The sequence below is a fragment of the Tachypleus tridentatus genome, chromosome 4, assembly GCF_004210375.1.
Source record: "Tachypleus tridentatus isolate NWPU-2018 chromosome 4, ASM421037v1, whole genome shotgun sequence".
NCBI lineage: Eukaryota > Metazoa > Arthropoda > Merostomata > Xiphosura > Limulidae > Tachypleus > Tachypleus tridentatus.
Window position 1 is genome coordinate 31,025,425 of NC_134828.1, and position 144,179 is coordinate 31,169,603.

The following is a 144,179-nucleotide window of genomic DNA, read 5'->3' on the forward strand; positions in this document are numbered from 1 at the left end:
TTGGAGAAACGCTGACGTAGTGTTTGAGTTGTAAACAGCAGTCCTAACTTGATCCTGGAGAAAAGAGTTTTCTATATAAAATCAAAACAGCGGTCTGATCTTGAGCTTAGAGAAACGCGGATGTGGTGTTTGAGTTGTAAACAACAGTTCTAACTTGATCCTGGAGAAAAGAAAGTTTTCTATATAAAATCAAAACAGTGGTCTGATCTTGAGCTTAGAGAAACGCGGATGTAGTGTTTGTTTTGTAAACAGCAGTTCTAACTTGATCCTGGAGAAAAGAAAGTTTTCTATATAAAATCTAAACAGTGGTCTGATCTTGAGCTTAGAGAAACGCGGATGTGGTGTTTGAATTGTAAACAGCAGTTCTAACTTGATCCTGGAGAAAAGAAAGTTTTCTATATAAAATCTAAACAGTGGTCTGATCTTGAGCTTAGAGAAACGCGGATGTGGTGTTTGAGTTGTAAACAGCAGTTCTAACTTGATCCTGGAGAAAAGAAAGTTTTCTATATAAAATCTAAACAGTGGTCTGATCTTGAGCTTAGAGAAACGCGGATGTAGTGTTTGTTTTGTAAACAGCAGTTCTAACTTGATCCTGGAGAAAAGAAAGTTTTCTATATAAAATCTAAACAGTGGTCTGATCTTGAGCTTAGAGAAACGCGGATGTGGTGTTTGAGTTGTAAACAACAGTTGTAACTTGATCCTGGAGAAAAGAAAGTTTTCTATATAAAATCTAAACAGTGGTCTGATCTTGAGCTTAGAGAAACGCGGATGTAGTGTTTGTTTTGTAAATAGCGGTCCTATCTTGATCCTGGAGAAACGAAAATGTACTATATGACTTGTAAACAGTGGTCCTATCTTGGTTCTGGAGAAACAAAAATGTAGTGTATGAGTTGAAACAGCAGTCCCATCTTGATCCTGGAGAAACGAAAATGTAGTGTATTACTTGTAAACAGTGGTCCTATCTTGATCCTGGAGAAACGAAAATGTAGTGTGTTACTTGTAAACAGTGGTCCTATCTTGATCCTGGAGAAACGAAAATGTAGCGTGTTACTTGTAAACAGTGGTCCTATCTTGATCCTGGAGAAACGAAAATGTAGTGTGTTACTTGTAAACAGTGGTCCTATCTTGATCCTGGAGAAACGAAAATGTAGTGTGTTACTTGTAAACAGTGGTCCTATCTTGATCCTGGAGAAACGAAAATGTAGTGTGTTACTTGTAAACAGCGGTCCAATCTTGATCCTAGAGACACGCAGTAAGAAGGAGTCTGTCTGCCTTACGTGTGGAACCTTTGTGAGAACACTTCGACTTGTTTTCGTAATAATAATATTAACCAAATTCAAAGTTTCTCTTGTAGAATATTTAAGGACTGTCCACCGGTGGGACAGTCGTAAGTCTTCGGATGAAGTACTTTGTCCCAGTAACCCCTAGTCTTCCTTCCCCTTACTTCAGAAAACAAAAACATCAAGAATTATACCGTAACAGAATTTCAGACTTTTACAGACAATATTACAACTGTAATACAGAAGTACAACCAGAATGTTCCCATCGCAATTACTAAAAACAGTTTATTCCCCAGTAAAATATATCCGTTCCCTTAAAAATACGCACAGTATTTCCCAAGAAAATATACCCGTTACATAGGAACACAGGGTATTTCCCAAGTAAAATACATCCGTTACATCAGAACACTCAGGCATGTCTTTTGATAAACCTGTGATGTTTATACAAATATTGTGCGAACTTATATAATAATTAAGCTTGGGTAGTACATTCAAAGCAGTCATAAAACAAATTTAAAAAATGTGATGTTAGAGTACACTCTTTGTCAGCGTTTTGGGAAGTTTAGGTGTTTGTTTCTTTTTTTTACTAACCTACAAAATAGGCCATCTGCGCTTTGACAACCACAGATAACAAAACCAGGTTTGTAATATAAGCTTTCAAATTTACCGGTGAGCCTCTGGAGAAGAAAAAGTATTGTGTGAAGGCAACCAGCATTCGTATTGAAATCATATATAGTATAAAAACAATACTATAAGGCAGCCAGCAAAGAAATATCTTCGTATCGAGTATACAACTCTAACTAATCTGTGCATCTTGTACTTATTAAATATTTATTATTACACTGCTAAAACATTATGTACCCTTCTAAGTGATTGATTCAAATTATCCCAGCGTTCGTGGTCATATTTTATGTAGACTACCCATTCATAATTCTCATAACATTAAAAATATCTTAAACAAACGCCACTGCATACACCACCGAATTTATTTTTTTGTTGAGGTTCAAGCAAAGCTACCTCCAAGGCTACTATTTGCGCTAACCGTTCTTAAGTTAGCAATAATAGACTAGATGAAGGGCATCTCGTCAACACCACCCACTGCCAACTCTTAAGCTATTTGAATGGTGGGGTTGACCATTACATAATAACATTCACACTTCTTAAAGGGCGAGCATATTTAGTCATGTGATACGAGCCCGCGATCTGCATGCGACGATTCGAGCGCTTTAATAACTTTAATTAAGTACCAATAGTGGTATTGACAAGTTAATGTTGACAACAGATAATTTTAGGGTATTGTATATTTGTTTAAAGTCTTAGCAGCTCCTCTCACATCTAGAGAAATATGTAGCTTGATTGATTGGAATTAAGCACAAAGCTATACAATGGGCTGTCTGTGCTCTGCCCACCAAAGATATCGTAACCCGGCTTCTAGCGGTGCAAGTCCGCAGACAAACCGCTGTGCCGCTCGGGGGCGTGGTGGTTGATAAATTGACAACAAGTAACTTATTTGCAGTTCAGGTCAGGAACTTCTCTATCTTCATTGTGTGGTATTTTATATTGTTATTCATTTATGTTAATATACAAATAAATACAATATAATATAAATTATAATTAACCAAAAAACATGTATATTGGAAAATGTTCTTAAATGTGGGGGGAACATTTTCGCATTGTTACCATTTACAGTTGTTTATTTTTCTTCTTAAAGTTTCCACGTTAATTCTCGCCGAAATTCATGGTTTTGGTGACAATGGAGAAAATATTTTAGCTTCAGTTTAATATCCGCTGCAAAACTGAAAAGAATGAATTAGGTTTAGCAATAATAATACTAAACAAAGTAGGGATAAAAATAGATACTAAACAACATTTAGTTTGGTTCTGTTTTCTCTACTAACTCAGAAGAATGTTACATTCAGAATTTGGACCTCAGTTGCTCAAAGGTGACTACATTAAGTTAGGTTCTTTTGTGTCTTTCTTTATTTCCGTTTTCCAAGCAATTATTTATTTTATGGAAAGTTATATATGATATGTTCTACTCTGACGTTGTCAGTTTTGACTTTCCTAAGACTCTCGTTGGGTAACTAAACAAATTAGTGTAAAGCAACTAAATTGGAGAGATACATTTTACAATTTAGACTTAATATAATAATGTAAGGCTTCTCACGCGACTGGGCAGAACTAAGTGATATTATACGTATATAGTGTAGAAGAAAATATTTGTAATTTTAGCACGCTTAACATGTATAACTGGGACTGCCAAAATTGAACAAGACCTGTTAAAAAACAAAGTAGACTTATAGGTTTAATAAGCATATAACCTACTTCGATTTTAAGAAGCACATTTCAAATCTGTGTGGAAATTGTGGTGTAAGCTTTGGACGCGTGTCCAATTTGACCCGTGTTTCCCCCCCTACAATATCAATCATAACACTTTACCAGTGATAATGGCGAATCTCCATTACATCAGATATAGAGGTTGCCTCTGAAGAAACAGTTCTTTTCAACATTTTTTTTTATTGTAATCAGGCATGTAATCAGGAAAGGGGGGATTTAATGGACTCGAGGGAGAGGGGTCTTATCTGGAACACGACACTGAACCCCTTTCTATCTTCTCTTCAATGCTTTAATCACCGACAAAATGGCCGACCAAAACACCGTCATGCTGTCTCAAAGTGTTTTTACGGACAGGATGAAACGAAATTTAACGTGATTCAACACTAGACTAGACATGTTTCATTGGTACTTTAGACAGCGTACAAGTTGTAAGAATGAAACTGACAGGAAGAAAACCTCAGCGAAGACATCAAAACTTCGTACTTGTAAGTAAAGACGGCAGGAGCAGTCCATTACCAATTTAAACCATACATTAAACTAGACTCCCCTAATTGCCACGTTCTTGATAAAGGATAAGGCCGAACGACCTAAATAGCGGATTATCTGCAGTATAAGTGAATCTAGAATTGATATAGCTTCATAAACTTTGGCACTAATTTCTTTCTTATCAATAGTAACACCATGAAGCTAATGTTACGTCGGCTATATTTCCGTAAAAATAATTTGACTACAGTAAAATAAAACAATCCAATGAGAGTAAAGCCAATCATAACTATTTGTTTCGAGACAATACAATCAAAATAACGACTTGACCACAATTAAGTAGAAAAAAAAAAGCATTTGGTGAACACCTGAATCACTGAATAAAACAGTTTAACAATAACCAGATAAAAGCCCATTAACCACGTTTTTCAAATGCCGCCCATATTAGTAAGAGATAAAGGAAACGTACGCTGTTGTCAGAAATGCTTATAAAGGATTCTTATCTCCCAACAAAACTACATAATAAAATCCTGGAGTAAGTATTCTCAGAAGCAAAATATCATATTGGCTTAACTTTCTGTGCTTGAGTGTGGTACTAAAACTAAGCACAATGAATGTTTGTAGGAGGTTAATTGCATATCTAAGAATGCTCTGGAGGTTATAGTGTCGCCAACTATCAGGAACGACAGGCTTAGATGTTTATATAATTCACATCAAATTCCTGACCATTCAACCATTGAACGAATTGTTCAATGTTGCCACGGATAAAATTGTGGACAGAGAAATATTGTATATAAGCGTTTTTGAAGAGACATGTTCGTTTACCGCTATCGTTAAACGACATAAAACCAAGTTACAAGCCATTTTGAACAAGGTAACCTTCGTTATTCTTTTGGGTGCAAAAAATAATTTGCGTAACAGAGCATTTAGAACATCACTGAGCCCAAAACCATGCCCTAAGCCAATCCAAAGACAAAGTGAAAGCCAAGATTACACTGTGTAATAAAAATTTACTTTTTCTTGTTCCTGAGCAGAAAGTGTTATTTCCCAATTGCTTATGCCTAACGTAAGTGGAAAAGACCTTTTTTCTCTTCAAATTTTAGTTTTGTGACCTGGGTAATGAAATTTTCAAATGTAACCATTTTCCAGAACATTCCAGGAAGATTCTGTGCTGAGTAGCTGATGGAGAAATTTTCTCGAACTTACAATAATTTTCAAGGATCTTTTTTGAATTTTCTAGAACTTTCCATAGTAATATATATACGGGAGCTCACCGAGTACCACATCAGTTTAGTTCTAGCTCCCTAAGTGAACACACAGACCTAACTAATTTTAACAGACGTAGCATCAAGAAGCTGCAAGCATTCTCCAGACGCATTCTGCTAAAATGTGTGAAGCCTACAAGGCATATTTCGGCATGCCTGTTAGGGATCAAAACAAACCTTGGGAGCCTCATTTTACCTGCGAGCACTGCAAAAAAAAAAAAAAAATTCTAAGAAGGTAAGACTTGAATAGTAAGATTTTATATTATACAAATTTTAGACCTTTTAAAATTGTAAATGTCTTTTAATTTATTTTTTCTAAACTTCCTATAGTATAGAAAAAATATCTCAAATAGAATATTTTGCATGAACCTCTTACACATTAGTTGTGGATGAAATAAACTTATTCTTCATAATAACAATTTTATTTTCCTCTTTTGCAGGATGGTACAGAGGGGAAAAGAGGGCCATGAAGTTCGCTATTTCAAGAAGTTGGCGTTAACTCACTGACCACTCATGGTGGACCCTTCCAAGCGTCGGGCTGGCAAGAATGCATCTGTTATCATGTATCCGGACCTTCTATCATCCGTCGCCCCAGTGCCACATTGCCCTGAGTTCCCCGTACCCACTCCGCCAAAGATAAAACCATCTCGATAAACTACTCACTTCTAAACATTGGTGTTCATTTTTGAATAACTTTAGTATAAATACATGTAAATCTTGATTCATATGTTGTTTTATTCGGACCTTATGTAAATGAAAATGTGCAAATTTGCCCGTTTCTACATAAAAAATAGGTTAATTTCTAAATTTCATTATCCAGGTTACAAAAGCAAAGTTTGAAGGGAATAATGGCCATTTTCTGTACTTTCACAACATACTATCCAGGAACAAAATTTGTGTTACACAGTGTTATGAAAAAAATCCTTGGACCTAAAAGCAAAATTAAAAACTGTGAATATGTACTGGTAATTATAATTGATCAAAAACCAAGCTCACGAGCTTCCCGCCACACCCCTACATTGGCGAGAAAAATGGCCAAATAAATTACAACTAGAACAATCCACATATCGAGTCTTTCAGTGCCACACTAGCGGTGTTTCTGTCTTTAATTTACTCGGTTGGAGAAACTGATGTCCATCTAAATGAAACATCTTGAAGGAGGTTTATAATGAAGAGTGGTCTGAGATTAATTAAATTTATTTAGATCAAAGCAGTTAAAAGGCTAAGGTTAACGCCAACACCATCATGATTTATTTACATTTGATTAATTAATTAAGTGAAATTGACTTTGCTTGCAGCAATGGGAAGTGCAGAAACAAACTATATTGATAAAATGATGATACAATGGTCAGGTGGTTCAGGCATGTTGAGTTCCTATCGGCCGGGGCCCGGCATGGCCAGGCTGGTTAAAGCGTTCGACTCGTAATCCGAGGGTCGCGGGTTCGAATTCCCGTAGCACTAAACATGCTCGCCCTTTCAGCCGTGGGGGCGTTATTATGTGAAGGTCAATCCCACCATTCGTTGGTAGAAGAGTAGCCAAGAGTTGGCGGTGGGTGGTGATGACTAGCTGCCTATCTAGTCTTACACTTCTAAAGTCGGGACGGCTAGTGTAGATAGCCCTCGTGTAGCTTTGCGCGAAATTCAAAAAACAAACAATCATAATATAGAATGATGGAAGAACTATTTTGCAGAGCAGCGAAAAGCTTGGATTTTTTTTTTCTTACATCAAAACTAACAAAGACTCACGAACTTTCTATGGACAGAAGATGTTCACAAGTTGCAAATAAGTTTATACGACTGCTAACTGATTGAAATCTCGTAACTGCTTCTCCAAAGGTTAGAGACACAAGAAAGCAGTTACACAATAGGTTTTATTCATTGACAGGAGGAACAAAATGGATTTATTTTTATTTCACTTATTTCCTAACTTCTTTTTTATTTTATTCCTTAAAGTAATAAAGACCATAGACAATGTGAGGACACGAATGTGTGTTTTCCTTATAGCAAAACTACACAGGGCTGTCTGCTGAGTCCAACGAGAGGAATCGAACCCCTAATTTTGGCGATTTAAATCCGTAGACTTACCGCTGCACCAGCGGGAAACACAAGTATAGCACCTACTCAACAGCGCCCATTCTCAAATCTTGAATTTCTCTTGCCTGGCCGAATAATTGAATTTGACAATCACTCTTATAGCGCACCAACAGCCTCTAAGTGCAGAGAGCATATTTGTTTCAGTGGACCGCAAACCATGAATCATCGGGTTCACCTTTGATAGCCTCTTGGTAACCTTTGAACCCAATACGAAGAAGAGCCTGATTTTATATTTTAAAGTTCGAGATAATGTGCCTATCTTGTAATATGTTGTTTGATACGGACTTCTTAACCTTTCTTCGCTCAGACATGCCCTCCCTTCCAGCGGCACAGTGGTACGTCTACGGACTTACAACTCCAGAAACCGGGTTTCGATAAGAGTGGTAAGCAGAGTACAGTTAGCCCATTGTGTAGCTTTGGGTTTGTGTGTTTTTCTTATAGCAAAGCCACATCGGGCTATCTGATCAGCCCACCGAGGGGAATCGAACTGCTGATTTTAGCGTTGTAAATCCGGAGACATACCGCTGTACTAGCGGGGGGCATGTAGCTTTGGTGGGCAGAAGGTATATAGCCCATTTTGTAGCATTATACTTGATCTAAAAACAACAACAACGACAATCATTTACATTTGTAACAAAGCCGTTATTTTCAGTTTCTAAATTCCTTCTACCGGTGTCTCCATTGTGTAGCTTTGTGGTTAATTACAAACAAACAAATTGAGAGTTTTGTATTATTTAAATAATATGTTGTACAGATAAATGGATTTAATATATTTCCAAGATATGCATGAAAATATAACTTACTGTAAGAAACTATACAAAAAAATCTCTCATACTTATGTCAGAGATGTATTGTAACATAAGAGTTAAATATATCTCCAAATTTTGTGTGAAAGATGTGACAGTATAACTTAGTTAAATATATCTCCAAATTTCGTGTGAAAGACGTGACACAGTATAACTTAGTTAAATATATCTCCAAATTTCGTGTGAAAGATGTGACACAGTATAACTTACTTAAATATATCTCCAAATTTCGTGTGAAAGACGTGACACAGTATAACTTAGTTAAATATATCTCCAAATTTCGTGTGAAAGACGTGACACAGTATAACTTAGTTAAATATATCTCCAAATTTCGTGTGAAAGACGTGACACAGTATAACTTAGTTAAATATATCTCCAAATTTTGTGTGAAAGACGTGACACAGTATAACTTAGTTAAATATATCTCCAAATTTCGTGTGAAAGACGTGGCACAGTATAACTTAGTTAAATATATCTCCAAATTTTGTGTGAAAGACGTGACACAGTATAACTTAGTTAAATATATCTCCAAATTTCGTGTGAAAGACGTGGCACAGTATAACTTAGTTAAATATATCTCCAAATTTTGTGTGAAAGACGTGACACAGTATAACTTAGTTAAATATATCTCCAAATTTTGTGTGAAAGACGTGACACAGTATAACTTAGTTAAATATATCTCCAAATTTTGTGTGAAAGACGTGACACAGTATAACTTGCTATTCAACAAATCTTCTGAGCTTGTGTGAAAGATACAACGCAATGTAATTGTTCAAAATAGTTTAAAAGTTTTGTTTGTTTATTTATTTAAAATGTAAGCCTGAAACTACACAATGGGCTATCTGTGCTCTGCCCACACGGGTATCGAACCCCAGTGTTTAACGGTGTGAGTTTGCAGACATCACCGCTGTGCCACTCAAGGGGAAAAGTTCAAAAGTATGCATTAAAGATATGTCACAACAGTTTGTTTATTTTAGAAGAAAACCACATTGAACTATATGATATGCCCCTCGAATTTTAACGTTGTGATTCCGTAAAGTCAGTGCTGTTATAACGGGAGACAAACTCTCCATGGGACCAACCAAAGAAACTCGAAATTTTGCGTGAAAGATATATGTGCGAGACTTGTCAGGACGGTATTGAGACTTTCTAAGTTCATTCGCTTTATATAACTAACTCTCCGTCTGTTTTCAGCACATCCTGCACTTTAAGTCGTTAGGGTTATTATGTGTCACCCATGTTCAATGAATTATGGAAAAAGATCGTGATTTGCCCTCTGTGTGCGTGTTAACTTATTCTGCAGTTCAAACAATTAGGCCTATCCTACGTTAACAGCGTCACAGCGTCGGTCAGTGTTTAGACGCCACGACATACATAATGTATAAACTTACATGTGCTCTGATATGCCTAGCCACACCTATATGAGTTACGAGCTAAGAGCCAAAGAGATAGTAATTTCCGATGTGACAAGCTTCGTTTGGTTGTTACGACTCGGAATTGCGGCCGTGCTGTATGCTTTTACCAGTCATCAGTTGACCGCTTCGTACAAGGTAATGCTCTTAATGATTATGCGTGGAAAAATATATAAATATACTTTTGTCGACACTTACAGCTATTGTTTCTTGTATATAGATTGTGTGTCATGTATTATCAATCTAGCTCAACACGAGTGTTCGTAACAGCCCTTTTCGGATGGATAGGCTTAAATTACACACTGGTTCGATGCTGTGTGTGTGTTTTCTTACAGCAAAGCCACATCGGGCTATCTACTGAACCCACCGAGGAGAATCGAACCCCTGATTTGAGCGTTGTAAATCCGAAGACATACCGCTGTACTAGCGGCAGGCGCGATGCTGTAAAAAAGAATTTTAATATTCATAAGAAATCATGTATACGTTTATTAAAGAACTTTAACGATTTTTTGGGTAGTGAAATGTGTGTGGTCTATCAGCTGGGCCCATCGAGGGGAATCGAACCCCCTGATTTTAGCGTTGTAATACCATAGACATACCACTGTACAAGCGGAGGGCGGATGGTGAAATGTAATATAGATCTGAAATAATAATTTTACACCCCTTTGATTTTAAATCCACACTTTCAGCTGGAGGAGTGTCATAAAAGTGACAGTCAATCCCCTTATTTGGTACATAGAGTCAGATAAATCCCTTTTGGAAGAGGTAGGAACAGTTGTATGGTTGGCTGTCTTCTCATTGGTCAATATTTCAAAATTAGAAACTACTATTATTAATTGCGTTGAAAATCATACAGAATAACACCGTGTTTGCTGTGTGAAGACAGTGTGTGAATAATGTAAGCGGACAATAGAGACAGTTTTTGCTGTATGATATCATTCAATTGTCTTTTACTGATCTACCCTTGCATAAAGAAAAACAAATTTGATACAGCAGTAAAAGTTTCATGTAAAACTATCTCACCGTATGTTTTTCTTTAATCAAACGTTTGTTATAATTCTAAGCTTGCTAATGGTTGCGCTGATTTCGCCAGACGTTCCCCTTGTTCGAGATTAAGTTGCTAAGCCTAAATGGATGCAGTTATACATCGTCCATGTTTTTCGTATCGCTAAATTACTAAACGATTAAGAATTAAATTGAAAGTTAGGCATATTTTGTGTGAAACTTATTCTTCAAAGTTTTATTGCTATTTGTTTGTTTGCTTGTCTCAGCATAAAACTAATTAATGAAAATATTGTGCATCCAAGATATTGACCCTATTTGTGTCTTTTCAAATTGTATTTTAGAAAATTTTACGCGTGTGTGATCACAAGGTGCTTACCAACATTGGTATATTTCTAAAATATCACAATCATGATTCTAATCGTCACTGATTTGATGTAATTCGATTAATCTTTTTGTTATTTAGTCTCACCCAAATCGAAAACAAGTTATATCCCACCGGCAGATGACTGCGCTAAATAAATATAGTTCAAGATGTATTTTTTAATTTCATAAATGAATTGCTTGCTCGAAGTTAAGCACACAACAATACAATGGGCTGTCTGTGCTCTGCTAATCATTGGTATTGAAACCCGGATTCTAGCTTTGTGAGCTCGCAGACATGCCGCTGTGTCACTGGGAGACCCCCAAATAAATAAAAGTTGTAAAGAAAACAACCCGTGTTGACTATTTTTCACTGTAGGCCTCGTGGTGACCTAATTTCTGGAAAACTGTTTACAATAGCTGTTGAGATGAATGGAGTACATTTTATATGACTGTGAATAGTAGGTTTGTGTTTTATGTTTTCGACATTTTCGTTTAATTGCAATTTCCGTCTTAATATTAAAACAACAAGCCACGATAAAGCAGTCGTTCTGCAGAACCTACGTAATTAACGTTAACCACGCATTGACTCGGGAAGTTTAAAAGTTGGGTGGTTAAAAATAACAACTCGGAATTATTCTCCACCTCAGAAACCCCGAAAAAACCCTCAATCATTACTAGAACTGAAGGTGGGAATATAAGGAGGAAAGTAATTAATAAATAATTCCAATAATTGTCAAGCACGTCCCGTGGGAGAAGGGGGAAAATATCGAAATGTATAGAGTAATTCGTTCGAGGAAGTTTCTAATAATTTGTTTATATTCTCCTGAAAATAAACTACGCCTGTATAATTACACAGGCCTACGATGTTTTTCTTGTCTTGAAGGTTTTACGTATCCTTGAGTAATTCCTGTACATTGACTCCAAAAACGATATCAAGTATTTTCCCTCGTTTATAATTCTGTTTTCGGCCCAGCGTGGTTAGGTGATTGGGAGGCCGAGGGTTCGAATCCCCCCTAACACAAAACATTTCATTTAAGTAAGAGTGTTTTGGCGTGTGTTTTTTTCACGATTTGTAAAAAATGCTTAGGCGATAGAAGTAAAAAAAGAATATTATTTGCGTAATTGAATTATGGAAAATCCTTCATTAAAGCCAAAACCACTTTCATGAAGTTTAAATTCGCAGGTCTGTGTAATTCTGCTCTTTCAGTATGTGTTAACAGTAACATCGCTTATAGTATAATATATATATAATCTATCTTCCATTACTTAAAAATACACCTGGAAAATTATTTATCTTAACAAATAAATTGGCCCAGCATGGCCAGGTGGTTCAGGCACTCGACTCGTAATCTGAGGGTCGCGAGTTCGAATCCCCGTCACACTAAAACATGCTCGCCCTTTCAGCCGTGGGAGCGTTATGATGTTACGGCCAATTCCACTATTCGTTGGTAAAAGAGTAGCCCAAGAGTTGGTGGTAGGTGGTGATTACTAGCTGCCTTCCTTCTAGTCTTACACTATTAAGTTAAGAACGGCTAGCGCAGATAGCCCTCGTATAGCTTTGCGCGAAATTCAAAAAAACAAACAAACAAATAAATTAAAACAACTATTAAATTATTTAAACTGTTTAACAAACACTAAAAAGGGTTTTAGCTAATTGAAATATCTTTAAGCTCTTCGAAACTATTGGATACTGGATTCAGCAGATATCCCGATATGGCTTTGTTATAAGAAAACATACATACTATTGGATACTGGAGTCAGCAGATAGCGCGATATGGCTTTGTTTTAAGAAAACATACATACTATTGGATACTTAGCGGAACATATCTGTTAGTCACGTGAGTGTACTTACACTGCAGAAACAAACAAACAGAAAAAGTTAAATCCAAGTTAAGACACGTTTTTAATGAAATGTGGGCCTTTTTTATACCTTAATTAACAATCGTTATAAAGTTTTTATTAATTTAAAAGGATGAATTTGGTTATGGATTAACTTAATTTAAAAATTGTCATAAGTTTCATTACTTAATTTACTATCTTTATTACACATCAAGTTAAAACGTAGATGGTCTGTTCTCTTGTAAACACAAGTAGCCAGTTCATATTGTTAAGAACTATTTATTTTTTCTTGTTATTGTCATTTGTTCACTCATGAGTTATTCTTGAGCAGAATTTAGGTTATGAAGCATTGTTGTTACGTAATAGTCTTTATGTGAGTTTCAAGGGTGTTATCTCCAAATAAAGATTAGGACTTTAATCCCAACCTAAACATGTATCATAAGAATAAATATCTTCGAAAACTTAGGCTAAGCTCCACCAGATGTTAGTTTTACTTTGACAAGTTTTTACCCTTCGAATGTAACACTATTGAACAACTAGACCCACTTAGCACTGCGCATAACCAGGACGTTAAACTAAACACTTGTTTTTAACATCCTTCTTCAAATGGAACACTTCTAATTACCTGAACCCATACCTCAAACATCAAGTCTATAAATGTCGACGTCAGGACAAATATAGAAGAATTATTATCTCATTTTTCGTAGGGTACTCCACACCTTTTGGTTGGCGGTAACATATGAAATTACACCAAAGACTCCGCAAGAGGTCGTCCACATCTGAGATAGCAAGCTGGAAACTGTTATAATTTAACGTCTCATGTTTATGAGCTGAAGTCGCAGTTCGAATGTCGTACCCCTAGGCCACATTACTGAGTATGTGTTCCTTTCTTACACCATCTTGTTACATCCGCTTGGCTGAAGTTGCATTATCTAAGCAAACAAAGATAAGTTTATTAGCTACACCACCCACGTAAGAAACGGAACTGTCGAACAATTACCAATTTTAACAGAGCTAATTTTCTTAAAACAGAGAAACACGGAAACAGATGTTTCACACATTAACACTCAATATTATTCCGAGTATGGCTGGGGGGGACTAGGTGTAAAAGGCGATTATCCCCCTTATGGTGACTCGATCTGCGCAACCTTATTCCATGTAACCTTGTCGTGTTCCTGTTTTCATTTTTCTTATTTCTTCAACTGGTACGTACGTGCCTTTAAAATTACGTTTGAAGTATCTAGATTAACCTAGCAAGACTCGTTCGACAGGGGAAGAAAAATCTAAATTCTGAAACGGTCGCCCTCTTTTGTTTTTTTCTTTTTTGAGTTACTAAAGGAATGCGGAATGACACCGGATAAACAGCTGTAAAATAAAGAATGTTTTTCTTTAGTTGTATCTTTTACAAAAGTGTAAACACCTCTAAACGATTAAAGACTTGGTAACAGCTATCCCCAATTTAAAACGGCAAGTCAAACGTGGGGCCAACGAGTTGATGGCACCTGCCGATTATGTAGTTACCTTTACTTGAAAAGTGGGATTGGCCGGCAAAGATAAAAGGGCGGAAAGATATTTTAGAGCTATATCGCTACTCAAACCTTGGCCTCACCAGTACTCATCCCGGCATGCTAAACCATTAGATTATGGCCAGTCCACACATAAAGGAGACACAGATTTCGGGATCCCTCTAGTACAGCGGTAAGTCTGCTGTTTTACAACGTTAAAATCAGGAGTTCGATTCTCCTCAGTGGACTCGGCAGATAGTTTTGCTATAAGAAAAACACACACACGCATATTTCGTGGCTAGTTAGAAGCTAGTGTTCCTAATAAACAAAATTTTTGCAGTGTAAAATTAACTTACAGGAAAAATATGTCAGAAGAGCACAACGTACTTATGCACGCCATTTCTCTGATACCTTCCGCAACCTCTCTTAATATAAATATAATTGTCTATTACTGACAGAAATGTGGTCGGGCATGGCCAGGTGGGTTAAGGCGTTTGACTCGTAATCCGAGGGTCGCGGGTTCGAATCCCCTTCACACCAAACATGCTTACCCTTTCAGCCGTGAGGGCGTTATAATGTTCCGGTCAATCCTACTATTCCCTGGTAAAAGAATAACCCAAAAGCTGTCGGTGGGAGGTGGTGACTAGCTGCCTTCCCTCTAGTCTCGCACTCCTAAATTATGGACGTCTAACGTAGATAGGCCTCGTATAGCCTTGTACAAAATTAAAAAAGGAAAAAAATTAGCGCGGTCCTGTTATACAGCTCTTACTCCAACCTGCGAAAGACATCAACATAGAATTTAAAGTGTTGTCATACTCTAGAAACAGGCAGGGCAGTCATTAAAACTCTACTGTTTCTACGCTGCCTAAAGCCCTTAAAATAAAGCTAAAGGGCACAGTGAAAGGCTGACAGTTTAGTTAAACGTTCACAGAAGTTTTAGATCTATTTATGTTAACATTGTGTGAGTGGTGCTTATGACATCAGATGTGTTTTCAATTTTTGCAATCAAAGACGTATAATCTTCTGATTTTTTTTATGAACTGTGGCAAAATATTTTAAAACTTTATTCATTCAAAATTATCTCTTCAAGCAAAATTATTCAATCGTCACGAGCCCACCGTTGCGCCCACACAACGTTTTGATGCTCGACATGTACGACATATAGTACCTGTGAACATGTGTGCTGGGCGCGAAACGTTTAATGTATTTCTCTGTTGTAGCATATGACAGCATTTTGGAACTCGCTGAGAAAACACTACAGTAATTACCTTTCTCAGTGGGTTGTGTTTTTTTATCCTTATTCTCTTATGAATCACTGCTGTGACCATAAGAGGAAAATGTTTATACCTACGCCTCTGACGTAGTAACATTCCTTATGAGTTAAACAAGAGATTATTTTGAAAGTGTTATCCAATTTTATATATTATGCCACAAAATTACTATTTTAAATTTGTGTTTTCTTTGTAACTTTTACTATCGAGAAGTAAACAAACGAATCTTACCTTTTGTTTACGTTTTGATTGTATCAATGAAACTTACTGGAACGAACCTTGCCTACCTCGTTTATGTTTTGACTGTATTAAATAAAACTTGCCTTTCTTATTTATCTTTTTTTTCCCATTTACTAAATAAACACATTGAAACTAACCTTGCCTACCTTGTTTATGTATTGATTATTATAAACTAACATACTGAAATGAAACTTACTTTGTTTAAATTTTGAGTGCACTAGTGGAACGTATTGAAAACGAACCTTGCCTTTCTTGTTAACGTTTTTATTGTACTAGTGTGAAATGTACGCATGTTGCAATGTAAAGTCATTTTTGTTATAGAGGGTCATTTTATGGTATTATAAGTATTGTTCCTATGGTTTCAGTCATCAATAACTTAAAATCAAAGCGTGTCATCTACATAGATCAGAACTAAATATTCATCCAGTAAATAATATAGTTAATTTAATATGCTGACTCAACTAGAAGCTTTCCGACCCATAGAACTAAAACTTACAATGATTAGAATGTACTAATTCAGACGTTTGCCACTTTCACTGACACAGACATTTTCACCATAATCCCATTAAAATCTCAGGAAGTTCTACCAGATTAGAAGTTCTGGATTACTTCTAATCCTATAGAATAGTCCAATAATGTAAATTAATTCTCACAATAAATTACAAATATTAAAAAAATAAATATAGTTTATATATTTATGTATGTCAAACGTTTTAACCAATGCTGTTAACAAAAGTAAGATAGAAGAAAACGTGGGATATAACTGTACTATCGAGACACGTGAAACATTTAGAAAACAGCTGTATGCTTTCATTTTATTCAGTGGTCGTAAGAAAGGTGAATACAGCGTGCGCGTGCATATTATTTTAGAACTTATCGTAACATTACCGGATTTATATCTGAAATGTTAATAATATGACGGATTTTGTTTGGCTTTCCAATTATACACTAAAATGAATTCAGTTTAAACAGACAACTATAGATTTTGAAAATATGATTTGCAAACAGTCTGATTTTGTAGTTTCTTCAGATTTACACTCACCATAAGGTATGATTCTCAGGTATATCACTATTAGGAAGTTCCGCTTAGTGAGAATGTTCTGCCGTATACCATGAGGTATGATTCTCAGGTATATCACTACCAGGAAGTTCCGCTTAGTGAGAATGTTCTGCTGTATACCATGAGGTATGATTCTCAGGTATATCACTACTACCAGGAAGTTCCGCTTAATGAGAATGCTCTGCCGATTCTCAGTTATAGCACTGAGAATGCTCTGCCGTATACCATAAGGTATGATTCTCAAGTATATCACTACCAGGAAGTTCCGCTTAGTGAGAATGCTCTGCCGTATACCATGAGGTATAATTCTCAGTTATAGCACTGTTACAAAGTTCCGCTTTGTAAGAATGTTATGACATATACTACGATGTGTAATTTTCAGGTACATCAGTAGTAAAAAGTTCGGATTACAAGAATGTTCTGTCATATATCACGGTGTGTGTTGCTTCAGTACATCACCACTAGAGAGTTGAGCAAGAATGCTTTAACGTATATCAGGCAGTAGGTAACCTAGGTATATCACCACCAGGAAGTTAAATTTTGCAAGAATATTTTGCCATATCCCCAATAGAAAGTTCTGCCTTGTAATAAGGTCCTGATGGATACCACGACATAAGTATCTCAGATAATTCACCACAGAAAGCTCCAAGTAATAATAATGTTAGGTTGTATGTACCATGGTATATGGTTTTATGGTTGTGTTATCATTGCTAACCAGTAGCGAGCTTTCAACTTATTGCCATCCAGTAGGTATTAAGATCATGTGTAGTTATTGTTTGTTTGTTTATTTTTTGAATTTCGCACAAAGCTACTCGAGGGCTAGCCGTCTCTAATTTAGCAGTGTAAGACTAGAGGGAAGGCAGCTAGTCATCACCACCCACTACCAACTCTTGGGCTACTCTTTTACCAATGAATAGTGGGATTGACCGTCACATTATAACGCTACCACGGCTGAAAGGGCGAGCATGTTTGGCGCGACGAGGATGCGAACCCGCGACCCTCAGATTACGAGTCGCACGCCTTAACCCGCTTGGGCATGCCGGGCCATATGTAGTAAAGTAAGGCATGAATTAATAGTTTCGAATTTTTCTAACGATAAAACTTTTAAGGTCTTTGTATTCATTCATACTATTTGAAACATAAACTCAATTTTACTACGTGATCTCTCTTTCAGTTGTGAAAATGTAAAGAATTTATGCAGATGAAGAAAAGCAAAAAATATTTCAAGGAATTAACATAACAAATTTGAAAACAAAAAGGAGGGATAAAGATTCACGTGTTAAGTACCACATTACAATTTAACACACACGTTAACTGAATTAAACTGTTTTCCAAATTAACATGATGCTCGACATTCCAATATACCAAAAATGTTTTGATTTATTAAATGTTTCTCTTCTAATTCCATGACATGATAATAAGAGCGCTCGATTCTTAATCTTCAAATCGCGGGCTCGAATAATCCCACCACCAAAACATGCTCATCTTTTTAGCCTTGGGAGCGTTACAGTGTGACTGTTAAACCAATTTTTTGTTTGTTTTTGAATTTCGCGCAAAGCTACACGAGGGCTATCTGCACTAGCCGTCCCTAATTTAGCAGTGTAAGGCAAAAGAGAAGGCAGCTAGTTATCACCACTCACCGCCAACTCTTGGGCTACTCTTTTACCAATGAATAGTGGGATTGACTGTAACTTTATAACTCCCCACGGCTGAAAGGGCGACCATGTTTGGATTCGAAAACGCGATCCTCGGATTACGATTTCGAACGCCTTAACACACCTTTTAGTGAAAAGTAGTCCGAGATTTGGTTGTGGGTGGTACTGACTAGCTGGTTTCTCTCTAGTCTATCAGTTCTAAATTAAGGAAAGTTAGAGCAGATATTCCTCGAAATTCAACAAACAAACTCTTTCAGTTCGGTAAATTTATTACTGAAGAATTGGTATAAAAAATGTGAATTTGAAGTAAAATTCTTGGTATGATTTTTACTTGTTTTTCTAGTAAATTAATTTAGCATTACGTTTAATTAACAAATAATAGTTACATGATGTTGCACATAATTTAAATTAAATTAACACTAAGTTTAATTAAGAAATAATAGTTACATGATGTAGCAAATAAAACTTAAAAATTATTTTTACATGTTACATGATGTTGCAAATAATTTAAATTAATTTAGCACTACGCTTAATTAACAAATAATAGTTACATGATGTTGCAAATAAGTTAAATTAATTTAATACTAAGTTTAATTAACAAATAATAGTTACATGATGTTGCAAATAAGTTAAATTAATTTAATACTAAGTTTAATTAACAAATAATAGTAACATGATGCAGCAAATAAAAATTAAAAAATAATTTTTGAAATCTTAATAGAAGTATAGAAACGTTCCCTTATAGGGCTTTTTATGTGCAATTCACTATAAAGAGTGAGCTGTCGTTAACCAATCCGAAGCGTCTTGTATATTGCGAATATTTCGCGCAGAATCGAATGGCGTAATCCCATTCGTTGAGAATTCCTGAAGTGAACCAAGATACACTACTGAAACAATGAAATGGATAATTTAATGTTTGTTTTGCAGATCTCTTCTATTTGTCTGTGACGACTCTAACAATTGATTGTTTTTCTTGCCTTTATCTACCATTCTTAAGACACATATATTTGTTTGTTTTTTGGTTCGAAACAACTGATATGTTGGGGTGAATTTTGTAAAAGTCGCACATTTCTCGACCACAACTGTAACACTTTTTTTCTACTCACTTTTGCTGGTTTTATAATAATGTATGACACTCGTGCCTATGTTTCACCACAAACTGGTCTTCATTCTTTTGTCATTATTCAGTAAACACAGAGTTCGTTATCAAACAAACAAAACCTGATAATTATAAACACGTACAACAAAAAAAAGACTTTGGACTGATCCCATTAAATAATTCTGTTTGTTTGCTTGCTTCTTTTGTGCAGTTCCGTTTTTAAACAAATACGGTCTCCGATTGTCCAGAAAAAAATAATTTGGAGAGTGGAGAGTTACCGCAAAGTTATAGAATTGGCCATCTGCACTGAACGTATTGATCACCGAGTTTAAAGCATCATAGGTCCTCAGCAATACCAGTGAACCATTCGGGAAGAAAGATGAGTCGTCAGGTAAATGCATTTAACAAAACGACTTGAATTTGTAAATATGTTTCTAGTGAACTGCTACAGATAAACCTAACTCCAAGCAACTGATCTTCATTTGTTTCTTGTTATTAGTATTTTAAAAACTACAAATTTATATAACGATTATTTTCGAGTCTCTTAAAATGCATGATGAGTCTTTGGATGGATAAAATCTAAACTCTAATCACAAGGACATCTATCACTATTATTCTGAACTAATAAACAAGAGAAAAAGACGAAGCTCATACACAGGTGTTCAAACCAAACGTTTGGTTCCCCCACCCTAGCAGATAAAATGCATGTTGTTTATCAAAATTTCTAACGAGCGAGGTACATTTTTAATTCAAGCGAAGTGTAAAACTTTCAGATTATTTAGAATCTGTGTATTTTCTAATGCATCTGAGTTGTAACTTTATGGGATTTAGATCCGTCAGTCGTATAATCTAAGCCTTTTTATTTATTTAATTTGTCATATTTTTACTCGTGTGCCGACGACTTTATCGTTTTTTAAACGTTTACGAGTTGAAAACAACGAGGGTTTCTTAATATGTTCTTATAAGAACTACACACACAAAGAATAAAAACTATTAAATCTAAATAAATGTTCGCTTTATTTATTTGTGGTATTGCTATCTTTTAAAAAATTTCAAGTGGATACCATAAAAATCGAATTCAAATTGATGATAACTTGGAAGAATGATTCGAATTTAGCAACTCTTTTCATTTTATACCGATTTATTGCTCAGAATAAGGGTTCAGCTGATCGATGATGTAGGAAGCCGACGTCAATTACCGCGCGAAGCACGGGATTTCACGCATCGGGTAAACGGTTCGTGTGATACAGTTCAAAGTAGTAGTCAGGTCGGCCCACTCCCCCATTTGTAGAATTACTTTTAAAGTTGGACATTGCTAGGTACCTATGCTATTAAAGTATCTCAAAACGTCATTTCTTTAAAACAATTAACAAATAAAACTTTAAAGAAACGTATATTATGGCCGCAACTTTATGCATAGAAAAAAAAAACTGATCACACCGAATCTTCTAGTTTACTTTTGAAGGACGGTTGCACAGATGTTCAGAAAATGGTGTTTCTAGAAAGATGGATAATAATGACAGTGTTTAGCAAGTTGTATATAATCTTATATATAAGAAAGGAAGAGACAATTAGGAATTCACCCTTTATTAGTCGAGGGTTTTATACTGCAGAAGGTAGAAACAATAGAATATTAATAAGTCTGGTACAATGCCAGGGGTTCGAGAATCACCATCAAAATGGGTAGAAGGAAGTTTTTGAAATCTTTGTCCCTCGATAAGATCGTGAGCAACTTCAAGGGTTAAAGAAATGTTAGTAAAAAGTTGAAATGCCACACAATAGGTGTTGATTTGTCCAGAACTTAATTCATTAAGATTCGAAAAGTAATTAAAATGGAACTTGAATTTCGTTTATATAACTGTTTGTTTTGTTTTCGAATTTCGCGCAAAGCTACACGAGGGCTATCTGTGCTAGCCGTCACTAATTAAGCAATGTAAGACTAGAGGGAAAGTACATAGTCATCATCACCCACCGCCAATTCTTGGGCTACTCTTTTACCAACGAATAGTGGGATTGACTGTCACATTATAACGCCCTTACGGCTGAAAGGGTGAGCATGTTTGGTGTGACGGGGATTCGAACTCGCGACCATCAGATTACGAGTCGAGCACCTTAACCATCTGGCCATGCCGGGCTCTTATATCACTGACAGAAGCTGTTAAAATAGCGCGTTGTAAAACGATAAAAATATATCAGTTTTAAAATAATAAGGTTAAGGAGGTTAAGGCGTACAACTCGTAATCTGAGGGTCGCGGGTTTGCATCCCCGTCGCACCAAACATGCTCGCCCTTTTCAGCCCTGGGGGTGTTATAATATTACGGTCAATGCCATTATTCGTTGTTAAAGAGTAGTCCAAGAGTTCGCAGTGGGGATGATGAATAGCTGCCTTCCCTCTAGTCTTACACTGTTAAATTAGGAATGGTTAGCGCAGATAGTTCTCGTGTAGCTTTGCGCGAAATTAAAAAAAACAAACATCGGCGAAACTGAAAAGTAAAATTTATTCTATTTTTTAATGAAATTATTATAATGTGTGAAAAAAAGATTAAAACAAGTGCATAATGAATAGCATAACCACTACGTTAATATATACGTTAACAAGTTTCTAATGAAGTTAAGAGTGACCTAAGAGTGATTTTTTTTTTTTCAAGGCTAAGTGTGAGAAAAACAATTATATAAACACTTCTTACATGTCTGTTTTGATATCTGACTCTAATGTATCCAATTTATGGCTAGTTGACTATCTTTGAGTTAAAATTTCAATAAGCAAATGGCGCACAGTATCCAGAAATGGATCTCATGAGCTTTAAAAATATATTAATGTTTCGTAATTGACTAGGATATTAATGTTTGTGTTTAAAAACAAAACTGGTCACCCAGTATTAACATTTAATCATTAGAGCACCAAATCACACGTAAGAGATAAGGACAAATTTAATGTAATCTCAGCGAGGGACGAGATAGTTATTGGAAGTTCCGGTTTGGTTAGTTTTAAGATGACTAGTTTGTATTCACCCGACACACTGAAACGAAATCAGAACGTAAAGTAACTAGTTAAATAAATCATACTGAACTGAGCAAGTGATTGGTTCGATTGAAGGCCAACAGAAGAACGTTCAATGTAATGGCACCTGTGCTGCTTAATAAATAAGGATATCACAGAGAGAGAACGTTCACATACAGGGTTGGTAAGAAATGTCTATAAGAAGTTATGTCTTTACCACAGGAAAACGTGGGAAGAATACCTTTCTTCCGGCGTCAAAAAAAAAAAAAAAAAAAATCTGACCTACAATAACATCCTGCCGATTGCAAAGAAGTAATGAGACAATTTGATTACCATACTTGGAAATAAAATTGACCATGTTGACCATGTGGATGCACAGACTACGCCCAGACTTGTTTTTCATGTTATATGTTTATATATTTATTAATACTTAGTCTGAGCAGATGTGTTCGCGTTTATCCATTTCAAATAAAATTGTAAATTAGACTGTTTTCTGTGCATATGACTCTCGTCAATCATTTTACAGAGTTCAAAATCTTTTTTCTTCCTCCTGTTTTTTTTCCACAGTTTTTTTTTTTTTCATACTGACCCACAATACGATCCAGGAAAACTAGTTTATGTTGCGATATATCAATGAATGAGATATTCAGATTCAGAAGATAAAAAGAAAACATTCATCATTCATTTGTTCTAGTCTTCTGTATACCTGTTAATCCAATGAAAGTTCACAAGCACACGCAGTTCAGAGTATGAAAATTTATGGCCAAGAACCGTTGAACTTCAGTCACTGTGATTACAAAATAATTATAATAATAATAATATTTGTAGAAGTGGAGCAAAACCGGTTGTCGTTAATGTGTGTGTGCTTATGTTTCTGAAAGAGAGATTGGTGTGTTTGGAATTTCGCGCAAAGTTGCATAAGAACTATTTGCGCTAGCTGTTCCTATTTTAGCAGTTAAAGATTAAAGAGAAGGCAGCTAGTCATCACCATCCACCGCTAACTCTTGGGTTACTCTTTTACCACTGAATAGTGGGATTGCCCAACACATTATAGCGTTCTCACAGTTGAAAGGGCGACATGTCTGGTTGGACGGAAATTCGAATTCGACCCTCAGACTTCGAGTCAAGCGCCCTAACCACCTGGCCATGCATAACCTTGAAAAACATAGACGACAAAATATTGGGATATGAAGATAAGAGAGTTCAACAGGTTATTCTCAGGGCTAATATACTAAGATAAGAGAGGTCAACAGGTTATTTTCAGGGCTAATATACTAAGATAAGAGAGGTCAACAGGTTATTTTCAGGGCTAGTAGACAAATAAGCAGGATCCTTCTATTTTCATTAAGATGCCTCATGAAACTTTTGTCAAACAAGAATTTGTTTCGCTTAGGTCTGGACCAACTGTTTGTGAAAACATTTTTCGCCTTTCAAACGGTTAAAGTTTCGCGTTTAGACGTGCAGTTCGTTCATTTAGAACGCTGTACAAAGAACGATTAACACATGTTTACAACTTTTATTGGCTACCGTGTTCCTTCGTTAACACATAGCGAAAATATTATGCAAAACCAAGTGTGCGGCAAAAGGGATTCCTGCCGAGACCGACGACCGCAAAATAACAAAAATAACACGTGACTACTAGTTTGTTTACAAAGCAGCCATGTCTTTATGACATCAGATAAAGGTCAAAGTACGTAGGTTATCTAAAGAACTTTATCCTTCCATTAGCGAAAATGTATATTTTAACCTACCAAGATTAGTATATCATACCTTCCCAATAATAAAATACTCACTGTTTTTGTCTTGTTTTATATATAAGTTAGTAACACTTTGTAATAGATTTTAATCTAAATAAATTCCCGTTTCTTAACACAGACAGGTGACAATTTTATATATATTACGCCATCATCTCCAAGGGTCGCGGGTTCGAATCCCCATCATACCAAACATGCTCGCCCTTTCACCCGTGGAGGCGTTATAATGTGCTGGTTAATCCCACTATTCGTTGGTGAAAGAGTGGTCCAAGTGTTGGCAGTGGGTGGTGATGACTAACTGCCTTCCCTCTAGTCTTACTCTGCACAATTAGGGACGGCTAGCGCAGATAGCCCTCCTATAGCTTTGCGCGAAATTCAAAACAAACCAAACGCCATCATCACGCGTATCAAACTTTTATACTAAAAAACAGGTTTACAAGACTGTATAGATAAACAACTGAAATTCTATTGGCTAATTCAAACATGATTTATTTTTGGTTTGTTTCCTTCAGTTGTATCGTTACAAGTATATTACCAATTCATGTTTTAAAATATCAATTTATGCATCCAAATTTCACCTAAATAACAACAAAAATCATGTTACTATTTGATAATGAACCGCACTTCCACTGTATTGATATTGAATAGTTATATCTAAACTATTTTAAGACTGGTTATACTTCTTCATTTACAAAGTGGTTCTGGCGCGTTTAGTAGAGTAAAGTGAGATAAATCAGCCCCTTCGGTAAAACGGCCATCCCGTGAGTTAAATATTTATATCTTAAGAAGATGCCAGTACATGCGCACTACAACGGAGTGCTGGTAAATGTTTATATCTTAAGAAGATGCCAGTACATGCGCACTACAACGGAGTGCTGGTAAATGTTTATATCTTTAGAAGATGCCAGTACATGCGCACTACAACGGAGTGCTGGTAAATGTTTATATCTTAAGAAGATGCCAGTACATGCGCACTACAACGGAGTGCTGGTAAATATTTATATCTTAAGAAGATGCCAGTACATGCGCACTACAACGGAGTGCTGGTAAATGTTAATATCTTAAGAAGATGCCAGTACATGCGCACTACAACGGAGTGCTGGTAAATGCGCATTTAATGTTGGTGTATTTTTGTTTTATATTTGTTGTTTTTTTGTAAGGGAATTTGAAACCCCAAAGTTTTACATAACAGTAAAACGTGCTTAATCTTATGAATAAAACAGATTAATGTGTTCACGATCTCTTTGAATAATAATTTAGTATTAATTTAAAACATGATATATTTATATAATTTATTTATGATAAGCGTGTTTTTTTGGGTTTTTTTAATTTCGCACAAAGCTACTCGAGGGCTATCTGGCCAGGTGGGTGGGTTAAGGCGTCCGAGGGTCGCGAGTTCTCATCCCCGTCGCGCTAAACATGCTCGTCCTTTCAGCGGTAAGGGCGTTATATGTGACGGTCAATTTCACTATTCGTTGGTAAAAGAGTAGCCCAGGAATTGGCGGTGGGTGGTGATGACTAGCTGCCTTCCCTGTAGTCTTACACTGCTAAATTAGGGACGGCTAGCACAGATAGCCCTCGAGTAGCTTTGTGCGAAATTAAAAAAAAAAAAGCTTTCTTTGTAACAGTGAACTGTTGTCTTCAGGAATGATAATTTGCAATTAATAAGGTTTGCTAAAATATTATGTTTTGTACCTTGAAAAATAGATTGCACCCAGAAAAATTGTCCTTAAGTTCGATATCCACACATTCGAGCTAGCTGTTCTTTTATTAGTCGTTAAATGTTACTATCAGATACTGCATAGTGGTTAATATAATTTTTCCTTCCCATTACGAAAACACTTTTTTAGAGTCTTGGCGTTAAACTCTCTGAAAAAATTAGTTCAGTGGACTCTTCTATTTTAATTATTTTCTATTTTATATCGTAGTGCAATCCCAGTACATTAGAATCTTATTTGAAATTTTACTAGAGGCAATAAGAAGATCGTTCATAAACTGTTGTTGTATTTTTTGATTTTGTTTCTGTTATCAGATTACGTCATTTCAGATTACCTCGTTAATTTATAGGCATGTTTATCATCAAAGTGTAACCTGTCATTGAAGCCGGAGTATGCCTGGTCAGTTTGGTTTTCATAGTTATAGTTGAACGTATTTGAAATATTGGCGTTCATAAACTGAATGTAACATTTTTTGAAACTAAATACAATGAATATTACGCGCTTTAAAATGTAAAGTATAAACAATCTTCCTAAGTTTTCGTAAAAAGAAGAGAATGATGCGCGAATAAATTAGTATTATATCATTGCTGGAATTTTTTTTTGCGCAGGTTTCAGGAAAGAGCGTTATATCATAGATAGAATTTGTTTCGCGAGTTTCAAGAAAAAGCATTGCATTATAGTTTCAGGTTTCCCTAATTACAGGTTTCAGGGAAGAGTCTTACATAATAATTATGATTTACTGTAAAAGTTTCAGGGAAGAGCCTTGCTTTAAAGCTAGAATTTGCTGTAAGAGTTTCAGGGAAGAGACTTACATTATAGTTAAGACTTATTGCACGGGTTTCAGGAAAGAGTCTTATGTCATAATTAGAATTTGCTGTGAGAGTTTCAGGGAAGTCTTGCATTATAGTCAGAATTTGTTGTTCGGGTTTTAGGGACTGAATCTTTAACTAAATGAGTTCAAGTAACGGAAAATTACCGCCTAAAAGTTCAAACCAACAACAACAACAACAAAAATTAACTTCAGTTTAAGAGAAAAAAGCAAACGAAGAAAATGGTGACTTGCCCTGCACCCGTTGAGATCATTCATTGGTCATGGGTAGCAGGCCATCACTGAATATAAGATCTCGCTATATCTCAGATTCTCGCCCTCAGGTTACGCGTGCAAGAGAAATAAATATCTTCCTACACAACAGAAAGCGAAGCAGGAGGTACCTCATGTACTTTTTTTTTCTTCCAAACTTTGTTTCGAACATTAACCGGTAAAGTAATTGAAACCCATCTGGGTGTGAAAGTGAAAAAAACACGTGATACGCAGTGCCAGATAGAATATGAGGTTTGACAAGATCACGTGATACATGATTCCAGATAGAATGTGAGGTTTTACAAGATCACGTGATACATGATGCCAGATAGAATGTGAGGTTTTACAAGATCACGTGATACGTAGTGCCCGATAGAATATAAGTTGGATTTGAAGTTTCGAACATAATTGCATAGACTGAGTCACAAAGACTGGTAAGCGAAGATTCGAATTTTAATTATTTCATTTTTATTTGTTTGTTTCTTAGTTTCGCGCAAAGCTACACGAGGGCTATCTGCGCTAGCTGGCCCCAATTTAACAGTGAAAGCGTAGAGGGAAGGCAGCTATTCATCACCACCCACGGCCAGCTCTTGAGGTACTCTTTTACCAACGAATAGTGGGACTGGCCGTAACATTATAACGCCCCCAAGGCTGAGAGGGCGAGCATGTTTAGTGTGAAAGGTATTTGAAACCTCGACCCTCAGGTTATGAGTCGAGCCCTAACCACCAGGACATGCCGAGCCGAATACAGTATGCACTGTCCAAACACAATGTGGCCGGACGTGGCATTAAACTGCCTAAAGAGTTGGATACAGTGTGTTTATTTGTTTTGGTTTGGTTTGAATTTCACGCAAAGCTACACGATAGCTATATGCGCTAGCTGTCCCTAATTTAGCAGTGAAAGACTAGAGTGAAGGTAACTAGTCATCACCATCCATTGCCAACTCTTGGGCTACTCTTTTAACCAAGGAATAGCGGGATTGACCGTCACTTCATAACGCCCTTACGGCTGAAAGGGCGAGCATGTTTGGTGTGACGGGGATTCGAACACGCAATATTCGGATTACGAGCCGAGCATCTTAACCCACCAAGCCGTGCCGGGCCATAGTGAAATTATATAGATGAAAAGATCTGATCAATGAGGGGATAAGTTATTCTATTATCACTAAGTTATTCTATTATCACTAAGGGATACACTGTCCTATAACATCTAAGAGATACATTGTTCTACTAATAACTGAAGGATGCACTCTTTTACAATCACTAAGAGATACACGTTCTATTAATAATCTAAAGATACAATGTCCTATCACTAAGAAATACACTGTCCTGTAATCACTAAAGGATTTACTATTCTATTATAACTGTTCATATTTTAAGAAATTCTATGATATTTGAATATTTTGGTTTAATTTAATACACTTAATTTATTTAGTTTGTCACACTTCCGTCGTTTCTGAACAATACAGTGAATACATTAGGCTCAGAATACGTACAAAAATACTTAAATAAGTTCCGGATTTACCACAAACAAATAACAAACCTTCAACTGGGTGCAACTCATATTCACACACACACACAAAAAAAACCCTATGATAACAGCAACAACGATATTTCCAGACACTTGAAATGAATGGATTCAGGTATTAAGCCTTATAATTCGTTAATCTGGTTTCTTGTTGCTACAGTTTCAAAGGTGTTATTATAAACACCTTAACGCTGAGGAAAACAACCTAGCATTCCCGAGTAGTATCTCAGAAACTCTTTTAACATAAATGAGTATCTTCTGTTTTAGGATAAATTTTATCTCAAAGTTACTGTGTAATGTTGAATATGCTTCTAGTTGTAGTCTTTCTGAATGTCCGAGAAACACCCACAAAATTGAGAACACCAACAGAAACGGTTTTTATGCCCCACACAGTACATTCAGTCTATTGGAACAGCAACGTAAATCTTAAACCGTATTCATTGACAAATATTATACAAGGCCTTCACTGCACGTTTAAACTAGTGACAGAAACAGGGGTTGCAGGAGGGGCTTGTGCCTCTGCCTTTCTCTTACTACACCTTACTTGCTGAGAGTTAGGGGGATAAATCATCCTTAAAATGAATGTCACACAGGAACTTGCAGTTCTCTGTGAGAACAAAACAATTATAATATGCAATTACGTGTTAATACGTAGTAATATACTGCTTAGGTTTATATTGTAAAAAGATGTTTATAGCATAAACTGAATAGGAATAACGGAGGATCTATTGGCTCCTATAGTTTTTACTCTATATGTACCAGAGACAATGCCCAATCTCCGTAATCTCCCCTAATATCCCCCTCCCCAAATAAATTGCCTTAACGTGCTTAAAAAGTGCCCCTTTTTCTCAAAGGACTCCTGTTTTTTCAATTCCTCTGCACATAATAATTATTTTAGCAAATAACATTCGCAGACATCATGGGTAAATAGTCAGGTGGATTCATAGATATGTCAAAGAAAAATATGTAAGTATCGTCACTTTGGGCCTATACATTTACTATTTGATGTAGCCACCATACCTTCTTGATATTGTCGCTACATAGTATACACGAATTTCACCTCACATAACTTTCGCGATGACAACCGTAGTGTCTGTGGTGTGATAAGGTTCAGCAATGGTAATGGCAACCCTACTTGAAATGTGGTTCTGTTTCGCGATGGTAACTGTAGGCCTAGCTATGGTGTGATAAGCTTTAGCAATACTAGCGACAACCCTACTTGAAATGTGGTTCTGTTTCACGATGGTAACTGTAGTCCTAGCTGTGGTGTGATGAAGGAAACGACTGTCTGTGTTGTTTTTCGTATATTAACTAGATGTACATTTCTGCATCCGAAGACGGACACCGTGAAGTCCGAAAGCTTGTGTCATGAACATCATATTTATGAATATCGTAAGTGGAGATTTTATTTTTTTATGTGTGTGTTTTGCAGTTGTCTTACAATAAGTTTTTCATTCGTCCCCGCATGAGGCATGATGTCCAACAGAGAAAAATATCCTACAACAAATATGCACATCATAAAAATACGACTGTCACTAACACAGCAAGTTTCTCCACTACCTCCGGAATTATAATAACTGCAAGTGTATATTTGTATACAAGAATCTCCGGTTTTAGTACAAGGTGCTGTAGCATTATCTTAGGTAACTGAATGGAGAAGGTAGTTTTAATATTCCATTTTAATATTTATGTCGATAATTATGGTGTTATTTTTATTTAAAGAAAAATGTATTATCTCATGCGCTGCAAGATTCATAATTACGAAGAAAAAATGAGAACTTGTGCTCATTTTCTAATTATTCTAATTAAATATTTTTATTTCTAACAGACCAGGGATGTAACACGTGGCTACCATGAGCTTCTACTCTGTATTAAACGCATAATTTCCACAAGGGTGGATCCTGTTTAATAAAAGTTCTTTAATTACGATCGTCGAAGCAGTTTCTAAGATATAATATATATAATATATTATGATGTTTACTTTATAATAACTGGTTACTAGCCTTTTGGATGTTGAAATTTACCATCTCTATTTTTTTTTTTTTTTTTTTAGATTTTCAAAGAATGAGTCTATCGTTAAGATTGTTATGCGAGTTTATTAAAAATCTATCGTAACTTAGTTTAAATGTTTAAAAAAATGATAACTTTTTTTTTTTTTAATTTCGCGCAAAGCTACACGAGGACTATCGGCGCTAGCCGTCCCTAATTTAGTAGTGTCAGACAAGAGGAAAGGCAGCTAGTCATCACCACCCACTGCCAACTGTTGGGCTACTCTTTTACCAACGAATAGTGGGATTGACTGTCACGTTATAACGCCCTCACAGCTGAAAGGGCGAGCATGTTTGGTGCGACGGGGATTCGAACCCGCGACCCTCAGATTACGAGTCGAACGCCTTAACTCACCTGGTCATGCTGGGCCTCAAATAATAATTTAAATAAACTAAAATAATAAGCGTGTTTTTCTTATAGCAAAGCCACATCAAGCTATCTGCTCAGCCCGCTGAAGGGAATCGAACCCCTGATTTTAGCGTTGTAAATCCGGAGACATACCGCTGTACTAGCGGGGGGCAAAATAATAAGATAAAAATATTTTTAATGAATCTAAATAATTAAATGAATTGCCAGAATTTTTGACGGACGTTTCGATCCCCAGTTTTATCATGCTATAAGCTCAGACAATTAATTACTAAAATGTATCTGTTGTTTATACATTAATTTGTCTCGCTTTGGTTTATTTAAACAACAAAATAATATTATATATTTTATACCACTTAAAATTTATAGAAATATTATTATATGAGAAAAATCTTTGATTAATTTAAGTAACTTAAGTCAGATGTTCGGTTATATGACAACCGGTTGGGGTAATTTTTAATCGTCCTGCAAAGTTTGGATTTATTATGTTAACTTTTTTGAATATGCAAATGAGTAAGCCATATGACAACCATAGTCGATATAAAATTGTGATAGAACTACATAAATCAAAAATTGCATGCATATTGCTGTGGTTTGACGCTTCGAAAGTGCCATCGAAAACTGATCGTTTTAGTGTAGGACGTATCCATCTTTTCCGACGCAAAATATCATATACTGGGAACAACAGGGCGGTGTAATGTGCTTTGGACAAGACAACCTTGCAATAGAGCCTTTTACAAAGAAAAGTCCGTACGCTGTAGAGTTATTGTCTAGTTTCACACACGGTTGTGGTGACAAGGACTGTAAACATTACTACATAACTGATGGTAACTTTAAACATTACTAAACAGCTCTGATGGTAACTTTGGATTAAACATTAGTACATAACCGATGTTAACTTTAAACATTACTACATAATCAATGGTAACTTTAAAAGTGCGTGACGTTTACTGCAAGAAAACGTTTACTGGTCTTTATTTTAATTGTTCAAGTTATATACTAACTGTATTTTAAAAGAACCTAGTTTACCGTAAACACAAAACGTCAAACACTTTTGAATTTTTGGACATAGAACTTTTCAAAATTAAAATTCTTAGTGAAATAAAAAACGGCTTTCCTCTTTATGTGATTGATCGAACAGCTTGTGATTATTTAAACAAACGATACTGTAGCAGTTCTAACGTGTGGAATTCCCACATGTCCAGTTTTTAACTCTGCCGTATACTGATACATATTATTTGTATATTAAAACATCTAATCTCCCTTTTTTCGTAGAACGTATCCACGTGCGCAAATGTGCTGCATTTTTTTAACTCGGATGTCATCTGCAGTATTTCTTCTGATACGAGGTCGTATTTCATCCTTTAAAACATCAAACGTGGTTTATCTATTTACTTGTCCTTGTTGCAACATGCCTACATCGGTTTTACGATAAGAAACTACCAACGTGAGTGAAAGGACATGCAAATTTAAGAACAGTAAATAAATCAAGTGTATTGGAGCACGCCCTATGTGAGTGTGACGTAGTCGTTCATTCAAACTATTTTACGACCTTAGCAAGGGCCAACGATGAAAATAGCCTCCGATAAAGGGGGGCCTACTCATTCATAAACTGAGGCCTGAACGCCGTTGGGTTAACTCATCTAATAGTGTCCTCACCTGCTTGTACTGATCTACTTTTGTTGGTAATTATCACTATATTTTAAGAGGTCGTTTTTGAAAAGAGTTGCGCATCCTTTTTATGAAAAATGCATTATTCATTTCTATTCGTGGCTTTATTTTTGCTGTCAAATAATCAGTAACCCGCAATTAATCAATTATTGTAGTTGTTAACATGTCAGCGAGGCTTACAACTGCCACTGAATTAGCCAGCGTAAGTCGTTCGTGTAAAGACACAGTTAACCCTTTTTAACATTTTTCTTTCATTGATTTTAACACAATACCTATTTAATGAAGGTTTTTTTACATGTATTGATGTAGCTGTAGTACTTGTTTGTTGTTTTATTTTTGTTTTACAAACCAATGCAACAAGTGATAATATGAGAAATTATAACGTAGCTTCCCAGTTGGGGTCAGGAAGAGACCTTTAAGAATGCATAATTAGAAAGTTATTACTTTTATGATTTTATGTATTTCCATGGTTAACAGAATAACATAAATTAAGTAGTATATGGTTTTGATGTAATGAATTCACTCTAAAAATTTCTAACATACAAACTATCATGATTGCTCCAGCTTTAAGTAACACATGTAGATAGCCCTCGAGTAGCTTTGCACGAAATTCAAAACAAACAATCAAGTAACGCAACTAACCGGAAGCGATAAGAAAAAAGTAGTTAAGGATATCGTCGTTTGGTGGTTGATTGTTTGTTTGGAATTAAACACAAATCTACACAATTGGTTATTTGTTCTCTGCCTACAACGGGTGTCGAATTCCAGTTTCTTGCGTTATAAATCTGCAGAAATACTGCTGCGCCACTAGGGGATTTTGCTTGGTTTGTTTTGAATTTGGCGCAAAGCTACCGAGGACTATTTGCGCTAGCCATCCTTAATTTAACAGTGTAAAACTAGAGAGAAGACAGTCAGTCATCACCACCCATCACCAACTCTTGGACTACTCTTTTACCAAAGAATAGTGGGATTGACCGTCACTTATAATGCCTCCACGGCTGAAAGGATGAGCATGCTTGGTGCGACGGAGATTCGAACCCGCCATTCTCGGATTACGAGTCAAGTGCCTTAACCCACCTGGACATGCTGGGCCCTAATAAATTAGTAACAAGTACCTGACTGGCAGTTCAGGCTTCATTAAGTTGTATTTTACACTGTCGTTCATTTATTTTAACCTTCAAACAAAAACAACATGAATTATAACTAACCCAAGAATTTTTAGGTCATCCGAGTCAACAACATTAATTGGTTAATAATAATTTAATTTAAATAAAAGTGCACGGCCTAAGAGTTTCACTTGTATTGAATTTCAAGCAAAGCTATACAAGAGCTATGTGCGCTAGCCGTCCCTAATAAGGCAGCTATTGGGTACATTTTTACCAACGAATAGTGGGATTGACTCTAACATTATAACGCCCCCACGGCTGAAAAGGCGCGTATGTTTAATGTGACAGGGATTCGACCCCGCGAACCTCAGATTACCAGTCGAGCGGCTGTAGAATGAAGAGGTTAAGAACACCACCTTACTTTATTTGTACCTCAAAAGTTCTGCAAGTTTTTTCTTAGTATTATATGCATCGTATCTTACATTTAGGTTTTTATGCTTAGAAAGTGAAAATTAAGTGTATTATTTTCGACATACTAAGTTAACGGAAACAACAAATGAGTAAGCCCAAAACATTAACTTAAAGATAACGGTTTCATTGACTTGGATTCAAACTTAAGGGTACCTGCGCATTGAACTATGGAAACTATCGTAAAAAAAAATATATTTTATTGTTCGTTTATTGAATTATTAGGCACTCGACTTGTAATCTGAAAGTCGTGGATTCGAATTTTCGTCACACCAAACATGCTCGCCCTTTAGTTGTGGTGGCGTTATAATGTGACGGTCAATCCCACTATTCTTTGTTAAAAGAGTAGCCCAGGAGATGCCCCCCCCCTAGTACAGCGTTATGTCTATGGATTTACCAACGCTAAAATCAGGGGTTTGATTCCCCTCGGTGGGCTCAGCAGATAGCCCGATGTGGCTTTGCTATAAGAACACACACACACACACACACCAAGAGATGGTGGTGAGTGGTAATTACTAACTGCCTTCCCTCCAGTATTATATTGATGAATTACGAACGGCTAGCGCATATATTCCTCCTAGCGCTTTGCGCGAATTTCAAAACAAACCAAAGTAATCATTAGTAAATACTCCAAAGTTTCGTTTAATAAATTTAAATCTGATGTAAGAATTGTACAACCAAAACACTAAAAGGAACAGCTGCTGCGTCTGCACATATAGACAAACTCCCGCGGTTTCTTGACCTTTGACATACTGAACCATGAAGTGTCGTTTCTGGAACATGCTGTGAGGAAATCACAAGATCAAAACTTGAGATCACGTGTTTCCGTTTAAACAAATCAAAACAACATTCGTTATTTATCTTATAAAGGTAAAACATTTAGATTAATGACCTTAAAGAATACATGCAGTACTGTGACCTCGATTATAATATAAAAGACTGAGATTCGAAGTTTTTCTTAACAACACAACTTGTAGAACAGTTGTACCATTTTTTTGCCCAGTTTGTTTTAACGAAAAATGTAATGATGTTTCTATTATTGCTCACACTTAAGATTCATAATATAATTCAAAATAAAATCAGATGAGATGCTAAAACATCATTTGTGTATACAAAAATGAAATCATTTTATATGTGTAGGTAACAGACATTTTCGAAGAAATTCGTATTGCTGATTTACGAGCAGTGTACTTCGTCCATTTTTACGCTCACGTTGCCTGATTTTTTCTGAAGAATATGACATAGCTTAAACTAACATTCTTCGTCTTCTAAACGTATTAATTAAATAGTCCATTATGTAGCTTTATGTTTAATTACAAACAAATTAATTAATTAAATCACTCGTGACCCAATTATTTCTTCTCACCGTTTACACAGCTATACAGGTGCTTGTAAATATCTTGTTTGTTTTGAAGGATTATTCTTTTTGCAAATTTCACAATTTATCATAAATACAAATATAATACCATAAAAATAAAATAAATTATAATTAATCCAAGAACTTTTAGATCATCTGAGTCAATAACATTATTTCGTTGGTTTGGTTTGAATTTCGCACAAAGCTACTCGAGGGCTATCTGTGCTAGCTGTCCCTAATTTAGCAGTGTAAGTCTAGAGGGAAGGCAACTAGTCATCACCACCCACCGCCAACTCTTGGGCTACTCTTTTACCAACGAATAGTGGGATTGACCGTCACATTATAACACCCCCATGGTTGAAAGGGCAAGTATGTTTGGTGTGACGGGGAGTCGAACCCGTGCTCCTCGGATTACAAGTCGAATACCTTAACCATCTGGTCATGCCGGGCCTTACTAATAATTCAATGAACGAACAATAAAATGTATAGCATAGATAGCCCATGGTGGAACATTGGGCTTAATAAGAGAAAACAAATACAGTTTAAAATTGGATTCTATGAATCTTTTATATATATTATAAAAAAGGGATTAATTTCCTTTAGAAACCTTTATTATTAAATCCGCATCACTAGAGATCAAGTCTTAAAGTAACTAGTATGCAAGGTACGTTTTCTCAAACTGTAGAAAATACGTAAACGACTTATATGTTCTTTTTTATTTAATGAACACAAGCGGAATAGTTTGTTTCAAAACTATGAAATACACACAGAGAGAAAGGTTTGTGTCTCAAAAGGAATAATTTGTTTCAAAACTATGAAATACACAGAGAGAAAGGTTTGTGTCTCAAAAGGAATAGTTTGTTTCAAAACTATAAAATACACAGAGAGAAAGGTTTGTGTCTCAAAAGGAATAGTTTGTTTCAAAACTATGAAATACACAGAGAGAAAGGTTTGTGTCTCAAAAGGAATAGTTTGTTTCAAAACTATGAAATACACAGAGAAAGGTTTGTGTCTCAAAAGGAATAGTTTGTTTCAAAACTATGAAATACACAGAGAAAGGTTTGTGTCTCAAAAGGAATAGTTTGTTTCAAAACTATGAAATACACAGAGAGAAAGGTTTGTGTCTCAAAAGGAATAGTTTGTTTCAAAACTATGAAATACACAGAGAAAGGTTTGTGTCTCAAAAGGAATAGTTTGTTTCAAAACTATGAAATACACAGAGAAAGGTTTGTGTCTCAAAAGGAATAGTTTGTTTCAAAACTATGAAATACACAGAGAGAAAGGTTTGTGTCTCAAAAGGAATAGTTTGTTTCAAAACTATGAAATACACAGAGAAAGGTTTGTGTCTCAAAAGGAATAGTTTGTTTCAAAACTATGAAATACACAGAGAAAGGTTTGTGTCTCAAAAGGAATAGTTTGTTTCAAAACTATGAAATACACAGAGAGAAAGGTTTGTGTCTCAAAAGGAATAGTTTGTTTCAAAACTATGAAATACACAGAGAAAGGTTTGTGTCTCAAAAGGAATAGTTTGTTTCAAAACTATGAAATACACAGAGAGAAAGGTTTGTGTCTCAAAAGGAATACTTTGTTTCAAAACAATGAAATACACAGAGAAAGGTTTGTGTCTCAATTTTTTCCAGATAGTTTTTATCTCATCGTCAACTTTATCCTATTTGAAGTCAATGGTCAGCGAGGCTACATTTACATTGGTGTTATTGTGTCAACTTTAATTTTGATGTATTTTAGGCTTATAAGAGCAGTGGATGTAATTCAGTAAACTCTCATTTTTTTAATATCTGTTACAAAAGATAACTTTAAGTATATGTAGCAAAGATTATAAAATTTATAATTTTTAATTTGTTATAGGACTTTTGAGTTAGATAGTGCTTTGATTTATAGTAAAGGTGGAATAATTGTATTTATCATCGAATCAGTCACTGATGATTCTGTGTAGATTCAAAAACTTTATCCAATATATATATTTTTTTTCAGTTATTGACTTATTCTGGTAAATAATTAAAAATAGCTAAACGTAGCTTTTTGGTCAACGTGTTGGACTGTATATCAAAGAATTCGTGGTTCGAGATGTGATTAATCTGAGCACATTTTCAGCTTTAAAGCGTTATTAAAGTGACAGTTTGTTCCATTATTCAATTCAAAAGGGTGCTGTGTTACTCAATGGCTTTTGCCCCCTTGTTTGGTAATTAAATGTTAGGAGTTTTACATCTGAGTTTCAAGAATCTCTAATTTGGCCCTATTAGCCAAAAAAAAACAACATAAAATGTCAATCAGGTTAATTTCTAGTTTGTTTGGTTTGTTTTTTGAAACGTGCAAACTTACACAAGGGCTATCTGCGCTAGCCGTCCCTAGTTTAGCAGTGTAGGGCTAGAGGGAAGGCGGCTAGTTACCACCGCTAACTCTTAAGCTACTCTTTTACCAATAAATAGTGGGATTGACCGTCACATTATAACTCCCCCACGGCTGAAAGGGCGAGCATGTTTGATGCGACCGTGATTCGAACCCGCGACCCTCGGATTACGAGTCGAAGGCCTTAACCATCTGGCCATGCCGGGCCTAAATTCTATTTCCGATTAGCAATTAGAAAATGGGAATGGTTGTTTTGATAAAAGTGTCTTTGATTGCTGTACGCCATGATAATAATCTTGTTTCCAGTGATAGAAATTTTAATAGTTTCGTTCATCATGATATTTAAACCCACTGCTGTGTGGGTTTGAAACGCTCCCAGAAACTCAAACTTCAGTTTTGACTGCAAATAAAATATGAAATTCGAGGTTAATTGTGACGTTTCGTTTGCTAAATAATCTCTTTTGATAAATAAACCGAAATACATTTAGAATTTTCTTTATTTAAAATTATTATTTTTAAACTTCATTTATTTGCTACCATTAGGCTCTTAAAAGTGTCCCAAAGCATGTTTATATAATTTATAAAAATATATAAAACTTCTTTTGTGTAAACTGGAGTGTCAGTAAATTAGCCTGTGATTTCTGCATTTAGAATACAAGGAAGAATGAATTTTCATTCTATCGTAGTCGAGATTTGATATCTGATGTAGACGTTAAAATTTTAGTTTCAAAATTGTATATGTTTCTCAGCCTTATAGCATTTTTATGTGATAAAACAACTAAGACTTCAAATCTTTATTTAAAGTGTCGTGGCAGGTCTCGTTATGCTACAGCATATTAAATTATAAAGATTATAAAAAATACTCACTAAGTTAAAACTTTGGACTTTGTAATCATTAAATAAAACAAGGAATTGAGAAAGAAAGGCTTCATGAAATAGACCAGGCATGGCCAAGTAGTTGATGCACTGGACTCGTAATCCGAGGGTCGCGGGTTCGAAGCCTCATCACACCAAACGTGCTCGCCCTTTCAGCAATAGGGGCGTTAAATGTGACGGTCAGTCCTATTATTCATTGGGAAAATAGTAGTACAAGAGTTTAGCAGTGGGTTGTGATGACTAGCTGCTTTCCCTCTAGTCTTACACTGCTAAATTAGGGACGGTTAGCGCAGATAGCCCTCGAATAGCTTTACGCGAAATTCAAAACGAACCAAACCTTTTGAAATAGGAAGGTTATTTTTGAAGCTATTATACGACGAAGTTATATTAAAATATTCCTATAAAATTAGATTTGAATGACAAACAGTAGACGTGCGAATGAATGGTTAAAACTCATTGCATCCTTCTCTGACAGAGTTTACAGACATATTCTGAGGGAAGTTTCCTCCTTCAGGAATACAATCTAGAACTGTGTGCATGTTAACCTAATTCGTTAAAACAAGGAAAAGTAATTGTTCTTGCCATTTGAATAGTATTCCACAAGGAATGAGATGTTAATTGTAGAGCGTTAAACAACATTTTTTCATGTTTGCGGGTGTCAAATAAATTCCTGAGGACAAACATCTACATTGTCATAGTTTAAAAGAGTTGTTTCAGAACTTGTAGGTGAGCGTTCGTCGTAATTTGCCATGGCTTTAAGCACATTTGTAAAACAAGAATTTTATTGGTCGAGCAATGTAGGCCTTAACACGAATACCTCTCTTGCGCTAAACAGCACGTGCCAAAATTTATTCATCATCCAACGTGCTCATCCCATTAAATGTGACACTTTTCCTTTTTATTTTTCTTTCTGTTAACCAAGAAAACATTATATTCGTGCGACACGCATACCAGTTCTCAGGTATTAAGTCTTTTTATATTTAATATTATGAAATTCCCCATTAAAAAAAAAAAAAAGGAGCACAAGGTAATTATTGGTGCCTAACAGAACTAGTTCGCCCACGACCCACAACTGAATTTTGGAGGTGCAGTATGCAAGCTATGCAGAGCTTAGTGGTAGCACTGGTCACGCATTTCGTCTTTTCTGTTGTCATACTAGAATGTCATCAATCATAACAAACGTTAAGCGAAGTTTTAAAAAGAAAGATGAAACATGTGTGATGACTATGCTAGTTAGTGATTTATTCGAATGTGGATTAAAATAACCTTCATAAAATTTCATAAAATATCCCTTGTAATTCATTCATAAAAACTAGATCCTGTATCCATCAGTCACAGAGGGCTCTTAACCAGCAGAATCACTTCAAATTCTTGTTTACTCCCCGTTTAATGAAAACAGTATTTGTGTATAAAAATTGGCCCAGCATGGCCCGGTGGTTAAGGTACTCGACTCGTAATCTATGGGTCGTGGATTCGATTTCCCGTCACACCAAACATGCTCGCCCTTTCAGCCGTGGGGGCGTTATAAATTGAAGGTCAATCCCACTATTCGTTGGTAAAATAGTAGTCCAAGAGTTGATGACTAGTTGCTTTCCCTCTAATCTAACACTGCTAAATTGGGGACGGTAAGCGCAGATAGCACTTGAGTAGCTTTGCGCGAAATTCAAAAAACAAACAAACCTAGAATAAAAATTATGTATTTTTAAACGAGATTGTTAGTTTGGGGAAAGAAACATTCAATGATTTCTGGTCTTAAGAGAGAATTTGAATGAAATGCCTTCGAATGTCGTGTTGGAGAAGTTAAAATTTACAATTCTAACTACATTTGCAGAATTCATTGTGACGGATGCTGACACTGTCGTGGTTTACACATGTGTGCAAAATATATTTCAGTAATCATACCTTATGTAATCTCCGACTACAGAAGTCCTTGTTTCAGATTTGTGTATCTGTGCTCCCTCTATGAATGAAATTTAATAAAGTGTCCGCAGGATACAAACGTATCATAATTTTCCAAACTGTTGTGCTGCTCCTAGCGACGAGTTAAGTAAATTCATTTTAATTAGATCTGTGTCAGGTGTGTTCGTGTGACGTATGATTTAAACGTTTTATAAACATACAGGTGCATGCCTGATAGCAATATTAATAATTAATATTTTACCCTTTCTGCTGACATAATGAGGACATAATTATTGTATGTTGTGTTTATCAGACAGGAGGTAGCACTGCCAAGTTGGGTTTGGTTTGGTTTGAATTTCGCGCAAAGCTACACGAGGGCTATCTGCGCTAGCTGTCCCTAATTTAGCAATGTAAGACTAGAAGAAAGGCAGCTAGTCATCACCACCCACCGCCAACTCTTGGGCTACTCTTTTACCAACGAATAGTGGGATTGACCTTCAAATTATATCGCCCCCATGGCTGAAAGGACGAGCATGTTTGGTGCGACGGGGATTCGAACCGGCAATCCTCGGATTACGAGTCGAGAGCCTTAACCACCTGGCCATGCCGGGTCTCCTAAGTAGGAACGGTATTTTAAATATTTCCTCAATAGGTCATCAGAACTTTACAATACTATACAGTGTTACCTTCTATAACATTATCCATGTAATGACTGAGTTAGAATTCTTTTTAAATGGAGTATTATTAATAAATACTAGTAATTAAGAATCATAATTCTAGTGTGAGCGATTTTATCAATAATGTTTGGAGTTGTTGTTGTTTTACAGTAATATAATGTTCTTTTAAAACACTTTAGTACAGGATAAAACATGAATTACCAGTCAAAAATAAATAAACAATAAATACTACAGTTAGAACCTCATTGTATTTAAAACTCTGTTATAAAACACGACATTTCTACTAAAACACTTTGTTGAAAAAAAACTTTTCATAGAAGTAAATAAACGTAGGGATGGCATTTGCATCATTCCTACATAATAACATAGACAAGAATTAACATTTAGCAATATGTATATATCACTGTTCAATCACTGATGAGTTTAATGTATCCTGTTTTGTCTCCGTCTAACTGGGTTACATACATACAGTATTATTTGTAATACCATTCACATCAGTATAGTTGTAACATATGTTCATACCTGTCGTCCTTTAATTGGGATTTTGATATTTTCACAGACCACGAATTATACTTGATTTACCCTAACCTAGTTCTACTAACCAGACAAATGGCAACCAGTCAACAGAACCTTCCGCCTATGCAGCCAACTTTAACGAAATAATGGGATGGATTGTCACTGTTATAATGTACCCATCAGTTGAAAGTCGTACAGAGCATTTTTAGTGGCATATCGCGGTCCAATCCTTGGACCTAACAATCCGCAGTCGACAACACTAACCGTTGGGTCGCACACAACCCGTTGTCCAGTAATAGATGTTTTCAAGTCTTATTTCATCTTCCTTCCACTTTTGTTAACAAGCAAACGGCTGAACTAACACATTATTTAATTTAACTTCCACTTTTGGTAACAAGTAAACGGCTAAACTAAAACATTATTTAATTTGGCTACCACTTTTGGTAACAAGCAAACGGCTAAACTAACACATTATTTAATTTGGCTACCACTTTTGGTAACAATCAAACGGCTAAACTAACACATTATTTAATTTGGCTTCCACTTTTGGTAACAAGTAAACGGCTAAACTAACACATTATTTAATTTGGCTACCACTTTTGGTAACAAGCAAACGGCTAAACTAACACATTATTTAATTTGGCTTCCACTTTTGGTAACAAGTAAACGGCTAAACTACAACATTATTTAATTTGGCTATCATATTTGGTAACTATAAGAATGGCTGAACTAAAACACTAATTAACCTGGCTAACCGAATTTTAGCCAAGTAGTTTTTGTTTGAAACATACCCGGTCTTGTGTGAAGTTTATTATTTTAATGTATTACAACGAGATACAATTGAATGTACTTTAACCCATGTTTTCTTTAGCAAACGCTCCGATGGAGATATATACTCTTCAAAAAAAGAAACGCAAAAGGGATATTTTTGTTATTTTAAAAAGGAATATATGTAATAACGTTACAAGCTCAGAGTATGTGATGTTACACGTGTTAAGGCACTGATTGTCAGACCAAAATGACAATGAAAGTTGTGCACTTTGAAAACGGAGGAAACCATCGGAATTTTCGCCAAAACGCATGCGTGTCCAATAAATTTGTTTGAGAGATCTGCATGTTCTGCAAGTGCAACATGTGCAAAATCCCTATAAAAGTGACGGGTTCTCGGTTTCCATAGCTCAGCGTTAAGCCACTGACACGCAATACAGTTACGCTGAGACTAACTGAAGCACAACGCAACAACGCCATTGGTCGCTTGGAAGCAGGCAATCTCGATCAGATGTTGCCAGAGTTATGAATGTCCACCCAAGCACCAGCACAAGGCTATGGAATCGTCACCAACAACATGGATCAACTCGTGACCGTCCACGATCTGGCAGACCTCGTGTGACCACGCCCGCACAAGATCGCAACATCCGGTTACGTCAACTTCGGGATAGGACCATTACTGCGACGTCTACTGCCTCAACCATACCAGGGTTGCGTAGGATTTTCGATCAGACCATACGCAATCGTCGACGAGATTCTTAGGCCCCATGTGCAACCCATCATGGTGAACGTCAATGACGTTTTTCAACATGACAACGCCCGTCCTCACACAGGCCGACTCACCACTATCTTCTTGAGACACCACAACATCAACGTTCTTCCCTGGCCCTCCAGATCACCAGATTTAAACCCCATTGAACATCTTTGGGACGAGTTGGACCGACGTCTGCGACGGCGACAACCTCAACCGCAGATTCTACCTCAGCTTTTAGCAGCTTTGCTGGCTGAGTGGACAGCCATTCCACAGGATGTGATTCGTCATCTCATCGCTTCCATGGGCAGGAGACGCCAAGCAGTTATTGATGCTCACGGGGGCATACTCGTTATTGACGTTGAGTGACGTTAAACTTCAACTAGTGAGCGTGGACTTCGCCTTTGCAGACTTTGGATGTTCAGCAGTGAATGTGCAAAGTTTCACACATGTCATACAGAACTACCCGGAATAAACTTGTTAACAATTGGTCTCAAATTTTGCCTTTTGCGTTTCTTTTTTTGAAGAGTATATATATGTTTTACCTTCTACAAACTCTAGAAATCAAATCAGGTCAGAAATTTGATAACTCTAAACTAGAATTCCTGGACCTTCATCATCAGGATAAAATAAACCAAATTAAAAATTACGACATTGTAATATTAGTTTAGCACACGAGTGATTAGTATGTGTAATTCTCGGACACATCGGTTCACGTAAACAACCACAAAACACGGCCGGTGGTTGGCCTGCCAGACTATTGAATATCAACTTCCATTGTTAGAATCCCTTTAGTGCCACAACAAAATCACGCTCCACATTTTGGGGCCGTGAGTGAATTATAAGAATGACAGTCAAATCTCCTTTAATGTTTTAACAAAAAAATAATAATAGTTGGTAGTACGTGGATGGTGTTGACAAGCTGTCTTCCCTCTAGTCTATCACTTACAAGTTAAGAACAGCTAACGCAAATATATCCTTTGTGTTACTTTCCTCGAAATCCAGCAAACAGATTATTTCCTACCCTTATACTTGGTCCAAAAGTCATGTTCATTCCAGGAAACAAATGATATTGGAAGTTTGCGACATAACGCTTGTATTCGAGTTCAGAGTGTGGTGAGGTGAAACTCTTCGATAGAACTTTCGCAAATATGACTTAGAAATTACATTGGGTTTCTTTACAATCTTTGGACGTAAAGGATTCTAAGAAGGAAGAAACCAAGTAAAGGTAGAGAAATAAGACGATACATCAAACATACAGCTTTATGTGACCTTAACTTTATTCAATATCTTCTTTGTTTGTTTGTTTTTAATTTCGCGCAAAGCTACTCGAGGGCTATCTGCGCTAGCCGTCCCTAATCTAGCAGTGTAAGACTAGAGGGAAGGCAGCTAGTCATCACCACCCACCGCCAACTCTTGGGCTACTCTTTTTACCAACGAATAATAGGATTGACCGTCACATTATAACGCCCCCACGGCTGAAAGGATGAGGATGTTTGGTGCGACCGGGATTCGAATCCGCGACCCTCGGATTACGAGTCAAACGCCTCAACATGCTTGGCCATGTAGGGGCTCATCTCTTCTCTAACTGAGCATTTTTGGAATAATTTAAAACAGATCCACATTTTGGCCCAAAATATTTGAAGAAATATCAAAGACCTAAATTATAAGCACTTGATACAAGAACTTAGTTTGAAAATAGAAACATTCGAAATCTGATTGACAGTTAAAGTTGTATTTATAATACAATACATTTCCTGATGTTATTAAGCCAAAAAATATGTTATGTTTGTATCAGATTTTTTCTCAGTTCGTTTAGGGAACGCACATAAATATTATAACAAAAACATTTTTTATTTTATCCTTTATGTAACCATCTTGATCATTTCTGAAGCTGTATGAACATATCACTGGTTGAACCAACTGAAATACGGTTATGAGCCTTGTACCTATGGGTTCGTTGCGGTACACTGAAACATATACACAAATATGTGTCCTTTATAGTAATAAAAACGGTATAATGAACTATATATACAAATATACGAACCATATACGTAACATATGTTTTCATATGGACATCAAAACGGTGTACTTAACTATATACACAGCATGTGTGTTAATTATATGAACAAAATGGCATATTGAACTTTATATATGTATATATTATGGTCATCAAAACGGTATACTCAACTATATATACAACGTATGTGTACACTATGGTTAACAAAATGATATGTTGTACATACATAAGTGTATATATATATATATATATATTTATATTTATATCTGTATTCGTACATACGAAATATATGTACAACTTTATGACAACAAAGAATCAACAATGTGTACCTATACCATAACTAACGTTACATTACATTTACCATGAACATGAAATAAAAGGTATTCGGTGACGCACTCTGCTCGTGATTCAATATTATGGTTAACTACACACACGTAGGGAATAACACAAAACTTGTGTGTTCATTATGTACATTCATAAAAGAATGCATGAGCAAAGTACATCGTTCAAGAACAAGCACATGAACGTTTCTGGCCTGTAGCGCATATCTATTTATTTGGTCATTACTGTCATGGATTTAAACAAATATAACTCTTCTGGCATGTTGACATAATCTCTTAACCAAAGGTGTCCAAAATTCTCGAGTAATAGGATTCGTTCTCCTGTAAACAATACGAACCATCCACGGTGATTCAGTCAAAAAAATCAGTTTCGTGTTTTGCTGGAGTGTAAAAAATATAAAAAAAATTCTTCTTATGTTCACCTCTGAAGAAAATTATTATTACACGGATATTCGTCTGATGATGACGTGGACGACACGCATCAGTCGCGTGTGGTCGCAATGAATTTTTAGCACAAGAACCTCTAAGTAGGTGGGGGACTCTTAATTATGGGTTGACTAACGGAGAAATAACTCACGAAATTGAGTCGTAAGGTTGCCTTTTATGAAGCAATAATTTAGGCCTAAGCTTATCTTGGGTTCGATGATTTCACTTCACAAAAGCGTACTGGCCACTATCCGCTTTAAACACAAGTTTTCCACCCCTTGACTATTTCATTATTATCCTACCTGGCCGAATGACTCTTACTAAATGACTATAATCTAACAGAACATGCACTTGGGGAATAAAAGTAACCATCAAATTCTCCTTGACTTATTACCGCTTCATGGTGGTCATCGTCTCGAACTACTTCTCCGCTTTAAATCGCTAATTGAAGAAGCGCTTATTCATATGAGTTGGGATACATAGAGACTGGAGATCTAATAAAGTTTTGTTTTTACTGCGTACGTTATTCATTTTAACAATGGTTTTCATTGACAGCATAAATTCCAAACGAGAGGTATGTTGTGCAAATATGTTACATGTAGTTTTTCATGTCTTTATTTACAACATTCATTACCAGTAGTCTCGTGCTTGGCATTGTTGAGTAACAATTATTTTTTTACGATATCTTTCTGGTTTTATATACACATATATATCTTGGGTATTAGAGTTGTTTTATTTTAATAATTCATAAAAATGTTTATGTGCAAGACAAAATTGTAGGCTTACGTATTTTCCTGAGATGAGAAAAAACAAATTATTTTTGTGTTACCAAACTGTGAACATGACGTTCACTTGTCGAAAAAAATCAAATATTAAAAATAACAACCTCATTTCAGGCGGAATCCTTCTATTTAATTATAATAGCCCAAGAGTTTACGATGAGTGCTGTCCACCAGCCAGCTCTTTTCTTTCTAATCTATCAGTTTAAAATAAGGGCTAGCGTATAAAATGTTTGTGTAGCTTTGCGCAAATAAAATAAAATAAAACAAGAATTGTCTTTGTGTGTTTTGGGGTGTGTTTTTCTTATAGCAAAGCCACCTCGGGCTACCTGCTGTGCCCACCGAGGGTAATCGAACCCCTGATTTTAGCGTTGTAAATCCATAGACTTACCGTTGTACTAGCGGGGGACGAAGTATCTTTGACCTGTAGTTATTTGTTGTTTGTTTATTTTCCTGTCAACCAAATTAGGATAATAAATCTGATGATATTAAAATCCTATATCTCACGTTCAATATCACCTTTCCACGTATTAGAACCTACACAGATGGTGGTCTTGCCCTTCGATGAAATCGGTTCATCGATGTGCAGATGAACGCCACCGCAATATAGGTAGACACATTCTTTTTTAAAAAAACCTTTGTAGCAAATACTTGCATTCGGTCGCAATGTGTTTCATGTATACGTACTCATGTCTAGAAATAAAAATATTCATTTGTTGGCCCGGGGCCAGGTGGATAAGGCTCTCGACTCGTAATTTGAAATTCGTGGGTTCGAATCCCCGTCTCACCAAACATATCATCCGTGGGGTCGTTATGATGATCGGTCAATTTCATCATTCGTTGGTTAAAGAGTAGCCCAAGAGATAGCGGTGGGGGTTGATGACTAGCTGCTGCTTTCTCTCTGGTCTTACACTGCTAAATTAGGGACAGCTAGCGCGGATAGCCATCGTGTAGCTTTGCGCGAAATTCAAAGACCAAACCAAAAATATTAATTTGTTACATTGCAGTAACGTTTCGATATCTCGATATGACCTGGTGTTTAGGGCGCTCAACTCGCAATTTGCGTGTGATTGGTTCGAATCCCATCATTGAATATGCTCATTGTTTCAGGCGTGGTAGCGATATATTGTGCGATCAATCCCAATATTTGTTGGTAAACAACAGCACAAAAGGTACGGTAGGTGGCGTTGACGTCAAATATAGGGACAGCGAGCGCAGATAACCTTCAAGTAACTATGCACGAAATTCAACAAATGAACAGTGACGCTTTGTATAATAAAAAAAAAACAACTCAAGAATATAATGGCTCAGCGGTATGTCTGCGGAGTTGCACGCTAAAATCCGGGTTTCGATACCCGTGGTGGGCAGAGTACAGATAGCTCATTGTGTAGCTTTGTGCTTAATTCTAAACAAAAACAACAATTGTTACTGAATAACTTTTAATTTATAGAACTAATAATGATAAACATGAATATCTGTAGCCTCCTTTAGTTCTTTCGATACACTGTACACAATTCAGGCTTTTTTTTTTAATTTTGCGCAAAGCTACACGAGGGCTATCTGCGCTAGCCATCCCTAATTTTATTACAAACAAACAAAGTCTTCATAATATTACTTGGAGTATGTTTTGTTTATCATATAACGACAAAAATAAACTCTTCTTTTAATAACCCATAATCAAGCCTGGTTGATTTAAGAATACAAAATACACTGATTAGTTTGCCAACTACATATCTAATAGCTCAAAATATGCTGGTTAGTTTAACAATCACGTCACGTGTAAGAGTACTAAATACACTCACTAATCAAAGCCCCAGTCGTATTGTGTACAATAGTCTAATATACACTAAATATTTCACCACTTACAACATGATATTATAAACATTTAGATGTGGTACCTCAACAGTGTCGCTGTCACTTAGCAATAAACAACAAATATCTTTATTCCTTGGTCAACTAACCAATAATGGTCGAAATTATGCTAAGAGTAATGGTTTTCTGTTTCGCAGATACAGTGTGGTATAAAGAGTTCTCCTGCAACCTTTCCTTTAGTTTGGGTACAACAAATGTTTTTACCTCTAGAAATCTCACCTAAATTCTGTTTTAATATTACATTGTTTTTTTTCCTTTTAAATAAAATGTCACACTTTATTTGCAAAAAACAAAAGGACTGTTTACATAAAATAGTACATAACAACAACACATCACCTTGATTGCCTAAACCTAAACTTGTAGTTCAAATATTTTTCACAAGTGTCGCTACTATTAGACGTTGTTGTGGTTTGTAACTATGAGACGTTATAGCTTGTCTCTCTCTTTTCTTTTTCTTTAAAGTATTTCTTGACAAGTAGATGTCTGTTTCAGTAAACAGTTATTTGACTAACTTAGTATAACTCCCATCACATCATTTCATGATTAAACTTTTGAGTCTAAAGCATGATCTCCAGCAGTTTCTGTTTTTTGTTTGGCCAACTAGATGTTTCTCTTCTTCAGCTCACACACCATGATTTCGGTCTGTTGCAGAACGAACGTGGACCAAGTCGATTTTCCCACATTTCACACCGCTTGGGTATTAGACACAGTAGTCCTACCTACAGGGACCGTGACGTGTTGGTTTCCTGTGGAGAGACAAACCATATTACTTCGGTAAGGTAAACCACTTATAAAGGTTACTTGCATATCTGGCTTTGGTTAAAGTGGAACTACACAGAACCACAAATTCTGCGCATGTTTCAAAGGAGACCTAGACGTACATAGCGTAAATTGAATATCCACAAAGTTTCCGTGTCAAACAAAATGCACGAATTTCAATAAAACCTTAACTGAAATAAGAGCCACCTCGTGGTCATGTAATTACAACCACGTGACATAAAAAAAGAAAGAAAATGAGGGAAAGAAAAATTATTGTCCTTATGACGAGAGACTAAAACTTCATTGCGAAACAAGAAAAAATTTGGATAAAAACAAGTCTAAAAAGTATCTTGCAATCTTTTTTATTTGCCACATATTTTGAAATATTGGCTATTTGTTTGTTTTTGATTTTCGTGAAAAACTATACGAGAGCTTGCAAGGAAGGCACCTAGTCATCAACTACCCACCGCCAACTCTTGGGCTACTCTTTTTTCCAACGAATAGAGGGATTGACCCTAGATTTATAACGTCCCCACAGCTGAAAGGGCGAGCATGTTTGATGTGACGGAGAAGACTCGGACCCGCGACCCTCAGATTATGAGTCGAGTTCCTTAATCACCTGGTCATGCCAGGCCAGTATTGGCTGAAATTGTCTTTACAGCCAAATATCCCATTTTAATTAAAATACAAATATCTACACATAAACACACACACTCGTATATATGACACGTCATCTATACTGATATATATATTCAAATGTAAAGCAGGTTGTTACTCACATCCACCAGTAACCCTTATATTTATTTAGCTATTTTTCGAGCACATTTTAAAATATTCGAATTTCTGATGAGTTTCGTTCCTCAGGCCTATTTTGAGATTCATTATTCAATTCTATTCTTCCAATTCAAAACACGACTTCTACATGACGAAAGGCAAACATAAATACTTAAATTTCATTTCAACTGCTTAGTTTCCCCAGGTGGACTCAGCAGATAGCCCGATGTGGCTTGGCTATAAGAAAAAACACACACACAGTGCTAAGACACTTTTTTTAAACTCATAATGCAGGTTGGTGAATAGCAAAAAGAACAACAACACTGAAACACGCATTGTTTCATAATGTTAATAAGAAAGCTTTATTACCTATAAAAGAGGAGTGGTTGTTGTTTTTACTTTGTTGTTGTTGTTTTTCTCTATCGCGTTTCATCTTCAGTTTATTCAATATATATGCAAATTTTAAAAAAAAAAATGCATGTACACAATCCGAAACAAAACGATTAGAGCCAGAAACGACAGTCCATTGGCGGGACAGCGGTAAGTCTACAGTCTTCCAACTCTAAAATTAAAATACGGAATTTGATTTCCCAAGAGTGACACAGCAGAGAGTTTAAGTGGTTTTATCCTAAATGAATAAACCAATTATGGTATTTGAGGCCACGATCTTTCTGAGAACTCCTGAAACTGACAAAGTTTTAGACTCATGCCATGACAACAACCACTTGGGAGATCCTGATATTGGTGAGGTTTTGGACAGATCTCAGAACAGAAACTATTAAGAAGATTCTGACAACGAAGATGTTTAGGAATGATGTCAGGACAGGATTGTCTTGGATGTTTCGGCATTGATAACGCTTTGAACTCACGTCAGGACAGAAACTGTCTGGGAGATTCTGACATTAACGAGATATTGGACTACAAACAGAACAGGAACTACATGGGAGACTCTGACACTGATGAGATTTTGGACTCAGGCTGGTACAGGAACTACTTGGGAGATTCTAACATTGACGAGTTCGACGCTGAGCGCCAAGACCTTTTCCTGATTTCAACTTTTAAAGTTTCACCTTCAGTTTGTTCGATATATATGCAAATTAAAAAAAAAAATACATGTATACAATCTGAAACAAAATGATTAGTGCTAGAAACGACAGTCCTCCGGCGGGACAGCGGTAAGTCTACGGACTTCCAACGCCCAAATTAAAATACGGAATTCGACATTATCGTTAGGGTCAAAGATTCCCAGACAGCTGTCATGCGTAAATATATTATACATCTGTATATTCATCACCGTTTAAGCGTTCCTTAAAGGAAACAGACAAGTGTATCATACGTCTTATTGATTTAATAATGGCCCCCCGCTAGTATAGCGGTATGTCTCTGGATTTACAACGCTAAAATCAGGGGTTCGATTCCCTCGGTGGGCTGAGCCCTTTGTAGCTTTGCTATAAGAAACACACACACTGATTTAATAATACAGTTTATAAATCCACCTAAACGGGAAAAATTTATTTGCACGAAAGGTAAACCTTATATTCATAAACTACAAAATATAGTTTTACAGATTTCCAGAAAAAATACATCCAAATTTTATAAATTCCAATCACTTTGAATTTATAAGATTACAGTTATCTAAAAAATGACGTCTAAATAGTCATGCAATGAGATATTTTTAAAACATGCTTATCATAAAAACTCACATTTACAGAAAAATAAAATTATCTGACACTTTCAAGTAACTTTTAATATATAGACCTAAGACGTACGATGTTTCTTTTCAAATGTAAGGTGTATGCTTAAAAATACCAAAAATAATCACTGAATGTCACTTTGCAATATTTTACGAGTTTGTAGACTTCTAACCCTAAAACAAATCTAGCATTTCCTGCAATGCTGCAAAAATTAAAATATTTTTTTCTTAAACAACAAGTCCTTATTTTCTTTTAGTTTCATATAGAAAGAAAATATCCTGTCTCTCCGTGATGACAAGAAAACCCACTTGTAGAGAAAATATATATATGTAAAAATATCTGGTATGGGTTGAGAAAAATTTTGATGTAGAGAAGCGAACAACGTTTTGACCTTTGGTCATCGTCAGGACTCAACTTTGCAATAGCGCCTCGGTACATTCCAACCTTAGAAATTAAAACATGTTTAAAAGACATAGCCAGGAGACTTGTGATACATTCTACAGAAAACAACCAACAGAAAGAAGACAACTTCGACAATTTTATTGACATCCAACAGGCCCGGCATGGCCAAGCGCGTTAAGGCGTGCGACTCGTAATCCGAGGGTCGCGAGTTTGCGCCCGCGTCGCGCCAAACATGCTCGTCCTCCCAGCCGTGAGGGCGTTATAATGTAATGTCAATCCCACTATTCGTTGGTAAAAGAGTAGCCCAAGAATTGGCGGTGGGTGGTGATGACTAGCTGCCTTCCCTCTAGTCTTACACTGCTAAATTAGGGACGGCTAGCACAGATAGCCCTCGAGTAGCTTTGTGCGAAATTCCAAAACAAACAAAGACATCCAACAGCCAAACTTTCCAGAAAAAATTAAAAATTAATATTTTCCAGAAAATCTAAAAACAACATCTTAAACGATTTTTCATCAACCATCAACATAATTTCACCAAACAGAAAACTAAAAAAATAATCTTACAAAAAGAGACATTAAAAATTCCATTTAAAACCTAAAACAAGACAAAAACATAAAAATTCTAAAAGCAGATAAAGGAAACGCTATAGTCATAATGAACAAGAATGAATACATCCAAAAACTGAAGAACATCCTATCATACACTAACAAATTTAAACCAAAACACACAATTTCACAAACACTTTATTCCTACCTACACAAAACTGACTCACGCACACCACAAATATACGGCATCCCCATACCTCATAAACCAGATTGTCCATTACGACCAATAATGTCCACATATGAATCGTTTAATTACAATCTTGGTAAATACATAGCATGGGCATTCTCCAAATATGTAACATCAGCCAGCTCATTCATCAAAGACTCTTTTAATTTCAAGTCTAATCTAAATCAACTTAATCATAAGGCCTTGATGGCCAGTTTCGATGTTATATCCCTCTTTACAGAAGTCCCAACCGCCGAAGCCTGCAAGATAGCCTTGGAACTCTATATTCGAGACCATAAACCATCTATAGACATTCCCAGCAACCAATTAGCAACCCTCATAGAATTCACCACGATGAAGACAAACTTCATGTTCAACAACCACAACTATGTACAAATAAATAACTTGAGCATGGGCAACCCAGTATCACCAGTTCTCGCTAATATTTTTATGACACAAGTTGAAACACAAGCAATTAACACAGCATTACATCCACCACTATACTGGTACAGATACGATTGCGGGATTCACATCTACAGAACACACTTAATTTTTTCAATTACATTAACTCTATAATCTCAATATTAACTTCACATGTGAACAGGAAGAAAGCAATCAAATATCATTTCTTAACCTCAAAATTACAAGAATCGATACACAATTTAAAACAGGAATCCACCGAAAAATCACTCATACTGAACTATACATTCCTTGGGACTCAGCACATTAAATAAAACAAAAACTCAACATACTAAGAAACCAAATAAACACAGCCATAAAACTATGCTACCAGATAAAATTAAAGACGAATTAGACAAAATAAAACAATACTTCATCAACATCAATAAGTTTCCTCCACAAACCGTATAAAACAGGAAGAAAGCAATCAAATATCATTTCTTAACCTCAAAATTACAAGAATCGATACACAATTTAAAACAGGAATCCACCGAAAAATCACTCATACTGAACTATACATTCCTTGGGACTCAGCACATTAAATAAAACAAAAACTCAACATACTAAGAAACCAAATAAACACAGCCATAAAACTATGCTACCAGATAAAATTAAAGACGAATTAGACAAAATAAAACAATACTTCATCAACATCAATAAGTTTCCTCCACAAACCGTATAAAACATTATACACACACACCTAAATAAAAAGCAAAATCAACTAACAAAAGTAAATATATCCCACGAATTAAAAAATCACGAAACCATATACTGCTGCATACCATATATTCCCGACATCAGAAGAAAAATAGCCAACATTTAGCAAAAACTAGTAACAGAATATAACATTCCAGTTAATACTAAAAGTATACAAAAACCAGGCACAAAACTAAGGTCTATACTGTGTAAAAACTACACTGACAAACACAACACCAACATTATTTATAGAATACAATGTGATAACTACCACGACTTCTATATTGGAGAAACAAGTGGAAAAATGGAAACCAGATTCAAAGAACACAAAATGTCACCTTCACTCGATTTCGAACACTGCAAATCAAATAAACTAACATAACCATAAAAAACACCCAAATACTAAATAAAGAAACAAACATAAACAAACGTAAAATTAAAAAAGACAAAATAAAGCCCAAAATAAACCAATACAAAGGAACACCTTTATACCTGCATTAATAAATATAATCAAACATCTAAGCACGCCCTATACATTTCTACACTCAATTACACAACCCCCTTCAAACATGTGGTCAGCTATCGGTCAGTTACTTCTTTCTTTTTTAGTGAACCTGACGATGACCGAAGAAGGTCAAAACGTTGTTCGCTCCTCTACATAAATCATTTTCTCAATCCATACCAGCCGTTTTTACATATATATACTCTATCTATTTCAGTCTTTCTGTATTATATAGTGCTAAAGATATTTGAGAGCAATTTGTTTTACGAAATGCTTGGGGTGAAAAACAAATTACGAACTGTAGTAAAGAGTAACTTGTATGAAACAGAATGATATTCTTTATTTAGATTCTCATTTCATAAACAAGCTACACAAACTTTATTTAGGGTAAATGCACAACAGCCATGTGCCTTTAAGTAGCACAGCAGTGAGTCTACTGACTTATAATGCTAAAAACCTGGCTTCGACCGCCGTGGAGGATAGCATAGATAGCTTATTGTGCAGCTTTGTCCTTAACTAGAAACGAAAAAACAATACGCTGTATGTTATGATTTCATGAAATAACCAGAAATTTTGTGTGTATTTTAGAAGCACGAGGTCATTTTTCATTACTTTCTCGCTTAACATGCATTACTAGAATCATCATGGATATCAGCTACAGGTTGTGTCACTTAAACGACAACTACGTAAACATGTTATTCAGTCTAAGCTATCCACATTCTACTTATAACACCATAAAAATACTTAGACTTGTTATTTCTACTCAGTACATAAGGTTTCATCCTATTTTACTGTTTCGTTTAATTTAAATTTCACGCAAAGCTACACGAAGGCTATCTACATCAGCCGTCCCTAATTTAGCAGTGTAAGACTAGAGGGAAGGCAGCTAGTCATCACTATCCGTCACCATTTTACTATTTGATAAGTCTGTTTAAAATGTATTATTTCTAGTTATTCTGTAATGCATTTTCCATGAAAATATAAAAACTTTACGTTCTATAGCATTTTATTATCTCATAAACAAAGTGAAAACCTTACTTCTTTATAGTTCACAATTTTTAACTTTTTATTACTCCAAAACATAATAAAAGTTTTACCTTTTCCAACAATAAATTATTTTATTACCTCATAAAGTCAATAAAAATATCTTTATCTACTCCTTTGTACTAATTTGTGCTTTATAACTCCATAAAGTTTCACGAGAATGCTCGAAGATTAAGTTTTGCCTGTAAAATTAAAATTCATTTCTCAATAACTCCGTCTTATTGCATCTTCTTCTAAATAAATATATCGTTGAAAAAGTCAGGAGAATGAACCAACTTCACAAAATGAAAGGCTTTCAAAAATTAATTTTTAGTCGTATGAGTGACGTATATTTTCTGTTATTGCGCTTCATAAATATCAACTTTCTATCGTAGCTCGTGCAAAATGTGTTAACTGTGTCAGGAGTTTCGTATTTTTCTGGGTGTCTGATGCCTAATAAGAGGTCGGGTGAGTAATATAAACAAATACCTGTGCAGAAAAGCAACCGGCGAGAGAAACACGAATGGCATTCCTTACATATTATTTTGAGATAACAGCAGGACTAACAAGCAAAGAAAAATTAGTACAGAAGCGTCACAATGTTACTCTATTGCTGTTTTACCTTGGTGATTTGCATGAATCCTGAAACTAATATTGCGTTAGCAGACAAAGACACGAACTGGGCTATGCTTTAACCCATATCCATACGCTCATTCTATACAACCGGTCCGTGACAAAATAACTAAAGCTATTAAACGAATGTAAAATAGCTGTGTTTTTTTGTTTTGTGTTTTAGTTTGAGATTCGTGTAACCTATTCTTAACTCCCTTTGCATTTAAAGATGTTACTCCACGAACATGCATCTGATTTACTGGTTATAATTCCACGTTTTCCACTGAGCACGAGCTAAAAGTATTAAACTCCAAAACACGCTGAACTGGTTTTGTATAGTTGGACTTTTCAGCGTTTTTGTTCTTGTTTTCGTTTTCTCACGAGCAGTACTAAATTTCTCGATTTAATTAACATGTACAAATCCTTATGCTAAACGTGTAAGTTCAATAGAGAAAACGTTATGGAACAGAACGAAACTTGAGCTAAACGTACCAATTTTATATTCTTTTTTATTTAATATAATAACAGAATTGAACAAACCGTTACTGTAAGGTTTGGTGACGATGTGAGGGCGCTGTTAGTTAAATAACTTATTTAAGTTGTGCCCCACATGTTTTCCTCGCTGTCATGGAAACTGTTATTTAGATCGAGGAAATTATAGAGACAGATTCACCCGCTAACAGGAGATATGCCCTAACGTATCCCGATTTAATTTCTCTAGAATTGGACACTTATAGGAATACTGGCCCACCCACTAGGACAGAACATTTTAGTAATTACAGTGGTGTGTTTTGTGCCATGACTCCATAAGTTTCCAGGTGTGTGACAAAAATAAGTGAATTAGAAAGTAAACAGGATAACAACTTGTTTTTTCAAAATCACAATATTCGGGCGTGCCTCAATGGGCATGGTGTTCGAACTGTGAATGTACGTGTTCATGGTTCGCGTCCCGTTGCTACAAAAAAACTCCCTCTGCCACTTAGAAACTTTGGAGCCCCATATGAGTGAGGTCAAGCCCTATTATTCTGTTATAAAAAGGACTAGAATTAGCAGTCTAATACTTCACAGCTGCGCACAGGTAGTCCTTGTGTAGTTTTGACAAACAAAATAATAAAAAAATCCTAAATAGAGTGTTCTTCAAAACAGTTATAAAAATGTTAAAACCAATATTTTTTTTATCACAAATCCTTCAGAACACAGCAATCAATCGGCCCAAAACATTAATTTTCAATAAACAACGTCTTTACGACTTATCAGCCTGAGCTATTAACAACCTCATAAGGTCTTCCTAGTTCTTTCTCTGTTATTCTGGACAACCAAATCTACCAAACAATTGTGTAGTTGGATTCTAAGTGATAGAGAGAGTAGTCAGTTAGTTTGTAACATTTTGCAATGATAACGAGTGGGTTGAAAAGTTTCAGATCAGATGTTTCCCTGTGGCTCAGCGGTAAGACCGGAGTTTTTTTTTTTTTATAAAATACGGTGGTTCAACCGTCTGATGGAACATAAGACAGATAATCCATTGTGTAACATTGCAATGAAACAATTCACATGAGATAAACATTAAACAAATTAAATCGAAATTGCTTTAAAAGATTCTACTCGTTTGCAGACATCAGTGCTTCATACGGGTATTCCAGTATCATATGATACTCTAGGATTTTGTGCTAAATTTTAAATTATTTCACTTCTTGAAGCTCACTGTTAATCAACGTTAAATGTAACAAAAGTTCAGACATCTCCTCAAATAATGAGCCGTTGTTTTCTTGAAGCTTTCATGAAATTATCGCCTGTAATTCGATCTTTTTTTATAGTAGATAAGGTGTTTATTTGTTTGGTTTGAATTTCGCGCAAAGCTACACGAGGGCAATCTGCGCTAGCCGTCCTTAATTTAGCAGGAAGGCAGCTAGCCGTCACCACCCACCGCCAACTCTTGGGCTACTCTTTTACCAACGAATAGTGAGATTGACTGTCACATTATAACGCCCCCATGGCTGAAAGGGCGAGCATGTTTGGTGTGACGAGGATTATAAGGTGTAAGTTGTTTTTTCTTTAAAAGAAAGGGGGCTACAGACAAATTAAGAAGTAGATATAAAGTTATCATCCCTGTAAATGATAGTTTTGATTCAATTAAAAAATTTAAAACAAGAAGTGGAAATTTTCTTAGGCTAAACGAACTATTGCAAATTAATATGCAATTTCAAACTTTAGAGAAACGAATCATTTAAAAATTCGAGGAGAATATTAAGTAAACGTTATCATATCAACTAGTCTATTTAGGAAATCAAACGTTTCTAATATAGTGGAAAAGTCTTATCCAAAGATCTCAGGATGACGATATGATTGCACGTGCGCTACTGTGGTAAATGTATTGAAGCTTATATTTATTTTAGTATTATTTCCTGCTATTGCAGAGAGTCTTCTCACAAAGTAGCTAATGTTAAAATACACAAGAGATAGATAGATGTTGGATGAATGAATATCGGCATTGATTTCTGATCAAAACAAGCAACCTACGTAGGACAGAATTAAAAGCCTGTGATGAGATTGGATTCTTAATCACGCTGTTCTTATATTATTATTAATAAATATCAGAATTTATTGTTTCATCAGCTTGATACCTTCACTCGTAGCAATGTTTTTGGCTACAATACCAATAATATCTCATAATGTTCAGCCAGATTCGGAGATTTAGGTTGGTTCTAAATTCATATACTAAGCCAAGTTACATTAAAAAAGAAACATATCATATTTACTTCACACATACTCTATGTTTCTTTAATTTATTATCACAAACGTTCGACTTTATCCAGGCCTCCTTATCAAAGTCTTGTGACCAATACCAACGTACAACTTTTACATCTCACATAAATTACTGCGACGCACGTTAGAACTTATCAGTAGATTCGAGTAGCAGTACAATATAGCAAACGCTAGGATGTCTGACAATGCCTAATAGTAATAAATATCAAATCTCCAGTGGCTTAGTGGTAAGTCTAATGGCTTATAGAGCTAAAAAAATCAGTTTTCAATTGTCTTGGTTGGCAGATCACTGCTAGCCTACCGTGTGTAGCTTTGTACTTAACAACAAAAGAAACAAATAAATAACAAACATAATGATTAATAAATTATTACAACAACTAGTAACAACATTAAATTTCTAATTAAAATATAATCACGTTAAATCTAATGAAAATAAATACGTATCAATTGGTACGTTTTACTAAAAACAATGAAACTAGTTTCTACACATTTGCCACAAAAGAAAAATTATTTTCCTCAGGACGAAGGTTCTCTAAAAACGATTATAAAAATTTGTAACTTACTTTGGTCTGAAAGGAAAAAACTGTCGCTATATCAATTCCAAAAGTAGCAGACTTGTGTGCCACAGCTGAGTTAGTCACATATTAGCTTTATTTTGTATGACTCATTTCTGGTACATTAACGTCAAACATCCAGCATTAATTTAAACTGCATCTCCGAACTACAAAACTAATTAATTTTCATTTTGCCAAATAGCTATCAGTGCATAAAGGTCGTCCAGAGACAGTTTTGTCCTACATAAAAGTCCGTTGACATTTGCACAACACAGGTGGTTTTGTCATTCACTAAAGCGATTACGTGAAAGCTTTAATTAGTTAAGATGTGTGTTTCAGTTTATAGGTGTAGTCTAACAATCATCTTAAGGTACTAAAAATTCAGGTACGTCTTAAAATAAAGAATCCTGAGAATAGAATATCTTTAAATGGCAAAAACAGTCAGGTCAGGACGTTCCAAGTCTGTTTGTTTGTTTTGGAATTTCGCACAAAGCTACTCGAGGGCTATCTGTGCTAGCCATCCCTAATTTAGCAGTGTAAGACTAGAGGGAAGGCAGCTAGTCATCACCACCCACCGCCAACTCTTGGGCTACTCTTTTACTAACGAAAAGTGGGATTGACCGTCACATTATAACGCCCCCACGGCTGAAAGGGTGAGCATGTTTTGTGCGACGGGGATGCGAACCCGCGACCCTCAGATTACGAAGCGCACGCCTTAACGCGCTAGGCCATGCCAGGCCACGTTCCAAGTCATTAACATATCTTACCAAAGATTATTTTAAGCATTTTTAACCTTAGGTATTACACACTAAAATTAGTTTCATATGTTTGTAACCTTGAACACTATTTGACACGTCACAAAGGTTTCTATGACAAAGCAAGACCTGATCAGATGCTACACGTAAATGTGGTATATTATGTGATAAGGTGTACATCACACGCCAGATTTAAATGTTTCTAATTTTAAACAAACGAATACTGTATTCAGACCTTTTCTTATAATACTTAAAGCTCAGTTACCATAATTAAAAATACAAACGTGTCTAACTTAGAATATAGCATACCAAGGCCAAAACATAATTTTCACCCTTTATTTATTCTGAATTATGCCACAGCTAAAGTAAACTTTTACACTTACTATGTTTTACGTTCTTATTAAATAAAAATTGTTTAAATTATGTATCACCTTACTTTTAAAGATAAAATGGAAAACCTTGTCAGTGTGAAGAAGAAAGAATCTTTTAACATAGATTTCTAGAGATGAGACTATTACATTAAAGTAAAGAATAGAAAAGTACAAAAGTCTTGGGGTTAACTTTAGCATGGAGCTCCAGCATGGGCAGGTGGTTAAAGCGCTCAACTCGTAATCTGAAGGTCGTGGGTTTGCATTCCTGTCACACCAAACATGCTCGCCTTTTTAGCCGTGGGGGCGTTATAATGTAACGTTCAATCGCACTATTCGTTGGCAAAATAGTAGCCTAAGAGTTGGCGGTGGGTGATGATGACTAGCTGCTTTCCATGTGGTCTTACACTGCTTAATTACGGACGGCTAGTGCAGATAGACCCCGTGAAGCTTTGTAACGTGGAAACAATGTAAAATATTAGTTTATAAGTAACTGAATCTTTTGACGAAGTTACTTACCAATAAGTGGATGTTAGGTTGTTTTTGTTTTACCTTAATAAAAAGTTTTAGAAAATACACAAGACATGAAAATTTGTGAACACGGAGACATTTATAATACATGAATAAATACATCAAATTATTGCCGCAAACCAGGTTTGGCGCTGGATAACACATACAAGAAATTCAGAAGAAAAAATTCCAGAGATGACTAAAGATAAGACTATCGCCACATTAGATATAACCTCAACCAAAAAAAAAAAAAACACACATAAATATTAAACTTTTACATTTCTTAAATAAAGTAAAGAAAAGATGGGGTCAGTGGCTTTGTAGGTCACAATATTGTTTCTTGGCCTCAGATCACTCATTGACCTCACCAACTGACTGGTAATTCCGTGTAGAAAACGTATTAAATCAACTGATTAATATTATAATTTCCTGAACACTCACTGTTAGAGACAGTATAGATCAGGGGTTCGATTTCCCTCGGTGGACACAGCGGATAGCTCAATGTAGCTTTGCCATAAGAAAACACACACACACAGGGACAGTATAATTGGGAATCAAAGATCCTAGAAAACTGTAACCGCATATTGAAGAAAATATTAAAAACTGGTAAAACACACGCCTATAACAAAAGCTTTATTATTATTTGCAACGTTACAGGCAGAAGCCCTTCGTCAGACGGTTTAAATCGTGTTACATCGTGAAAAAGGCTAAGACAGAATCGTTGAAGGGTTAAAATATACAGAGATCATAATTCACGTTCGTACCGCGTGGAGGAATTTACCACAAAATATTGTTATAATAAACATTGTTGAAGGGGTTCTATAAACGATTCTTAGAATGGAAAACAAATATTAAAGTGAGAGAAATTTTGATTTAGAAATTAAAAGAGCAGAGAAAAGAAATAATCACAAATTCGAAAAATAACAATACCGTTTTTGTAGTAGACGTGTTTTGCCAATTTCGAACACTTGTTTCAAATTATTTTTTTCCAAATCTTGCGGTCTTTTTCTATTATGTAACTTGACATAACTCGACTACTAACGCTGCATGAACATCATCTATGTTGCCACCAAGCTGTGTTTACATCCATTAGTTTGATTAGTTTCGATGAGTTTAATGCTGAAAGAACAAACAGTGATCAGGAACTGTAATATTAACTTAGTACCGTGTTACTATGGGTAAAACAACAACAACACGAGAAACCATTACGTTTATATGGAAAGAGAATGGCATTTGACGGACTCGAGTTTTATGTTAATATAACATATATAACTACTTTAGAAAAGGAGCGGATATTAGAACACAAATAAAATAAATTTTAACAAGAATACGTTTTGTCTCTGAAGCATGCGTGCAGCTGGACAATGAAGCCACACACTGACGAAGGACACGACACTAAGAGAGTTTCAATCAGACAAGAGAACATAAACAAAAATCGAAATGTTCAGAAATATTGAAATCACCACAAATAAAATATAAATAAATGATACCAACGATATGTACAGATTAGTTAGTTGTCATTTACTCGCTATAAAGAACTGATATTTAATATATAATACTTATATTTGTCTGCTCAATAATTCACAAGGGTAAATTAATAGCATAAGTTATCTGTGATGAAAAATGACAACTTAAACGGCCTGGCATGGCCAGGTGGTTAGGGCGCTAGCCTCGTTATATGAGGGTCGCGATTTCGAATCCCCGTCACAACAAACATGCTCACCCTTTCAGCCGTGAGGGCATTATAATGTGACGGTCAATCCCACTATTCGCTGGTAAAAGAGTAGCCCAAAAGCTGGCGGTGGGTGGTGATGACTAGCTGCCTTCCCTCTAGTCATGTAGGACTTAAATTAGGGACGACTAGCGCAGATAGCCCTCGTGTAACTTTGCGCAAAATTAAAGAAAACTAACAAAGAACTAGAAGTACCACACATACACGGTTCAGTACCAAATAAAGTATTGCATTTATTCGTGATCTCTTGGTGATTCTCGTCCAGCGTTACTATTGGTGACAGGAGGAATTTCCCTTAACCAGTATGACTCAGCGAAAAGACAAATATAAAAATAGACCGAGTTTCATGTATTTTTTAAATGATGTAAACATATTTATTTCCCTCGTCGGATACAGCACATAGCCCGATATAGCTTTGTTATGAGGAAAAAAAACATACAAATACACGTGTCTTAACACTATATATCATTTAAAACTTACATATAACACTTAAAAATAAAATTAACACTACCCATATAATTGACAGTCGCAGTAAACTGGTTCAGTGCCAACTTAATAAACGTTAATTTATAGAAACCGTGCGTGTATTTTTCTTATTGCAAAGCCACATCAAGCTATCTGCTAAGTCCACCTATCGGAACCGTCGATCAATATCAAACAGTTATTCCGCAAATATTTCCTTGCTGTGAATAACTGATCGAAACATTTGCGAATTATCACGCGGTTTTGACTAATTTTAGTTCATTAAAGACCATTAAATTTCATTTTGTCTGAAATGTACTTGCTTTACCAAATCGAAAATGTCAAGTAAACGTGTATTTAATGGAAACCATCTTTGAAGACTTCTCCTCAAGTCGACAGCAAACATCTTTCAATTAAACTGAAAAGAGTTTACCGAGCACGGAATCTCTTATCGCTGTAGGAGTCTTATGGTATCCTGTGGTCATGCGGTCAGAGAGAGAACGATATTAGCTATACAGTACTTGGTATTCTTCATTATTAGCCTATTTCACACCTCACTTGACACTCACCCCTGGTGAGCTTCAGAGTCTCTCGATCACGTGCTGCCTCCTGGTGTCCTAAGGTTACTTCTATAATTTACCAAGAGATCTCGGTTCTCGCAACTTTAGGGTAATGTGTGAATTTTCTTACCGAGAAATAAAACAACGGAGCCGCTAGCAAATACCTGTCCATCAACGCAAAATCTAGTTATAACTTTAGAAAGTAATCGGTGTTCTGTCTACTACTTTTTTTCAGCGTGTTAACTAGATTCGTCGAAAAGAAGTGTTACACTGGTCAGGTGCTAGGTCAGAGAAATTAGGTCTCTCTTCTTTCTTTGTTACTTTTTGTTTGATGGATCGTAGTTCTGGGAAGCGTAAAAGCACTGGAAACGCTCGAGAGCAATCATGACGCACTATGTTAAACTAATAAATGGTAACAGTTGTCTTCTTTCGACCCCCCGTTAGTACAGCGGTATGTCTTCGGATTTACAACGCAAAATCAGGGGTTCGATTCCCCTCGGTGGGCTCAGCAGATAGCCCGACGTGGCTTTGCTATAAGAAAATACGCATGCACGTCTTCTTTCGGTCGTCCCACTTGAGTTGAAAACACTTCTTATAAATTATTAACTTCAGGGTTTTATTTCCTCTCTTCAAAAGTTATCAAATTAAAATAAGTGAGAATGTTATTTTATTTTCGCTACAGAAAACAACAACAACAGCAAATAAACAGAAACAATTTGAAACAAATAGCATTCAGGTTCGTGCTGTTCATGTTTTCTGAGCTATAATCATGTTCGTGATGTCCTAGTGCTATTATATTAGTCATATAAACATTGTGCGCTTCTTTTTTTTTAGTTTAGTTCTTTAAGGTTAGTTCAACATTTCACTTCGTAATTCAAAATTTATCAGAGGATTATATAGCAATCTGTGTTAAAGTATCGTCTTCCATCATATATACACTTGTTTAGTACAGGATCATATAGCAATCTGTGTTAAAGTATCGTCTTCCATCATATATACACTTGTTTAGTACATTCAAAATATTGATAATATTTTTCGCAGCCAACAAAACTCAGTGCTTAGCTCCACCAAACGTTAAACACAACTATTTCACGACCAATAGAATCCTATGTTTATCTCCACGACCAAAATTAAATTGAGAGTCAAATGAAACCACGACTCATATTTTTCTGACAGAGACAACTGTATCTGTAAATTACATAATTATATGCAATAACGAAGTTGTTACTCTATACACTAATTAAACATCTAATTTGTTGTTACATACAATTATTTTTCTTCTGTTAAAGGTAACGGGTATTTTCAAACCAACAGATCCATGTTTATTTCTTACCTTTGTCGTTCTGGTATTTTCTTGAACACTGTTTCGAAAGGCGATTCTTTACATGGAACAACTTCAAAATTTTAATAAAATTAGTGATGCAAATAATCAGTCACGTGGATTGCAGTTAGTCAGAAAGTCAGACTGTTAAAGAGAAGTAAGTATTTTCAAATGATCAGAGCACGTGACTTCTGTAACCAAAAGCGCCTTAGAAGTTCTGGAACAGCAGGCACTCTTCTCATGATTACACTAATTAAGTAACTCCTTCTAGGAAATTTATCCTGAACAGCAAATACATACATTTTTCATGGTCATAGTGATGAAGAAATGACCAATTTTAGAAGAGTTAGAATGAAAGCTCTGGAACAAGACTTGCTCATCTAATGTGATGAGGAAGTGAGGTGAATTTCTATAGAAGTAACTAAAGTTAAGAACTGTTCTTCCAGTGATTATGATAATAAAGAGGTGATGTATTTTCAAAATGTTAAATAGCAAATCACCACACAACATATATTCTCTTCCTACTGTTAATGGCCTGGCATGGCCAGGTGGTTAAGGCACTCGATGGTCGCGGGTTCGAATCCCCGTCACACCAAACATGCTCGCCCTTTCAGCTGTGGAGGCGTTACATCGTGACGGTCAATCCCACTACTCGTTGATAAAAGAGCAGCCCAAAGATTGGCGGTGGGTGGTGATGATCAGCTGCCTTTCTTCTAGTCTTACACTGCTAAATTATGGACGGCTAGCGCAGATAGCCTTTGTGTAGTTTTGCGCGAAATTCAAAACAAACAAAACAGTCCTACTGTTGATAGTGATCAAATGGAGGTGTCTTCCAAAAGAAATGTTACATTACAAACCAAGAAACAGCAGATAAGCATCTCATGATCATAAATTTTGACGAGAAAAGTTCTCCCAAACAATAAATATTCTTCTAATGACCAAGAAACTGAAAATTGTTTGAATATTTTCATAACAAAACCAAACCAAATTACTTCAACACAAATAGCCTGGTAGTCTAGCTACCCTTCTTGGCTGAGAATAAAATGATCCAAAACGAGATGTATTTGATTCCACTCGTATCCCGAGGTCTGTCTTCAACTACGTAAGACGCTAATGTGCGCTACAGAGACATATTCTGCTGTTTCATGGACAATACGGTCAGAACATGATAGAGACCTATTTGTTTTAAGGTGTAATGGGCATGACGTCACAGATCAAGCGCATTCTTTGTTGCCTGTACCAGTTGGTATCTCTCTGATCGAGTGCTATTTTCCTGGACGGGAATTCACAGAGCATATTCGTGGCCTCTTCCGATGACAAATTACACCGAGTTAATGACGTTTATAATCACTTGGGACTCGTGGTGCTGGGCGCCACACCCAAGTAGTGATTGATTCTCCAGGTGTTCATGTGTTTTCCGACCATATTTGCACGAAGCATTAACTCTATAAACGACATATGGATCATGATTAAAAAAAAAAGGTGACCGATTATTTACATAACATCTCTCACAATGTCACATGTTATGTAACAAGTGAGAGTAGAAACACGTTCATTTTAATATGCAAAGAGGAAAAGATAATAGATATGCAATGTGTTCACACGCCTGTACTTCGTTATTTAATAAAATGTTTGAGTTAAAGCCGTTCGTTCCATGTCTTTAGTAAAATGATAGTTTTTAAAACATGAACTTCCAAAACTTTAAACATTTGGTATAATTTGAACTACGAAAAAATTTTGAAAATAATTTTATTTAAATATTGTCAGTAAAAGGTTTTCTTTTTTCTTTTTAAAAAGGCCATGCGAACATTATTACGTATACTTGTGGTTACAAATGTACTTGAACTAATTAGAACTACTTCTGTTGTAGGTACACAGGAAATATTGAAAAGACTTTGCTTTATCAGTTAAGGTAATTATTGATTTTAACGCACGACAGAAACATTTTTATAATCATTCAATTCTGTTAAAACGCTTGAAATAATTTTTAAACTAACAATCTTTGCTCAAATTTTTTTCTTCACAAATTATTAATTTATCCATTTTTTTATCGTTGTTGTTTGATTTTTTTGCCTAATTATGTCTTTACAAATACTACGTTTGGCCCAGCATGGCCAGGTGGGTTAAGGCGTTCGCCTCGTAATTCGAGGGTTGCGGGTTCCAATCCCCCGTCGCACCTAACATGCTCGCATTTTCAGCCGTGGGGGTGTTATAATACGATGGTCAATCCCACTATTCATTGATAAAAAAGTAGCCCAAAGTTGGCGGTGGGTGATGATGACTAGCTACCTTCCCTCTAGTCTTGCACTGCTAAATTAGGGACGGCTAGTGCAGATAGCCCTCGTGTAGCTTTGCGCGAAATTCAAAAACAAACAAACAAACAATACCACGTTTGTTATTGCTTTTTTATTCTATGTTATTTTATAGTCCATCGAATGAGCTTCTTTTTAGTACGGGACATATCAAAATCCAAATTAAGTCTATCAACAGCCTGGTGCTCCAAGAATCTGACTGGCTAATCGCTTTACAGTTAATTTCAACACCGTAAAATACTGTTAAGATAAACATTAAATAAAGTTGAAATAAACTGTTATCCAAATGCTGGCTATAAAGATCACCTGATATCTCTATACCTTTAAACAGAACAATGTTGTCAAAAACCACCATGGAACACCTCATTCAGATGAACGACAAAATATAACAACAATAGATCCTTTGACCCAACCAATTCGAATGGACACTCAAATATAGCAACAATGGATGAACTGAGTCATCCTACTCAAATGGACACTAAAACTATAGTAACAAAAGATCACCTGGCACACCAAATTCAGATGTACACCAAACGTATAGTAGCAATAGATGACCTGACTCACTCCATTCAGACGGACACTAAAAATTTAGCAACAATAAATCTCGTCACTTACAAAAAATTTAGCAACCTGAGATCATCTATCCGACATATTTAGAACAACATTAGAAATACAGGGTGTTCAGAAAGTCACTGTGCAGTTTTGTAATCATATTTTATTCAGTCTATTTCAACTGATAGCGGTGTTTAGAAACAAAATAAGAAGGATCCAAGCCTGTATTGATGCCAACGGGGGTCACTTTCAACATTGTTTATAATTGTCATTCATATTTACCTCCTGTATTCTATATTAAAACATGTCTGTTAATAATTATACAAGTGCACAGTGACTTTCCGAACACCCTGTATAAAAATAAAAGGCTAACCTATTTCGGTGGCACTAAAACAATAACAACAAAAAATCATATTATTCCTTCCATTCAAACAGACAAATATAGTAACAAGAAATCAACTTACCCCCCCTTCAGACGAACACTAAAACATTAGAAATCATTTGATCCCACCCACTCAGATAAACACTAAAACAATGGTAACAAGCAATAATTTGGCCCCGCCCATTCAGACAAACACTAAAAGGGGTTGTGTAACTGTGTGTCGAAATGTAGGGCGGTATTAGATGTTTGAATATATAATTTTATTTATTATATTAATATAGGTATAAAGGCGTTCCTTTATATTGGTTTATTTTGGGTTTAAGTTGTTGTATAAGTAAGGCTTCTTTAATTTTACGTTTGTTTATGTTTGTTTCTTTATTTAGTATTTGAGTGTTTTCTATGGTTATGTTGTGTTTATTTGACTTGCAGTGTTCGAAAACGTGTGAAGGTGACTTTTATGTTCTTTGAATCTGGTTTCCATTTTCTACTTGTTTCTCCAATATAGAAGTCGTGGCAGTTATCACATTGTATTTTATAAATAATGTTGGTGTGGTGTTTGTCAGTGTAGTTTTTACATAGTATAGACCTCAGTTTTGTGCCGGGTTTTTGAATAAATTTGGTATTAATTGGAATGTCATATTTTGTTACTAATTTTTTGCCAAATGTTGGTTATTTGTTTGCTGATGTCAGGAATATATGGTATACAGCAGTATATGGTTTCGTGGTTTTTTGATTCGTGAGCTGTATTTACTTTAGTTGGTTGATTTTGCTTTCTGTCTAGGTGTGTGCGTATAATGTTTTCTATGGTTTGTGGAGGAAACTTATTGATGTTGGTGAAGTATTGTTTTATTTTGTCTAATTCATCGTTAATTTTATCTGGTGAGCATAGTTTTATGGCTGTGTTTATTTGGTTTCTTAGTATGTTGAGTTTTTTGTTTTGTTTCATGTGCTGAGTCCCAAGGAATGTATAGTCCAGTATGGGTGATTTTTCGGTGGATTTCTGTTTGAAATTGTGTATCAGTTCTTGTAATTTTGAGGTTAAGAAATGATATTTGATTGTTTTCTTCCTGTTCACATGTGAAGTTGATGTTGGGATGTATAGAGTTAATGTGATTGAAAAAATTAAGTATGTGTTCTGTAGATTTGAATCCCGCAACCGTGTCATCTACATATCTATACCAGTATAGTGGTGGATGTAATGCTGTGTTAATTGCTTGTGTTTCAACTTGTGTCATAAAAATATTGGCTAGAACTGGTGATACTGGGTTGCCCATGCTTAGAGCCGTTTGTTTGTATATAGTTTTGGTTGTTGAACATGAAGTTTGTCTTTATCGTGGTGAATTCTATGAGGGTTGCTAACTGGTTACTGGGAATTTCTATAGTTGGGTTAGGGTCTCGGATATAGAGTTCTAAGGCTATCTTGCAGGCTTCAGTGGTTGGAACTTCTGTAAAGAGGGATATAACATCGAAACTGGCCATTAAGGCTTTATGATTAAGTTGATTTAGATTAGACTTGAAATTAAAAGAGTCTTTGATAAATGAGCTGGCTGATGTTACATATTTGGAGAATGCCCATGCTATGTATTTACCAAGGTTGTAATTAAACGATTCATATGTGGATATTATTGGTCGTAATGGACAATCTGGTTTATGAGGTTTGGGGATGCCGTATATTTGCGGTGTGCGTGAGTCGGTTTTACGTAGGTAGGAATAAAGTGTTTGTGAAATTGTGTTGGCTTTTTTCATTTGTAGTAGTAATTTGTTCAGTTGCGTCTCGTGTGTCTTTGTTGGATTTGTGTGTATTGGTTTAAATTTGTTCGTGTCTGATAGGATGTTATTCATTTTTTGGATGTATTCATTCGTGTTCATTATGACTATAGCGTTACCTTTATCTGCTTTTAGAATTTTTATGTTTTTGTCTTGTTTTAGGTTTTTAATGCAATTAATGTCTCTTTTTGTAAGGTTGTTTTTCAGTTTTCTGTTTTGTGAAATTATGTTGATGGAAAAACAACCTTACAAAAAGAGACATTAATTGCATAAAACCTAAAAAACAAGACAAAACATAAAATTTTAAAAGCAGATAAGGTAACGCTATAGTCATAATGAACACGAATGAATACATCCAAAAATGAATAACATCCTATCAGACACGAACAAATTTAAACCAATACACACAAATCCAACAAAGACACACGAGACGCAACTGAACAAATTACTACTACAAATGAAAAAAGCCAACACAATTTCACAAACACTTTATTCCTACCTACGTAAAACCGACTCACGCACACCGCAAATATACGGCATCCCCTAAACCCATAAACTAGATTGTCCATTACGACCAATAATGTCCACATATGAATCGTTTAATTACAACCTTGGTAAATACATAGCATGGGCATTCTCCAAATATGTAACATCAGCCAGCTCATTTATCAAATAATATTAACAATAGATCATCTGATCCCGTCCATTCAGACAAACACTAAAACAATAGTAACAAGAGATCATCTGATCCCGTCCATTCAGACAAACGCTGAAACAGTAACAACGCAAAATTTACGAAATTACCTGAGAAAAGCATAAACATTATAAACGTCGAGAAAGAAAACCGATTAATATTTCGAATCAAAAATGTTAAAATCAAAAGTCTCAGAGCTCACCCGACTCGACTCCAATAACGGTAGATAAACGCTTTAGAATCATGAAATATGGCTAAATCTTTTAAACTTGCGACGAAAATAGTTTGTAAATCACTTTACGAAGATGAACAGATAATCCCCAAAAATATGTGTTTGTTTATTATAACAAAGTCACATTGTGCTATTTGTTGTCTGCCGAGTGGACAGAGGTCATGTAATCCGTCTTCCTGAAACACGAACCCCAAAAGTAAACTTACAGAGATCTTGTTAGTTTTAAAATTCAAACTAAGGTATTCTCTTTAACTCTGAAAACACCCTTCAGTGTTATTTCTGCAATGGTGTATTGGTTCTGCGGTAAACCTTTACGTTCCCATCTGCGATTAACTGTCTCTAAAACAAACAATACTGTTAAGTCACACAGTGCATTGTAATTTTAGTAAGTTAATTTTTATAACATACTACACGTACACAACTTTATGTATATAATCCGCTTTTCATCGTCTGTATACTTTCGGAGAATCACAATTCACTAATATTCTCCACGGATAGTAATCGATGTAGTCTGCTGCTACGTGATCTCACAATATCCCTTTTCATGAATAACCAATTACTGAGCTTTCTTTGTTAGCCTTACTTTAACTGCTAATAAGAGTATTTTGTATTCTTCTGATTCATAATGAAACTTGAACGTGCATCGGTTAATGAACAAAGCCATTTCATAAACTGATTAATGTATATGTTTTACTTACAAATGTGAACTGTATAAATAAAAGTACGTTCGACAGTGTATTGCTTTCACGTGATCATTTCTTGGCCAAAATGCAATATTCAACTAACCTTTTACCTTCAGAGACAACTGCTACACTTGTTTAAATAGGTGATGCTCACGTTACAAACTGACAGAGATTATAATTACCGGAGGCTTGGTAGGATCAATATGGATTAGGCATAGCAAAAGTATGACTAAACAACGTGTTAATTACGTACCACTCAGGGATTCGTGCAATTAAACAACTGATGTTTTCCGAAAGGCACGTGTGGTATTACATTCGTCACGATAAGACAAACTACACGTGTGGTATTACATTCGTCACGATAAGACAAACAATTCTAACCTTCCAACATGCGTTACTTTAATTTTTATATCATACTTACACCTGTTTTAGCGTGTCTTCATATATCACAAAACACAGTTCTAAATTATCATTATAACCTCTATATTGCGCGTGTTCAGGTTGTTCGAATCAATGAAAGGTGACTTATCAGCATAGCTAACGCGTTAGCCCTGTATCAGAGTTCATGATAGCGGGAGACTTCTTTCATGTATTTGTTTTCTGTAGTAAGAACAACCAACCAGCTTAAAGAAACATAATGGGAAAGCTGCTCAACTTGTTTCGTCACATGGACTCAACTATGCAAGCGGTTGTTTCTGTTACGTAATGTACTTCTTAACAAACAAACAGAAAAATTAAATACTCGATAAACTATGTAGAATAACCTAAAGTTCAATTAGAAGCGATTTAAGAACCATGACTAAAGCATTTTGTAAAAGTTTCCAGCTCTGCAAAATGCACGTGTTCCGTATAACTTCGAACTCATGAAAGGTGAATAATAATAACAAAACGCTATTTCTCAAGCTATTTCGCAGTATATTTTAAATTCTCATCCGCTAAGAAACAAAGAAAACATGACACAATCTTTGCATACGATTATTTTGGATTTAATTTCAAAGTATAAAATCCCAGCAACATAATACCTGTAATCCCACTCATTTTAAGCAATTGTTAATATTTGTTGCAACTATATATTATTTACAATTAAATATTAATATTATTGTGATGCTATGTTCTTTACAATTAAATGTTAATATTATTGTGATGCTTTGTCCTTTACAATTAAATGTTAATATTATTGTGATGCTATGTTCTTTACAATTAAATGTTAATGTTATTGTGATGCTATGTTCTTTACAATTAAATGTTAATGTTATTGTGATGCTATGTTCTTTACAATAAAATGGTAATATTACTGTCACAAATTATAACAAAATCCACTGTCAACGTAACTCACAAGAAGATGTCTGTGGTGTTTTACATGGTTAAGTCAGTTGGTTTTATGGTGAAAAACTGCTTACCCTCTAAAGCCTACTGCACCTTAAGAAATAAAACCCAAAGTAAAATAACAAAGTAATACTAGAAACGATATATTTGAATTGTGTTTCAAGTAAACACTGTTGAGAAAGACTGCTGTCGTCAAGTTTGAAATCTCTAACTTCGTACAATAGCATTACAGATATCTATCTATGGGCTCAACCATTCAGGTTTGTCACAGAATGTTTTTAAATAAAATCAAACTGTAAGTGGTACGAACAAGCGTATTGCTGCTAATTGTAAATAAAACCCATGGGAAATGTAACAACACAGAATTATGTGATTCTATACGAAGCAGGATGAATCCAGTGGATAGTTTGTTTGGACTGAGATTTCGAGTATTCATGGACCTTGTCCTGTTACCGAGAGAACTAACTCCGCAATGGGATATCATGGATGTGCTATAGGAATGATGACTGCTAATCGGTCAGACAGACAGAAATAGCGTAGTTTTGGAAACAGGTGCTTTTACTTATCGGCTTTCCTTCTGGCCTTTTCAGCTCAAAATTATGGACGGCGATGCGCAGATATCTCCATAAGTAGCTTTGTGCAAACATTGTAAAAAAAAAAAACACTTAACTCGTGTAGCAAGGTTAAAAGATCGTGCAGTGCTTGCATTATACATTAAATTTTGAAACTGTATTTTCTTTGTTTATGTTATAATCATGATACTACTGGGGACGATCTAAATTTATTCTTACGTAGAAGAACACTTAGTAACTAGATGCCAATGTAAGTGTTTTCTGTACTGTAACACAACAAATAGCTTTATTATAAAACTTAAAAGGATCTTATTTTGAAACTAAGCTTATTTATTTCGTACTTTTATACATATTACTTAGACACACTTATTTATTCTGTGAATCTAATTCTTAAAATGTAAAAACAAGTAAACATCTCAAGAAAGTATAGAAAAAATTATTATTTTTCCCATAACACATGTTTAAAGAAATTGATGAAATTAAATTCAATTACTAGAATTCAGCAACTTTGTCTCAGTTTGCGAAATGAAATACCTTATGAGTTTGAGTGGAATCATAATAAGTTTGTGTAAGATTAAATAAACTTGAGTGGGATCATAATAAGTTTGTGTAGGATTAAAATAAACTTGAGTGAGATCATAATAAGTTTGTGTAGGATTAAAATAAACTTGAGTAGAATCATAATAAGTTTGTGTAGGATTAAAATAAACTTGAGTGAGATCATAATAAGTTTGTGTAAAATTAAAATAAACTTGAGTAAAATCATAATTTTAAGAAGTTTTGAAAAAAAAGTTGAGTTCAGAAAATTTCTCGTCAATCACATTTTGATTTTGAATGTTGATTTTTTCAAAATAAACTTTAACCTGGGAAAATAAGAATGACTTTAAATCATTGCAATTTTATTTAATAAACGGATAAAGAGTTTAACTACATATGCAGAAACCTATACAAATATAAGTAGTGTAATCGAATATCGAATAGCAATCTGTCTATACTTTTCATGTTCACTATAAATCAGTTGTTTGGAAAGTTTATTAAAAAACACACCATGAAACGAATACGAGTGTTGCAAAGGTTTTGTTACTTGATGAGAATAGATGACAATACCATTCTTTAAGATAAGAAAACTACATCTTGATAAAACAGAGGCAAAATCTTAGCAGGAAACTTGAATATTTTGCTTTACTAGCTATACAAGCCATAAGAAAATGGCAGCAAACCACCTATTACACCAAGTTACATTTTGGCTACAGTTATTAATTTTAAGTTCCTTTTTTTGTACTAACATGAAGAAGTTTATAACCAGTTCCTTGTAATAATGAATTTAAAATGAGCAGTAGACTATTTTTCCATTGAACATTGATATCTTAAAAAGTACGTCGGCCCTGCATGGCCAGGTGGGTTAAGGCGTTCGACTCGTAATCTGAGGGTTGCGGGTTCGAATCCCCGTCGCACCAAACATGCTCGCCCTTTCAGCCGTGGGGGAGTTATAATGTGACGGTCATCCCACTATTCGTTGGTAAAAGAGTAGCCCAAGAGTTGGCGGTGGGTGGTGATAACTAGCTGCTTTCCCTCTAATCTTACACTGCTAAATTAGGGACAGCTAGCGCAGATAGTCCTTGAGAGCATTGCGCGAAATTCAAAACAAACAAAAAAACAAATAAAAAGTACGTTATGTATATATATATATATATATATATATATATGTTTGTCTGATTTCTGAGGTAATGTTTTAGGGTTAATAAAACCTTATTATATCTGTGTGTATGTGATAGGTAATGAAAAAATAAATGGGTTGTTTTCAGAATTTGCCACTATCATTAGTATAACAACGTCCATACCTTAATTTCTATCTTTAACCTCTCTCACAAAAATGTCCGTTTAATTCGATGAATGATTCAAATTCTAGGTGCGCCATGAGGGGGCGTTCGGGTCGAGGTTACTTGCTTCAAGCTTTTAGTTGCTGTCATCTAGAACGGAGACTTTTTCCCCTCCCTTTCCTTCACTTCGGTTACAACCATGCAGGAGGCTACGAACATAAGCACAAGCTACACATAGACTCACGTAAGAATGCAAAAGATTAGAATAAATTGTAGCTACCAGTTGGATGCTAATGCATTCATTACGAAAACGAGGCAAGTAGACACATACACTAAAAAACCTCCAATTTCGAGCAGAATATGATAAAGAGTGCTTTAGTAAAATGTTGTGTATCTCTTTGTTATCCTGCTGAATTACCAACAGAACTTACCTCTTGGCTCTACGTTCCACCCAAGAGGGCTTTTGAGATCAACATATACAGGGAGTTGCCATTTTGAGGAAACGTGCTGCATCCAAAGATTCGCCCTCCTAATTTCCGCTCTTCCATGGAACTTATATCCAGCCTCGCCCTCAAAACAAGAACGTTGCAGGTGTACGTTCTATGATCCAACTTATAGAAGCGGGCTTACAGTGAATGATATATTTGTTTCTCGTTGTAAACCTAATAATTAATAAGTTTTTTTTTTCTCTAGACTGAAAACAAAGACGTACACGTCTTGACGTGTGTGTTTTTTGTCTTTCACTTATCCAAAAACTACGCGATTTTAAAATTAAAATCAACCTAACGAATACAAATGTATAAAATGAAATATTTTAAGTTCTATTTCAGACGCAGGCTGTGGTCTACTGGTTAACATGCCGGGCTGCATATCTCAAAGTCTAAAGTTCATGCTGTGATGTGCTGCTAAATACGCTCCATACTTGTAGTTGTGAGGATGTTATACGTGTCTGTTTGTTTATTATTAAGTGGAAAATTACGCAACAGACTATTTGAGATGTGTTTAGTGCGGGAATTGAACATCGAATTTAACTTTATAATTTCTTGTTCTTAGCGTTGAGTCACTGTGAAGACAGTTAATAAATAAATTGCAGTTTAATTATAAATCATTTTACTTTCAATGTACATTTACGTAATAGGCCTAAACAGTCATTCAATGACGCAATTATATATCTTGTCATTGGCTTTGTTTGTATCTAATAATAAAGATCAGGTCTTTAAATTTTCATAACGTGTATTGTTCACTGCAAGGATTATATCACTATCTCCATTACAAATGCAAATACACTTAAAACACTCTCTCTTTAATACTACCTAAATCAAATAAAAAAAATTTGAATCTTCAAGCAAAAGATGTGTTTTTTTTTATATTTTTAATACGCTACTAACTTTTATCCAAAAACAAACTTGAAAACTTATTGATCGCGTTGTTTTGCAACTAACTTGCGTTAATAAACTATACTTGGTTATAATTGACAGATAACAAATATATGTTTTTCTTTTGTTTTTATATTGTTTTTTGTTTTGAATTTCGCGCAAAGCTACTCGAAGGTTATCTGCGCTAGCCGTCCCTAATTTAGCAGTGTAAGACTAGAGGGAAGGCAGCTAGTCATCACCACTCACCGCCAACTCTTGGGCTACTCTTTTACCAACGAATAGTGGGATTGACCGTAACATTATAACCCCCCACGGCTGAAAGGGCGAGCATGTTTGGTGCCACCGGGATTCGAACCCCGACCGTCGGATTACGAGTCGAACGCCTTAACACGCTTGGCCATGCCGGGCCTTGTTTTTATATATCTTTAAGAAATTGCTTCTGTATTTGAAATATACTGCCTTTGTATCCTTCACAAAATTAAAAACTCTCACATAACCGAACTCAGTTATCTTCCTTAATGTATTAACTACTTCAGAAATAACATATTATCATACTATAATTAAAATGTTCCCTTTGTAATTATTGTATATTTTTAAGCCTTCCTTTTATTTTCTATTTCCCTTGGAAATATTTAAGGTACATTATTTCAAATAATTTATAGCATAGAGTAAATGTTTTGTGTTTCTTCTCAAATGTGTTTATTCACACGTTCAAGAACGTGTGTTTATTCGTCGTTAAACATTAATTTTACTCAAACAGAAGCATATTTTTATTTATCATTAAGCATATATCTACTTTAGGCGCTATTTGTAACTGTGTCCACTTCCGATATGCTAAGCCTATTTTTAGTGTTATAAGCCCTTATAATTACCGCTGCGCCATAGTAAAACCCAAGGATATGAAGCAAAATAATAATAATTACCTGCGTACAAACACATGCTCAAACACATTATTTCATATATACAATCAGACTTTTTTTTTTTTTTAGGGAAAAGTATAATAGTGAATAAAATAGTGTATTATAATAACATTTTCAATGCATTTTATAAAACTAATAAAACCATTTTATCAAGAAAAACGAAACATTTGAAAGCACAAAATATGTATTACAACCATTCGCACGTATGGAATTTCAATCCTTACTTTTGTGAGTTTTTATTTTCCTCTGTCGCTAAATCAATTAGTTTAATGTTAACATTCACTACGCCATTCCGTGGTAGTTGCTAGGCGTGGTACACTCTTACTTGGTAGTTTCCCCGTCACACTTTGAGTTTCTAATATTTTAACAAAGCATCTTATCTGAGAAATAACGAAATATAATTTGCTGATTTATTCATATTCATTGCTCTGCTGGTTCGGTTCTCATAAAGAGCTTAAGTCATTATTTCCTTAAATTACAAAAAGAAATAATCGTAGAAATCTAGAGTACATACAGTTTTTATTAAAACAATCCTGTCTGTTTTACCGAACGAATAAGACAATCACTAAAATGCCAGAACTATTAACACGGTCCCTTGGTGCTTCGGAGGTAAATTTATGGACTTGCAACACTAAAATCCTTGGTTCGAAGCCCGTGATGGAAATATTGCGGACGGCCCCCTGTATACTTTTGGTCTAATACAAACAGAAACTAAAGTTTGTCTAGAGTTAGTTTTCGCACAAACTAGTTTATATCACCATAGGCTTTCTTTAAAACCCGCTAAATGTCAAATAATGAAAACTATCTTTTTTTTGTGCATTTGATCACTTCTGGAATCTTCTTAACGTTCTCTCTGTAGCTTTGTGTAAAATGTGTGAACTAATATGCAGGTTTGTGTAGAATGTTTAAGATTATATGCGATGCTTACAGAACGTAAGTTCATTATCAGTTCTGCACGAAACATGTTAGATTCGTAGGCAGTTCGGTGTGAAACATACTTAAGTTGGTGTATTTTCTGTATATAAAACGTGCAAGTGAATAGTTCGGTGTAAAACGTGTAAGTTGATATAAGGAGGGTACATTCGACTAAGAGATAAGAAGTAACACTCTTCCCTAAATAAGACATCAGAAATTCTATGAGATGGATTTGATTGATCTTGTATATGTGTTGTTGGTGTTTTTCCATCCTTTGGATATCGTACAACAAAGTTCAGTCAGTTTATTACATTTCTCGTAAACCTATAACAACCATCCTTTTTACATTCTGTAAAATTTTTCTAAAAACAATTAAATAACCACTTTTCGAAACACATTCGGCATTATCAACACAAGCGTAACACTATAAATAAAGTGATATTTGATTTCCAACTCACAGAAAGTTTGACAATATTGTATTTAAATGTGTAGAGAAACAGATGACACCGGTTTACTTGTTGCGTTTACATGGGTAGGTAAACAGACAACATGGTTCACTTAAGTGAGCTGCACAACGGAGAGTACCGTATGAAGTAATTACCTTTGAAAACATCCTGTTACTTTTACAGTTACAATGAGTATTGTAAGAGAACGTTCAGAAAGCTTGTTAAAAACAGATCATTCTCATGTTCAGATAGTTGTATAAGGACAGACCTACCCCACGTTCAGGTAGCTCTTAAAGAACAAATAAAATGTTCACATATATTTTTAAAGGCAGTTACTCCCTATGTTGAAATAGCTTTGCAAGAACAAACCCTTCCCATCTTCAGATATCCTTTTAAGAACAGATTCTCTCCATGTTCAAATGTTGTTGTTTTTTTAAGATCAAATCATCACTGTCTTCGTTTTTTTTTTCCAAACATGTTCAACATGCTGTTCAAGTTTTCTGAGAATTATTCTTATAATGTTTTGTTTACCTCAACACACACACACACCATCGTATAAGTCGTGTTCGACATAAATATTTTGGCTTTACAGAAGCTATATGAAAAGAGAAACCATTTATTATCATGTAATACAAGACCTTTTTGAAGCCGAGAAATACTACCCTGTTTTACTCCGTGTTTAAAGCTCAAAATACTTAAACTATGTAATCAGTGTAGCTGGCATGTAATCACGAATTATGATGAATATAAACATCAATAATCATTAAATCGAAAACGTGGACGCAGATTTTTATAATAAACAAAAGAGATAACGTGTCAGCATAAATCATAATCCAATGCACGATTGTTTAATTTACAAGCTAAAGGTTACTCCATGATATTTTAAAGTGGATGATATTCTATGGCTGCTCTCATGTTTGCTTCTTTATATGTTAAAAAACATATATTCATAAAGTTGATATCTATATGTAGATTGATATGGAGATGGAGAATAAGTGAGTATGATAATATAAATCATATATGTGTATGTTCAAAGTGAAATATTAAATGTGCCCCGAATCCAAGCTCTACGAAGCGGCTGTTAAATTTACACGATTATAGAAGCTATCATTAACCCAGAGCAGGTTCTAGAAATGAGCTTGCTTTCTGTATTATGTGATCCAGAACCAAGCATAACCGGAAAAAAGGAATTAAAAAAAGGTTCTTCGAAGACCGTGTGTAATATTATACTAAAAATGATTAATGTTGTTCTAAACCATAAATAACATGAACCTAAATAAATCTTAAGGAGGATTAGGTCTTGCATTTTGAACCAACATAATCTGTGTCCAAGGTTAAAACCTTTTGATCGGTCACATGGAAAAAGGCTGCAGCAAGTTTAAAGCGTATGTTCTTGCGTGTGCTTATGGATTTAAGACCTTGTCGGTATAACTGGGACCAAACGTTTTCTAATTTATTGCTTTAATTTGAATTTTTCCATGTGATTGTTTTGCTAAAAGCATGAATCGATTAGTGCGCCTGGCATGGCCAGGTCGTTAAGGCATTCCATTCATTATCCGAGGGTCGCGGGTTCGAATCCCAGGCACACTAAACATGCTCGCCCTTTCAGCCGTGAGGACGTTATAATGTGACGGTCAATCCCACTATTCGTTGGTAAAAGAGTAGTCCAAGAGTTAGCGATGGGTGGTGATGACTAGCTGCCTTCTCTCTAGTCTTATACTGCTAAATTAGGGACGTATAGCACAGATAGCCCTCGTGTAGCTTTGCGCGAAATTCAAAAGAAACATCAATTCGTACGATGATCATTACATTAAGCCACGTGGAAGAAACTTGATGTCATATTACCATGGAAATAGAACTCGCACACAGCTCGTCCATGCTTTATCAAGAGTCTTACAATGAACAAACACCTCTTGGACACCAAGAGTGTTTCAAGCAAGTATCAATACAATATATTATATTTATTTTAGAGTTTGTTACTGTGGAAAACCGCTGGCTGAGTAGAACGCCCTCTTTAAGTATTTACAACAATTAATGATGTATATACTTGCAACAAAAGTAGATAACGTAGTATTAGTATAACTTTTTATTTTGCTTAATATATTCCAAGGTCAAAGATACAATAACTGACTAACAAGTATTCCACAATGTGACATACAGTCACACCAACAAAAAATCCACGCTTCGTCTCCCGTTTCCGGCAGTTTGGACTTAACGCCGGTGTGCGGAACCACAACAGGTGTACATTTCCGCTGTCTTCAACTCGCTCGCTAAGCCCAACGTGCAACATGAAATGCAGCAACCACTCGTCGTTTAATATCAATATAATATTGATAGAAACACGAACTTAAAATTTTAAGTAATAACTATCAGTAGGCCCACAATGAAACGGTAAGGCAGGAGGAAGTGATGGTATTAGCACGTGTTTTTTGAAATATGTACTAATAAATGGAGTGATTTCGCGCATTCCGTCGCGTTAGTACATTTCGTATTGTAAGATATATTTATTGCAGCATAAACCAGATTTTTTAAATTTAGATTTACAGTATCTTTAACAATATCAAAGTGAAATTATATATAAAACTCCAAATTGTAGTTGGGCTAATAAATATTATTTGTTTGTTTTTGAATTTCGCGCAAAACTACACGAGGGCTATCTGCGCTATCTGTCCCTAGCAGTGTAAGACTAGAGGAAAGGTAGATAGTCATCACCACCCACCGCCAACACTTGGGCTACTATTTTACTAACGAACAGTGAGATTGGCCTTCACATAATAACGTTCCATGGCGAAAAGGGCGAGCATGTTTGGTGTGACGGGGATTCGAACACGCGACTCTCAGATTACGATTCGAGTGCCTTAATCACCTGGCCATGCTGCGCAGACTAATAGATAAGTTCATACCCCTATACCCTCCCCGAGACTCAGCAGCAGGTATAACAGCTTATAACATTAAAAATATCTAAATATTTATCTGCTGTGGGCAGAACACAGATAGCCAATCATATAGCGTATCACGTAAAAACAACAACAATAAAAGACACAAATTTATGCCCACAGGTAGAAGCACTATCACTGACAAAACTGGAACAGTTTTTCTTATAAAACAAACTTACCTTCAATCTAACATCCTGAATTATTTTGTTTGTTTTGAATTTCGCACAAAGCTACTCGAGGGCTATCTGTGCTAGTCGTCCCTAATTTAACAGTGTAAGACTAGAGGGAAGGCAGCTAATCATCACCACCCACCGTCAATTCTTGGGCTACTTTTTTACCAACGAATAGTGGGATTGACCGTCACATTATAAGGGCCTCACGGCTGAAAGGGTGAGCTTTTAGTGCAACAGGGATTCGAACCCGCGGCCCTCGGATTATGAGTCGAACGCCTTAACTCGCTTGGCCATGCCGGGCACTTGAATTAGTACTAGTAATGACTAACTAGCTTCATGTCTGCACTTATGTCACCTAAGAAAAACACTCACTTATAATATAGTACAGGTTTCGTCATGTGATGTTTTAACGAAAAATTGAATTAAGAAAAAAAAAGAACTTGAATTTTAGGTGCAGCAGAAGGATGTGTTTCTTTTTTTTTATCATTCTCACAATAAGCAATAAGCCGAATTTAGAAATTATTTACAGCAAAGAACAAAATGAATTTCTAGATCTTAACATGGCCGGGTGAGTTAAGGCGTTCGACTCCTAATCTGAGGATCGCGGGTTCGAATTCTCATCGCACCAAACATGCTCGCCCTTTCAGCCGTGGGGGCGTTATAATGTGACTATCAATCCCACTATTTGTTGGTAAAAAAGTAGCCCGAGTGTTAGCGATGGGTGGTGATGACTAGCTGCCTTCCCCCTGGTCTTACGCTGCTAAATTAGGGACAGCTAGCGCAGATAGCCCTCGTCAGCTTTGCGCGAAATTCCAAAAAAAAACAACAAAAACAACTGATCTTAACATTTATTATCAGGACCATTGAATAGTCATGTTAAAATAATCACCAAGTACAACCCACCTTTTCTCGTATTTTGTACGTTTTCAGGTAGCTTCATTTGAAATATAAGTGGGCCTGTTTACGAGAATAGTGCGGTGTTCATATAAAGCTGGAATCACCGTGTTTAAATCTATTTCATTTTAATGCGTGGTGAAGGAAGTAGTTTTAAGATACGTTATAATTTAATTTCTTAAATGACTACAGTGTTCACTGATATGTCATGTTTATAAGACCCAAGCTACTCAGAGTTCTGTGGAAAACACAGACGAAGAGTTTTTTTTCCTTTTTTGTTTTGTTTGTTTGTGTTTTAGTTATTACTGAGGGTTTGTTCTCGTATGAGCTAATTAATAGTAAAAGCGGTTTTGCAGTAAATTAAAAGCACAGAAAGAGTTTTACGTGTCAGTGTTAAGGGTTTGTCCTCACGTGAACTGATCATAAAAGCGGTTTTGTACTAAATTAGAAACACAGACGAAGCTTTCATTCCATTAATAAGAAAAGAGACCAGTTAAACGGGTTCAAACGGTTAATATTAAGTTTGAGTAATTCTGAAGCAAAATGTATATAGTTATGTTTAACTATTTTAGATGAAATGCTCTAAACTGAACCGGAAGAGAAAATCGTTACTGAAGGTGATGTTATCATCTGGTTAGTGTAAAGTCAGATATTGGGAAGCCTAGTTATGCTTAACTTTGAAAGAAATGTGACTGACCGTATAGGTCACATAGGGAAGTGTCTTGACCAAAAGGGCAAACTTTTCATCGTTAAACCTATTCAACCTTGAAGACTGGTTTTATTAATCTTTCCTCTACATTCGTCATATAACGAAGCATAAGAAAACGTGAAACTTTTGCCTTAAATTGTACTGATTTCATGAAAAAGACTCGTCTTTGCCAAATGTAAGTTTCTGATATTTCACAGGAAGACTGGGATTTCCTTCAAATTCAGTGTGCTTTACACGTAAACAGTGAGACACCCGGGATTCCATTGAACATGTAGGAAAACGTTTTAGGGAGAATTTTTTTACAGATATTTTTGTTTATTTGCAATTTTATTCAGTACAAAAAAAGGCATCTGATGCTGAAAAAAAAACTTTCTTGGTTTGTAATTAAGCACAAAATAGGTTCGGTTTATTTTTAATTTCGCGCAAAGCTACACGAAGACTATCTGTCCCTAATTTAGAAGGGTAAGACTAGAGGGAAGGCAGTTATTCGTCACTACCCACCACCAACTCTTGGGCTACTCTTTTACCCACAAATAGTCGGATTGATCGTGACATTATAACGACCCCACGGCTGAAAGGGCGAGCATGTTTGGTGTAACGGGGATTCGAACCCGTGAATTAAGAGTCGAATACCTTAACTACGTGGCCATGCCGGGCCTATAAAATAGGTAAATAAAAGATAAAATGATTAACATTTACAAACATAAGTACTACTTGGTCTAACTTGTAGAAATCGGAAAATTCTGTGTAAGACTAGTGTACTGTGCAAATGTAAGGAAACAAAACAAAATGTTGTTCAGTGCAGTTTTTGTTTAAGAGAAGTTAAAAACGTTTGGTGCAGTGAACTCTGTGGTTTTTGTGTTTAATATGGTGATTGAAGAACAGAGCTGAAGCAAAAACAGTGACATCTTTCGACATATTGTATCATTTAATTAATTCATTATATTTTAAATCGATTTATTGTTTGTTTAAAATCAAAATTGATTCAGCATCTTTGTTTTCGGCCCATTTTTTGACGACCTTCCAAAAAAATTATATACGGACCCTGGGGTGGAATGAGGGATACATAGCTCCCACTTTGCGAAACACTGGTCTGAAAAAATAAAGTACAACGTTCTGGGATGTCATATAATCAAGTACAACGTCCCTCAAATGTGATACACTCATGTACACTTTGCAACAGTACTGTTACCCACTTTCGCATTATCTAGCAAATCGAATAAAATTATTTTTATTTTATGTTTTTATCTCGATGTTTTGGTAGAGAAGAAAAAAGACTCAGAAGAGACCTGAATTAAGCCTGTAGTGCACATAGCTCGTGAATGCAGTTAGCCGAGCGTGAAGCCGGCACGCGGCGTATGAGTTTTGCGCCCCCAACACAACTACGAAGCACAGGCGTATCTCCCTCCCCCCGTCGTGGCCGCTAAGACGTTACTCACTTAGCAGCTGAATAAGTTGGAACAAAAAACAATTTCCGCTCGTTAGAACTGTGGTCACCTTTCGGAAAATTACCTCGACCTTAGCGAGTTATCCAATAACGTTTAGCTTGTAATAGCTACAACAGACCAATGTGAGCTCTTAGTCCTACTACACTGTTTCTGAACTATCAGTAAATTATTTACGAAGCTGTCGCGCGTGCCTTCCTAGTTAGGACGCATGCTCGAAGGTCGGATTTTTACGAGCCGAATCTGGATTTTTTTTTTCTTAATAGTCAGTTAAGTGATTCCCTGCTTTTGTTTCGGGAAGCTGTGGAGTGAGATTCCTGAAACGGTTACGTTTCATTCCCACCAGTTTTGTTCATGCACTAGTGATGTAAAGTTGTATTTCGTTATTTGCGGAACGAAGCTTAAATTACGAATGAATTAAACGCGGAATAGAATGAAAACAACACTGTACGGTCGTACGATCAGTTTTGTTCTTTTTTCTCAAGTAATTACAGACATGATAATAAAGAGTGACCGCATTAATACGGTTTTCATACAGGTTTAACACACGTTCCTATCCAACGTGACCACATTGATACAGTTTTCCTTCTGGGACAACACAAGACGTCATCCAAGTGTCTGCAATAATAGGTTGTTTTTTTGTTTTTTTTTCTATAAGGATTACATACGACTATATCCAATGGAAATGCTCCCTGGTGGTCAATGGTAAAGTTACGGTTTTACAACGCTAAAAATATTTTCATTGCGAGGGACAGAGTGCAAATAACCCAATGCTTTGGTTTGCGCTAAATATAAAGCAATCGGTGTAATATATAATTCAATCACAAATTGTCGTATTGATTCAGTATTTTTCTGCTGAGATAACACAAGACCCTATCCAAAGTGGTCACGTGGTATAGTTTTTCTACTAGGATAACACAAGACCCTATCCAAAGTGGTCACGTGGTATACAGTTTTTCTACTAGGGTAACACAAGACCCTATCCAAAGTGTTGTTTTTCCTTCCCTTAATATGGCCCGGCAAAGCTAGGTGGGTAAGACACTCGACTCGTAATCTGAGGGTCGCGGATTCGAATCCTGTCGCACCAAACATGTCCGTCCTTTCAGCCGTGGAGATGTTATAATATGACGGTCAATCCCATTATTCGTTGGTAAAAGAGTAGTTCAAGAGTTAGCGGTGGGTGGTGATGACTAGCTAACTTCCCTCTTGTCTTACACTGCTAAATTAGGGACGGCTAGCACAGATAGCCCTCGAGTAGCTTTGTGCGAAATTCTAAAACAAACAAACAAACAAACCCTCTAGCCTTACACTGCTAACTTAGAGACGGCTAGCACAGATGGCCCTCGTTTAGCTTTGCGTGAAATTCAAAACAAACCAAAACCTTCCCTTACTCTTCCCGCATATCCCCTAGGATACTTTCTGCGCTCCCCAGTTTGAGAAGTATTGTTTGTTAGAACAATAGATATATATATATAAAATATTCTAAAATTATCGGAGCTATTTCACTGTTTTTAGCTTTCAAGGTTACCACTGAGCCACTTGCGGGGCTGGAAAGAAACTTGATGAACGTTTGTTTGCTTTCATTTGTATCTAAGATTTCACAGACACGTGTAGAAAATAAAATTGAAATTTCTAGAAACAAAACGTTTGTTTTAATTAAAAAAAGGTGAATTTTGTGTCATAGACATTTTTAAGTTTTTTATTTTATTTTACACTAAAATTTTTGAAAAATTAAAAAACGTCTGTACTGAAAATTGTTTAAAAGCTTCTTTAAAGAATATTAACCCTCTTAGTTTGACATTCGTTTGTTAAGTTGTAGTTGTTTAATATTACAATAAAAACTAGAGGGGGGAGATACACAGTGAAGCGTGTACCTCTGCCACGCAGCATTAATCATATCAGCTCTCAAGCTATATGAAAATGAGACCGTGTGTTTCATGAATCTACAAACTGAGTTGTAATCGAAACGTTGTCATATAATTGTGCGGGCTTTAGCACTAGTTTGGGATCATGATTAGGGAACGGTTATATGAATACCACAACGTAACAACATTGACCCGTCATTTGTTAAACGTGGTAAAGTACATCTGACTCAAAAGATCCTTCTCATGTAGGTTCATCTGGAAAAAATGAAATAAACACACTCTAATAGGAAAAAGTCCATCGGTGGCACAGCGATGTGACTGCGGACTTGCAACGGTAGAAATCGCGTTTCGATACCTGTGGTAAGAAGAGCACAGATGTCTCATAATAGTTTGGTGCTTACTTACAAAAAATGGCCCGGCACGGCCAAGTGGTTAGGGCTTTCGACTCGTAATCTGAGGGTGGCGGTTTCGAATTCCCGTCGCACCAAACATGTTAACCCTTTCAGCCGTGGGAGCGTTATAATGTGACGGTCAATCCCGTTGTTCGTTGGTTTAAAGAATAGCCCAACAGTTGGCGGTTGGTGGTTATGACTTGCTGCCCTCCCTTTGTCTTACACTGCTAAATTAGGGACGGCTAGCGCAGATAGCTCTCATATAGCTTTGCGCGAAATTCATAAAAAAAACAACAAGAAAAGCTTGCAAACAAACTAATGAAAAATTATGTTCGAACATAAGATTGCTGAGTGTATTAGTTTCAGTACGGTCGCGTTATAAAAGATAGCTCTATCCCCTAATCTTCTCAGAGACCCCCTAGGATACATTCCGCGCTCCCCATTTTGAGAACTGTTGTTCTAAATAACAATATTTGTACATATATATACACACTTATAAATTACTATGGAATTCTCGTATATTTTTTACTTTCATTATGATATAAAGAGCTTTGAAATTCACTCGGTTCATGTTTATCTAATACTTGGATCAACAGTATTAAGTAAGAGTTACTCACATCAATGAGTAATCAGTGAAATGATAACTTCGCATATCCTATTTAGACAAACGTTACAGGCAAAACGTGTGTGCAACTGGGAATCGGTAAGCAGAAAAGCGTTAACATCTGACGAAATAACATCGGTATAACTAGAAATAATATTTAAACAAATTATAATTCTAGTGTAAAGGTGTTATCATTACCCTGGGAATTCTAGTGTAAAGGTGTTATCATTACCCCTGGGAATTCTAGTGTAAAGGTGTTATCATTACCCCTGGAAGTTAGTTTTCTCACACAATTTTAATGTTTTCTGTTGTTTTTTTATGCTTAAATGCAGAGTGAAACATGAATTACCAGCCAATAATAGACAAACGTTAAATACTACAGTTTGAATCTCATTGTATTTAGAACTTGGTTATAAACACAACCTTTCTATGTCTGTTGAAACACTAAATTAAAAAGAGAAGTAAAGAGAAAACTTAAAAAAGCATTAAATGTACGTATGGCTAATGTCGTTCATTAACAATACAAACAAGAGAATAGGAATATGTCACTAATATCTTGTTTTCATTGTTTGTGTAGGATTGATATTAGCCATCCTATATTTACTTCTTTTTAAGTTTTCTTTTACTTGTAAACTTTTAATAGCAGAATTATATTTACTGGTAAACATCTGTGCGTTCTGTTCCAGTATCAATACTCTTACTAAACAGAGGAGCTGTGAGTGAAAACAAAAGTTACCAAACAAATATAACCAATGAAATTGATTTAAAAGAAATATTTCAGAAACCTAACGATCATTACTTTTATTACAATAATAATGATATCTAATAATAGCACGGAAATAAATCTGTAGTCATTAATAATGATTTCGTACAAGGATTACTTGAATTTCTTGTTTAGTATCGTCCAAAGGTCATCAACAAACGTTTGGTTCACGATACATCATAGTTGAACTTCGTTCAGAGACTGGACTTCTGGCTTCAATCCGCCGCGAAGCACATCCTCCTGTAACCGGGTGGGGGTGAGGGTAAAAATTACAGCAGATTCCCCCTTTATCCCCTTCACTTCTTCGAGTCCACCAATGATGGGCCGGATAAGTATATGGCTTATTGTAGGGAACCGGCTTTAAGTATTACGTGGTGGTTTCACGCGTCCAATGAAAATTGGTGTAGCAGTGTTACGTAGCATACCGAGAGATCGCTTACAGGTGAGTCTTCGAGCAGTCTGCATTCCACGAAGTTTAGCTGAACGAACCGTCCGATCTATGTCTGACGGCACGGATGTCTTAGCCTCGGTTCGTCTGCCCTCGAAGAATAACTACCTATTCCATGGCCTCAGAGATGGCGGATTTTCATGATGTAAGTAATATTTCCGAGGCAACAGATTAAGTGTATAACGTATGAATCGTATTCTGAATACCTAAGTCTGAATCCATTGATTGAAATAGCTACTATTAATCTATTAATAACCGTATTCTGCCTGGTAATCGGGTTGGAGCAATAGAAGGCTCTTTGTCAGAACCACAAGAAACTATTAAATTTCTCTAAATTATCTTAAAATCAACTTTTATTGGAAATAAATTATTTCGTACAATTCACAAATTGACATATTTAAAATGCTTGATGTTATGATACATAAAACCATTCTGCTTTAATCCTCAAATTTGAGAAGAATTACTAACTGCAGTTTATTCTTGCGAGAATAACCTTTAACTTGCACTTCGTTATTATATTTTATGAATTTTGTCTCGTTTAACTCTGTTTAACAGTTACAAGGTACAACCTTTGAAATTCTTAAGTAACTCGTGCTGACGACATTGGTATTGTTGTTTTTCAAAACAAACGTATTCCTGTTTGATGTTTGAAGACCTGATATATATGTGACGACAGGTGTTTCAGAATAATAAAAAGACCTATATTAGTTACTTTCGTTCTTCTTTTTTTATTTTAGATGTGGCAGGACATTGAAAGTGTCCTTTTAGGCGATATGGGAAACGGAGCTACTGACCCACGTTCCGTGAATCAACTAGCTCCAGTTTCCGGAGTCCTGGGTATGCATGCAGACAGCCGTCACGAGGAAATAACGTCACCGTATCCCGTCACAGCGCCTTTACAATTTCCTAATCATCAGCTACAAGAAGAAATTATCGTCCCAAATTGTTTTAATAATGACACTTACACTAGTTTCGCCAATTCCTACGGATTTCCAGCTCCATCAAAACCAAAGCCGAACTATGCCCACTGTATGGTGAGGACGCAAGGGGGGCCAGAAATGGTGAACTTTTATTACAATGAGTACTCGGGACATTACGCACCGATATCATATCTAGACTCTTCTAAACCTCAACATTCCGTACCAGTAACAAAGCCTACCGACCAAAATCTGACGGCACCCTATTCCCGCCCTTGGGGATACTGCCCACCTGGATCAGTTCCAAGTGTCCCTTCTCAAATGTCACCTCCAGCTTCTCCGGAAAACCCAGGAGGACATCAGTTCCCTCACACGAGCTGCATCATGGAGACAGCGTCTCAGCAAGGACCTCTAGGGAGAATTTCCAGGACCCACAACTGGCCTTCCCAAAGTGCCCCTACTGCTCTTCACCATGGTCCGCCGCACCTCCGAATGGTTACGCCACCATCTTCGCCGCACTTGGGCGATCTGCTGGTTAACGGAGCCTCGTCGTACAATCCTTCGGTTCCCGGAATTCCGCCACCACCACCAACGAAACCACGTCGAGGACGAAGAAGCACAGGCCGCAAGAAAACGACAGTGCATACATGTTGTCATCCGGGTTGTACTAAAATTTACACTAAGAGCTCGCACTTGAAGGCTCATCTCCGGACTCATACCGGTGAGAAACCCTACCAGTGCACGTGGAAAGGGTGTGGTTGGAAGTTCGCCCGATCGGACGAACTGACCAGACACTACCGAAAGCACACCGGTGATAGACCTTTCCAATGCCGTCTATGTGAACGTGCTTTTTCTAGGTCGGACCACCTGTCACTTCACATGAAGAGACACACAGCAGTTTGATTTACAGAGTATCCCTACGTAGTTTTCAATCCTAAGAACACTTTTTATTATGTGAAAATGTGCATAATATCATGTGTATAATAAATATCCGAATGTTAACAGGCTTACATTTAGTCGTCATCATTTTCCAGATGGCACGCGGCACCACGAGTGCTCGAGCCTTAGAAATAACTTTAACGTAACAAAAGATGTGAAGGTTTTAAGTTGGAAAGTTTAACAAGAAAACAATATTCAATATGGTCACAACTTGCCCCGCTGACTGGACTGACTGACCATTAGTTTTAAGCTTTATCCATTGTCAGAATGTGATCAAATCATCATTCGGTAAGGATTTTTGTTTCCTCTTTCTACTATTAAAAAATGGCCCCTTGTTTTTAAACACTGTACTCTCACTTCACATAGAACTAATTCCATAAGATGAACGTCACATAGATTGGGTAAATTCATAAGAGAATAACAAAATAATATTTTTTCCATAAGATCACCTTGTTTTCTTTTTTTCCTATGTTATGAAATTAACCGACTTATTGGATAAAGACAATAGAATGATAGGAGGCGCTGCGTAATAAACCACGCCTCTCTTGTATATATGTAATTACACAAGCGTATGGTTGTTTATAAACGTATATTACAGGTACATTTAATTAACTTACAACCCTGCACGAGGCAAGTGCACGTTCACAAGATATATAATTTATACTAACCTTTTTCTTATAAACAAACGTATATCACAGGTATATTTAATTAATTAGAACCATGCGGGATATTACTGTATACCATCACAGCACCTTCACAAATTCCTAATCATCAGCTACAAGAAGAAATTATCGTCCCAAATTGTTTTAATAATGACACTTACACTAGTTTCGCCAATTCCTACGGATTTCCAGCTCCGTCAAAACCAAAGCCAGACCTATCACTCATTTAATTATGTCTTGAACATATGCAATTTTGTGTATTAACTAAATTTTTTTTCCCAATAATTGGCATTTTTAAACGTAAAGAAACACACCAATACAATGGTAAGTTTTGTCTGGTTTGTTTGTTTGTTTTGGAATTTCGCACAAAGCTACTCGAGGGCTATCTGTGCTAGCCGTCCCTAATTTAGCAGTGTAAGACTAAAGGGAAGGCAGCTAGTCATCACCACCCACCGCCAACTCTTGGGCTACTCTTTTACCAACGAATAGTGGGATTGACTGTCACATTATAACGCTCCCACGGCTGGGAGGGCGAGCATGCTTGGCGTGACGCGGACGCGAACCCGCGAAACTCGGATTACGAGTTCGCACGCCTTACGCACTAGGCCATGCCGGGCCCGTTTTGTCTGGACTTTTTGATGTTTTTTTTTTAAACTATCCGTTTTATCTCTCTAAAATAGTATCAATAAGTTTACAAATGACAAAATATACATTTTTATGGCGTACTTAACTAAACATTCGCTCTTCATATCTGTAATACGATGATTTTGTAAATTTCATTTGTACTGGTTTTCCTGTGATCCCTGTACCTGGAGATATTGACTAATCAAAACTCCGCTTCACCACCCACAAAGCGCTTAATAGACCACAGTGCCGGAAGATTATGCATATTTAGTGTTCGTATTTCAACAGACACAGCAAGGACAGTTTCATTTGTCCCTTAAAAAAAACATTGACGCTGTCTTTAAAAATACTTCTTAAAGTAACAACAGAAATGTATGTTTCACTGTATTAACACACTCTTATATTACCAGAAATATGACTCAGATCAGAAACACAAACCTTGCACTTTAGAGATTTTCAAATTTTAGGGAAAACTCGATCGACAAAGTTTACAAATTTGTTTATGCCTAAAATTCGGCTGTGATTGTTCGAGTGTCTACATACTAATATCTGCTGCTCACGTACGATTCATTGCCTTATACTTTGTCTTTTAATTCTTTTGTTTTCCATTATTTTTTCTTCCAGAAAATGCAGTATGCTTTGAGTGGAGATACATCCAAGCAAGTTCAACGCTTCTTACTGTTTGTCAGTTCCCCCTCGAGAATAAACATCAAGAATCCGTAAACAATAGACATTTCAGATGTAGAGATACCATGAGGTATAATTAACCCTTTAAAGGAGAACATCCATCTTCTTTTAGTCTAGACTCCAGTGTAAATCACAATATTTTAATATACTCGGCTAAATGATGATTACAAACAGTTGTACGACAGGACCCCTTTATTCATCAGCACTTGTAAATATTAAGTACTTGTACTTTCAACGCGTGATGCATAGAAATTATTTTTAACCCTTTTTTTCATGTAAATACATTCGTGACATTCGATCAAACAGCCATTTAATTGTGTCTTGAACATATGTAATTTTGTGATTAATTAATTTTTTTTCCCAATGACGTAAAGAAACACACCAATACAGTGGTAAGTTTTGTCTTTAAATAATTAGAAAACCATTCCATCTCGACTAGATACAAAAGTCTTTTGATAGCATGAACCTTCTGTTTCAAGATCCAATTACTCTGATTAAGCTGTGGCTATATGGTACTGTTTATCACATCAGTGAATAGAAAATCCGATCTAATACCGGTATTACGTGCAGAGATAGTGGAGTTTTCATATTTATTGAAATAGATGTCTTGGATAAACCGTCCTCAACGAATGCAATTTTCAGACTTTTGGGAGAAGCATTTTGTTTTCTTAAATACTTTCTTTCCTTATTTTTCGTGAAATATTTATGACATTTGTGAGTTATTTCGTCATGTAAAACATGGTAGTTAACATCTTTATTAAATCGAGTTTAAAATGTTTTGGTTTCACCGCTTTGAAATGTTCAAATTTCTGATTATCAGTGGATCCGACGAATGTGAGAATGGCTTGACCATAATCTCTTTACATCGCTTTACATCTGAATCCTCGTGCTGCTGTGTTAATAACTACGTAATTAATAATCATAACTAAACCACATGACTTTAATTTGTTCTTCAAAATACATCTTCATGACAGATTCCTTAAGAAATTTTAAAGTGTAGTAACACCGTAAAACGGCTTAAAATGTTCAAACTGTTTTTCTTTAATAAAGAGGAAAGCACAGATACATATCCCTCGTGTAGTTTCCCACGTATTCATAATCAACCAATCCTTGTTTCACTTGGGCAAAGTGAACTCGTAAAACAACAACCATCCGTTAAGAAAACAGGTGGAACAAATAAACAACGTCTGAAAAATCTCGTGAGTTTTCCTTTAATATTTGTTGTTGCTAATGCCATTAGCATTAATGTTAAATCTTTCTAAAATGCTGCTTATTATGAAGCTAAGATTTTAATAGAAATAGATGTTTGGCAAATTGTTTTGTGTACTACAACAACGACTACTTTTAGTAGTTATCATACATAACAGCAAAAAAAAAAAAAAGAGAAACAAATTCGGTGGTTAACCTGTAAATTTAAGGGTTATAACGCTGAAATTCGGGATTTGATCTCAGTAATGCAGTTTTGCTCTAAAGCAAACAAAATAATGCACGCAGAAATATAAAAAGCATAACACAAACATTTCACGAGCAATATAAAAAAACTGTGTGACTAATCTTATGATTTTTTAAAATTCACTAAGGCCTGGCATGGCCAAGCGCGTTAAGGCGTGCGCTTCGTAATCTGAGGGTCGCGGGTTCGCGCTCGAATCGCGCCAAACATGCTCACCCTCCCAGCCGTGGGGGCGTTATAACGTGACGGTCAATCTCACTTTTCGTTGGTAAAAGAGTAGCCCAAGAGTTGGCTGTGGGTGGTGATGACTAGCTGCCTTACCTCAAGTCTTACACTGCTAAATTAGGGACGGCTAGCACAGATAGCCCTCGAGTAGCTTTGTGCGAAATTCAAAAACAAACAAACACACAATAAATTCACTAACATCTAACTAGTAGCTTCTCACCAGGATACAAAAAAGTAGCCATTGAAGTTTGTGTTTATTTTATTATTCTACAAGAAATCCCAGTTGTTTTTTACACACCACTGTTTATTTAGTTTACCTTGTGTATACGTATAGATTCAACCCTGTTTAATACAGTGTGTCATCTTTTTGTTTTATAGAACTCTTTTACGTAATGAATTTCAGTAGCAACATTACATATCCGTGAGAACTAAACAAACCTCGTTACTGTAAGCTGTTTACAAAGCTTTCAATACTACATATGCTTTTGTTGTTGTTGTTATCTGGAACCCATTATATATACACGATATATTATCCTTTATTATTTGTTCCGTGGAGACGTGCCAAACTACAATCTGCTGAAAAAAATTACTATACTTTCATTTTGTGGCAACTCACAAATTACTGAAGTGCACGTGTTTAGAAAACGTAGATGTTCCGAATGAAATCAATATAAGCTTTACTGTTTTGTTATATGATATTCTATATTCGTGTAAAGGTGAACTTTTTAATGAAAAACGGTACATAGTCTACATCTGTGAACAATATAATACGCGATACATTCTTGTCAGCTTCATTTTGAAAAATGTGGTTAAATGTGGAGTATTATACCAGCATGGAATACGTTACCGGTAAGAAAATACTGTTGTTTTGTATTTTGTCTTTTGTCAAAAAATATAATAAAACAAAATTACAAGTACGGGTTTACACTGTGTGATAGAACTCTAGCGAGCCGGTTTCGATTCTTGTAACATCAGAAACCATTTTAAACTGTGTGGGGGTTATAAAAATAACAGTCAGTCACTGTGGTCAGTGATTCAAAATGACAGCAACATATAGTCTTAATACCTTTGCAATAAATACAAAATACGTTAAATTATTATGTCTAGTCACAACCACAACCGGTTTGAACGGGCTTGTGAGCTTCACTAGGACTTTTGTTGGAGTATTTGTTTCTTCAGATAAACGTTAACTTGGATGAATGAGTGACTGTGAAGGTTGGAATAGCTTCAACGGTAAAACGTACGCTGCTGATATAGATAAACAATTATTATATATATGTATTATCTTATGTTAAAATTGGAGTAACCTCACTCACTATCCACTGATGCATTTGTTTTTAAAGGCAATATTATACTTCATAAAAATTGGTGTATCAACTTAGAAGCATATTGTGAGTGCTCATGTTTATGATATATATTGACTTAAAATGAAATATTTGTTTGATTTTATGTTGATGTAAGAAATGTATTAATAATTGGTTTGTTTTGAATTTCGCGCAAAGCTACACGAGGAATATCTGCGCTAGCCGTCCCTAATTTAGCAGTGTAAGACTAGACGGAAAGTAGCTAGTCATCACCACCCACCGCCAATTCTTGGGCTACTCTTTTACCAAATATTGCTTTGTGCGAAATTCAAAAACAAACAAACTTTTACCAAATAATAATGGAATTGACTGTTACATTATAACGCCCACACGGCTGAAAGGACGAGCATGTTTGGTGTAAGGGGGATTCGAACCCGCACCCCTCAGATTACGAGTCGAATGCCTTAACCACCTGCCCATGTTGGGCCGAGTGTTAATAATAAAATGTTTCTAAGTCGTCGCTGAAGACACCTATACATTGATCGATCAATACAGCAATCATGTTGATGCTATGGGTGGTTGTTGCAAATATATAACTACTATATAGTAACAGAGATACGAGGATGTGTTGTTGTTGTTATTTTAGTGTCTAAACGCTACAAAGATAATTTTCTTAATAACGCATATGTAAAGAAAATACTAGTGCGCGAAATGAAAGTAAATATTATTTGATGTTGCTAGCTACGCCATCTAGAAACAATAACGTGTACTAATTATTCAACACTTAACACTATCATTGTCTTCTCGTTATTAAATAGTTTTTTTCAAATTGTTTGACGTAACTCTGGGCCCAACTTTATAAGAATTTTCACCTCATGGTAGGAAGCCAAAGATGAAAGAAAAATATTTTCAAATGAAGTGGAAATGGTTAGAATATTTTAAAGAGCTGTTTTTTTTTCATTGTATAAAATTAGAAATATATAATGGGCCTGGCATGGCCTGGCGCGTTAAGGCGTGCGCTTCGTAATCTGAGGGTCGCGGGTTCGCGCCCGAGTCGCGCCAAACATGCTCGCCCTCCCAGCCGTGGGGGCGTTATAATGTTACGGTCAATCCCACTATTCGTTGGTAAAAGAGTAGCCCAAGAGTTAGCGGTGGGTGGTGATGACTAGCTGCCTTCCCTCTAGTCTTACACTGCTAAATTAGGGACGGCTAGCACAGATAGCCCTCGAGTAGCTTTGTGCGAAATTCAAAACAAACAAACAAACAAACAAAGAAATATATAAATCATAAAATAACTAATGATTTCAGGTGAGCACTTTGCATGAAAAAAAATCATTTGACTTTGAAGGATACACTCTTATTTTGCAAACAGACTCAGAGTCAGAAACACTGGACTAAACTTTCAACTTTTTGATATCAGTATATATTTATATGTTAGTATACCACAAGTTTAAAACCAGTATGATATATATAAACAATACGCTCGAATTTCTCTGCTCGGAGCTTTTCTCACAAGTTTGTCGATTAAACACAACAAATTTTAAGGTATTTGGATTGCATGTTAGCTTTTCAATTCAGAATCATCTTACTTTTTTTACTAAATTTTTTTGCGCAGTCAAAATTTTAATGCAACGAATATTACTCAATGTCGTTGTCATTACGTGACAACTGATTTTTAACTTCAGTTTTATTTTTTCTTACGCAAACAGCATTTAAACTGTGTGTAATTTTGTAAAAAAATACATTAGAATAAATTTAATTTCAATGTACTTTTCCGACTTATTTAGTTCTAAAATACTCAGTCATAGTCGTTCAGAACAACATGCTTATCACTCTATGAACACATATTCAGTTGTTTCTGCATAATCAGCTAGATTTGCCTTAATTAAAATTCACATTTACTTTATTTTCCAATAAAGTAGCTTTGATTCATCCATAGACTGCTATAAATACCCTTTAGTTACCGTATTTTCTTTACTACGGGTTTTATTCTTCATTTTTGTAAGTTTCTTTGTTTTAATTCGTTAAACCATGTCATACAACAGACGATGATCATTGTCTCATACTCTGCGTACTAATATAAACAACGTTACTTTATTTTAATTTTTTACTTTACGTATGGTTTTATGAAATAAAGTTACGTCTAAGTGAGTTTTTTTGTCTGACCGCTTAAATGTTTTTCAAATAAACCAGGATTCTTCGACCCAACACAAAATGCCGGCAAGAAAGCGAAGCTTAAATGGCGTGTGTGAAAATGATAGAATAAGGGAAATACAAGCCAAGGGCATGAAAACGACCGCAAATGTTTTACGGTTCGCGGCTATTATATCAGAAATGACGGATGAGCTCTGTAAAATGCATTTGTAATTATTATCAGATCGGGAGAAACACAGTAAGTATTGACTTTCAAAAATACGAATTAGCTCACTAATCGGTACTCACACAACAACTGTATAGATTGAAAATATATTACGCCTTTTGTTGTAAAATAATCATTACAAAATGGAGTAAAGTAATGTATCTTTGAGTAAATTATTATCTAAGTCCCTGAACCATATATATATCACAAATTAAGAACTCTCTGATATTATTTTAGCCTTATTACGACAGTGTGCATTTTATCAGCAAAGGGAAGTACAGGTGTGGTCTATTTAAACGGACTATTTAGATGTCAAATCAATTACCCTGTTGATAATTAAAAGTTCCTAGTGCCGACCACCGCCACCATCACCTCCCGTGGGACAGTGATAACATTACGGACAAACAACGCTAAAATTAGGAGTTTGATTCCTCTCTATGGACACAACAAATATCTCAATGTGGCTTTCCTCTGTGATAAATTAACCGGTTTGTTTACATTGAAAAAGTACCTTTGGTGTTTTCATTTATGCGAAAAAAAAATAATTTAGTGACTAAAGAAATATAACATACAATTTATGCATTTCAAAATAATTTGTGATAAATTCGAAAGATGAAAATCAGTCTTATAAATAACATCAAACTATTACAGAGAACTTAAAAGAGACGTACTTTAAGTTCAGCGAGCGGACAATGACCGAACTGTGAATGCAACCTCTTGCCACAAAAACGCACTCCGCACATTGTGGGGAGGGACGGCCTATAAAAAGTGATGACCAACACCCACTATTTGATATCCTAATAGTGGGTGCTGTTAGTGGGTGCTGTTGATTATAATTATCTTTTCTCTACAGCTTATCAGTTCAAAACTGGGCACTAGACTAAGCACTGGTAGCTCTCGTGCAGTTTTGTGCAAAAATTCGAAGACACAAAGAAATTGATTTTTTTTCTAGTGCAAAGCTACACTCTTGGTTATCTGTGCTGAATCACTTGAGCAGTAAGAGAAATGGTACTCCAGATAATTCGGGTAAGAAGAAAGTCCACTATTTTAAGCCTGTAAACTTTGTCAGTAAAACTTTTAACATAGAAACACTATTGAAAGTCCCTAAGTTGGTGTCTGGACGTGACAAGTTATCACGAGAAAATACAGTTAAGGGTAAACGTGAATGTATTTCGATTTCTGGTCTTTTCTTAATTAAATAAAGAGCAGATCAGGATGACAATCAACTCAATGTTCCATGCCATCATCATGTACCAGAAGTGGGGCACAGCATCACTTTCTACTTTATACAGGTCATATGTACCAGAAGTGGGGCATAGCATCACTTTCTACTTTATACAGCTTACATGTACCAGAAGTGGGGCATGGCATCACCTTCTACTTTATACAGGTCATATGTACCAGAAGTGGGGCACAGCATCACTTTCTACTTTATACAGCTTACATGTACCAGAAGTGGAGCATGGCATCACTTTCTACTTTATACAGGTCATATGTACCAGAAGTGGGGCACAGCATCACTTTCTACTTTATACAGGTCATATGTACCAGAAGTGGGGCATAGCATCACTTTCTACTTTATACAGCTCATATCTACCAGAAGTGGGGCACAGCATCACTTTCTACTTTATACAGTTTACATGTACCAGAAGTGGGGCACAGCATCACTTTCTACTTTATACAGGTCATATGTACCAGAAGTGGGGCATAGCATCACTTTCTACTTCATACAGCTTACATGTACCAGAAGTGGGGCACAGCATCACTTTCTACTTTATACAGCTTACATGTACCAGAAGTGGGGCACAGCATCACTTTCTACTTTATACAGGTCATATGTACCAGAAGTGGGGCACAGCATCACTTTCTACTTTATACAGGTCATATGTACCAGAAGTGGGGCATAGCATCACTTTCTACTTTATACAGCTTACATGTACCAGAAGTGGGGCATAACATCACTTTCTACTTTATACAGCTTAGATGTACCAGAAGTGGGGCACAGCATCACTCTCTACTTTATACAGGTCATATGTACCAGAAGTGGGGCACAGCATCACTTTCTACTTTATACAGCTCATATCTACCAGAAGTGGGGCACAGCATCACTTTCTACTTTATACAGGTCATATGTACCAGAAGTGGGGCACAGCATCACTTTCTACTTTATACAGCTTACATGTACCAGAAGTGGAGCATGGCATCACTTTCTACTTTATACAGCTCATATCTACCAGAAGTGGGGCACAGCATCACTTTCTACTTTATACAGTTTACATGTACCAGAAGTGGGGCACAGCATCACTTTCTACTTTATACAGGTCATATGTACCAGAAGTGGGGCATAGCATCACTTTCTACTTCATACAGCTTACATGTACCAGAAGTGGGGCACAGCATCACTTTCTACTTTATACAGCTTACATGTACCAGAAGTGGGGCACAGCATCACTTTCTACTTTATACAGGTCATATGTACCAGAAGTGGGGCATAGCATCACTTTCTACTTCATACAGCTTACATGTACCAGAAGTGGGGCACAGCATCACTTTCTACTTTATACAGCTTACATGTACCAGAAGTGGGGCACAGCATCACTTTCTACTTTATACAGGTCATATGTACCAGAAGTGGGGCACAGCATCACTTTCTACTTTATACAGCTTACATGTACCAGAAGTGGAGCATGGCATCACTTTCTACTTTATATAGCTCATATCTACCAGAAGTGGGGCACAGCATCACTTTCTACTTTATACAGGTCACATGTACCAGAAGTGGGGCACAGCATCACTTTCTACTTTATACAGGTCATATGTACCAGAAGTGGGGCACAGCATCACTTTCTACTTTATACAGCTAACATGTACCAGAAGTGGAGCATGGCATCACTTTCTACTTTATACAGCTCATATCTACCAGAAGTGGGGCACAGCATCACTTTCTACTTTATACAGGTCATATGTACCAGAAGTGGGGCACAGCATCACTTTCTACTTTATACAGGTCATATGTACCAGAAGTGGGGCATAGCATCACTTTCTACTTTATACAGCTTATATGTACCAGAAGTGGGGCATGGCATCACTTTCCACTTTATACAGCTTACATGTACCAGAAGTGGGGCACAGCATCACTTTCTACTTTATACAGCTTACATGTACCAGAAGTGGAGCATGGCATCACTTTCCACTTTATACAGCTTACATGTACCAGAAGTGGGGCACAGCATCACTTTCTACTTTATACAGGTCATATGTACCAGAAGTGGGGCACAGCATCACTTTCTACTTTATACAGCTTATATGTACCAGAAGTGGGGCATGGCATCATTTTCTACTTTATACAGCTTACATGTACCAGAAGTGGGCACAGCATCACTTTCTACTTTATACAGCTTACATGTACCAGAAGTGGAGCATGGCATCACTTTCCACTTTATACAGCTTACATGTACCAGAAGTGGGGCACAGCATCACTTTCTACTTTATACAGCTTACATGTACCAGAAGTGGAGCATGGCATCACTTTCCACTTTATACAGCTTACATGTACCAGAAGTGGGGCACAGCATCACTTTCTACTTTATACAGGTCATATGTACCAGAAGTGGGGCACAGCATCACTTTCTACTTTATACAGGTCATATGTACCAGAAGTGGGGCACAGCATCACTTTCTACTTTATACAGCTTACATGTACCAGAAGTGGGGCACAGCATCACTTTCTACTTTATACAGCTTACATTAGAAAAAGAAACTTTCAAACAGCGTGATCCAAAGCTAATTCCGTCTTTCCTTCATCCAGGAAATAGTATAAAGAAAAGGAAATAGGCATTTCAAACCTATACTTGTTACATGTATGTTGACCTAAACTTAGAAAAAAAACCCACAAAAAACAATTGTAGATATATCTTATTTGACCCTAACGAGAACAAATAAAATCTCGAATGAAAAAAGTCAGTTTTTACAAATCCATTCATTTTCTTAAATCATGATATCATCTTATTTTAAGACATTCAAGTGATTTTTATGTCTTTTTTTTTTTGTCGTGGAACGAAAGTGTTAAATCAACGTAAAAACATCTATTTCACTTGCCGATTAATGAATTCCCATATTTACATACCGAATTTATCAGTAACACGTATTACACACACATAGATAACGCCAAATTTTAGTCTCGAAAAAACGATAAACAATCCCATTAACCAGCAGCAAAAAAAAAAGTAATACCTTTAGTGAGACAAAAATATAAATACTATTGCTGGGTTTATAGAGCATGTAATTAGTTCACTTAGATTTATGGACCAATAAATCATCTTTTTTCTTTTTTTTTTTTTTTTGCACTTCTTATCTGCAACTTAAAGTTGCTTTAAGAATTATGACCTGACAGGCTTTTCTTTATAAATTCATATTCAACACATTGCTCAGATATAAATAAGCTAGCAGTAAATCAGGATAAATACATCAGATGTTAGTTTATATTCGCGTTGTTATATTTACGCTTCAAATGTATTAGGATACATTTGGCTTCAGTGAGGTTTACTAACGCCTTGACTACGAACAATCATGATATTAAAGAAACAACGTAGGTTCGAGAATGATAGAGAAGAAATAAAACCCCTTTAACCAGAGAGGTTGCGCAAGATGGGTCTTTCTTCTTCAAGGTGGGTCTTTCTTCTTCATAGGCAAACTGAATAAGTTAGTCTATTCAGTGTTTTTGAAACATTACATTAATATTACCGTATGCCAATACTCTTCTTGTTTTAGCTTTAAAGTGTATTGTCCATATGATTCTACTGTTGTTAATTTCCTAAACGTACTGTAACGCTTCTAACAGTAAATGTTTCTGAATTTATTTTTATACCACTTGATCTCATGCGATCCGAGAGCTTTTAACCACTACTGCTAATTAATTCTGAGGACCCTAAGAGGCTTGGCCCAGTGGTTAAGGCACTCGATCCCTAATCTAAGGGTTGCGGGTTCGAATCCCCGTCACACCAAACATGCTCGCTCTTTCAGCCATTGGGGTGTTATAATGTGACGGTCAATCCCACCATTAGTTGGTAAAAGAGTAGCCTACGACTTGGCGATGGGTGGTGATGACTAGCTGCCTTCCCTTTAGTCTTACACTGCACAATTATGGACGACTAATGCGGACAGTCCTCGAGTAGCTTTACGCAAAATTCAAAACGAGCTAAACCCCAAGAGGCTTGAAGGGGGGTGGGAGCATGCAGTTAAGATAGGTAGTTGCGCCATGTTTGTTTGAGAAGTAGAATGTTCTTCTAATATACTGTCCCACCTATTCAACGCACAAATAATATTTATTTTCTAAACTTCAACAAATGGAGGCCGAACGAGACCCGGTGATCAGAGTACCCGACTCGAAATCTGCGGGTATCGAGTTCAAATCCTGTCATGGAACACGTTCGCCCTCTCAGCCGTGGTATTGTAATGTGACGGTCATTCTCAGTATTCTAGGGCAACGAGTAGCCATAGAGTTGGCGGTGGTTGATGCTGACTAGCTGCTTTCTCCCTCCAATTTATCACTTCGAAATTAGGAGTGCTAGTGCAGATAGCTCGAGAATAATAATGCGAGAAATTCAACGAAACAAGCAAAAAAAACATCATTAGATGTCGACTTATCACTGTTACTTGTCAAATATTTTAACTTTAAAACTTTTTAATCAAATAAATTCAAGGAGTTACAACTTTGCTACAGCATCAGAAAAAGTTATCTCCTTTATGAAATGGTGTTTTGAATGGCAAAGATAATAATCAAAACCTGGCCATCATCCAAAGAATGAACAATCATCACTCTGACGTCATCTCGGTACGAGAGCTTGTCTATTACTCTTCTGCATATTAAAGAGATCGATAAAATATATTACCAATCATATGAGGAGCAAATGCTGTATTTTATCTGTGCTGTCAGTGTTATTCTTCTATCTGATGAATAAAACATACAAACGAAATTACGAGCGGAAGTGACGTGAGTTATGCTAGTCCAACGACTTTCTTAACGTGGCTAAATTGGCTGTCAGCTAATGACAGCACGATTAATTAGAACCATTTGAACTTTTAAACACTTGTGAATAAATGCATGTTACTAAATAACCTCTCTGTCCAACTGTCTGATAAAAGTTGTGGTTAACAAGTTATCTTCTCACGACTTTAACAGTACTCCAGGTCCGACACTCTCCAACTGTAACATCTGAAGGACGTCAAACAAACTAACCAAATGTAGCTGGACAACTAGTCCAAAAACTGCATATCTTAATTACAAGCAGAAAATCACGACTTTGGTGTGTTTAAGGTGTAAAATATGAAGAGGAAGATGGTCTGATAAGTCATGTTTACAATGTCAGAAGATAGAGTAAATGTATACTGTTAAATACAGAGGATAGAGTAAATGTATACTGTTAAATACAGAAGATAGAGTAAATGTATACTGTTAAATACAGAGGATAGAGTAAATTTACACTATTCAATACAGAGGATAGAGTAAATGTATACTGTTAAATACAGAGGTTAGAGTAATTTTACACTATTCAATACAGAGGATAGAGTAAATGTATACTGTTCCATACAAAGGATAGAGTAATTTTACACTATTCAATACAGAGGATAGAGTAAATGTATACTGTTAAATACAAAGGATAGAGTAATTTTACACTATTCAATACAGAGGATAGAGTAAATTTACACTATTCAATACAGAGGATAGAGTAAATGTATACTGTTCCATACAAAGGATAGAGTAATTTTACACTATTCAATACAGAGGATAGAGTAAATTTACACTATTCAATACAGAGGATAGAGTAAATGTATACTGTTAAATACAGAGGATAGAGTAAATGTATACTGTTCCATACAAAGGATAGAGTAATTTTACACTATTCAATACAGAGTATAGAGTAAATGTATACTGTTAAATACAGAGAATAGAGTAAATGTATACTGTTACATACAAAGGATAGAGTAATTTTACACTATTCAATACAGAGGATAGAGTAAATGTATACTGTTAAATACAAAGGATAGAGTAATTTTACACTATTCAATACAGAGGATAGAGTAAATGTATACTGTTCCATACAAAGGATAGAGTAAATTTACACTATTCAATACAGAGGATAGAGTAAATGTACACTGTTCCATACAAAGGATACAGTAATTTTACACTATTCAATACAGAGGATAGAGTAAATGTATACTGTTCCATACAAAGGATAGAGTAATTTTACACTATTCAATACAGAGGATAGAGTAAATGTATACTGTTCCATACAAAGGATAGAGTAATTTTACACTATTCAATACAGAGGATAGAGTAAATGTATACTGTTCAATACAGAGGATAGAGTAAATGTATACTGTTCAATACAGAGGATAGAGTAAATGTACACTGTTCCATACAAAGGATAGAGTAATTTTACACTATTCAATACAGAGGATAGAGTAAATGTATACTGTTAAATACAGAGAATAGAGTAAATGTATACTGTTACATACAAAGGATAGAGTAATTTTACACTATTCAATACAGAGGATAGAGTAAATGTATACTGTTAAATACAAAGGATAGAGTAATTTTACACTATTCAATACAGAGGATAGAGTAAATGTATACTGTTCCATACAAAGGATAGAGTAAATTTACACTATTCAATACAGAGGATAGAGTAAATGTACACTGTTCCATACAAAGGATACAGTAATTTTACACTATTCAATACAGAGGATAGAGTAAATGTATACTGTTCCATACAAAGGATAGAGTAATTTTACACTATTCAATACAGAGGATAGAGTAAATGTATACTGTTCCATACAAAGGATAGAGTAATTTTACACTATTCAATACAGAGGATAGAGTAAATGTATACTGTTCCATACAAAGGATAGAGTAAATTTACACTATTCAATACAGAGGATAGAGTAAATTTACGCTATTCTATAAAGGGAGTAAAGTGAAAATATCAAGAAATATTCCCTTTTTTCGGTACTTATGTTTTTCTTACAGTGTAAGTTAATTTGGATGGTGTAATGGTTTAGGTAACTTTTCACGACAAGAGCTAATGCTTCTGGTAGAGTTACCACACTTTAGTTTTATCATCATGTTCACTCTAAAATGATACATTTTAACCTTGCAGGTCAGAAGCTTTTCCAACTTAAGAATCTGTCACGCCGAATTTAAGTAATCACTCATTTTGTTTTTTTTTTTTATTTGTTTGAATTTCGCGCAAAGCTATACGGAAGCTATCTGCGCTAGTCGTCCATAATTTAGCAGCGTAAGACTAGAGGGAAGGCAGCTAGTCATCACCACCCACCGACAACTCTTGAGCTACTTTTTTACCAACGAATAGTGGGATTCACCGCACATTATAATGACCCCCGACTGAAAAGGCGAGCATCATGTTTTATACACTAATTTAACGACAATTCACTGTGTGCTTCTCCAGAAAGAGGAAAAAACAACTTACTTTTGTTTTGTAGTTATTGGAATAAACTTGTATTTACGACTGGTAGCATCACGTTAGACACGGCAAAATAATTTACTTTTTTCATATTTTGAATGGAATAAAAATGTAAATGTCATATGCAAAATAAATACAAAATGTTTAGACTGTCACTACACGTTGTGCATTTGTTAAATCATTATGAAGTAATAGTAACCACAGTAGTGTCAAGTTTAATGTAAATTTAAGACTAGTTTTGATAAATCAGTTAGTATGAATACAGATCTAATTTGGTTTGTAAACATGAATATTATGTGCTTCTGAACACGAACTTGTTGGTTTCTTTTTTCTAAAATCTGCCAGTCTGAGGATAACTTGAAACATGATTAATGCGATACACTCTAGTTAATATTGTAGTTTACCGTAGCTCTTACACTGGAACGTTAGAATCGTCTACTCCAAGGCTGTAAACACATACTGTAACGTGTAAAACTAGGCTTATAGAATGTTGAAAGACTTCAAGGTTACATTTTAGGATGCACAACCTTGTAATTATTTGGGCCTACGAGGACAAGGAAGAAAAAACAGTAGAGAGAAAAGTATGCATATATTATAAAACTTCATCAGTGTGGTTCAAACTACAAGGTAAAAACATCTGCTTCTTATAATTGGTAGTTTTTCAAACCTAAGTGCACTGTATGAGATGGAGATGTGTACTCCATGAGATTTTAAATCGTTTTAATCATATATTCAGCTCGTTTCATTTCTTACTCTTATAATTTTATGGCGAATATTCTATTAAATATGTGCTTTGGGAAGACTATTGTTTGTATTTTAAAATTAGTTATTATTATCGGAGCTTCTAGTTTCAAACGTCCTTCCCCTTGTTTTACTTCAGATGTAAGGTCCCTTTGTTTTCGAGTTTCGCACAAAGCTACACGAGGGCTATCTGCGCTAGCCGTCCCTAATTTAGCAGTGTAAGACTAAAGGGAAGGCAGCTAGTCATCATCACCCACCGTCATTTCTTGAACTACTCTTTTTACCAACGAATAGTGAGACTGACCATCACCGATGTATGCAGGGCAACCAAGACGCAAAAAGAACAGTACAGGATACCGAAGGGTACTGTTGACTATGTATACTGCTTGCGGTAGAGATCACAGAAGTCTAGTTTTTTTTATGGTGATTATTTGAAATTTTTAGTTAGTTTCAACTAATGCACATAAAAACGAAAGTTCCGTGATTTCTACTGCAAGCAATATACATAGTCAACAGCACCCTTCGCCATCCTTTGGGCTACTCTTTTCTGATCGGATAAGGGAATATGACAGTCACTCTTATCGTGCACCCACATTTTTACGAACTGCGAATTCTCGTTCATTCGTATTCTTGTACTTTATGAGACTATCCCAACAGCAACCAAAAATAACGAGGTGGTTTATCCATCTTCTTAGAAACAAAATCAGAGTAGATGAGCTTTGTAAGGTACCATGGATACCAAAGTAAATGAACTTCGTAAGATACCTTGGACACCAAAGGAACGTAATGAAGCACAGATAAATTATTTATTTAACTTTTACAAATGAACAAAGAGAATTTGCGTAGATTGGCGAAAAACGAAAATATTATTGGAAAATTTATAAAGCACAAGTAGTTTATTACAGTAATGAAAGCTTTAAAAAATAAGTACGATACACGAATGGCAATGACAGAGAATACAGAAACAAAGAATACAGAAACAAAAAGTACATAAACAAAAAGTACAGAAACAAAGAATACATAAACAAAGAAAACAGAAACAAAAAGTACAGAAACAAAGAATACAGAAACAAAAAATACAGAAACAAAGAATACAGAAACAAAGAGTACAGAAACAAAAAATACAGAAACAAAGAATACAGAAACAAAGAATACAGAAACAAAAAATACAGAAACAAAGAATACAGAAACAAAAAGTACAGAAACAAAGAATACAGAAACAAAGAGTACAGAAACAAATAATACAGAAACAAAGAATACAGAAACAAAAAGTACAGAAACAAAAAATACAGAAACAAAGAATACAGAAACAAAAAGTACAGAAACAAAGAATACATAAACAAAGAATACAGAAACAAAAAGTACAGAAACAAAGAATACAGAAACAAAAAGTACAGAAACAAAGAATACAGAAACAAAGAGTACAGAAACAAATAATACAGAAACAAAGAATACAGAAACAAAAAGTACAGAAACAAAGAATACAGAAACAAAGAGTGCAGAAACAAAAAGTACAGAAACAAAGAATACAGAAACAAAGAGTACAGAAACAAATAATACAGAAACAAAGAACAGAAACACAGAATACAGAAACAAAAAGTACAGAAACAAAGAATACATAAACAAAGAATACAGAAACAAAAAGTACAGAAACAAAGAATACAGAAACAAAAAGTACAGAAACAAAGAATACAGAAACAAAGAGTACAGAAACAAAGAATACAGAAACAAAAAGTACAGAAACAAAGAATACAGAAACAAAGAGTGCAGAAACAAAAAGTACAGAAACAAAGAATACAGAAACAAAGAGTACAGAAACAAATAATACAGAAACAAAGAACAGAAACACAGAATACAGAAACAAAGAATACAGAAACAAAAAGTACAGAAACAAAGAATACATAAACAAAGAATACAGAAACAAAAAGCACAGAAACAAAGAATACAGAAACAAAAAGTACAGAAACAAAAAGTACAGAAACAAAGAATACAGAAACAAAGAACAGAAACACAGAATACAGAAACAAAAAGTACAGAAACAAAGAATACAGAAACAAAAAGAACAGAAACAAAGAATACAGAAACAAAGAATACAGAAACAAAGAATACAGAAACAAAGAATACAGAAACAAAGAATACAGAAACAAAGAATACAGAAACAAAGAATACAGAAACAAAAAGTACAGAAACAAAGAATACAGAAACAAAGAATACAGAAACAAATAATACAGAAACAAAGAATACAGAAACAAAAAGTACAGAAACAAAGAATACAGAAACAAAGAATACAGAAACAAAAAATACAGAAACAAAAAATACAGAAACAAAAAGTACAGAAACAAAGAATACAGAAACAAATAATACAGAAACAAAGAATACAGAAACAAAAAGTACAGAAACAAAAAGTACAGAAACAAAGAATACAGAAACAAAGAATACAGAAACAAAAAGTACAGAAACAAAAAATACAGAAACAAAAAGTACAGAAACAAAGAATACAGAAACAAAGAATACAGAAACAAAGAATACAGAAACAAAGAATACAGAAACAAAGAATACAGAAACAAAGAATACAGAAACAAATAATACAGAAACAAAGAATACAGAAACAAAAAGTACAGAAACAAAGAATACATAAACAAAGAATACAGAAACAAAAAGTACAGAAACAAAGAATACAGAAACAAAGAATACAGAAACACAGAATACAGAAACAAAGAATACAGAAACAAAAAGTACAGAAACAAAAAGTACAGAAACAAAGAATACAGAAACAAAGAATATAGAAACAAAAAGTACAGAAACAGAGAATACAGAAACAAAGAATACAGATAAACATTGAAAGATCCCTATATAAGCAGCCAAATGTTTCCAAAATAAAAGCTGTTAAGTGTTGAAGTTATTTTATTTGCCCGAATGCAGGACTGAATAAAAAAACACTGAATAATACTGTATAGTTTTAATAATACTGTATAGTTTTAATAATACTCTATAGTTTTAATAATACTCTATAGTTTTAATAATACTCTATAGTTTTAATAATACTGTATAGTTTTAAATATTCTAATTCCCATAAGACTCAATGACTACTTGTGTCTTGTGTACTCTTTTACCATTGGCATCTCTACACCATTCTTATTATTTTCACAGTTTTTATTACTTGTTTTCTGTCTTTTTTAATGAGCATCAGTCGCTATGAAGACAGTTATTTTAACCTGATGTGATGAGTTGTTTTGTCATGTATTGAACCTAGTAAAACGCTATACTGCTACTGCACTTCACGAGCTGAGAGGCAACATTTCGGTGTGTAAACCATAGCAGTCACTTCAAGCATTGGTGAGATAATCCTTCTTACACTAGAACTAGAATAATCATCATTTGCAAGTTTCCTACTTTAACGATGCGTTTTGGCTAAACTAAAGGTCTTAATAGCTTTTCAAAACCTAAGCTGGTTGTTTAAAAGTTTCTTACACTTTTATAAGAGCGATTTGAGACTATGATGAGTAATACATAATATGCGATGGCTATTTTTTTTTCCAGCCCGTCCCTACATACTGAGCACTACAGGAGGAAGGGTTAAACAACTTGATTCTAATAAATCTTTTTGTTTGAGAACTCAAGTGTATCTGTAGCTAAACCTAATGGTATGTTAATGCTAGGCTTCTGATCTGTGATGACGACAAACCCACTTGAAGTAAAAATGTATACTAAAGACAACTGGTATGGGTATTACAAATTTTATTGAAATAAAGTACAGCGTTAGGCTGAAAATGACTTAAGAAGATAGAAACGCTGCTCTGTTCTTCATTTCAATTAAAGTTTTATTACCAATTCCAGCCGTCTTTAGAATACATTTAGGTTTCGGATAGCCTGTTGGTTAGGGCGCTCAACTGGCAATCTGTGGGTTGCGAGCTCGAATTCCCTCATCGAACATGCTTGGTCTTTCAGTCATGGGAGCATCATGTGACGGTCAATCTCACTATTCATCGGTTAGAGAGTAGCCTAGGATTTGACAGCGGGTGGCGTTGACTAACTGCATTTCCTACAATCTATCACTGCCAAATTAGGGACAGCTAGCGCAGATAACCCTCGAGTATCTTTGCGCGAAATTCGAAATAAATAAAACTTGCAAGTAACTCAGATGCTTGAAAAAAATCTACATGGAAAACATACACTGGAAATAATGGCATCAGTAATGATGCATTGTAAGAGAAAATGGAACATTAAAAATGGTATTTACAGCTGTATATTTATGAATTCTCCCCACTTTACGTCCCCATTTCTAGAGGGCGTTCAAAGTCTGATTTCGATAACCATTGTGGGCAGATCACATTTAGCCAATTATAAAGCTTTATGCTTAATAAAATCCCAACAAATGCTTCTATATTACTGCGTATACCATTCTTCTCACTTTAAATCATCAATTATGTTATTAATACAGGGAAAGTTATAATTAGTGCCATTATTACCCTAAACTGCTGGGATTCAACGAACACATTGTTTACAAGACTACATACGTATTTATTCATCTTCTGGGCAAGAAATTGCTACTCACGAACAAGATTTCACCGAACTTGCTGTAGTTAAAACTATGTGTGTTTTTTCTTCAGAAAACATAAACAAAGTACAAAGCTCATGAAGTGTACAGACAAAAATAATTATAAGTTATTAGTCTTAGCGTTTTATCTTTGGGTCGAAGGAATCAAACTCAAGTCATGTTTAAGTTAGGGGGTAACACGGAAAGAAGTACACGTGAATGATGTATCACTTTTCACTTATTACTTTTGTATTTTGTAATTATGTTATTTTTTGTAGATTATGTAGCGAAAGTCTCGAGGTTCTAGATATATGCTTAAGTCAAACTGTGTTTTAAGTGCTGCACTAATGATCTATGGTTCGTGTTTCGTTACGGCCAAAACAAAAATTGCACTGTGCACTTTGAAACCGTAGATGCGTTATAAGAGTGACGGTTAAATCCCACTGTTCAGTCTGCAGTAGCCCGAACGTTGGTAACATGCGATATTGTGTAGCTGACGTCCCTCTAGTCTGTCATTCCACGAAATTCATTGAACAATATACTGAAATACTGCTTTCTTATTCACTTGGTAATAAGAACTGATTTAAATAAAGTAACAGCTTTGCATTATAGCAACGTATGTATCATCTATTCCTAAACAAGTAACTGTCAAACTTTAAGTGTTTGAACTTGGTGGCATTAAAACGTTTAAAACCCAAAATCTAACGAATGGAAGTGATACAACTCAGTCATTTTTACCGTCTTCTGAAAAAATAAAACATGTTTTTATTTCCAAATATTTGTTTTCATGATTTCTTTTCATAGTAAAGCTATTAAGGCTATCTGCTGACGTTCCTACTTTTAATCTATCAATCAAAGGAAAGGCAGCCAATCAGAAGCACCCTACTATCCTCACCCACGCTAAAGAATTGACTGTCAATCTTATAACATACCCACAGCTTAAAGGATACAAACCCGGCTCACCAGCGGTGAAGACCACTCTCCACCACAAATCCAACCCAAGCCACGTGTTTTGTCACTCTAAAAACACACTCACAGCTTAAAGGATTCAAACTCGGTTCGCCAGCTTTGAAAACTAAAGCTCTACCACAAAACCAACCCGTGCCACGTTCTATTGTTCCATATCAGTTTAAGAAAATAATTTACTAAAGCTTTTAATAAGAAAAAAAGCGCACTATATATATATTTGTAAATAAAACAAGTAAAGCGACAATCTTTGCACTGAGGTGGCCAAAATCTACGTAGTTAGGTTATACACATGATTGCGCTTATACATAGGTACAAAAACAGCCACGAGGGTAAATTTTGTTGACTTAAGTACAAGGCAAATAATAAGGATGATTTTATACGTCAGTGGCATGAACCTGAATCAGTCTTAATAAATTTATCAAAAGTTGAGGATTTTAATAGTATTTTTGCATGACAATCAGCCTCTCATTGACAAAAAAATAATTATATCACATGAGCTATAAATAAGGTTTTACTGAAATAAGAATTTATAGCAAAACAGTAATGCAAACATTTTTCTTTACTATTTCATTGCATGTTATACACCTATAAAACTAAGCAGAATAAGTGAAACTGGCAACAGGGTGACAAAAACCCAGTGTTAAAATTTCCAGTTAAAAAGATTAAATTACATTTCTTATCGACTGGGCGTAGTGTTCTTCATTACTTCGTGAGCTGGACTCAAGAGGGCGTTGTTATGTTCTCTTTTTAACGAGGAAGAAAACGCTTGTTAGCAAGCAGCTTTGACACATTATGACACACGTTGGGGATATCGTATTAAAAGGATAAGTAATAAATTACTTCCATACAAACTTGAACAACTGAACGAAGAATTAAAAAAAACAACAGATCTCTTCTTACCTAAGCAGAACAGTCTAGAGGTAGGGAGAAAGTTTATGGAAGAGAAAAAAACGATGAAGACGACAAAAAACAACAACTCTCAGATAAGTGAAAATAAAAAAAAATTAATTAATTCTCTACGCGCCAGTGACATTAAGCTCATTGTTATCTGTATAGTATCTAGACCTCTATAAATCCAGAGCGACAAGACAAGATGAAAACCTGACGAACCTGGAAAATTGATTGTTGACTTATTAAGTCTTAAGTCAAATTTTGTTTCATTTTGTTTACGACGTGGCTTGTAAGTGTTTAAATTATGGAGGTTAAATGAAGTTACTGACGCCCTTTTCTAATTCAGTAAAAGTTTACGATGATCAAATGTTACTATGTTTACAGTGTGCTGGTGAAAAAAAACAAAACAAACAGAATCTATTAAGTTTGTTTTGTTTGTTTTCTTGAATTTCGCGCAAAGCTACTCAAGGGCTATCTGCGCTAGCCGTCCCTAATTTAGCTGTGTAAGACTAGAGGGAAGGCAGCTAGTCATAACCACCAACCGCCAACTCTTGGGCTACTCTTTTTACCAACGAAAAGTGGGATTGATTGCAACTTTATAACGCACTCGGGGCTGAAAGGTCGAACCTGTGACCCTTAGATTACGAATCGAACGCCTCAACCCACCTGGCCATGCCGGGCCATTTTGTTTACTTAATTTCAGGTTTTATAGCACTAGTATTTACTTTAATTCAGGATTTGTAATCCGAGGAACGCGGGTTCGAATCCCAGTCGCACCAAACATGCTCACCCTTTCAGCCGTGGGGGCGTTATAAGTGACGGTCAATCCCACTATTCTTTGGTAAAAGAGTAGCCCAAGAGTTGGCGGTGGGTGGTGATGACTAGCTGCCTTCCCTCTAGTTTTACACTGCTAAATTAGGGACGGCTAGCGCAGATAGCTCTCAAGTAGCTTTGCGCGAAATTAAAAAACAAAACAAAAAAATTCAGGGTTTTATAGCGCTAGTATTTACTTTATTTCAGGGTTTTATAGCGCTGATTTTTTACTTAATTTCAGTGTTTTATAGCATTAGTATTTGTTTTAATTCAGGGTTTTGTAGCACTAGTATTTAAGAAATTATTTCAAAACTATAACATTAAACCTTTTAATAACGTATTTTTGTTTCACTGAAGATTACTTAAAAAAATAAACAAAACCCAGTATTCACATTTACAGATTTACACGATGAAACTCATTTGGTCTTTTAGCAATCGATATTTAACGTTTCTATACCGTGTTTTATCTTCAATGCTCTTTAATTTTTCTATATCACTAATAATACTAACCGTTTTTATTAATCCTATCTTGTATCTCTCTATCTCCCAACACAAGGCCTGACATGGCCAAGCGTGTTAAGGCGTGCGACTCGTAATCTGATGGTCGCGGGTTCGCATCCCCGTCACGCCAAACATGCTCGCCTTTTCAGCCATGGGGGCGTTATAATGTTACAGTCAATCCCACTATTCGTTGGTAAAAGAGTAGCCCAAGAGTTGGCGGTGGATGGTGATGACTAGCTACCTTCCCTCTATTCTTACATTACTAAATTAGGTACGGCTAGCACAGATAGCCTTCGAGTAGCTTTGTGCGAAATTCAAAAAACAAACAAACAATCTCCCTACACCATTTTATATATCAATTGTCGCCCTTAATTTGAAATAATTCTGCCTATCGTCTCCCTTAATATGACGTATTTCTGCCTATTGTCTCTCTTAATATGACGTATTTCTGTCAACTGTTGCCCTTAATTTTACATATATTTGCTAATTATTTCCCTTATTTTGCGGAGAACGTATTAAAGTTTTGATATTAATAGATTCGTAATAGTAAGTTACCTCATTTGCATTTGTGTGTTTTTTTTCGACCATGACATCATTTCAGAAAATATGGAGTTTACTTTATTAATACTGAACGGAATGCTGAAGAGGTGTTCTACAAAGTAAGGTTTGGAAAAAATTGTCTTTATGTGATACAATGCCTTACATTCCGTTCACCAATGTTTTCCTTGTATTCCAAGCCTACAAAATTTATAAAACTTTTTTTGTTTATTTGTAGATTCACATAAAGCTACACTTTGGGCTATCTATACTCTGCCCATCACGGTATCAAAACCCGGTTTCTAGTGTTGTAAGTCCACAAGAAATACGGCTATGCCATTGGAAGGCTTAAAAACGTACAACTTACTAACATGGAACATGATTATTTTTAATAGAGGAAGTCCACCCTGTTTTGTTATGTTAAACATTTGCGCATATCCATAACAGATCTTGGTGGGTTGGAGCTATTCTCGTTGCTTTATCTCGTGTGATTTTTATTAAATGTACACCCCAACATCTAGCAAACGTAAAGTCAAATTTTAACGTTAAACAAAAAATGTGCAAGTACGTCATGTATGAATGAAGTATGTTTCTCAACCTCTCAAAAATACTCAATGTTTGTTCGTTAAATTTCACGAAAATTATCTCTGTTAATCGTTCTTAATTTAGAGGCACTGACCGCTACCTCTTAGACGGAGTGAGTTCGGTAGTGGGACTCGAACCCGCGATCTAGACATTGTAGTCGAGTGCCCTAACTATGACACCATGGAAAGCCTTACATTTAATGTTTAAGTGCGTTACGCCTTATTCAAATATTTCTAGGGTACAGCCCGAGCCTGTAGTATTGGTTGTTTATTTCTTGTTGAATGTAAAACTACACAGCGGATTGGCTATCGTCTGTAGCGGGGATCTGGAATTTCGTGCTATAAATCTTGTAGCTAACGGATAAGCTGTTATCTACAGAGGAGAATCAATTTTTACAATAAATTTTAAAACGTTTAATGCACGAGATGATTTTAAAACCCAAATTAAGAACCTAAGCCCCCATCCCAGTGGATCAGCGACAAGTTTGAAGATTCAAAATGAAGTTTGATTGTCACACTACAGGTAGTAAAACAAAACAAATAGATGTTTGCTTATCTGTAACTAAGCATAAAACTATACAATGGGCTTTCAGTGCTCTGCCCAACACGGGTTTCGAAACTCGGATTCTAGCGTTATAAATCTGCAGGCACACCGCTGTGCCACTGGGGAGAGGGGTACAAATAGATGCAAAGTTACTTGAATGAAACTCAAGAACCCTTGTACAAACCTCACCTAGAGTCATTGTTTATAAGATTTTTAAGGTGTTTAATTCCTGAACAAGCTGGAAGAGCTGATTGAAAATATACAGACAAACAGTGCCAGTATTTGAAACAACCGTCGAGATTTATCAGTACAAATCTGTTTGTTAGAAACTGTTCAACAAATGATGTTTTAAAAATTAAATATTAAACCTGGTCGTTCTTGGCACTACAGTATCGGTGACAAGAACATTCAGCCGTGTGCGATAACTCGTTAACCCGTAGTAACCAATAATTCACAAAAATAATTAACAACGTCTTATTTTTAATTAAAATTTCTTGAAACTATTTTAATAACTTTTTGATAAATGATTTGAATTTCAATAATTATATAAGTAGTTTAATCATTTTTTTATGATTTAAGTTTGTTTTCATAAAAGGGTTTACCGCCCTGAAAACCTGACGTCATGGTGGGCGGAGAGAAGGGCGTTACCGCCAGTGCGTATTGTCTTACAAGCCTAATGTCTTGGTTTTACTCCTAGTCTAAGAGCACTGATAAGGAAGAACGTGTTTTGTAACTCGATAGAGTTCTACTTCTCTGTTCTTCAACTTTGAAAAAACGACATGTCGTATACCAGTTTAGGCTCCTAATGGATAAAACAACTTGAAAGCCAGCGAGCGCACCTCTAGATTTCCTGCGCCCGAGTATAAAAGCATGCAAAGGAGATAAGGGGTCTTTTTTTTTTTTTAAGTTTGAAGAACACTTCCTTCATGATTGATGGCTATTTATTTTTTTTCTTTCTCTCTTTCTACTGACAATCAACGTAGGGAGTGGAAAACAGGACGAAAAGGGAACTTGAAGTATAAAATTATAACTACAGTTTTATTTAATAATGGTGTATTTGTCGTCAAATGCGCTGAAACTACATTACAAAAGAAAAAAAACAAACTCTACCAAACTTACAGAATAAACATGCGCACTATTCCTTTAACGACCCTAATAAATGAAAGATGAGAGTAAAAAAAAGTAACAGAAGTGAAACTGGTAAATAAAATATAATAACAAATTAAATTTCTCGAATTCATAAACAGTGACTCTGAGTTTATGGTGTTATCATAAGTTAATTGTATATTAGTTTTTCATATTTTGTAGAAATGTGGCTCTGATACCCAGGATTATATTTCACTACGTTTGTAAATAGGTAATGACACTGGTATATACACTATGAATAGCGTTACCACAGATGGTCAAGGATGACAAAATATTCAACAATATTGTACGTTTCTTAAAAAACAAGTGAGACGTTACTACCTCACTTGTTAGTTACCCAATGTTTATATTCCTTACTACCTCACTTGTTAGTTACCCAATGTTTATATTCCTTACTACCTCACTTGTTAGTTACCCAATGTTTATATTCCTTACTACCTCACTTGTTAGTTACTCAATGTTTATATTCCTTACTACCTCACTTGTTAGTTACCCAAAGTTTATATTCCTTACTACCTCACTTGTTAGTTACCCAATGTTTATATTCCTTACTACCTCACTTGTTAGTTACCCAATGTTTATATTCCTTACTACCTCACTTGTTAGTTACCCAATGTTTATATTCCTTACTACCTCACTTGTTAGTTACCAAATGTTTATATTCCTTACTACCTCACCTGTTAGTTACCCAATATTTATATTCCTTACTACCTCACTTAGTTACTCAATGTTTGTATTCCAACCAAGTTATAAGTGCTTTCCCTCTAGTCTATTTTAAAATTTCGAACGGCTAGTGGCTAGATCTTGAGTGGCTTTGCGCAAAATTCACCAACCAAAGAAACAACGTATATAAATGTATCCGAGTTTGACGATATTTATAATGTACATCACTACTGTTGGCCGTAGAAAATAAGAGCTGTAGTATTCTTCTTGAAAGTGTTTCAAAGAATAAGACTTGGTATTTGTGGTTCGCAATGTGTATATTCTCTTCAAATAAAATGGAGTCTTTGTAATCAAACGATTGCTCCTGGTTTAACAGGTTTGCGTAACAACAACAAAAACGAACAGTCTGAAAGTACTTAGATAAAAGTGCAATTTTTATGATGTGTTTTGAGCCGCCCTTGTTAAGATAAGACAAAAAAAGTTGGTTTGTGTAAATGCCACTATAAATCTGTGGCTCCATATAGCGGCATAATTTTAGATTAATCACAATGTGCCTGTATCAACACGTGCTTGGAACAGAAGAAACCTGTCCAGACCGTGAAATCAAGGACGGTTATCAGTGATGATAATTTAAACTTGTAATAAAGCTTCCTACTCGCGAACTGTTGAGCTACCCTTATCGAACAGTGAGGTTTTACCTTCATTCTTATCAACAGCTCAAGGACCCAAAGTGAAGTGTGCTACTTCTTCTTTTGTTTTTGGTAGTGGGATGCGAACCGTGAATCTTAAGATTCAAGGCCCACTCAACTAACCATTAGGCTACACCCGACTTTGTTCAGTTTTATAGACATTATTACGTACTATTTCTCCAACATAACGATTTCGGATTATAACAAGCTTCATGTTTTCGAAGGGCGAAAAGGGTTAATCTTAGTTCTGTGTGTTTTTATATCTTATGGCAAAGCCACGTCGGACTATCTGCTGAATCCACCGAGTGGAATGAAACCCCTAATTTTAACGTTGTAAATACGTAGACCAGCGACGGACCAATCTTAAATCACACATCTTCGAAAAATCTTTCAACAAAAAGCTTTCCCTCCATCCACGCGGACGACGTTTGCAAGACTACATTAAATAAAGACACAAAAGTCCACTTCAGTTCCATCAGGTGACTTAACAGGGAGTTAGTCAAATGAGGTTACAGTTATTTATATGCAAAAACGGCTCGTTTGGGTTGAGAAAATATTTTACATAGAAGAGCGAACAACGTTTCGACCTTCTTCGGTCATCGTCAGGTTCAAAAAGAAAGAGGTAACTGACCGGAAGCTAACCACATGTTTGGAAGGGGTTGTGTAACTGAGTGTCGGAATGTAGAGGGCGGTGTTAGATGTTTGAATATATAATTTTATTTATTTTATTTTATTAATATAGGCATAAAGGCGTTCCTTTATATTGGTTTATTTTGGGTTTAAGTTGTTGTATAAGTAAGGCTTCTTTAATTTTGCGTTTGTTTATGACAAAACCTGAAAACCTAGGTTTTCCTAGATGAACCTACCGTAAACTACATTATTTACTTATTGTTACTTCATTAATAGTATTGATTATATTAGTTACTATATCGAATGTAATTACTTTTAATTTTATGTAATTACGTCTAATCTAAAAATCCTAAGATGGCCGAATGTTTCGGTTTGTTGTGAATTTCGCGCAGAGCTACTCGAGGGCTATCTGCTCTAGCCGTCTCTAATTTAGCAGTATAAGACTAGAGGGAAGGCAACTAATCATCACCACCCACCGCCAGCTCTTGGGCTACTCTTTTACCAACGAACAGTGGAATATTGGGCTTGACCGTCACATCATAACGTTCCTACGGCTGAAAGAACGAACATGTTTAGTGTAACGGAGGTTCGAGTTCGTGACCCTCTGATTACGAGTCGAGTGCCTTATCCACCTGGCTATGCTAAGCAAGATGGCCGAAATACGTGAAATATTACTGGGATTAAAGCCGAAAATATCATTAAGTGATGAAAAAAATGCATTATAGTCTTTACAAGTATCAACGTAAGAAACATATAATTAGTTAAATATACTGATCGTTAGAATGATTCTGAGTTTCGCTCTAAATACGTACCTTACTAGTATTAAGGTAAGTTTCTCTGGTCGCCACAGCTATAATCAAAACACTTAAAACAAGGATGTGTTTGTTTATTTATTTATTTTTGAATTTCACGCAAATATACAGGAGGACTATCTGTGCTAGCCCTCTCTAATTTAGCAGTGTAAGACTAGATGGAAGGCAGCTAGCTATCACCGCCCACCGCCAACTCTTGAGCTAGTCTTTTATTAACGAGTAGTAGGATTGATCATCACATTATAACACCCCTACGGATGAAGGGGCGAGCATACTTGGTATGATGGGGATTCGAACACGCGACTCTCAGATTACGAGTCGAGCGCTCTAACCAAATGGTTAACTGAAAGGACAACTGACTTATCAACAGTGAAATGAAAAACCCAAAATAACAGAAATTAAGCAGAGAAAGTGTTTGGGTCTGGCCTTGATGTACCTAGAACTGTGGAGAGAGAAAGTGTTTGGGTCTGGCCTTGATGTCCCTAGAACTGTGGAGAGAGAAATTAAATAAGAAAAACTAATTATGGATGAAAAGAAACTGAAATGTTGGATTTAATAGATACAAAACCATGCTTCAAAACAAAATAGAATTATATGAAGTATAAATGGTGATACAGGAACTTACGACACATCCAGACTCCTTCAGAATTGGAAAGGAATTTTTCTAAAAACATCCAGAATTTACTTTTTCCCTATTTCTGAATCATAAGAGTCTAGAATTACTTTCGTTCCATGTTACGTATTATAATTTATCTCGGAGAAGTCTCCGAGTTACAATGCTAAGTTTGTTTGTTTGTTTGTTTTGGAATTTCGCGCAAAGCTACTCGAGGGCTATCTGCGCTAGCCGTTCCTAATTTAGCAGTGTAAGACTAGAGGAAAGGCAGCTAGTCGTCACCACCCACCGCCAACTCTTGGGCTACTCTTTTACCAACAAATAGTGGAATTGACCTTCACATTATAACGCCCCCACGGCTGAAAGGGAGAACATGTTTGGTGCGACCGGGATTCGAACCCGCGACCCTCAGATTACGAGTCGAACGCCTTAACCCACCTGGCCATGCCGGGCCACAATACGTTAGGTGTTACGATTTCAAATAATCGGAAATTTGAATTTAAAAGTTAATTGAATTTCAATATTTATTAAATTTATGATACCTGCCAACAAGACTGATACACACAATTTTCTTTCTTAACACAAATATATTTTAATATACAAACGACAATACAATTTACGATAATAGTTTATATACAACAGTTTTACAAACAGACAAACTATACTGAGTCTTCTATCTGATCTGCAACTGAATATTGTATCGACGGTCTAGGTCCACGACGATCAAATTTTAATTTTGTGTTGATATTGTTTCACCTCTCTTGAGTTAGCTACCTGTCTTTTTCTTGGTTGGCCTCGCACCGCTTACAAGTTGACTTTTTACCGACGAATACATTTAATGTCTTCGTAGAAATAGTGACGTCCGACGTTAATTTCTTACGTTGGACGGTTAGTAATGTTCGAAATCTATAAATTTTCCTTGTCAAATTCTGTACTTTTCGATTGATTAGCGTTAATCACAATTATAGCTTCCGAGGCTTATAGCACACCGACTGTAGCGGCCAAATAAATATTCTGTTCTGTCTGTCTTAATGCGTCGGTTTGTATACTTTAAGGCGAGATTCTCGAATGTTCAACAATGTTTGAAGACACGCTAGTGTCTTATTAAACCATATATTGCTCATTCATGCTCTCGAGAATCTTCTACAAATTGAGAGAAGTGGCAGGACTTGCGCAATACACATTCAACAATATACGTCACCTGCATCAAAGTTAAAAAAAAAAAGTAGGTATTAAAATAAATGTGTAAATCCGTTACATCCACGACCGTCGGAAAGTATCCTCCAGCTCAGGAAGAAGTTAATACAATACGACAATCCCACAAAATAGAACGGACTTTGACGAACTTATGCATTAAATAGAAAACAGTTAAAGTTACGTTAGCACCTTACTTAGATTAATCATGTTTTGAACGAGATCGCTGTATAGAAGAGTAGTGTATTCTATATATGTATATCCAAATAATATATGTGAGTGTCAGACATCAATATATGAAGGAGTTATGTCAAAAAGTTAACTGAATAAGTAATGGTATTAATAGAAAAATGAATTATGCTGATACTAAATATATATGTCGATTAGTCTCTGTGTGTTTTTTACCGAAAACAACAACAACAATATAGTTGAATTGGCTTCCGTGTGTCATGTTTTAACCAGTAATATTGCCGGGTTTGTTTATAAAAACACTTTATAAAAAAAACTTAGTCTATTATTTAAAAACCGTAGTTGTTAATATTGCAGTTAAATCATTTCTACCCCTAATTTTCTAACGTAAGAAAATAAAGTACTTAATTCTAAAACGTTACATTAGTATGTCATTTTTGTAGTTACACTAAGTCTTACTGATATATTTTACGAGTCATTAGGTTACCTACACACTTCAACCACTTTTCCCCGTTATTCCAAACACTTCGTTCTTTCAGCAGTGAGGGCGTTATAATGTTACGGTCAATCCAACTATTTGTTGGTAAAATAGTAACCTAAGATCTGGCGGTTGGTGGTGATGACTAGCTGCATTTTCGCTAGTCTTACATTGCTAAAATATGGACGGCTTACGCAGATAGCCCTCGTGTAGCTTTGCGAGAAATTCAAAACAAACAAATACTTACACTAATTCGAAAAAAAAACAAAATATACTAAATTAAAATGTAAATTTCTTTTTTATAATTTAAATATTCATCAAACTACAACTAGAATGAATACAACATAAAATAAACAAAAATGAGCATATTAATCGGATTACAACTAAAATTAATAAATAATGACATTTTTGCTCTTTAATTTGTTATATAATTGATAATTCTCATTCTCCCTGATTCCTAACTCATTAACCCCTGGGTGAACCATATAACCGTTTGAAAAGCACTGATATAGAATGTCGTATTCATTAAAATAGCAACCACGTTATGAGGTACAAAGTACTAAACATTTATTAATATACATATTTTCTTCGACGTTTTTGTGAATTACCTTTATATTTAGAAATGAGTGTGACATATACTATTAAATGTGTATTGCGAAATGCTAGCCTATTCCCTAAATTTGTAGAAGATTCTCGAGTATTAGAATCAACAATGTTGTTTTACGAAAGCACTAGCGTAATACTGGGCCAACTGAAATTTCTATAACGTCGCCTTAACGTTCATAAACAGACACATCGAGAGACAGTTTATATTGTTGGTTTCCTACTGTTGGTGTACTATAAACTTCGGAAGCTATAACTGTAATAAACGTTTACCTATCTGAAAACTACAGATTTTGTCTTGTAACTTTTATAGATTTCGAACGTTACAAATCGTTTAACTTCAGCGGATTATCACGGACGTCAATATTTCTTTGAAAACATTATATAACTTCATCTGTGAAAAACTCACTTGTGATCAGCAAAGAGCTTGCTAGTTCTTCATGAAGTGATTTGTACCAATATCAATTCAGAATTAATTCACCCATTGTGAACCGTCGATAAAATAAATATTCAGTTCCAAATCAGATAGAAGACTCTATATTGTTTGTAATTTTGTTTTGTTTTTTAATTTCGCGCAAAGCTACACGAGGATTACCCTTACTAGCCGTCCCTAATTCAGCAGTGTAAGACTAGAGAGAAAGCAGCTAGTCACCACCCTCTAGGGCTACTCTTTTACCAACGAAAAGTGGGATTGACCGTCACATTATAACGCTCCCACGGCTGAAATGGCGAGCATGTTTGGTGTAACGGGGATTCGAACCCTCGACTCTCGTATTACGAGTCAAGTGCATTAACCACCTGGCCATGTCAGACCATTGTAATTTTGTAAACATTTTGTATATAAATTATCATTTGTAATAACCGTAATTATAAATTGTAATATTGTTTGTATATTAAAATATATTTGTATTACGAAAGAAAATTGTGTGTGCGTATTAATCGTGTTGGAAAATATAATAAATTTGATAACTTTTATACATATAAATAGCTTCCAAATTTATATTAAAATTTAAATCAGTGTTAGGCTATTTAAAATTGTAATACGTGACATATTTTACGCGTAAACTTTCATATTATGATAAAGTTCAGTTTCATGGTATTTTTGTGTATAACATTTTTCTTTCCTATCCCATTTTAGGAGAACAGGAGAATGCTTTTGTCATATGAGGTCAATGAAACTTTAAAGGATTCAGACAGTGTAAAATCTGTAGTTTACATATGTGGTGTTGTATCACTGTTTATTAAGTTGAAACCCCTAATATGACTTAATTATAATCACGGTATTTAGCCTTCGAGCCCAAGTGTTATGAAAACTGATGAGAACCATTACTAAAACAATTTCAAGAACAACTTCCTGTAGGTGTCGTATTTGAACAAAATTATTGAGTCATCTTTTGTGAATGCTTACGCACATAAGACTCTACACACATAAAACAACAACAACAAAAAACAGATATCTAGTACCATGACTGGCGTCTTTGTAAAGGGAAACCGAAATACGGACCACAACCAGCAAACCTGAATTTCCTGGAAAGTCAACTTAATTATTTTCTTTAAAAGCAACAATGACGTCTTAGACATATTTCACGGGTTTTCTTATGAGATCATGCAATAGTTTACACATAGTAAACTCGAAATGGAACTTGAAAGTTTAGAAAGTTATTCATAAATTTAGTTCGGGTTTGTTTTTGTTCGCTTTTTCTTTGAACTCTTTATTTTAATTGTTTTGATACGTTTTTGGATCCAGATTCACTGGGTAAAATTTACTTCAGTAAGAGAAGGAAAAACAGTACACAGTGAACTCACTTGCCCACATTTATACAAATAAGCCAGTCTAAACTGTTATCATAAATTAGGGTTAATTAAATAATTCTTCAAATTCACTACAAACTAGCTAACAACAACGAAACTACCACTAAATGCCGTTGTTTCCTTAGTGCAAACTACACTCTGTCCAACGCGAGAATCAAAACCCCAAATTTTAACATCACCTGGGAAGAGAAATTGGAAGTCAATATACCAAAAACAAAAATGCTAATATTTAAACGAGTTATCGAAAGAAATTCACTAAAAATACTACTAAATAAAATCTAGAGTGTTTTTATTTTCATGTCACTACAGTTATAATAAACTCAGTATAGATAAATACACACAGTGTAGAGTTATAATAAATAAACTCAGGATAAAATTATAACAAATAAATTTAGGATAGAATAATAATAAATAAACTCAGGATAGAATTAAAATGAATAAACTCAGGATACACTTATAATAAATAAATTTATTATAGAGTTACAATAAATAAACTCGGGATAATATTATAATTCATAAACTCAGGATAGAGTTATAATGAATAAACCCACTACTGAGTTAAAATAAATAAACTCTGAAAAAAAAATCATTGTTATTTCGGCACTTTACAATATGTAACAGTACGTATGGAATGACACCCTCCAAAATGTATCTCCTTTTAAAACATGTAGGACTTTTCAACTGATTATATTAAAAAGGTGGTTCACTCAGAATATTCAACCAGCGACATGAGGTTAATTTTCACACAATACCTTAGTGTCCATTTTCTATTTCTTTTCACGTCTTTATTATACTATTATTTACTTTTTTCATTCAACATGCCCACCCACAATGGCTCAGCAGTATGTCTGCTGAATTACAACGCTAAAATCCGGGTTTCAATACCCGTGGTAGGCAGAGTACAGATAGTCCATTGTGTGGCTTTGTGCTTAATTCGAAACGACATCATTCAACACTTATATAACACGCAACGGTTTACTTCTTTCTTGCTACACACAAAGTTACATGATAAACTATTTGTGCTGACCCTACCATGGATATCGAACCCCATTTTTTTTCTAAGTCTTCAAACTTATCCATGAACAACTGAATGGGGAAACATAGTGTATTAACACTAATATTTATTTACACGTTATCTTAGTGCCAACTTACACACAAGCCTAATAATAGCAGGTAAATGAGATATCTCACAAGTATATCTATGTAACAAACAAGAGAAAGATATCTGAGAAGTATACCAGTGTAAAATACCACAAAAAGATATCTGAGGAACATATAAATGTATCATTAAAGAGAAACATATCTGACAAGTATATCAACATAACATACCGGAAAAACATATATGACAAGTATATCAACGTAACATACCGGAAAAAGATAACTGACAAGTATACCAATGTATCATTCCAAAAACGATATCTGACAAGTATATCAATGAAACACACTAGAGAAAGATATCTGACAAATATATTAATGCATCATTCCAGAAAAAGATATCTCGGGAGTATATCATTGTAACATACAAGAGAAAGATATCTGACAAGTATAACAATGTAACTTACTAGAGACAGATATCTGACAAGTATTTCAATATACCACACCAGGAAAGATATCTTGCGAGTATATCAATTTATCATTTCAGATAAAGATATCCGAGAAGTATATCAATGTAACACACCAGGGAAAGATATTCAGTGAGTATATAAATGCATCAAAGTAGACAATAATATCTGACAAATATATCAATATCATACCAGTGAAAGATATCTGACAATTATATCAATATAACATACCGGAGAAATATATCTGATAAGAATATCAATGTTACGCACCAAAGAAGAATATCAGACAAATATATCAAAGTATCATACCAGAAAAAGGTATCTAAGAACTATATCAATATAATACACCAGAGAAAGATATCTAACAAGTATACCAATGTAACATACCAGAAAAGATATCTGACAAGTATATCAAGTAACATACCAGAAAAAGATATCTCTGAAGTATATCAATGTAACATACGAGAGAAAGATATCTGAGGAATATATCAATGTAACACAATTGAGAAAGATATCTAACAAATATATCAATGCAAGATACCAGAGAAAGATATCTCACCATTATATCAATATAACATACCGGAGAAAGATATCAAACAAATATATCAATGCAAGATACCAGAGACAGATATCTCACCATTATATCAATATAACATACCGGAGAAAGATATCTGACAGGTATATCAATGTAATATATTTTAAGCCACAATATCCTAGAAATATTGTATCAATTCTCGACATCCGACATTAAAAATATCCGCACTTGAATAATGTGGCAAAAGAATGCTTTCGAAAAGATATTTTAAACGTAAACTAAAATATTTATGCAATATGACCCGGTTTATGTCTGTTGGATATATGAACTTGTGTGTGAATTAACTTGCTCACGTGATAGTTTCGTTTCGCTGTTTTCTCTCCCCAGGCATTATACAATCAACCCTCCTTCCCATTCACATCAATAGACAGTTTTTGACGTCATTGCACGTGCATGCTACAGTTCATTCAAATTTCCATAAATGCCCCCTGCTAGTACAGCAGTATGTCTCCGAATTTACAACGCTAAAATCAGGGATTCGATTCCCCTCGGTGGGCTGAGCAGATAGCCCTTTGTGGCTTTGCTATACGAAAAAACACACACATTTCCAAAAAGGTTTGTGACCTTGCGACAGAGACTCGATCAGAAATAAAATAGCACGTGGCGTTGTTTGTTTTTCCTAAGATTAAGAAAAGTAGACAACGATATTAGTAAGCAGGCCAGGCATGGTCAGGTAGTTAAGGCACGCGATTCATAATCCGACGATCGATGGTTCGAATCCCCATCACACCAAACATGCTTACCTTTCACCCGTGATGGTGTTAAAATTTAATGATCAATCCCCCTATTATTTGATAGAAGAGTAGCCCAAGAGTTGGCGGTGGGTGGTGATATTTTTGTTGTTTTTTTTGGAATTTCGCACAAAGCTACTAGGGCTATCTGTGCTAGCCGTCCTAGCAGTGTCAGCTAAATAATAGTGGGATTGACCATGCGACTCGGGCGCGAACCCGCGACCCTCAGATTACGAAGCGCACGCCTTAACGCGCTATGCCAGGCCATTATTATTATAACAACATAAAATAATCATTAAAATCATATATTTGAATAATGTTTCTGATGTACGAATCACCCAAAATATTGCAGGAACAATAGTGACAATGAGAAAGATTAAACCTGCAAATGACTTGACTCCCAAGCTAGATGACCTCAGTGAGATTTTAGCTTTTGAAACAACTCGAAGAAAGATTACTACCAACGTATCATTTTGAAACAACTAGAAGAAAGATTACTACCAACATATCATTTTGTTATCAAAGTTTGTTGGTAGATACCAGCCTGTCATGACCAAGTGATTAGGGCACTTAACTCGTAATGTTAGCGTCTTAGGTTCGAATCCCCGTTGCACCAAACATGCTCATACTTTCAGTCGTGTGGGCGTGGGCGTTGTAAAGTGCGGTTAATCCCACTATTTGTTGCTAAAAGAGTAACCCAAGAGTAGGTGGTGAGTTATGATGGTTAGCAGCTTAAGACTAGAGAAAAGCCAGTTAGCCCTTGTGTAGCTTTGCGCGAACTTCAAAACAAACAAGATATCGTCCGTAAATGTTTATACGTCTTCTAACAAAGATAGACACCCTATTAAATACACTTTAATACCGGGAGGGAGGACATAGATGCATAGATGTGGCAAACTGTGCATAAATAAGCTTCGTGTTTCTTACACTATTTTATTTTCGAGTCAGATTTATTGATCTGGTTTTAGGAAAGACGTCCAAATACTTATTAATCCCATTCTTAGGCCGATGTTTATAATTGAAACCTAGAAATATCAGCCGCAATTACGACTACAAGCTATATATAAATCCCTTTATTAGCATTGCATTTAACATTTCTCAGAAGTCCCTCTTAGGGCAAATTTACAGTTTTCATTCAGTGCAAAGTTATATAACTTTAATACAATAGCACTTATTGCAACAGGTAAGTTTGAAATTAATTCAACTAGTTAAGTTTTGAAACTTCTTGTTGACTTTCTTCTATCTTCGCCGGCCCGGCATGGCCAGGTGGTTAAGGTACCCGACTCGTAATCCGAAGGTCGCAAGCTCGAATCCCCGTCACACCAAATATGCTCGCCCTTTCAGTCGTGGGGGCATTATAAAGTTACGATCAATCCCACTATGTGTTGGTAGAAGAGTAGTCCAAGAGTTGGCGGTGAGTGGTGATAACTAGTTGCCTTCCCTCTAGTCTTACACTGCAAAATTAGGGACGGCTAGCGTAGATATCCCTCGTTTAGCTTCGCGCAAAATTCAAACCAAACCAAACCTATATTCGTAAAAAATTACTTCAGTTACTAATACAGTATTGTATAAGGAATTTCAATGTAGGGGAAAATCTAAAAGAAAATGTTTTGTTTATTTGTTTTGCGGGATTTCACGCAAAAACTACACAAGGGCTATCTGAATTAGCTGTCCCTAATTTCAAAATGATAGAATAGAAAAAAAGACAGCTAGTGAACAACACCCACCGCCAACTCTTGGGCTACTTTTGTCAGACTGAATACTGGGACTTGATTGTCACTCTTATAACGGACCAACAAAAGCTCAGCTCCACAGTGCAGCACGGTAATCACAAGGTTGTGTTCGATCCAAGACCCGTCGATGGACTTAGCAGAGAGCCTGATGTGGCTTTGCTATAAGAAAACACACAGACACTCGGCCTAAGAAATCTGCTTTGTTATGTAAATATCTGTTTCGTTACAAACAGCTTTCTAGAGAATAAATTAAAATGCGCTGTCTGAAACTGAAAGTCTGAAAATACTAATATAAGACTGTAATATATATATACAATCACATTATGTTTTACATTGAAAGGGAAAAGTACTGAGGTAGTTTTAAAAATTAGAATTTGGAAAATAATATTTTGTCATTTTTATGATTGTATGAACTATCTACATCAATTTCAGAAGTATATTTGAAACTTAATTTTTTTGTCAATTTGTAGCAGAGAAAAAACCTCATTAAAAAGCAGTTGCTGTTGGTTTTTTTTCTGTGTGTGAAATATAATTAATATGCAACCATAAAAGAAGTCCCAGTCAAGAAAATCTAAAGACGTCCAATATTATTAACTTATGCATAGTTAAAATTGACCTTTTTACTTGTTTATTTGACTCTTTCTCTTATTGGTGCATATCACCATCGTATCTTGAAACATATAAAACTGTTACTAATACATAGACATTGCCTTTAAAGTTATGCCTTATCCAATTAAAATGTATCCCTGGCATGCGCTACCCTGACAACTTACAAGAGTAAGTGCAATAACTAATATAACATTAATAGAATGTGAAAAAAAAACCGAATATCCAATCGTTTCGTTGCTTTAATTAAAACCTTCTCCAGAGTATCTTTGTTTAAAGGATAACATAACTGCAGTTATAGAACCACTTTTAATCAAGGAAAGGCAAGTATGTTACGTGAATCATGTGACAGGCTGGGATACTTGTTGGATAAATATAACGCAATAAACCTTCCATTTTTTCACTTGTTGAAGAACCTGACATCTTTGTATGATCTTGCAATTATCGTTATATGAACGGCATTGCAAGCACTCTTCTAAACAAGTCATATTCTAACATTACCAAAACATCGTCGTCCCAACAGGGGGTCGTGCTTTTAGTTCTTGATGTTATCTTCTCAACAGTCTGACACCTACTACACCTACTCACCCTTTACCAACCTCTAAACTCACACCGGCAAACGACTGACACATTCTTCTACACATGGCGAGTGGTCATGTTAAATTCATGGAACCCCAATCAGCGCATCGGAAGGAGAAGACTTATGGGTTACTATGACCCTAAATTTGTAACAGATAACGAATGGAAAACAAACTTTACCTGATTCCAATCTCACTACTCATAAGTGGATATAGATGTATATGTTCATAGCCATGCTTTGTAATTGCCTTCTTCGAGTATGATGCTAACCACTTTAATTAACGTCTGTATCAACAGATTCAGAGTAATTGATAAATAGTGACGTTTATCCATACTACCCATCGTGCCTCTATCGAACAACCTATCTTCTCAGCATGTATTCGATCTGTCTTCGTAATAAGATCTTTGCTATTTGACATGAAGCACTAAAACACCATCCAAAGTTTAGCATGTACATTTTGAACGATTTGTTTTTACTTTCGTCTAAGCGAAGGACTATTTATGCTATGCCCATCACGAGCATTCATCCACGATTTTTATAGTTATAAGTCCTCATAATTGCCGCAGAACCACCGGAGAACCACTTGAAGCACACATGATTGTTAGGTTCGAGCACTTAAATGATGCAGGAATACTTAATAAATGCCGTAACTTATTGGAACGATCAGAGAATTATTCAAATATTATTAAAATTCCTAGTAGGTATCTTGGTCTATTTTCCCAAGTCGTTATAAGATCCGTGTTTATTTCACTCGTTTTCTATAAAATTCATTTTTACTTGTGAAAAGTTGACCCAAGTAAAAATAAATGATCTAAACAGAACGTCAAGTTAATATTCATCATTCTCATAGCTAACCTTCAGATGGTTTTACTCATCCATGAAGAAAATAAATGTTCACCAGCTATAGATTATAATACAAATACTTAACACATTCAGTTGTTAACCATACATGCCCTGTATCAACAAGAGGCGGGCCCGGCATGGCCAAGCGTGTTAAGGCGTGCGACTCGTAATCTGAGAGTCGCGGGTTCGCATCTCCGTCGTGCCAAACATGCTCGCCCTTTCAGCCGTGGGGGCGTTATTATGTGCAGTCAATCCCACTATTCGTTGGTAAAAAAGTAGTCCAAGAGTTAGCGGTGGGTGGTGATGACTAGCTGCCTTCCCTCTAGTCTTACACTGCTAAATTACGGACAGCTAGCACAGATAGCCCTCGAGTAGCTTTGTGCGAAATTCAAATACAACAACGACAACAATCAACAAGAGGCAACCGCCTATATCACACTTGGTTTACCGCATAGAAGATATATTTTCGAAAAGGAAAAAAAACAACAACAACTCATCTCAACCGCTCAAAATCACTGTAAAAACGTCATGTATAGTTTCTTCTTCTAGCCATTAGGTCAACTGATAAAGCTTTAGTCTGTTAGAAACTTAACTATGAAAAAAGAATTGCATTGGTTGACATTCTAGTCAGTTTTTCTTTTTTTTTTTCAATTTTACACATGACGATCACCACACAGAGGCAGATGTTGCTCATACTGCTGTACTGGTATATTGATTAGGGCTAATAATTATATGGAATATTTTTTTATTTGTTTCTACCAACCTATTCTGACACACATTGATCTATTTCAGTAGAGACTGAAACGAAAAGAACAGAAGTGAGATAGGTTGCGATACCATTATTGAAAACCTACGAATATCATTAACTATACAAGATAACGGTACTTATTTCCCTTCCAACGTGCTTTTTATTTCGTTATGAATGACTATTTTTAACAGCTCAACGACTGTACTTCAACTACAATAGTTTAATCATTTAATTATTTCAAAAAATTACAAACGTTCTGTTTCATCAAGTTCGTTGTGTCACTTACACGAAAACAAAATAAAAAACTAAGTGAACTTTTTTCTGAAAAGGGATAAATACAATGAAACGGGCCCCGGCATGGCCAGGTGGTTAAGGCACTCGACTCGTAATGTGATGGTCGCGGGTTCGAATCCACGTCACACCAAACATGCTTGTCCTTTCAGCCGTGAATGCGTTATAATGTTACAGTCAATCCCACTATTCGTTGGTAAGAAAAGAGTAGCCCAAGAGTTGGCGGTGGATGGTGATAACTAGCTGCCTTCCCTCTAGTCTTACACTGCAAAATTAGGGATGGCTAGTGCAGATATCTCTCGTTTAGCTTTGTGCGAAATTCAAAACAAACCAAATCAATCCAAAGAAACAAGTAACAGCCTTTTACCGGTAGAAACAAAAAAACATAAAATTTGCCCTCTGTCAGAAGAATCGTTACAGCCTAAAGTCAAGATAAGATAAAATAATCCGGAGATACTTTGTTACTCAGTAGATAATGAAGAAAACATATGCGCAAAGTCTGTTACTATTAAAAATAAATCTGGTCTTATTTTATAAATGACAGTTCTGTGGCTACTTGGTTTTACTTTTGCAGTATTCAAAAGCAAGGTTTGTTTGTCTGTCTGTTTCGGAATTTCGCGTCAAAGCTACAAAAAAGGATTGTGTGTGCAGAACTGTCACGAACTTTAACTGGTTGACAAGAGGGAAGGCATCTAGTAAACAGCACTCGCCGCCAACTCTTAGGCTACTGTTGTCAGAACAGATGTAAGATTTCACCGTCACTTTTATAGTGTCCTCACAGTTCCAAAAGATAGAGCAAATATTTGTATCAACGGGTTGCAAACCCTAAATAATCTGATACACAGTGAGTCTGCGCACGCTAACAAGAGAAGGGGGAATTTATTAAATTCACAATATATTTCAAAAATTTTTGTAGCTAGTAACATCAAAGAGTACTTTGGTATACTGATTGTTATTATCATACATTATTGGTCAATATTGGTAACGAGTGTTTCAGGCACCATCTCTGCAGATACATATAATTAAACAGTTACTCAATAACATGATAAATTACAACTAGTAAAACAACTATTTTACACTAACAAAAAATTCGACGAATACCTGTAGTTTACAAACTTAAAGATTCGGGTTATAATTGTAATGTAGGAAAATATGGATTGTTCGGGAACCACCAGAGAGTTGACAGATTGAGAGATGACTAGCTTTAATTAAGACAAAGTATTTAATTGGAAAACAAGATTTATAAAACGTCATGAGTTATACTTTCATCAATTTCGGCTCCCCAGTCCAGTGCACAGCAGGTGAATAAACGTACCTCCCAGGTACGAGTCTGTTTTAAAATAAGTAATTTACCATCGAAGAAGAAGTGGGTATTTTTAATTCAGAATTATTCAGAGGTAAAGTAACAGCTTCGTATAGTAACATGACCTTTGAACTCAACAAGTATGTCAGTAATTATAGTAATAGCTTTATATAGTACACGACCTGTGAATTTTAATAAGTTCTGTAGTAGTAAGTATTGTATCAGCTTCATGTCGTATATGGTTTTTGAATTTTATAAATATTTCATTAGTGGATATTAATAGCTTCATATCCACTGTAAATGATGGCCTAAAAAACCTAGTGAGTAATTTATCTCGTGGACCATGCGTGGACCATGTTTTAGAATGCATGCGAAAATATACTGAATGAGGTAAGTATTTAAAAATCTCTAGTATTTGTTTCGTTTAGATAAAGATATTCTCGTTGAGCCACTAAAATTCTGAAATCAATACGACAGGACAATGGTGTATTTAATTTAAGAATAAGTTGTGGCGGACTTTGAGAAGCACCAGCTACAATAGAATCTGGACATTAAGAGCACCTTTTGCCTGGGTCTAAAGGCCCTTCATAAAGGCTCTTCATTGTCAGGTGTCCTTAATATCATAAATGAGGTATTCCTTATTAAGAGTAATAAATTTCTGAATTTTAAGAACCACCTTCCTCATTTTGTTTAGTGTATGCAGGACAGAGTAGTCGTGAGTTGCATGTTGCCATGACATGGGAAGTTGTCATCAAGAGATCTCGGGGGAGGTGATTAACTGTGTTATTTTTCTTTATTATCGGTCACAAACTTTTCAAAGTACTGCTCTTCAGAGATTGTTCTGCCAAACATTTCACATTTATTTTCTGTATTTGTGTTACTATCAACCAATAAAGTAGAAATCCACTGAAAACAAAACAACAAAGAATCTCTCGTATCATTACACTTTGTGCGTGACACCGAGAACAGCAACGCAAGTGTACAGAAATAAGCCGACTTGACCCCCTGCTCCGAGAACACTGATGTTTGGTTTATAATCATATGTACCCTACAGTGTTTACAATGTGAATTCCACAAAGTAATTAAATTACATTTTGAAACTGTAAAAACGTCCCTTTTATAGAGTACCTGTATATAGAAGGATACCAAAGACCTTTGATCCATAATATCGAGGTTCTATTATAATTATTTTCTCTGTTCTGATCAGTTAGGTTTAACCCGAAAATTAAGGAAGCAAATGTGCTTCATCACGTTCGCAGCATCAGATATGTCAACAAAAATCAGAATCTTAAAAATGAGTTAACTTCGGAGTAATGCCGCAAATCTATAGTTATATATAGTCTATACCTAGCCAGACAAATATAAATACAGTAAGTACAAAAACCAACAAGAAACACAAGCGATCTTCTTCTTTCCCATTGAAAAAAGCTTTACACGTTCAAAACCGACTTCACATCTGGGGAATTTGTAACATAAACGACTTCTCCTTTAAAAAATTAAAGATAAGACTAAAAAACAACAACAAATTGATCTTTGAGACCTTGGACATCTAAAAATACATTGTGATGGATTTACTGTCACACATTTATCTGATTCCTACCTTTCTTTCAGTTTGATGCATGTGACGTATGATGTTCGATTTGTATTGCGAAAGTCCCATCTGTTCTCTAAATTTGGAAAATATTCTCCAGAGCAAGAGCAAACAATATATGGTTCACGAAAACACTAATGTGTCTTCAAACATTGTTGAACATTCGAGAATCTCGCCTTAAAATATATAAACCGACGTCCCAAGAGACAAAACAGAATATTGGTTTTCAGCTACAGTCAGTATACTCTAAGCCTCGGAAGCTATAAATGTGATTAACTCTTATTAATTGGAAAACTACTGAATTGATCACGAACGTTTATAGATTTCGAATATTACAAGCTATTAAACGTCAGTGAATTAACTTCGGATGTTAGTATTTCTACGAGAATATTAAACGTCTACGTCGGTAAAAAGCCGGTTTGTAAGTGGTGAGAGGCCAGCCAAGGAAAGACAGCTAGATAGCCTGAAGGAGCTGTAACAATACCAACTGAAAATTAATTTGCTCGTCGTGGATCAGGACCGTCGATGAAATATTCAATTATAACCAGATAGAAGACTTAGTATAGTTTGTAAAACTCGTGGCAGTTGTTGTTTATACTAATGTCTTATTTAGAAGTTAAATTAACACTTTAAAAATAGTAATCAACACATTTTAGATACAGAAAACAAAAACAGACCAGTAAATGTTTTGGCCACGTGGTTAAGGCAACAGACAGCTCACGTCAACTTTAAGTTAACTGGTTCCTGGCGCCATCTATAAAATAGATGATTTCAATATGGTTTGAAAGAGACATTGCCGAACTGGGGTTGAAAACCTTCCAGATTGAATGTTAATTAATTACCTTCATGGCACGTGTTTTCATCTCTTTTCTTACACCTCTGGACATGGTCATAAAAAAAATTCATTCACTTGTCATGGACACACCCATGAATGGCATAGATAGTATCACTGTCTAGGAGGTTCTTTATTTGCAGCAACGTGTCTTATAGCTTAAGTGTGGTCCAAACTGAGCGAAATATATTAATTATGTACTCAAGATATATTCGCATAAAAGAAAGCCAGCTAAAGAAAATGATTAGATTTGTTTGTACACTTTTTTTTTTGTATTGCTACAATCAATCACAAACTACTATTATAGGGGCATTCATTAAAGCACTTAGATCTCCAGTATTTATCATAATTCGTCGGACCACTTTTATTAAGACAATGAGGAATAATATTCTACAAGTGTCCACTAAATTTTATTAAAATATCAACATTTTCGACTGAGTTATAGCGTGAAAAATCTATCCCTATGGAGATAGAGATGTTTTGGATTTTTGCAATACCTTGCTGTGATATTGACCATCCAAAAACTAATCACTTCTAAATTGGATCATAATCCAAATGTGTATCAACTTTTGTCCAAATTAATTTGGATGTTTTCGAGAATTATTGCTGATAAGCACAAAGGATTAAAAAAAAAAGATATACGCCAGCCCCCTCCAGTGGCGAAAATAAAAATAAATTGTTTGTGTTTTGTGATTCTGCCACTAAATGTTACTTAAATGCTGTGCACATGCCTCTCTAGTGATCAGTGATAAGTTAACGGACTTACAGCATTAAAAGTCGGGGTTCGATTCCCCGTGGTGAACACAATACATATAGTCCTTTGTGAAGCTTTGACTAAACAAGCATTAACGAATTTTAACGGGTATACACATGTATCTAAATTTGTAAAGTTCTCTAATCTTTGCGATACTCTCGTTAATAATGAACTTTAACCCTACAATCATCGACATAGTTTTATATTGCACTACAATGAGTAATGATGAGTAATGTTTTGTTTGTTTTTTGCTGTTACAACCCTCATTGTAAACTTTTTTTAAAAAATCACTAAATTTCGTTCATAAAAAATATGTAGAAATTAATCGTAGTATTGATATTGTTTGTTCTTAAACTTTGCGCAAGGCTACACGAGGGCTATCTGTGCGAGCCGTACCTAATTCAACAGTGTAAGACTAAAGAGAAGGCAGCTAGTCATTACCACCCACCACCAACTCTTGGGCTACTCTTTTACTAACGAATAGTGGGATTGACCATAACATTATAACTCCCCACGGCTGAAAGTGCGAGCATGTTTGGTGGGACGGGGATTCAATCCCGCGACTCTTTGATCACGAGTCGAGGTTTTTAATCACCAGACCATGCCGTGCCCCGATTTTTGTTAAATGATAGTTTGGTTTAATGCTGTAGCGAAACTAAATTTATGAAATAATATTCTCGAAGTAGTATCTATTAACAAATCCACGACTAACCTTTTGTTTAACTTTTTGCTTTCTTGCTATAATTATCTGCTTGTATTACTTTTGATTTTTTAACTTTATTTGTGTTTCTGTTCTCGTCTATAGAAATTAATTTTGAAATGTTGATTAACTGAATACTTCCATCAAATTATACAACATTTGTAGTTTAATATATTCCTTTTTATATACATTCATTTTTTTTATTTAAATGTCCAAAAACAGAATTAAAATCTTAGTTCTTTCAGGACACCTGCCTGTTCTGTAGGAAACATTTATCCATGGTTTCTTTATTCGTGAGGAAACCTGAACTTATGATCTTAAGTTATCTTTATTCTGATCATTAAAATTTTTATGATGTCAAGGCGGATTGTAATACTAACTGCCATTAGAGTATATAATAGAATACCTTCCTCAGAAAGAAAAGAAAAAGAATACAATATCTTCATTATTTCCCATACAAGATTGCTTTCAACACTCTAACATAAAGGCAATAGAGACCCTGAAAGTTTTGGTTGGCTTTAAGAAGTGTGTGTATGTGTGCTACGTAACATAAACCTGCCAGTTTATTCAATGCGTGTGATTTAAGATAATTGTCTAATGCTGCTCGTGAAAGGTACTAAAACTATATATTATTTTCTTAAGCAAGTTCTTTAGAGTTTACATATACCATTCTTCACCCCACCTGACAGCGCTGACAGATCATTCAAGAAATGTGTGACCTCACAGAAAAAGAAGCTAGCCCTGGTGGATCATTTGCAAACTAAAAGTAATCATTAAAGAAAGAACAAATGTTAATCTAGGCCTAACGAAGCACACAAGTACTAACGTAGGCCTAACAAAGCTCAAAAATATTAATTTAGGCCTAACATCCATCTGACTTCAAAACAAAAAAGAAAGACGAGTTTAATGGGTTTTTTTTATCTAAAACAAAATATTATTTTTGCAAATTATTTACTGGTGTTAGTTTGTAAATTATCTAATTTCGTAATTTATCTTTGCGTACAAAACATTTGATATTAATTATTTTATTCTATGTAATTTCCTCATCAGCAGTTACGCGTTAAGTTTTAGACAGTTTATACCGTCAAATATAAGTTGATACATTGTGTTGTTCTGTCAAACTAAAATCAAACGACCTTGACATTTGTAATAATAATTAAGTTCGGTTACTTTAAACTCTTCGGAATCTCTGTATGGAACTGTTTATTTTTTTCAATTTTCGGTTGTTTCATTCTTAACACTTGCAGTTGGCTTGTCGTTAATGCTTGCAAGTGTTTCTTTGTCAATAACTGTAGTTGTTTCTGTAGGCCAGAAGCGAGGTTATTTGTGGTTCAGCGGTACGTATATAGATTTCAATATTAAAATTCGGTTTTGAACATTCGCTAAGGAGGTAGCGGAAAAAAATCCCGCTGTGTAGGTTTGCGTTAAAACAATAGAGATAAATAAGCATCACACAACAATATCATACCAATTTTATTTTGTTACACTAAAGAGAAGATTATTTTCCAAGTCAGAGCCCTCTTAGCATGTTGCACTCTTACTAGACGGTTTGTTTGTCTTTCAGTTTCCCGCGAAGCTACAAGAGAGCTATCTGCGCAAGCCGTCCCTCTAGTTATAGATGGACTTTATTAATAACTTCAAATAATATTTACAATACAATAAATGTACCGAAATAACTTATTAGAGAAAAAAATATCACTGTATATAACTAGATGGAATAAAATGCGTTTATTGTTTAAATCATAAATGCTAAAGGCTTGAAAATAATGCCGAATTAGTGTTATGTTAGTTAACTATTTTTATTCGGTATAATTTGTAGAACGTTTTAGTCTAATAACACAGCATTTAGTAGTTATTTGTGTATGATATCACACAAGTTCGAATCCCCATAACTCCAAACATGCTCGCTCTTTCAACCGTGGGAGTTTTATAATGTTACAGTTAATCCCACTATTCGTTTTGTAAAAGAGAAGCCCAAAAGACGGACGGCTAGCGCAGATAGCCCTCGTGTCACTTTGCGCGAAATTCAAAACAAACCAAACTACAAAATGAGATTGATAATAGGTTATATTACTTTATTTTTTAGTTACTGTAGTGATATATCAACAACATTAACTAGTGAAATTTATAAGCAAGTCAAGTTGTTGGTATCGTTGTTAATAATGAAATAAAATCTATATGGTTTACATTAAACGAAAATTATTCAAAATTTGTCAGTTTTATTAAAGTTTTTAATAAAGTTATTTCGAATTTTAAACGATTTTGAATTTGCAGAATTTAATATAGTTATTAAATACGACAATATTATCATTACCTTAATATTAAGGTAATAATATTACCTTAATAAGACTTAATATTAAGTCTTATATCATCTTCTCCATTTTGAGTTTCTAGAATTGTATAAAGTTTAAACCCTCTATCACGATTTGCCAATTTACTCGCGTGCAAAGCACACGAATGAAGCTTTTCTTTTGTAAAGCACTATCCGAAGGCAGAAGCTTAGCCACGATATGATAATTAAATACAATTAAAGTAATATGCATTAGGAGAAGCCAGAAGTTTTCTTTGCTGAAAGAGAACATTTCTTAAAGGTAAACTTGTGCTTTTCGAAAAACGTGCTTAAAAAATAAAAGGCGTATTTGACACTTAATTATTTAGTAGGTTCATTACTCTTTATATACAAATCAATTTGTTTTGTTTCAGACAAAAATATTTTTTTTATATTTAAAAATATTATATATTTTTTATATTTTTATCTTATATCTTTTTTATATTATAAAAAAATGCTTGTGTAAATTACAGAGGACATTTTTCAATAAATTTTCAGTTCATCTACAGTAGCCTAAATTTATAGGGGATACGTTTCTACCCCTAAGTTTGTTTGTTGTTTTGTCGAAATAGGTGCCAGAAAACTAGATACTATGATTTTTTTTTAACAATCAGATCTAATGACTTGTTGAAAACCTGTTGTTGCTCTTGGTTGGTGCACCTGAGTTACTACTCATATAAGATATTTTATTTTTTTAAAGTAAAATGTTACTGAAAAATATCACTTTCTTATTGAATCAATACTGACATCATATAAAATTTCAATATAAAATCGATAACCCTAACACATCATTATTTATAACAAGAAAAACACTCTGCAATATTAAACGATGACTACTCTACAAAAAGTGCTTTACCTCAGGAGATCTGTCTAACCAAGAACATGTTACATAGTTATAAATGTCATACGTTCTACACTAGATGCTTGAAGGGATGTTCCTCTTCTTTCAAACTTTCATACGATCTACAACCAGAGATGCTTATCAACAGAATGTTTTATGACTCCCAGACCAGGTGTGAATCGCTACAAACCCTGGTTGTGGTAGCCCTTAGTGATAGAAACGTTCAGTCTGACAGTTTGTCTGTTGGAGGTTGTTAAGTCCTATCACAGTAAAAATGCGATGAACAGGAATAAGGGAAAATAAAATGAATGCACCACGAATCAAGATTTTCACAATCAAGCATTTAAAAATAAATCAGTTTTGTTATCTAATCCTGAGCTCTCATGGCGGTTTTTTTTTGGTACTTTAGCGCCATCTTTGATCATTTTCCTGGTTATTTTATACGAAATTAAGTTTCATTATTGTAAATTTTAATCTTTAAGCGATGAGTAAAAGTTATTAATTAAAACATATATCCACCGAAGTGTACATAAAATATAATTTAATTTATTTTTTAGATGTCTCTATTGAATACAACATAGAGTCTGTTGAAAAATACCTTACATTAATGCCATGTATTTTAATGGACGCCAAAATAATTATGCCCATACTTATAGTTTGGGCCCGGCATGGCTAGGTGGTTAAGGTGCTCGACTCGTAATCTGAAGGTCGCAGATTCGAATCCCCATTGCACCAAACACTCTCGCCCTTTCAGCCGTGGGGGCGTTATAATGTGACGGTCAAGCCCACGATTCGTTGGTAAAAGAGTAGCCCAAGAGATGGCGGTGGGTAGTGAATACTAGCTGCCTTCCCTCTAGTTTTACACTGCTAAATTACGAACGGCTATCGCAGATAACCCTTGTGTCGCTATGCGCGAAATTCAAAACAAACAAACAAACAAACTTATAGTTTGAGACGACTAGGCCTATAAAGCGGTGGTTTAATATAAGTGCTGCAACCAAAGTGAACGGTTTTTTTTTCAGTTTTACGCATGCACGCGGGGTTGAGGGGGTGAGGAAAAGGTTCGAGTAGTTTCAGCGAATTCCCCTGTTTTTGTGATATAAAAATATTATGCTTATATAATTATAGCGCAGCTGCTTAAGGTACCTAAAGTTTCATACACGTGATATACATTCCTCTGATGAAGTATTAGCATTTTTTGCCGTGAAATAGTTGCCAACCCCCAGACCCCTTGGCATTAGAATACTTTTTTTTTTCTGTTAGCTTTTGATCTCACAAATTAGAACCCCCTTGTGTACGAACTCGAATTTAATAGCAAATGAAAGGAAAACTATCTTTAATCTTTAAAAAGAAACGTCATAGATAGATAGATCGAGCAGTCTGTTAATCACTGTTAGGAAGACATGATCATCTTCATTACAGTAAAGATTTCATTCTAAAGCTTCGAACTTGATAAATATTGCGAAAGTTCACGAAAAAGATTTTATCGATAAGT

General features: G+C 35.4%; 2 protein-coding genes across 3 annotated transcripts; both read left to right on the forward strand.

Moving 5' to 3' along the window:
- Positions 1-9,376: 9,376 nt before the first annotated feature.
- On the forward strand, positions 9,377-89,856 carry LOC143248793 (uncharacterized). Of its 2 annotated transcripts, XM_076497529.1 has the most exons (4): positions 9,377-9,815; positions 19,926-20,105; positions 49,757-49,879; positions 89,737-89,856. In XM_076497529.1, exons 2-4 carry the CDS (start codon positions 20,094-20,096, stop codon positions 89,782-89,784), a joined length of 183 nt encoding a protein of 60 aa, XP_076353644.1. In that variant the 5' UTR covers positions 9,377-9,815; positions 19,926-20,093; the 3' UTR covers positions 89,785-89,856. The 2 variants fall into 2 exon arrangements, with proteins under 2 accessions (XP_076353644.1, XP_076353643.1); XM_076497528.1 differs by lacking the exon at positions 19,926-20,105 and having other exon boundaries at positions 49,727-49,879.
- A 167-nt stretch (positions 89,857-90,023) lies between these two features.
- LOC143248792 (uncharacterized) lies at positions 90,024-94,654 on the forward strand. Its single transcript, XM_076497527.1, has 3 exons — positions 90,024-90,194; positions 90,787-92,193; positions 93,816-94,654. The coding sequence occupies exons 1-2, from the start codon at positions 90,165-90,167 to the stop codon at positions 91,867-91,869; spliced, it is 1,113 nt and encodes a 370-aa protein (XP_076353642.1). The 5' UTR covers positions 90,024-90,164; the 3' UTR covers positions 91,870-92,193; positions 93,816-94,654.
- The last annotated feature ends 49,525 nt before the right edge of the window (positions 94,655-144,179 follow it).

What these genes read in the sequence shown, in the direction of transcription:
- LOC143248793 (XM_076497528.1), top strand. Translation starts at nt 9,657, where the DNA reads ATGTGCTCTGATATGCCTAGCCACACCTATATGAGTTACGAGCTAAGA. An exon ending in AGTTGACCGCTTCGTACAAG is followed by an intron (nt 9,816 to 49,726) that starts GTAATGCTCTTA and finishes TCTCTTCTTCAG; the next exon opens with CTCACACACCATGATTTCGG. An exon ending in AGACAAACCATATTACTTCG is followed by an intron (nt 49,880 to 89,736) that starts GTAAGGTAAACC and finishes TTTCTTGTTTAG; the next exon opens with TATCGTCCAAAGGTCATCAA.
- LOC143248792 (XM_076497527.1), top strand. Translation starts at nt 90,165, where the DNA reads ATGGCCTCAGAGATGGCGGATTTTCATGAT. An exon ending in AGATGGCGGATTTTCATGAT is followed by an intron (nt 90,195 to 90,786) that starts GTAAGTAATATT and finishes TTTTTATTTTAG; the next exon opens with ATGTGGCAGGACATTGAAAG.